At 43.9% G+C, this 144179-nt stretch overlaps 3 protein-coding genes across 3 annotated transcripts; 2 read left to right on the forward strand and 1 right to left on the reverse strand.

The window, feature by feature from the left end:
* Positions 1 to 9445: 9445 nt before the first annotated feature.
* On the reverse strand, positions 9446 to 13021 carry ASCL1 (achaete-scute family bHLH transcription factor 1). Its single transcript, XM_048502420.1, has 2 exons — positions 12106 to 13021; positions 9446 to 10726 (listed from the first exon to the last, which is right to left on the reverse strand). Exon 1 carries the CDS (start codon positions 12766 to 12768, stop codon positions 12121 to 12123), a length of 648 nt encoding a protein of 215 aa, XP_048358377.1. The 5' UTR covers positions 12769 to 13021; the 3' UTR covers positions 9446 to 10726; positions 12106 to 12120.
* Positions 13022 to 37393: 24372 nt separating this feature from the next.
* On the forward strand, positions 37394 to 73467 carry PAH (phenylalanine hydroxylase). The gene is made up of 13 exons (XM_048502318.1): positions 37394 to 37542; positions 39926 to 40033; positions 47436 to 47619; positions 53069 to 53157; positions 56395 to 56462; positions 60797 to 60993; positions 61159 to 61294; positions 62149 to 62218; positions 63991 to 64047; positions 65222 to 65317; positions 68225 to 68358; positions 69556 to 69671; positions 70606 to 73467. Exons 1-13 carry the CDS (start codon positions 37480 to 37482, stop codon positions 70644 to 70646), a joined length of 1359 nt encoding a protein of 452 aa, XP_048358275.1. The 5' UTR covers positions 37394 to 37479; the 3' UTR covers positions 70647 to 73467.
* Positions 73468 to 78322: 4855 nt separating this feature from the next.
* On the forward strand, positions 78323 to 103518 carry LOC125435334 (tyrosine 3-monooxygenase-like). Its single transcript, XM_048501524.1, has 12 exons — positions 78323 to 78460; positions 79919 to 80096; positions 82173 to 82261; positions 83897 to 83964; positions 85346 to 85396; positions 89480 to 89625; positions 92516 to 92651; positions 94470 to 94539; positions 95568 to 95624; positions 96957 to 97052; positions 100065 to 100198; positions 103359 to 103518. The coding sequence occupies exons 1-12, from the start codon at positions 78323 to 78325 to the stop codon at positions 103516 to 103518; spliced, it is 1323 nt and encodes a 440-aa protein (XP_048357481.1).
* Positions 103519 to 144179: the final 40661 nt, after the last annotated feature.

Genomic DNA, 144179 nt, shown 5'->3' on the forward strand with positions numbered 1-144179 from the left:
TTGCTCTAAGAACCTGGGCTGAGAGTTCTTCTCTCCCTAGAAATAAATTCCCTTCCTGGCTAGAGTACAGTTTCTGTTTCACAATAATTTCTTCCTGCCAAAACAACTTAAATGGTCAGTCTGCCCCAGACAGCAATTTTCCTGTGTCTATGGCTGGGAAGATCATTCCCAAGAGATGCTATTTGAGAGCCTTTCAACAGGAGATACTGTCAAGTCAAGACAGCCTTTATTGGCATATCATCATAAAGACAGATCAGCATAAAGACAGTGAAAAAAGTCAAACATAATATAACAGAGTTTGAGAATCGGCTGCAGTGCTATAGAACTCCTACTCTAAGTTTGAAGATGCATCACAATGGCGAAACACAGAAATTTGTCTGTTCTTTTGGTTATATTAGCAACCTCATTATTCAACAGGTATAAGATTTTTTGTTGGTCTGACAAACTTTTTTTCTTTGCCAGTACCTGTTTCAAAAGATTTAATCTGGTTGTCTCATAGAAAAGGCAGTACAAAAGCACATATTCAAGCGATTCTACACAATTCATGGTGCATGTGCAAACTTTTTCATGATGGGGAATTTTCAACTGTCTGCCTTGCAACAAAGCTGATGGGAGTATGTTACATCTTGCATGAGTAAAGACTTGGTGCTGACTGGGCTATGTAACTTGTATTAAATATTTTGCCATACAAGCTACCTCTGGGTAGATTCCGAAGTAGAGCAGGGAACATAACTTACTGGCTTCTCTGGTTAGATTCTGGTACTCTTGGTCAATCAATCTCCTTTTCAAGCTCTGAAGGATTTCATTGACTGGCAACGATGCCAAAGCCTCGAGTGACAAACCTAAAGTATTTTGGCTTCTATGCAAGTCCACCTTGCTTAGATCTTTGGAGGGAAGGCAAAGCTTCATACATTAGACTTGGGACCTCCAGGTTGAAGCATAAATGTACCCAGAACTTGAAGGTCACTAACCATGCCCTGGTTTCAAGAAGATGTTGGCCAGCTTCCAAACACAAAACAGCATATGGCACATAATGGGGGACACCTAGTATCTTATATAAGAAGCAAGATTGAATCCTCTCAACCGAGCAATTCCATGCTCCTATCCATAGTGGCACCCCATAAAACAGTTGCTGGGCCACCTTGGAATTGAAAACTTTGGTGGCCGCTGGGACAAATTCATGGCTGCTGGGACAAATTCATTGTAAAAGAAACATATAATAGCCATGGTTTTTTTACTTCCAGCAATTGCTAGATATTTTTTTTTACTTCCAGCAATCACTAGATTTCTGTGTGTGGCCCAGTTTGCTTTGAAATGGAAGTTAAGGCCCAAATATTTGAAATATTTAATTTGATCCAGGGACTTACCATTTAGTAACCATCTAACTGGCTTGTATACATTTGAGAAGACCATAATCTTGGATTTTGCAAAGTTCAGTACCAGAGTATTATTACTACAGAACTCATTGCATTTGTTGAGGAGATGTTTTAAGCCAATTCTGGATCTTTACAAAAGGATTACATAATATGCATACAATAAAATTGGGATCTGGACATTTCCTAACTACAGGGCATGGGAATTAATTTCTAGCAGGGTTGGAGGAAGATCATTCAAAAATAAATTAAATAACACTGGCGCCAAAACACAACCCTGTTCAACATCTTTTGTGACTGATATTTTAGGGGTGAGTGACCCTGAGGGAGTACACTTTATCCGACACATGGTGTCCCTATGTAACGCCCTTATAAAGGTTGAGAGCCTACCATCCATATTCATTTTTTCCATTTTTTTCCGGAGTAGACTCCTCTCTACAGAGTCAAAGGCACCCATAAGATCCAGAAAGGCAACATACAACTTGGACTTCCATTGGTCTTTATACTTGGTGCTTAATAAGTTAAGGACCATATAATGGTCCATAGTAGATTTGCCCTTCCTGAATCCAATTTGTTTGCATCCTAATATTCTGTTTTAAGGAAATCCAAGCAATAAGCTTGACTAAAAGATGTTTGGCATACAGTTTCCCAACGACTGATAGCAGGCTTATGTGTCTGTAGTTAGATGGTAATATGTGATTGAGGAGATACTGGTGATTGAACCTGTGACCTTCTGCGTACAAAACAGATGCTCTATCACTGAGCCACAGCCACTCCCTTACAGGCTAGACAGATCTGTGGCACTATTGCTCCATCCCTTCACCTACACACTCGGCTCTCTCCCTCCTTCTTGCCTTCCAGTGTTTCCCCAGGGGTGGAGGTGTGATTTGCTATGGCAGTTTTTCATTTCCTGCATCCTTGACAGGCTGGGAGAGGAAGGCGTTAATGTTTTCTGACAGGCGAACCCTAATTGCTGCTGCTTTTCTTTTCAGTCTTTTCTGTGAAATTCTGGCTTAGACAAGCAGCAGCCTAACACAAAATGTGCCAGCACTGAAATAGGAGCTTTCTCATCTCCACCACCAAGTCAAGGGGAACAGCATTATTCATGAAGATTTTTTTCAACTCCCCCCCCCCCTTTTAACTAACCTTTGAGTTGGATCAGGAGAGTAGCTGGGTTCCTTTTCTCCACAAATGCAAAGCTGGCAAGTGAACATTGGAACCAGACTGTTTTACTCTGTGAAAGCGATAACCAGGACATCCAGTTGCACATTAGAAAAAAATAATTTTTGGACTTGTATGACGGGGGCACAACTTTAAGTATTGTCCACACATTATTATTATCAATCTCACAGTCAAAACATAATGGAGGACACTGGGGTGGAGCTATAATTTTGAACCAAATTCTCCTCACACATTTGATACTTGCATCAGCCCATTTTATATGGGGCGTGCTTTCTGCCAATGGGCAAAGGCTGGTTAATTGAGCTGTTGTAGCTTTCTTGAATGCTTAGAAAAAATGGCTTAGAAAAAAAGTGCAGGCCAAGGTCCAACAATATCCCCTAGTTATGACCCTGTTCTTTCAGAGAGAGTACACCCCCCCCCCCACAAACAGACACACCCAAGACAGGCTGACTCCTCCAGTTTCAAGCAGCTTTCCCATTGTCCAACAGTCTTCTCTCTCTCCCCCCCCCCACCTCCTCTGAAATATGTGGGTTAAAATATTCATGACAGCATGGTGTAAAGGTCAGAGTATCAGAGGAAGATTTAGGAGATCCTACCATGAAGCTTCCTGGGTGATCATGGGCCAGGGCCTGTCCCAGCCTAACTTACCTCCCCTGGTTGTGAGGATAAAGTAAAGAAATGCCTTCCCTCTGGGGAGATAAGCAAGCTATAAAGAGACAGGCAAAATAAAAGCATTGCAATAAGGTGTTTTGAGTGTTATTGAGCATTCCTGCAAACTGGGGCTGTACTTGCAAAAAGCCAACCTTTCTCTGCAGTCCCAGCCACACTTATTTGGAAGTAAGTCCACTGAAGCAGATGGGGCTTCTGATGATAAGTGTTGCCCACATCTCTGAACCCTGCCTGCCTCGAACCAGAGGAGGATGGCTCTTCCCAAACTTGCCTTTGTTGCTCTTCGGGCAGGTGCCCTCCCTTTCCCCGCTATGTCACCCCCACCCGAGAAAGCAAATGAACCAAAGGGCAGAACAGACTCTGGGGCGGCCCTTTGAAAAACCCAGGGAAACTGTCCACGGCCTAGTGCCAACTCCCGCCCGGGTGCCTGATTGCAACCTGGATGACGCCCTCTGCCCTCGCATGCCTCCAAGCGCACCCCTTCCCCGCCGTGCGCTTTCACAAACCCTGCCTTAGCTAAATGGCAGCGCTCGGCCGGGAAGGACCCGGGGCGCGCGCGGTTGACAGTGGGCGCATGCCTGCCACCAATCAGCGGCGCCCAGGGCGGCCGGCGATGGGCCGGAGCGGGCATCAATCATCGCGCCCGACACGGGCGCTTCGGTCCGTCTCCCTAGGTGCAGCGGCGCGCGTCGTCGCCCGTCCTGCCGGCTACCTGCGCCGAATGACTGCCGCCATACAAACACTTGCATCCTGTCCGCCTGCATCAAAGGAAAGGGGCGGGCAGGAGGAAAGTCGCCGGTGTCCCTGTAGTAAGAAATCAACCCCAAGCTTGAAAGGGCTGAGGCCAAGGAGGCTTCAGGGAAAGCAGAGGGCTCATCAGGGTCTCCGGGCGGCCGAGGGAGATAATTCTTGACGCAGAGCCGGAGGAGGGAGGGAGGGAGGGAGGGAGGGAGGGAGGGAAAGAGAGAAGGAGGACAGTTCCTCGGTCCGCTTTAAAGCCCTCGTGGGAAGGGCCTATAGCAGGGGTGGCCAACCTATGGCACTCCAGATGTTTATGGACTACAATTACCATCATGCTGGCAGGGGCTGATGGGAATTGTAGTCCATGAACATCTGGAGTGCCATAGGTTGGCCACCTCTGGCCTATAGGCTGGACAGTCTTGTTATAGAATAGAGCAGTGGCACGAGCGAGGCGAAGCGGGAGGGTTAGCTGGACAGACGTTCCAGAAAGACGCGAAAGTTTCCATCCGCCCATTTCCGGAAACCTGCCTTTGGAGCTGGTTCAGCCACTGGGAAAGGCCTCAGACAAAGCGAAAAGCCTCTTTCTGGGTCAAACGCTCCAAGCCATCTATGCACGGTGCACCCACCCTGATCTCCCATAGAAGCGCCTGGTTTCCTTCCCTCCCGCGCAAAGTAACCAGAGGAAAAGAATAGCCTGGCACTTCTTGCTTTCAGACCATTGTTTGTGGAGAAGGGCGACTACCGAGTGCTCAATAACATGGGGATCAGTAGATAATATTGCAGGAAAAGGGCATCCTCTTCACAGTCAGCAGAGTCCTGGGGGACAAAGGGAAACTCTGCTACCCACAGCTATAATGGGGCCCCTTCCGCACATGCAGAGTAATGCACGTTCAATCCACTTTCAGTGCACTTTGTGGTTGGATTTTACCGTGCAGATTGGCAAAATCCACTTGCAAACAAGCGTGAAAGTGGATTGAAAGTGCATTATTCTGCATGGGCAGAAGGGGCCTGAGTGATACAAAAGATTTATTCCCCCTGCTCTGCCTGAAAACGTGTGCAGCAGGATGGCTTACAGTATTTACCTAAAACAATAAAACCGCATTCTGATCATCTCTTTTAGGGTTAATACAGAGAGGTAGGCAGACTTCCTGGCACTTTCAGGTGAGGCAAGCCATTATGGAAAGTTATAGAATCTGAACCTGCCCTTTTAATGCCCATGAACTCTTAGCATCTGAAAGATATGCCACAGAGATTTTGTTCACTTCAGCAGTCTGTATCACTTAGAATGAAGACATAGTCCAGATAAATGACTTCCTCACATTATCCCTTCACTTCTTCCTCTGGCATCATTGACCTATGATCTTAGAAACAGCAGCAACTCTATGCTCCCCCAGGAGAACTTCACTAAAATCAGCAGGAGGTGCCACTGTGCAAGTGGGCAAAATCCCCAACTGCCCCTTCACCTGCTTTCACTGTTGCTGCCTTGTGGAGTAGCCTGCCCCAGAAAGGAAACTCCCACACGCCTGTCTGGCCCTCCACAAACTGTAGAATCATAGAGTTGGAAGAGACCCCCAAGGGCCATCAAGTCCAACCCCCTGCAATGCAGGAACACACAATCAAAGCATTCCTGACATATGTTCATCCAGCCTCTGTTTAAAAACCTCCAAAGAAGAAGACTCCACAACTCTCAGAGGCAGTGAATTCCACTGTCAAAAAGCCCTGATGATTAGGGCTGTATACTATTCAAGAGGGCTTTTTTGTACAGGCAATACTTTACAAAATGATTTTGAAAACTTGCTTGGATAAATTATTTGGGACTGTGGTCCCTACCACTGTGTATGGCATATTGCAAGTAGGACCCTATTTGCGCAATTTCTGCACCACTTAATGTGTTATGAATAGGTATACTATGCTTCAGTTCTTTCTGGTGGTTCCAGATTTCTAAAATCCTAAACCATTGGCCATTCATTCATTCATTCATTCATTCATTCATTCATTCATTCATTCATTCATTCATTCATTCATTCATTCATTCATTCATTCATTCATTCATTCATTCAATTTCATAGACCGCCTCATCCCAGTGAGAAAGGCAGGTTATAAATAAGTAAGTAAATAAATGTTCCTATTCTAAACAAAAAAGTTCATAATATTTAATTAATCCCTGTGACAAATGTATGTTTGTGTATGTCTGTGTATCTGGTTGGGGTGTGTGTGTGCGAGGGCTTGCACAAATGTCTTTGCACTGTATTTGCTGCCTCAAGCCAAATTCCAGTGAACCTCTGGGCTGTCAAATGTCCCATTTAAAACTGTTTCTGTGTTAGGATCACTGTCTATTTCAGAGGCCCAGGCTCCAGATGCACTTTTTCACAGGAAGCGAGAATGGCTTTGTTTGTTTGCTTGTTTAGATTCCTCCCCTCTTTTTCATGTTTAATAGCTCGCTTCTGTGGAGCCTCATCCAGTCATCTTTCTATGAAAGGGAGGAGGTCATCTCTCCAGGGCACTTCATCCCACTCCCCTGGATCAGCATGTTCTGAAAGAAACTCATGAGATATTTTACCCTACCACTCCCCTCTTATATTCTGTAAAAGAACTCCAAATTGTCTTTTTTCTTTCCTATTTCCATCCCACCCTTTCTGACTAAATCAAGCTCAAGTGGCTAATAGCAAGCCCCAACAAATACTTAAATCATGCTACATGTTATTTATAATTAAAACTCAAAATTTCTGATAAAAACACTGCTAGTGTACTTAAAACCTTATGACAGTAAAGGGGAACCAGTCAAAGATGGGGAAGAAAAAAGGGAAGAGAATGAACAGATAGGGTACCCAAGGCAAAGCAAGAAATGGGGAATAGAAAAGAGGTAAAATGGGCAAGGTGGGTAGGTAAAGGTGGGCTACAGGGAGGCTTGCTAAGCTGCATAGAATTGATTTTTGTGAGGTTATTTTATACCCCAGGTGCAGAAAGAAAATGGAACAGGTTGAGTGGCTGCACTTTGAGTACATTGATTAACACACAAGTGACAATTTCCTAAAAAAGGGGTGGGGGAGAGGGCCATAAAACCACTTTATGCTTTCTGAAAATTGGTGCATGATGGTTGTCCAGGCACAACAGGTGCAAGACTAGATGCCCCACCCTGACCTCCTGGGGCGGAGGGTGGGGGGAAGCTATTAGAATGTAGAAGCTGCTTTTCCCAAACATCTTTGAGGATGGCCTGCCTGCACTCCATGCCCCACTCCAAACTATAGCACTGGGTTATTTTAGCTCCTGTTATTGCTTTAGGATTTATAACCAAAACAATAAAGGGTCTGAGATCCTTCCTTTGAGATCCCAAACCGTTCAGCTGATCTTCTCTGAAGTGCTATGTACACAACTCTTCCCTCTCCCTCCCCATATAACTTCTGTCCCGCTTTTGTCAAACTCGCACCACAAAACTGCTCGGGACGACTCAGACACAACAAGCTCACGTCGTTGGGCTTTCTCGCTCTGTCCTTCTGTTTCCACATTCTCCAAAAGAGACCCTCAGAGCTTTAGCTGCTCCTGGTGGTTTCTTTCGCCTGTTTTAATATAGATCCTGCAAGCCCAGCTCAGCCTCCTTCAGTGTCTTGCCTGAAGTGTTGCAGCGCCCAGGATTGTGTTTTGTCCCTGCATTTCAAAGAGTGTTTGTTGAATTGCTCCAGCTTTGTTAGCACAGTCATTCTTTAGAAGCAGGGTGTTTTTTTTTAAAGCCCAAACGTGGTCGAGATGTATTTGTCCACCTTTTTATTTTTTTCTTAAGTCTAAAGCGTGGTTCCCCTGTTAAGCCACCCAACATTCTCCGCCTGCATTTCTGCGTGGTTTGTTACTTTTTTTTCTTTACAGCGTCGGCTGAGAAGTTTCAAAACTTATAGCGCGATAGAATAGATTCGCCTGATTTATGGAGTTTACGAATGGTGCATTCGGCTTGTCAGAGCCCTTGAATAGCTCGCCTCCTAGCACAAGAAAAGGTTTCGTGTTGCTAAGCGATTAGAGCAGATGTAATGAGATTTACCTCAATCCTGCTTTGCCCTTTTCTATCTTCAGTGAAATTGCAGTGGGGGGGGGGGGGGAGGGATTTCTCTGTTTCAAGCAATAGTCCAATCCGCAACTTTCCCCCTCGTTTCAGGAGCCTGGGTGTTTACTATGCAGAAGGGGGCGGGGGAGAGAACACCTGTATACACAAGGAAGGGAAACTTCGTTTTATAATATGAAAGATTGCCCTAATGTTATATTCCAGCTATAAATTGCTGGCTCAACTTTCTTTGCATACCTTATCTCTGCACCTTTGCAAAAGTGGGTAAACAAACAAAAACGGAGCCGAGGGGAGGGGACAGCGCCAAAGGAGATGATAACCGTTATAATTTTCATAATCAAACAACGCTTTCAAGACCGGTTAAAACAATAAAGTTTTGTACCCTAACAATCTAGTGATTTCTCTCTCTTTTTTTGCTTCCCTTCCCAATCTCACAGCACATTATGGGGGGAGGGGGGGAATCTCGTAGTCTAAATGAATGATGGCATTCTGACAATTGAAATAAAATTCCGCTGTAGTAAATGTATGGGGACGTTCAGTACTAATTAATCGCGTGCAAAGATAAATAGGATTGCTTTTTTTTTAAAAGCAAACTGCATTTTGAAATACGTAAGATGCGTTGGGGCCTCCCCGCCCCCCTTTTGTGAAGATTCATTTTGCGCTTTGCTTTCCGCTTGGTTTGGTGCACGCAAACTGAATTTGCAAGCGACGCAGGAGGAGCCAAGCAAGGAAGGCGCGGGGGGGGGGGAGGAGGGGGGATGAACCCCAGGCGGATTCTGGTCACGTCTTCGCTAACTGACAACAAGGTTGGCTAAAAAAAAGAGGGAGGGGGGCGATTTCTTTTTGAATCTTGGTAATTGGGTACTTTTACACGCAGATCACGCTGTTGGGGGAAGAGAGAAAAAAACAGGCTTAAAGGATCCGTGCCTTGATTCTCAGGCCTACATTTCTCCATCATGATGTAGCCGGTTTCATTTTTCCTATCTAACCAGATCTTGTGTATTAGTTGATAAACATGAAACCTATATATTAGACAATTAAGCAGTTCAGTGACATGAACTATGTGCCTCCTCTTACCCCCAGGACACCTCTCTTTCTCTTGCGTACACCCTATGTGGCATCAAAAGGTGGCGAGGCTGAAGATGGGGGAAAGGGCGCCCTCTCTGTTAAGATGCCTTTTTTGGGGAAAATTCTTTAAATGTGTAGCAGTTAACAGGAAAGACAATGAAACATGTGCCCCCCCCCCAAAAAAAACCAGACAGGCAGAAATGTACTTATTGCAGGGTAGCATCTATTAAATCCTACCCAGCCAAATCTACACAGCCCCTGCAGTGGTTCCCCCTCCCACTTTTGCATCTTCCTTTGCATGTTTAATCAAAGACACAAATCAGAAGCTCGAAACACATGCAGAAGAACCAGGAAGTCCTTGTTTGAAATGAAACAAAAGTTTTATTACCAAACTAGTTTGTATAAAACACAATTATACAGGATTTTTTTTGTAAGTTTGTAATAAAACAGCATGAAAAGGCAGTGTCAAAAGTTTTTTCTTCTTCAAAAGGCAGCAGCTTGTAAAATAAATAGCTACCATTTTGCGTTTGGACAATAGCTGCATAAACTTTGTTCACTTTGAACATTGTTTAATAACATTATTAATACATTAGCAAAGTTTCTATAAAAAAGTAAGACACGTTGGTGCTAAAGTACTTCTGGAGGCATTTTTCCAAGTCCTTTACAAAACCACATAACAAAAACATGGCAGTTGCAAGGTTATGTTGACTACGCATCTAGATATGAAGAGGTAATAAGCATTACATATTTTAAAAAGTTATCAAGATATACACATTTTAAACCATTTGTACAAAAAAGTCTATAAATTTCTCTCTCTTATATACAAAAATAGCTTAATATATCCCCAAAATTAGTTAGGAATGATACAAATAGATTTTTTTAATATAATAAAAAGTTCACAGGAAAAACTGGAAGCATTTTATGATGGGGAACGGTAGGGGGGGAGTCAAAAGCAGACAAAGGGGAGACACATTAAAGGGTTCTTTGAATATAGCATAGTTTTGATTTTCAAAATCTTCACAAGCATTAGGCAACCAAAGCCACAATCCTATGATACTTACTTGAGAGTAAGTTCCATTGAATTTGGTAAGCATCATTAGAAATGGGCTTCATGGCTGCAATCCTAAAGTCACTTACCTCAGAGCAAATCCCATTGAACTCAATGGGGCTTAGTTCTGAGTAAACAAGGTCACGCTGCAATTTCTGTTCACAAATGAACAAACCAGTCTTTCAAAGAAGCGTGGGAATACTGTATTTATTTCAAAAAGGAGGGAAGCTCATTACTATGTAGAAAATTTATATGGAATAGGCAGTGCTGTTTTGCTTATGGGGTTGAAAACAAGCATATAGATGTCCCCTAACATTGTGGTCCCCCTGTAGGTTCTAAGTTCACCGTACAGCTTGCTCCTATGTATGTTTACTTTAAAGTAATTCCCACTGTGTTCACTGAGGCCAGTAACAGTGCATAGGATCGCAGTCTTGGGTCTCTTGGAATGGCCTGGAGTGCAAAGGCAGAATCAGGGAGTGCTTTCGGTTTTGTGGAGAGACAGTCAACCTCCTCCTGTGCTTTCATTGTATGACTTTTCCTTTCCATATCAGGAAGGGGGGAAAGTAGCAAGATGCAACTGTTTTGCAAGCAGTCCTGTAACAAGGTAAGGAGAGGGAGAGAGAAAAAGAGAGAGAGGTCAGCATCAGTGCTTAATCCAATACAAAATCATCTTCCAGGAACAGCAGAATTTGTCTGGCTAGTATTCAGTCATGAACAAGTTAAGTGGTCAGTGAGTTAAACCACTGCCTGCTTCATGATTCTATTAAACTGGATTATTTGGAGTTGTGTGAAATGTACAGCACAGGCTACTTGGAAGTAAAACTTCCCATGATTTCAGTTGACCCTACTACCAATTAAAAGCTTAAATCCTGTGCATACCTCCTATAAACTTTCATAAGATCAGTCAGTGTGCTTATGCAGTGTACTATTAGAACAGGGCTGAAAGGCAGTCTTAGCAGACATAACATATGACCCAAAAGTTCTGTTAAAAATTAGAGGAACAAACTGTTTGGTGTTTTGCTTCATGTACATGGGAAGGGAGGCCTACAAAAATAAATAAATAAAGAACCTTGCTGCAAGCCAAATGCAGGGGAAGCCAGGTAGAAATATTTGTAGCGAATAACATTTGCAAGGCCTCAATCCATAAAACACCAGCTCTGGATTAATTTTTCTGAGACCCTCATTAAAACCTACAGAATTTTCGAAGTCTACTGTACATGAAACTCCTTCTCCAATGCAGAAGCCTACACATGAACAAACCAATCAGTGCTGGTTTGTAAACATGTTACAAACCAATCAGTGCAGTGCAACTTCACTGATGGACTCAACAGTTGACCAGACTTGGCTTACTTCTGGTGGTTTGCTCCCACACATCAAATGACAGTGTGATCTTAAGCAGAATTACTCTGTTCTAAATCCCTTGTAATCAGTGGGCAAAGAAGACTGCAACTTTGCTTAGGATGGCACTGCAAAATGACTCCACAACAGGTCTCCCCTTCCCCATCCTTCAAATCTCAGGGCAAGCCACAATCCATCATCCTTGGCATACTGAAGGTGATTTCTCTGGGGCTAGTCCAGAGCAGGGGCTCTGTGGATTGTTACCCAAACATCCAGTGCCCAGCCATTCCAATCGAGGCAGAGGAGTGCCACTGAGTCAGTGCGTGTATGTGTGTGTGTGTGTGGGGGGGGGGGGGATCAGCTGTCAGCTTTGGCTGATGTGAATGAAACATGCCCTTACTGAAACAGCTACCCTTGGCTGTTCCTTCTGCCACCCCCAGGGCAGACTGTAAGCTCCTTCGGGCTGGACCCTTTGGTGGTTCGGCTTAAGTCACTCTCCCGGGCAGCCTTGAGGGCGTCCCCGTCCGCAGACCACCAGCCCGTCCCTTCTGGCTTTGGGCCTCCAAGGGGCCCTCTCGCCTTCCCTCCCCCTCCCAGCTCGCGATCCCTGCTCAGGACCTGCCGGGCCACCCCACCTGCTGCAGGGCCTCTCAGAACCAGTTGGTGAAGTCCAGGAGCTCCTGCTCCTCGGGGCTGAGCGGGTCGTAGGAGGCTTCGTCCGACGAGTAGGAGGAGACGGGCGAGCCGGCCATGGAGTTCATGTCGCTGGGGTAGCGGGGCGAGAGGACGCCGGCCTGGAAGGCGGCGCTGACGGCGTCGTGCTCGTCGAGCAGCTGCTGCAGGGCGCGGATGTACTCGACGGCCGAGCGCAGCGTCTCCACCTTGCTCATCTTCTTGTTGGCGGCGCCGTTGGGCACGTGCTCGCGCAGCGTGGCGAAGCCCAGGTTGACCAGCTTGACGCGGTTCCGCTCGCGCTCGTTGCGCCGTGCCACCGCCGCCGGCTGCTGCTGCGGGAGGCTGTAGCCGAAGCCGCTGAAGTTGAGGCGCCGCTTGCAGCGCATCAGCTCCGGCGACGACGAGCGCGGCCGCTTGGCCCCTGCCTGCTGCTGGTGCTGCTGCTGCTGCTTTGCAACAGGCACTTTGGCGGCCCCTGGAGAGCCTGGGCTGGGCTGCTGCTGCTGCGCGCTCTGGGAGGCGGCCACGGCGGCAGCGAAGAAGCAGGCGGGCTGCAGGAAGGGCGGCGGAGGCGGCGGCTGGCTGGCACCGCTGTCCATCTTGGCGGGGCTGCCGCTGGCCATTGGGCGGCCGCCCGCGGGAGAAAAGGCGCGCGGCGGGGCTCGAGGCTTTGCTGGCGCTCGGCGCGGGGAGGGAAGAAAAGGCTCGCGATGGCTGGCCGGCCCTCCTCCCTTCTCTTTGGAACCGACGGCGGCTCGTGGCGCTCGCGTGTGCGCAGCCCGCTTCGCAGAGACTCTTGTGCCAAAAAGGTCCTGAGATGGTCTCTCTTATAAGGGACGGCCGGAGCGCCCCGGGCTGCCCCCTCCTTGTCACACGCTCCCCCCCTCCTGCTGCTTCGGTGTCCCCTCACACCCCCGCTGCACCTTGCGCCTTGCACGCTCCCCAGCTTTGCTGTGAGTGGCTGCCAGCCGGGGAGCGCGGCTGCCTTTTCAACGCACGGGGGTTGGGGGGGGGGGGAGAGAGAGAAGGCTGGAAGGGAGAGCTCGGCGCGCGCACACACACACACCCGCAAACCCCACGCACACGCGCTGGCCCCAACTCCGCCTCGGCGCCGCCCTCCCCTCCCCAGGTTTGTTGTTGCAAGTGCGTGCGCCAGGCGCGTGCCGTTGGCCGAGCCGCTGAATAAACAATTGGGCTGGGCTACCGCGTGGGGGTGAGGACAAACCGGACCGCAGGGCCGTCTCTGATTGGCTGGGCTTAGGAACAGGCGGAATGGAGGGGTGGGGTGGTCGACAAGGGTAGGGGGTGCAGAGGAAAGGGGGAGGATGGTCGCCTCACAGAAAAGACGTCCCGGGCCCGGCCAGGGAAGGAGTTTGCCCAGCTTGAACCTTCCTTGGCCCCTTCTCCCACAGCAGACGGCGGCTGCGGAGAGAACTACCTGAGCACTGAGCAGGCGGGAATTTCTGAGGGAAAAAAGTGGAGCTGGGGAAGCCAAGTGGCGGCTGGGCTGGACTCTGAAGAGAGAGGAGGGAAGGAGAGGAGGCAGCCTCGCTTGCTGGGCGCCCTGAAGCGGCGTGGAGAGGCGCAATTGTCTGGAGGAGTAGGCAGCCCGGGCTCCCAAATGCAAATCGAGGGATGCTTTTGCAAACCGGATTGAGTCCCTTGAGCTACCGTCCTTTTCATGAGCGGTGCTTGTAACTTTCTTTAAAAACAACAACAACAACAACTTTTCCGGGTTTGGAATTAGACTATGAAAGTGATACTGGCTTGAAACGACGGAAACCCCCCCCCCCCCTGAAGAACATCCAATAAAAAAGCCTCATTGGTATCTCATCAGAGTCTTCTGTCAGGATTATTGTCCCGTGCAGCCTGTAGCCATGCCTTGGTTATCTGATAAATGGTTTGGGGGTCTGTGGGTGACAGTCAGTAAAGATGATAAAGACGAGTTAATGCTAAATGATGGCATTTGCAATAATTAATTCTTTCCCTAACCTCCCCACTCCCATTCAACCTTCTTTGTTTCCCTGCACATATTTTGTATTTTTTTTCACACCATCTTACCAACTGGGCACCATTCTAGCTTACCATTTTCTCTGGAGGAGTGCATGCCTATGCATATTTGGAATTACATTTTATTGAACTAAATAGGTCTTATTTCTGGGTAAACAGGGCTGGAGCTGCATCAAGCTAATATAGATATGTTTATTTACTTCATTTAGGTCATCTTCCTCCCCAATGGGGACCCAACATGGCTTTCTCCTCCATTTTATCCTTGCAACAATCCTGGGAGATAGTATGTGAATGTGTGTGACTAGCCCAACATCACTCAATAAGTTTCCATGGCTGATTGGGGATTTGAACCGGAGAGTCTAGTTGCTACACCACACTGCCTTTCAAACAAAATGACTGAACAGCAGGGACCTATCCCCCTTGGCTTACTCATGATCTGATAACAGCAACACTAAGGGATTCCTTTGTGGCTGGAGGCAATGAAGCCTACCACAGATAGAATCAGTGTGATATAGTGGTTAGAGTGACCGACTAGGATCTGGAAGACCCAGGTTCAAAGTCCCGGATGCTAGCTGGGCAACTTTTAGCCAGTCACACATTCTCAGGATTGTTGTCAGGATAAAATGGAAAAGAGGGAAACAATGTAAGCTGCCTTGGGTGGGATATAAATGAAGTAAATAAATAAAAAATATTCCTGTGACGGGATGGGAAGCAAGCAAGCAGCTGTTTCCACAGCAATGTCACATGTAAGTCTTCATGCTTCTCCATAAATCCTGTTCCTGACAGTCATCTTCTGAGTTCAGAGACATGACCGTGACTGAAACAATGTGTCCCTTACATCAGGCAGGCGGGGAAATGGTTGTAAAGCTCTTTACTCCAAAAAGAGTACTCAACAGCAGCTGGTTTCAACATTTGAGACAAGGGTGACATTTTGTTGCTTTTAGAGAAAGAATATTTTCTGCCTTGCCTTGGTTCTGTTTTGCAAAAACATCCAAAGCCTTTTCCTCAAATAACTTCCACACAAAATACCTGTATATATGAAAGCATCTGAAAAAAGGTATTCCAGTGTCAGTGAGTGGAATAGCAACCAGGGCACAAACAGGCTTAATGTGACAATAGGTTATATCAGTGTTTGAGAAGTTTGCAGCTTTTGACACTGGGTCACACTGATTTCTTTCTCTCTCTTTTTTTTTTTTTTGCATGCATACTGACTATTCACATACTGCAATGTGCAGCCTCCCCAAGAAATGAGATAGCACTGACTCTTCCTATTGTTGCAAAAGCTCCTTCATCCCAGGAGTGACAACACCAGGGAATTGGTCTCTGGAATGAATCCCTAGTTCACACCAAACCCCTATGCTTTTCAGGAAATTGCTTGGCATTGCCAGCCCAGTTTTGCTGTGTGTCACTAACCATGGCTGAAACCTGTTCTTATCCTTTCTGCACACAAAACCAGCAAGCTGGAAACAATGAGTGATTAAACATCCTGGGGTGGATTCTACCCAATCCTGGGGTGGATTCTACCCAAGTTTAACTGGAAGCTTTCCTCCAGTAGGAGGAAGCATCTTTAGATTAAAGCAAGATTCCTGGGAGGATTATTGGATCCCCCCCCCCCCATAGTATTTTTTCTGATACATTTGAACTCAGCAGAAGTGTTAACATTACAGCTTCACTTGTGTGAGGAGCTGCTTGAGACCTACCACCTGCTTGTATGACTCTTGACTCAGCTGCTTACATCTTCCAGGGGTGCTGGTGGACTACATCTGGGAGACAGTAAGTGCCTTCCTAAGGGGTTGGTTGCTCCTAATCTTGAAACAGGCAGGGCTGCTCCCACTCATAAAGAAACCTAGGCTCATTCCGCACATGCAGAATAATGCACTTTCAAACTGCTTTCAGTGCTCTTTGAAGCTGTGCGGAATGGCAAAATCCACTTGCAAACAGTTGTGAAAGTGGTTTGAAAACGCATTATTTTGTGTGTGCGGAAGGGGCCCTACTTTGAACCCAGAAGAGTTGAACAACTACCATTCAGTTTCAAATGTGCCATTCTTGAGCAAGGTGATTGAACAAATCATAGCTGGTCAACTTCAGGGATTCCTGAATGAAGATTGTTTGGGCCCATTCCAATCTGGTTTCAAGACTGGTCAGGGGCCCAAGTAGTCATGGATGTCCTGGCGGGTGTCCTGTGCTTGGAGATGGACACGGCAGGGCAACTGTATTCATTCTCCTGGATTTTTTGATGGCTCTTGATACCTTTAGTCATGGCATCCTTTTGGACCAACTTTTATAGTTGGGACTGGAAAGCCCTAATCTGCAGTGATTTCAGTCCTGCCTCAAAGGTAGGTTTCAGGGTGCAGTGCTGAGGGACTGCTGCTCTGCACTCTGGCCTCTGGCCTACAGCATCCTTCAAAGTTCTGTCTTGACTGGCTGAAGGAGCAGCGGGGTGGGGCTGAGGGGCGCCTGGTGGCACCTCAGCCAAGTAAGTAGAGCATGGAAGGGCTCCCAGAGCAGTGTTTTGCCCCCCCCCCCCCACCCTTGGGACATGTTCATAAGCACAAGTGTCTCATTCACCATAAACTTTTCTCCTCTCACTTCACTAGAAGAGGCTGATCTCTGCTCATTCCAAGCAATGTACAGATGAAACTGTCCCCTTCCACTGAAGTAAATGGGAAACCCAACAGCAAAAGAGGCATCCGGAGAACTTCAGAGCTTTTTAAAAAGTCCCATTGATTTAATTGAAAATTAAAACATTGTTAAATATAGAGTTCAAATTTAAATGGAACACTCAATATTCGTCATCTTCTTTAGAAAGTTACTTGGAAATACCTTTTCAATGTCTTACCTGCGTTGTTTAAGTAATCCACACAATTAATAATAATAATAATAATAATAATAATAATAATAATAATAATAATAATAATAATAATAATAATAATAATAATAATAAAATTTTATCCATTCATTCAATTTGGTATACCGCCCCATCCCCGGAGGGCTCTGTTGAACCATGGTGTAATGCCATTGGGTACCATTCAACAAAAAGTTAATTTTTGTTTAGCTCATTGATTTCTCTTGGAAAGTGGCTCCAATAGGGCTGAGGAGTCTTTTTAACTTTGGGAGTACCAAACCTTGCAATTTTCCACATCAGCCACATCCAGAGGAGGGGAGGAAAGGGGGCTCGAGGGAATGGTGTGGTCTGGTGCCAGCACATTTGCCCTTCGGGGGAGGCAGATGCGCTGGCAACTATCCATCCTTCAGCCCCATGCCACAAAACCCTGTCCCTCAAACTTACACCACCCTTTGTGTAAATTAAGTCCTCTAAGCCCTTTGGAGGACTTTTCAATGGATGGAGGGGGGCTCCTCACACCTCTGGAAAGCCCATTTGGAGGCAGGTAGGTGGCAGTGCCACAGTGGCGCCATGTCCTACTGCCGAGGGTTTGGGATGGGGCCGCCTATTAGCTAAAGAGCAGTGTTATTTTGGCAGGATATTTAATGTTGAGTTATTTTCTTGGATCACTTCATTAGCTTTTCTCTTACAGCAGCCCCACTTAACTATTTTTTTTGTTTCACACTTTCCTAATTTTAAGTAAATTCAAACATTGTACTTTGTAAATGCTACAACCCCCCCCCCCCCACGAGCACTTCCTCTAAATAAAGCAGTTTCGACTATTCTTGATTGTGAATTCATTGGTTTCTCTCCACCCACATTTAGGATGTACTTCAAGTTCCTGAGTAGGGGTTCATCATACAAAACAATTTAGGCATATACCTAATATGTTAACATAGCCAATATGTGTGTAGAACATTCTTGGATTGGATTTTTACAGCAACTGGCACATTTTGAAATAGTTATTATTTTTTATCTCACCGTTCCCCCAAGATGCATACATGTCCTGCTCTCATTTGAGCCAGAAAAGTTAAAGTGCAATTTAGCAACTGATCCAGTGTCATTCAGCCTGTTTTGTGATTGAGCCAGTACTCTATTGTAAATCCAATACTATCTATCTTACAATGCCACTCACATTGGGCACTCCATCCACTTTGGACAATTTGGCCAAGCTGTTAAAGAATGTGCCCTACATGATACCAAGAGCTTACAAAACACTTACCTGGATAGTGAGAAGTTCTTGCCTCCCCTATCCCCTACTGAATCTGGGAAAAGGTGAGCCACTGCAAGGAATAGGAGAAAAGAGACTCCACTAGAAACCTAGTATTTATGTTTGTGGTAGGGGAGTGAAGGATGTCTGCCAGTGGCTCTCCTCTGATGATTACCAGTGCTATCCTAATAACACTTTTTCTGGGCATAAGCTCCATTGAATAGACCTCAACAGGGATTCTAAGTAAAGCTGCTAAGGGTCACTCTCTAGAACAGAGGTTTAAATCATCTATTGTGTTTTAACAGTGATTTCCTAATATACCTGAATTGCCCTCTAGGGGAGGTCTGCTTGGTACTGTGTGCCCCCCAGGTACACCCTTTATTCCACAGACAGTTTTGTGGTGGAGTAGTTGAGTTACATGTTGGCAGTGTGCTAAAAATCTGTGGGAACCTAGGATACACTTCTTTTCTACTGTCAGAGAATGATGACTGACAACAGCTGGGGAAAGTATGGGTACCTACTACCTCTGACTGTGATGCAATGGCTAAGGATGCTTGGGAGTGCCCTATTCTCACCCATGTGGGCTAGTGGTAGATGGTGGATGTCCAGTGTGCAACCCACTCAGGGGCACCATCCTTTTGGGCTTTTTGCTGGTTGCTAAAGATAATTCTCTTTAGTCTGTACCCTGTTAAGATATATTCACTACTGAACTGTGGAGTTGCTGTTTAACATTGCTGACTTTCACTTTGATCTGTTTGGGTCTGCTGCTTTTAAATTGACAAGTGTCCCCCGGCCCCTGGAAAAAACCACATTGCTTTAGACTTTCACTGGCCTGTATCCAATCATGCAGCTGTTCTGATGGAAGGGAATCTGAACACACGAGGTGGCCTTATACTGAATCAGACCCTTGGTCTGTCAAGATCAGTACTGTCAACCATGAGTAGCTGTGACTCTCCATGGTGTAATTTCGAGGGCTTTCATACCACTTACTACCAGGGCTGTTATGCTGATGTGAATTGGGAGTATATGGCTCAGTTCCACCTTTCTGGGCAAGATTTACTGTAATATGCCTTTCCATTACTAGGCATGCCACCGAACGCCTCATTTTCATTCACTACACACACACACACACATACATAATATAGCTATGCTTTGGTGGCAGAGCTAAGGAGACCATGATGGGCCAAGATGCTCACCTTGGTAGGTGACCTGTGATGGCCTTTGGCTCTTGGCAGATGCTCCCACCAGGTTAGCCCTTGATACTGGCCTTGTATAGCTTTTAACTGTGCAATATGAACGTTTACTTAGAAATAAGTCACCATTTGCTGAATGGGGTTGCACCCAGGTAAGCATGCATAAGATTGCAGCTGAACTCTCAACTAAGTACAGGCAAACAAAGAAAAACCACTAAATCTATTCCTTATGGTCATAAACCTATGGAGGCTTCGAGCAAGGAGGTTACACAAGCTTTTTCTTCTGATACATAAAAATGTCCAAACTTCCACATTATGTTGCTCCTGACTATGTTCATGTGTAAGGATAATATTTTTGGGGGGTCTACTTTGAGGTTATTTTATTGTAAGGTTTTCTACTCAAATTACTGGTCAGAGTATGGAAAGTTATAGATGCAAAAATGTAGTTCTCGCACACCCTTCTTTCATTAGCTCTGCACCTGCAGTTAAGAGTCCTTAATTTTCCCATAATGATAAATATTCCTTTCCCCCTCCTGCCTCTCTTCAGTAAAATCCCCTGCCATTATTTTATTGTTGTTTTCTGGGGGTAAATTGCAGTCTCAGGCCAGAGTCCCCCTCTCTATGCCTAAAAAAAGTCCTAGGCTTTTTATTGCGTTTAAAAGGGTTCCCCTTCCCCCCTTTTCACGTTATGATGAAACGCTGGTCTTTTGGGTAAGCAGAAAGAAAGTCGTTAATCTATATAGATCTTCAAAAGAATCAATACATTTGGAACTTTTTTGTGGGGGAGGGGGTATGATTTGTTACACTCTGTTTTGTTACAGTAGGCGATCTGGCCCGGGGTCTTAGGCGCATGTGCTTTCTTCCCTGCCAAAATAAAGTAGAAGGTCTTTCATGGTAAACAAAACCAGCTTATTCTTCGCACAGAAGACATGAATGGCCGGGAGGGTGGGGGAGAGAGAAACTTACAAAGCACGGGGCATTTTCTCTGTCTCTTTCTCTCTCTGCTGGGTATAGCATTCAAGACCAGGCCGGTATTCAAGCCGCAGTCTATTTTTTGCTCAGCAAGAGAGTTTAGAAAAGAAGCGTGGGGGTCTATTCAAGGATCTTTCCCCCCTTCACAATTGTGGGGCTTTATGAAACCTATCTTCCATGCCTTGTCAGGGTATTTTCTGGGACCAATTAGTGCTTTGTTGGAAAAGCTTCTTTGCTGAATCTTTAAGCAGGCAGAAAAGGAGGACAAGAAAAGGGGGAGGTCGGGGGTGGGGAGGAGAGCGCTCTCGTTTCTCCCCCTTATTTTGACGATTTCAGTCATTACTCTGCGTAATAATTAATATGACAACTGGACGCTGAAGTTTGTATAGAAACACCTTGGCAACAGGAGAGAGCGTGCAGTGGGTGGTAACAAGTGGGCATACATGCGTACACACACAAGGGAAGAATGAATGCACAGAAAAGAATAAAGATAAATAGTTGGCACAACCCGCAGAAAGATAAAGCGGGCTGCGAAGGGAGGGGGTAAGAAAGAATGAAATTTGAGGAAGGGGCGAGAGAGCATGGACAAGGCCGACAGAGAAATTAACTTATTTGAAATGAGAGTTCTGAGGGGGAAAAGCAAACCTGAATTCCAAAATAGTGTTAATTAAGAGAGAGAGAGCGACACAGAGGAGGTCGAAAGGTTTTATGATAGGATCTGTCACGTTTTGTGACAAATTTGCAAGCAGTTTTATTTTTAACCAAAGTATTATTAAAACTTTATTTATTTTTTTAAAAAAGGGTAATACTAAAGGGGAAGGTTTCTGTATAGGCCTGGAATGGAACAAGTGAATGTTTTAACAGTGCGCCCTTAAGTCCATTGAAGTCAGTGGGCTCAGGAAGGGTACAACGCTCTTCTTTAGGATTGTACATCTTCCTCCAAGGCTAATTTTCAAGGGCTGGAGACAAAGAAAAGAGACAGGAGAAGGAAATACAGAAGTTTGAATTTGGCCCCTTCTGCACATGCAGAATTTCAATCCACTTTCACAATTGTTTGCAAGTGGATTTTGCTATTTCACACAGTAAAATCCAGCTGCAAAGTGCATTGAAAGTGGATAGAAAGTGCATTATTCTGCATGTGCAAAAGTGCCCTCAGTTTTCATGTGATGGTATTCAATGTGGTGAAGGTACTCCCCCACCTAACTTCAACTGCTGTTTTTTTTTCAGAATCCATTGACTGTGACCTTGAACCCCCAAGCCACCACAGACAATGCATCCCCCCACTTTTTAGAGGGAAAAAAGAGGAATTTCCTTTGAGATTAATTTTTCTCTCCATAAAAAAGTAACGTGGGAGCATTTCTCCCCTTCCCCCATGCTATTAGGCAATAATAAACAATTAGAGAGGTTAAGCCTATTAGCTATAGCTCATACTAATCAGGGTTGGATCTTTTTTTTTCCAAAGGGGGGGGCAAAAGTACAAAATGATGTCCACCACACACACACACACACACACACACACACACACACACACACACACACACACACACACACACACACACACACACACACACACACACACACACACACACACACAGCTTTACTACCATCAGATTCTCTGAAGATGCCAGCCGCAGATGCAGGTGAAACATCAGGAGAAAATGCTATTGGAACATGGCCATACAGCCCGGAACCCCCACAACACTCCAGAGATTCTGGCTGTGAAAGCCTTTGACAACACACACACACACACACACACACACACATGAATTTAATCAACATATATAATCACCAACTCTTTTCAATGACTGAATATAAAATCTGAACCTCTGTGAACTGTTAATGAATAATTACACGTTTACATTGTTATCCATCTATAATGTTTGAACATTCCCTCAGCCCTTCTGAACACATAAAAACTCAACTCAAGGAAAAAGTTTTTCAGCCTAGCCTTTTCCCAGACATTTTTTAAAAACACCACATATAATTTTGAACTAGGGCTCCTTCTGCACATGCAGAATAATGGACTTTCAATACACTTTCACAATTGTTTAAAAGTGGCTTTTGACATTCTGCACAGTAAAATCCAGTTGCAAAGCGCATTGAAAGTGCATTATACTGCATGGGCGGCATGAGCCTAGGAAATACCAAATACACCTCATGTTCCTTTGTGGTCTGATAAAATACAGCCCAAGAAAAGTTTTAACTGGTGATTATGCTGCTAGATGCTAAAATGATAACTGAAGCAGCTACTGTACTTATAGTCACTGTAAAAGGCTTACTGGAAAAGACAATAATGCTAGGAAACATTGAAGACAATAGGAAAAGAGGAAGGCCCACCATGAGATGGATTGACTCAATAAAGAAAGCCAGTGTCCTCAGTTTGCATAACCTAAGCAATGCAGTGGTTCTCAACCTTCCTAATGCCGCGACCCTTTAATACAGTTCCTCATGTTGTGGTGACCCCCAATCCTTACATTTATCCATTTTACAGATGGAGAACACTGATGCATAAAGTCTTAGGCAACCCCTGTGAAAGGGTCATTCGACCCCCAAAGGAGTTCCGACCCCCAGGTTGAGAACCACTATGTTACTGAGATATTGTCTTGGAGACCACCGGTGAATAAGTTAGCACATATGAACAAAAGCCCTCCATTCTTTTTCTCTCCCGCCACCATGTAAAATCAGGCTGTTTGGGGAAGAGCAAACCTATGAGCCTATGGGGCAAGTTTACTTGTGGCCTTTGGCAAAGCAAAACTGAACACAGCTCCCAGTTTTAAAGCCATAGGGGAGGCAAGAGAAGATCCCATCCCACCCCATTTGACTCCAGGCTGCTTCAGGGTTTGCAATCCCTCAACAGAGCACAAGAGGGGGGCTAGAAAGAGGGGTGCATCAGACATTCTAAACAGTCACCAGTCTCCAAAACTCTTCTCCTCTTATGAGATAGCATCCTAAGCACCCCCTCCCCCCAGCCTTGTGTGGCTAAAGCAGTGGTGGCGAACCTATGGCACGAGTGCGAGGTGGCACTCAGGAGCCCTCTCTGTGGGCACGCGCACAGAATTCATGGGGGGGGGGAGAAAATCACACACACACCCTCCACGCACAACTAGGCTGGCCTGGGCCACTGGGCATGACGCCCCACGGCAAGCAGGGAGGACTTGGCTGGCGGGCCTGGTGCCTGTGCTCCGGGTGCCTGTGCTCCGGGTGGCTGCTGCCCGAGGGGGGGGGAGCAGAGGCAGAGGTGGCAGAGATGCTAGAGAGGCACAGAGTAGTGCTGTGTTGGCACTTTGCAATAAATAAGTGGGTTTTGGGTTGCAATTTGGGCACACAGTCTCAAAAAGGTTCGCCAACACTGGCCTAAAGCCTACCGCGGCCAGTCCTTGAAAGTGGGATGTGCCGTCCTTGACAAGGGGGACAGGAAGATAAGGAATTGGAAAGTCCTTCAGGGGGAAAGGTGGGAGGGGGTGCCTTGGTCAAAGAAAGGAAGGAGATTAATGAGTCCAAGGAAGGTTGCAAGTCTATCTTATCTTCCACTGCATAGAACTTGACATCTTTGAACATCTCAAGAATCTTTAGTTCCCCCTCTTTGCTCGCCACAGTCTCGCCCTACTAACACCTGAAGCTTCTGCCTTTCCAAGGGCTGCAATTTTCCCTCAATTTCCTCCCTCCCGCTCCTCCTGGCACTGGGGGACCTGGGTACAAGCTGCAGAAGAAGCCATCTCTATTGGGTAGCTGAACTTCTCCCACTTCCAACTGCAGCCCCTTCTCTGCCCACCTACCCCCCCCCCCCCGTTTCCAAATTCTCCCTGATGTGAATGATCAGCCTCGGCTCTGAAGCTAACCCAATGTGACAGTTTGCATTCAGAGCTGAAGAGGGAGGCGGAGAACGAGAAAGAAGGATCGCCCCTCCTACTTTCCTTTGCAACACATCCTGTTGCGACGAAGGAGGGAAGAAGCCACGAAAGCTGCAGAATAACTGGCGGCAAATCATATTTCTCGATCCAGCCCTATTCCCGAGCTTGTCCCAGCACATGCTGGTTTTGCGAGGCGCTCCGTCGTCCCAGACCCGAGTTTCCCGCATTGCAACCGGCAGCGTCTGTTGCAATCTCTCCAAGCGTCTTCCTTCCCCGCCAAGAGTCACCTTCCTCACGCAAGGGATGCTGGGACAGGGTCAGGGGCAGTGTGCCGACTTGGGCTGAGGTCAGTCGTGTGTCTCCATTGTGCGGCCACGTGTCCCGCGTCCATCAGCGGCCAAGCCCGGCAGGCTCCTTGCTGCAAGGACGGAAATGGAAGCCCTGGCTGGAGCTCGGCATTCGCAGCAGCCAGGTCCGCTGGAAGGAGAGCCAGAAGGGCAGCCGTGCCACGCTTGGGAAGCAACCTTGCATGACCTTGTGCCTTACCCCCGCCAGACCGTTTTGCAGATCGCAAGTGGTGTTCCTTTCCAGGAGACTCTTCTGAGGCTCCTCTCGCACATGCAGAATAATGCACTTTCAATCCACTTTCAGTGCGAAATAGCAAAATCCGCTTGCAAACAATTGTGAAAGTGCAATGCAAGTGCGTTATTCTGCATGTGCGGAAGGGGCCTGAGGCATGAGAAGTGTTCGTGAAGGTTGCCAACAAACTGGTGAAAACAAGGCCTTGCCCTTTTAATGGAAGACAGTGACTAGAAATGAACAATTGAAGCTTTTCATTCCATGGAGTGAATAACATTGAGTTAAACTGTCTATTAAAGGTGCAGGGCACCCCCTCCACCCTGCAACTGGCAACTTTGGGTGGTTCAAGGTCATATAGAACAAGTTCCTGCTTTAAATTTCAAACCATCTTCACAGTGGCTGAAATCCACTTACATATTTGGCCAGTATGTTTAAACCTGGCTTTTAGGGCTTCAATCTTTCCTGGTTTATCTGGCAGCAGATTTTAAATCAGTCCCATTGAAATTAATTCTGGACAAACATGATGAGTTTCCATACCTGGATAAGATCAAACTGTTTGTAGGCAGTCCTATATGTACACTTACTCAATAATCACTCATAGGGTCATGGTGTGTAGGGAATTCCTCCCAAACCCAAGTATGGTAATCCATTACCAGGTACAAGTTGAGATATACAAAACTTACCCAGACATTTTGTGAGTCTTGTTGAAATGGTTTATTTGAAACTTCCAAATTTGCTGTGTGCAAAATTCAGTCCCAGGAGAGGAGAGGTACTTGATTTCAGATACAGACTGTGAGTTCTGAGTAGTCCTTGGTCACCTCATAGCAGAGGCGTAGGTTAAAAAAGGAGCCTGTGGCCAAATCTGAGTTTTCTCCCCGCCCCCCCAAGGGCGGCCACTCTCCCCCACCACAACCAAACAATCTACTAGCAGCAAAGCCCAATGCTGTGGAGATGCAGTGGGCCCTAGAAAAGGGTAGAAGAGGAAGGACCTCCCCAGCAATGGGCTTTAGTGGAACTGAAGCAGCCCCCACCCCATCCTTGCTCAAGATGTGACACTTACCTGGGTGTGCATCCGTGGCTCAGGGGTGGAACAGGTTGAAGAGTGTGGCTTGAGATAGGAAGGAAGGCGAGGATTGGTGCAGGGTGGAGAGGAGTGGGGTGGGGGAGGGTGGCAAAAAGGGCTGGAGTAGAGGATGGAACAGAATGGCTTGCGGTTGTGGGAGGGCTGGAAGGGCAGGCTTGGGGTGGTAGATTGGGAGAGGGTGGAAAGGGAGCCTTCAGATAGGGGAGGTCAGGAAGGTGAAGGTTCTGGTGGGGCAGGGTGACAAGGTGAGGCATGGGGAGGGTTGAAAGATAAGGCTTAGGGTGGTGGGGGTAGGAGGTGTGGCTGGATTAGGGGATGGTTGCAGGAGAGCATGAGGGTGGGTAGGGTAAGCAGGTTAGTGTTGGGGTGGGGCAGGGTGGCAAGGTGAGGGTTGGGGTGGGGAGGGTTGAATGGCAAGACTTTGAATGGTGGGAGGGTTGATAGGTAAGTATGAAGGTGGGGAAAGTTAGCAGGTTAGTATTGGGGTGGGGGAGAGTGGCAAGGTAAGGGCTGGGGGACGGGAGGGTGGAAAGATTAGGATTGGGGTGGGGAGGGTGGAAAGTGACTGGGGGTTGGTAGGTGAGTATGAGGGTGGGAAGGGTTGGTAGTAAGATTGGGGTGGGGAGCAAGGCAAAGTGAGGGTAGGGGTGGGGGAAGGTTAGAAAATGAGGCTTGGGTAGGGGGAGGGTGGGAAGTTGTAGGTTAAGGTGGGGGTGGCAGGGCCCAGACTTCATTGCAGGGGTGGGGGGAGGCAGGGAAGGGCCCGCAGAGTGGTTCCGCAGGCCTGGGCTTCCTCGCGGGGGTGGGGCCAGTATTGCCTCTGCAGTCAGTCATGCTGGGGCAAGTGGGGTGATTTTCCACCACCCCCCCCCCCATGACTAAACGGCGGCTGCCCGGGGCATTTGTCCTCAGGTAGCCCTGTAGAAGCTCCGCTTCTGCCTCATAGAGTATTGCAGGATAGTTCTGCAGGTCCAGAGTTACTCATAAGAGACCAAGTTCATACATAATAGATGGAGTAATACAACTTCAGAAATACAAATAGAACTACATCAAAAACTAGTTCACAGTCAATCTCTTCAATAAAATATCCAATAAACAGGACAGAGGCTGGTACTATGAGGAAAGATACCATAGCAACAGATAAATCTAATGCTATGCTCCACCTTCTCCTAAAGAGAATCACTTTTATCAGGCCCCTAAATGTCATCAAGGAAGGAGTAAGGTGAATTCCTCTTGGGGGAAGAGTTCCACAGTTGCTTTGGAAAAGCTCCAATTCCACACTGCCAGCCCTTGATTGGACTCAGGGAGAATATGAAGGGCAACAGGTATATTTCTAAAAGTTCCTGTTAGCAGAGTAATGAGCAGAATGTAGCTTTGTGCACCACTTTATGATAGGACAGTAATTTAGCTAAAAAGCAGCCTTTTTACTGCAGAAATCATTGAACAAGAGAGCTTTACTTAAACTGAGAGAAACAGACTATATACATAAATGAAGTATCACTTATATACATCGATACATTCACAGTTCATAGTTTGGTTACAATTTCAAGCATAGTCTACTACAGTATTAAACATTTCAGTCAGAGGCTTTTGGTTAACAGAACACATAACATCTTTCCTCAGCCAGAGTCAAGGAGCAACTGTGTTCCAACAGTCACCTTTCGAACATTCTAGAGATTTCCCAGAATTCCCTGCTGCTACATGCAAGCAAGGCTGTAAATTCCAACAGAATATACAAGTTAGTACTGTTACACAATCTTTGAAGCTAAGAGATAAAAGGCTTTTCCTAGAAAATTCACTGCAGAGGGAAAGTCAATACTAGGGATCACCTGGGTGTTTCACAGTTTAAAGTGCAATCCGAAGAAGAGTTATATATCCTTCTGTTGAAGTCAGTGGGCTTGGAAGGATGTAACTGTAGTTAGGATTGTAAAATTAGTTATACTGTACCACTTCTCACAGATACTCATTTCTAATTAGGGGAAACAAATGCATGAGAGGACAGTAATTCAGATAAGATTACTGGCTACATAAAAAGAGCAGGAATTATGGGGAGGCATTTTCCTGCATTATAGGCACTTGTTAAAAATTAATTTCCCACCCAGCTGTTAAATGCATAGGGACCCTTTTGTCTCTTGTACCTGGGCCCTCAAACTGAGATGACCATTCCCTTTCAGGGACCTTAAGCCCATGTACATCTGGCTGAAGTGAAGGTTGTCTTCACTCCTTTCAATAACAGTTCTTCTTCTTGAGGCAAAGTTCCCTGAAAATTTCAGATAAATGCAAGGAATGATACCACTTCTATACAATTAAAATTCTCACATGGCAAAGGGAGGCGTTGGCACTCAAAGAAGAGCTGTTCAGGTGAAAATGGCCTCCTCCTTGAACCTTCTGACTGTCTGACACTATTTACAGAGGACGAGAAAAACAGACAGTAGTACAAGGGAGTGGGCACCACTGGCATTTGGCACTTGCAAGAATTCAGACAGCAGGGCAGAGCTGGTATTTGAAGTCAGCAGGAGGACACTGCTTGGATCATATGCAAGAGGCACACACAGGGCCCTGCCTCATTCAGCCATGTAAGATTCCTAGTGTGAATAATTGGTGGATGTCACAAACGCTATAAAGAGGGAGATGGGCAAACTCACTGTGGGCACACTATACTGGGCAAACACACTATTTGTGCAGATCTCCTGATTTAAGTTGGCATTAAGGGAGAAATCCTTTTTTGGGGGGGGTCCAATTGGATGCAAATATTTTCTACTGGAGAAGCAGAAATAACAGGGTGAGATTTGTCCTATGGAGTTCCACTGGCCTCTATTCTCGAATATCTGTATGAGGCCAGCAATTGAGATTGTCCAGATCTTTGGGACTGGATGTCAACAACACAGAGATGACACCCAGTTCTATATTTTATTATCTACACATCCAGATGTGTCGGTCTCAGCTTTGAACTGGTGCTTGGAGGCTGTGATCAGGTGGCTAATTCAGAACACACTGAATCCTAACAAGATGGAAGGGATGCTGGCTGGAATGGCAGGTGCTTTGGAGGTATTAGATCTACTAGTCCTGGACAGAGCAGAATTGGCATTTGCAGAGCAGATGAGTACACTCATTGATACAGCCTTAAGTGTTTGAAATGCTGGTTGGTGTGGTGGCCTAGAGTGCTTGTTACCAGTTGTATCTGTTTCACAAACTCTCCTCCTTCTTAGCCATTCTGGCCATGCTAACCCATGTTTTTATCACCTCATGGTTGGACTGCTGTAATGTACTCTGTTGGGCTGCCCTTGAAGTCAACCCAGAATCTACAGGAAGTGGCAGCTTGATTATAGTCAGGGGCAATCTGATTGAAACCTATCTTGTCTACTTTAAAACAACTACTGTTGCTGCTGGTTTGTTTCTGAGGCCAATTAAAGGTGCTGGTTAGGACTTTCAAAGTCTTTTAAGGCCCAGGACCAACAAATATAAAGAACAGTCCCTTCCCCATAGGTCTCTGTGCACTGGATGCTATCTTCTGGCTACCACCTACTGCCATTTCCAGCACTTAAGATGGCCTGTCCAGCATAAATTAGAGGCCAGGCTTTTTCCAATATAGATCCCACCATAAGGAATGAGAGAGAGGGTGCCTCCTCCAAAGGTGTTTTAGGGGCCATTCTTAGGCCATTTCTGCACTGGCAGCAGAAGTGGCTGGCCAATGGCATAATTCATGCCGGTGGAGCCACAGGACCGTTTCCACAGTCCCGAAGCCACCATGGGCCTCAGGGGCAGCTCCACATGGAGTCGCCTCCAGTTTGTTTTGTTTACCTACCTTTTCTCCCTAAGAAGCTCTGGACAGAGGAAGGGACACGCCCACGCTGCCCTTCAACCCCTGGGATTGGAGGGCAGCGTGAGTGTGTCCCTCCTGCCCTCAGGAGCTTCGCAGGGAGAAACGGTAGACAAACAAAACAAACCGGCAGCGCCTAAAAGCTGCGCCCTCACACTGGTGCACTTTGCACGGTGTCTGCGGGAAGATGCCGCTTTCCAAATAACTCGCTCATTGAGTGAATTAGGAAAGGAGCGTTTCCCCACTGGATTTTTTGGGGGGAGCACGGTGCAGCAGCAGCATGCAAACAGTGCCCCAGGGATGGTGTTTTTACTGTCCCTAGGGCGCTGTTTTTGGCCCGCGCAGAAACCGCATTAGAAAACGCAAGGGGGTCTGCTTTCATTTTTCTGTTTACACAAGAAAAGCCATTCTCCACCTGCCCCAAAGCTAGCTTGCTGGTTTCAATGGACCTCTGTAGCTTTTGCTGGTTATCTTAATTCCACCTATCAATTTTTCTTAAAGGCTCAGATCTCACCATACCTGTAGATACAAGATAAAGGGCCTTCTTAAAGCCCTTTACATTGCCTTTATATCTATATACCTATGATAGCAGGTATATCTATATTGTAGCCTATGTCCCAACATAAATCCCCACCCCCCGAAAAAGAAAGAGGCAAAGCCATTCCCTGGACCACCTGCTGCTGAAGAAGAGGACCATGTGCTAGATTGCCCTCCCTTCCCCTCCCCACCCCTCTCCCTCTCTCCTTGCCACTTCTGCAGCCAAGAAAATTGTTTTAAAATTCAGTCTTGTTTGAAATAAAGTTGTAAAAAGCCCTCCTGATCATCAGGGAGGGTGGAAGCAGAGTGGGGGAGGTGAGGTGGAGACAAAATGAGTCCCCACTTTTGTTGTTCCTTTGCAAAAGCCAAACAGAGATTCTTGTTTTTAAAATAGAAGCTTGTCTGAAAGAAAGTGTTAAAAATGCCTTTCTGATCATTAGGGAGGGCAGAAGCAGAGTGGGGAAGGTGGGATGGAGCCATAAAGAGACCCTGATTGTGCTGTACCTATCAATGTATCGATACAAGCTTTTAGAGGGGCGGCACAGCAAGGAGGGGGAAGTGTGCAAAGTATGGTGTGTGCGCGCGGTGGGTGAGACTAGGCAGGCTGGCTGCAGGTGGAGGGAAGATATTCGGGGCAAAGCTGTGCTCACTGCAACTCTGTCCACTCTGGCTGGGAAGCAAAATTAAGAAGTAGTCTCACTTGCTGTGGGAAGAATTGAAAATGAAAGTGGGACTTAAGGAAATATGTTTAAAAAAGAAATCTTGTGGCGATGCACATTTGCCCCCATTGCGCAGCAGATGCCATGTGCATAATGGCCATATTGAAGATCCTTTCAAAGATTCTGTTCTAGTAATTTGATTGACTTTTCCCGAGAAGGAAAAGTAATTGTTTTAGCCTCTAGACATCCTTTTCGTGCATTTAAACATCTATTCAGATTCTGTTCTCAGCTCTGAATTGACCCCCCCTCCCCCCCGGGCAACATTATTTAAAAGTGATATGCTGAATTTCTATATTCAAACATTTTCAAGGCAAAAAGTAAGCTTTTGAGTTTTATAAAAAGCCAATTAAAATAAACGTCACCGTGATTGTTCACATTGTATTTTGCACCTGTTTTCAGTCCCAGTGTACTTTGGCACTATTTCAGCATGTCTTCCTTCATAGCATGATTCCAGCCAATCAGGATCATGATGACATCACAGCACCACATAGCAAATTTGATGTAGCAACCTAACGATGCTAGATGGAGCTGCTATACTGCATTCCCTCTGAATGGGAGAGAGAACACATATCTGGGGTAGAGTTGCCAACAACCTAGAGGAAAAAAAATAGTCTTGTCCTATTAATAGATGCTCAGTATGTTGAAATCGGCAGTGAACGCTTTTCATGGTATGGGGGCTAATTATTTTGGTTGATTTCACAGCTGCCAGTTCTTTAGCTGGTTTTTGGTCTTTCATTACAATTTGAACCTCACCCAGAGGCCTAAGTAGTTGTATTGTATCAGCATAGTATTTGTGCAGATCCCAGCAGGACTGCCTTCTGAATCTGACAGATGTTGATTTTGTCGATTTGAAGATATTTCAAGTACTGCCCTAGCTTTTTCGGAATGGTGCCCAGGGTGCCGATTACCACTGGGATAACCTCAGCTGGTTTGTGTCATAGTAGCCGTAACTTGATTTTCAAATTGTGGTATTTAGTGACCTTCTCATGTTCTTTTTCAATGACTCTGCTGTCACCAGGTATTGCTATGTTGGTTATGGTCACTTTCTGGTCCTCGATTACAGTGATGCCTGGGATATTATGTGCCAACACTTTGTCCATTTGGATTCAGAAGTCTCACAAGATCTTAACCTTCTCATTTTCCATGACTTTCTCTGGACAGTGTTCCCACCAATTTTTACTGTCCTAATTTATGCATAAATTCCAGTGGATCATCTTAGCCACTCAGTTGTGCCTCTGTTTGTACACAGTCTGGGCAATCTTTTTGCAGCATCAGAGGAAGTGATCTACAGTTTTGTCAGCTTCTTTGCACAATCTTCACTTTGCATCATCTGAGGATTTTTCGATTATGGCTTGATCAAATTTGTTCTAATGGCTTGTTCTTGAGCGTCTAAAATCAGGGGTTCCGTTCCCTTTTTCAGAATTCCAATTGTTAACCACAGCCAGGTCTTTTTGTTGTCCACCTTGTCATTGATCTTCTTCAGGAATTGGCCATGCAGTGCTTTGTTGTGCCAGTTTTCAGTCCTCATTTTAATCACCTTTTTTTGGTATTCTTGTTTGGTTTTGTGGGTCTTCAGCAAAAGTCTGCTCTTCACTTCAATCAATGCCTGTTCTTGACTTTCATTCACATAATTGTCCAGTGCATGTTTCTCCTCTTCCACTGTTTGCTTTACTTACAGTAAGCCTCTGCCACCAGATCTCTGGGAAAGGTATAATCTATCAGTATCACTGCATGGGTGTAAGGCACGGTGCACTGTCATAAACTTCTGAGTTTTTCTATCCAGTGCATCCAACTCAGCCTGTGTCCAGTTAATGATTCCCACAGTGTACATGGTAATGTGGCCCAGGTGGTGATGATCTTGATGGTATTCTCACTGTTTAATTTAGATTTCAAAATTTCCTGACCCTCTGGGTGTATTCTCTGCAGAATCTAGGGAGTATTGACCAAAATACTTCCAGTCTTTCTCCTTATTGCCTCCAGAAGCTTCAGTCAACTGGAATGAAGAAAAAGGCAGGTGCTGAATCCAAGTGCAATGATGATGGAATTCCTTGCAGAAAAAGCTGTCTGCTTTCCATTGGTTGACTTGCGCCCTTTTCTGACTTGGAGCGCAATGAAATGGAATAAAGGAGGATATACAGTCTTCACTCGTATGTGGACAGAGTGCCATCTACTGGCTAGTTGATAATATTATACATTAAAACAAGACAGGAGGAGGTTGAAGAGATCTGTGACGAGATCTACTGTTCCAACATTTTAAATTATGCAGAAGAGGCAGATTGAATACGGTTAAAGTGACCAGGCCGGGTGAGTTAAACTCTTACCCCCATGCATGCTGTTTCACATTTAGCAATCTGCCCTTAAAAAATTACCTCAGGGGAAGATGGAGGTAGGATGGAAATTACTGTAAATATACAGAGAGATTTTCTATTTTGAGCAGGGCTGCCAACAACCTGGGGAGTAATTTGTCTTGGCCCTTGGACAGATGATTAATGTGTGGAAACAGGCAGTTTGAGATTTTCACGGTATGGAAGTAAAGCCTCTGTAAAAAGAACAGGGCATTTTTTTCTCCCAAGTTTGTTGGCAACCCTAACTCTGAGCCCCCCCCCCCCCCCCCGAAAGTATGAAGAAATTTAAGTTATTTTCACCTCTGGAAAAGAGCAGATAACCTATGTTTCCCCCTACTGGGGCTAATAGCCATGGGGCAAAGGGAAGCAAATATCTAAAGATAGAGTGGTTAAAAATATACAGGACAATTGTTAAAAAACTGGGATCATGTCACAGATTAGGGTTAAAAATATGTCTGGTTGGCAAGTGTAAATGTCGTCATTAAAAGGTCTTGGCCGTTCTAAAAATGCTTAACCCTAAAACAATTGCAAGATTTTTAATAAGGTTAGAAAGGTTAACTTTTCTGTGTCAGATGGTTAAGAAAAAAACAACCTTACACAGAGAATACTAGTTAAGGTCAGTTCTGAGAATGTGTGACTGGCCCAATCTTCTAAGGCACTAGTGCCGTGGTGGCAAACCTTTGGCACTCCAGATGTTATGGACTACAATTCCCATCAGCCCCTGCCAGCATGGCCAATTGGCCCTGCTGGCAGGGGCTGATGGGAATTGTAGTCCATAACATCTGGAGTGTCAAAGGTAGTGGGTATTTTAACCTGGGTTTCCCAGGTCCTACCCAGACTCCTGAACCACTACATCACCCTGACTCTCTTTTATATGGAGCAGGATATAAATGAAACAATCAACACTCACACCTTTTTTTTTCTTTTTAAGAAACTTTGGAGTGCCAAAGATAGAATCACATCAGAAGAACCTGATGCAGTATTAAAGACTGCAAACTGGACTGATTGGCTAAGGTAGGAGGGTTGACTTTCAGTGGAACAACCTGCAGAATAATAAAACTTCCATTTTTTAGCAGATCATTCGTTACTGGAATGGGTTCTTTCCACTGTCCTCCCTCCAGGAGTTTAATTTTGATGGGAGCCCTCCGAGGAATACCAGGGGCATGATGCCAAGGCAGGCAGTGGCAAACCATCTCCCAACCTCTCTTGACTTGAAAACTCTACTGGGTCATCACAAGTCAGTTGCGACTTGACTGGACACCCACACACCATGTACAAGTGAAAGAGAGTTCAACTATATTTGCATATATTGTCTCTCCTCAGGTGAATCACAGAAGCTAAAACTCAATACAAGGTGCCACTGGGCAGGCACTGAACACAAAAGGGAGATGAGACACTGAATTGCAGGCCAACACACGAGACACAAAAGGAACATTCAGGCTGTTAGTGTGTCCATAACATGACCAGTCATGCACAGGTATTTACACCTAGCTGGAATCAGGCTAATCTTCTCTGGTGCTCTTGCTGAGATGGGAGACTCCCAGGGGCAAAAGTGTTTTTGTCCCCACTTTTGCAGTCAGGTGAAATGGTGGTTTTGCTGGGAGAAAGAGAGGGTGTGGCAAATTCCCTGCAGCTGAGTGTTCCCAGTGAAACAAATGCCAAAGGCCTTTGTTTGTTGTGCATATTTATGCTGGTGACTGGAGATGGACTGCCCTTCTCCTTACTTTGCCAGCTCAATTTAAAGCAACTGCGTTCTTTCAGGATGGAAGGGGTTACTTTATGAACTCTAATTGGAATACTTCTGGCTAATGGCTGGAGCCTGTAGCTCTTATCCTCCCGGGATATAAGCAGTCTCCCTATCTCTGGTGAGAAGGTCAGGTTGTTTTCCCCCATCACATCTACAAACACTGGGAATTGGATGCGGAAGCCCAAAAAGCAATTCTATGTATTGAAGCAAATCAGTTATGATGCTCACTCTGGGCAGAACTAGACATCATCTTGCCGGTCTAGTGGGTGTCTGCAGAAATAATGAGAACGCAAGGGAGAATTTGTGAAAGGAAGGGTGCATAGCTCCAGCTGTTCAGTTGCTGTGGTGGTGGAGTTTCATTTTTTTTCCTGTACATAGTCAATGAAATTGGTTCTCCTCAAGGCCCCATATGGTTGGATCAGGTATTTCAATGATGTAGGGGAGAGAGAACTACAACTCCCACAAGGCTCTGTGAAAATATGCATGAGTAAAATGAGTAGACTAACATCAATAACAAGGCCTTAGATTAATGCAAAACAGCCTTCAGAATTATTTCAGGGATATTAGAGAGCAAGGAGCTTAATTTCAGGATCACTTTCATTTAATTGCATTTATAATAAAATAAAAGAATAATAAAACATTATGAAGAAGAATATGGGGAATATCTTTAATGCCTATAATTACAGATTTCAGAATTATCTGTTCCTATATTAAATATTATAATATAATTATATATATAATATAATATAGGAAAATATCTTTTCCTATGTTAAATATTAAATATGTGGTCTTTATTTCAATGCATACTTGAAAGCCGATATGATAAGGCTGTATCAAAAGAGCTTAAATTATGCAATAGTGGTTCCATTTTCTCTACATTAAGTTTATATCCTGAGACCCTGGAAAAAGGTCAATAAAATATGGGAAAAAATTGAGCTCATTAGCACCTTTAAGATCAAAAACATTTTATTCTTGGTATAAGCTTTCATGTGCCTGCACATTTCTTTAGATATGTGGAGTTGAAAAATGGGTGTGATACCTAATGGTGATCATAGCTCCTAATTATCATACCCCCAAACTTCAAGCAAGTGTGATTGTGCTAATCACAGCAAGAACAAGATGCATGGTATGTCTACCAAACAATGGGTCCTTAGGGGCGAACAATAAGAGAGTCTGAGAGATCTGTGAATGGTTTCCCTCTATTTTTATTGATGAATTGTAATAGTGTGGGGTGGTGGGTGGGAGTAGCATGCTGTAATTCCTATCAGGGCTATGCAGAGGTGGAATCCAGCAGGTTCTCACAGGTTCCCGAGAGTAGGTTACTAATTATTTGTGTGTGCTGAGAGGGGGTTACTAATTGGTGATTTTGCCACGTGATTTTTGTCTTAGTTACGCCCTCCTCTCAGCAGTAGCACGCAGAACTTGAAGCAGTCCAGTTCAAATGAGATATCTGCCCTCACTCCATCACTTTAAAAATAAAAACTGAACAAAAGATACATTCCCAGCTTTCAGTATTTGGTTCCAAGTAGTTGTTTCAGGAAGGAAGACATCGTGGTATAACCTGGGTCATTGTTTGGAAGGGAGCCTTTCAAAGAAGGCCTTGCTGAGGAAGGCAATGGCAAACCCCCTCTGCTTGATCACTTGCCTTGAAAACCCCACCGGGGTCCCTATAAGTCAGCTTCAACTTTACACATACAGTTCTCGTTTCAGGCATGCACGGTGTTCCTGTCTTTACCCTTCATCTTTGACATTTGTTTGGGAGGGAAGGAATGATTGAAACTTGTATAGTGCTCAGTCCTACCTTCACAATATACACAGGCAAATTATCCACCAAAAAAGGTTCTAATTACAGGTAGAAACCAATTAACATACAATTACCAAGAGGTGGCAGCTCTGTATTTGTAAGTATAACATTGCTTTTAAGACTCATATGTTTGGTTCCTCCCTAGCACAGACAAGAAAACCAAGTGCAGATGGAAACAACACAAGAATTTAAGGCTGAATATTATTAATGTTTGCTCATGTGGGTGGAAAAAGCCTCAAAGGGCTGAAATTAGAATATTGTACAAAACAAACCACAAGGGCTTAAGCCAGAACATCCATCCAAACAAAATCCACATGTTGGTGCTCCAGTTCTGTGTCATTCTTTATACATGGATAAAAGATTTCTGCTGCTGGAGCCAGAAGGGGTGGTGCAGGGGTGTGTGAAAGGACAACACCCCCACGGGTCCAAACTCTACCCAGATACTGAGAGGGATCAAAGGAGGGGACTGACCAGTCAGCTGTAAACTGAACTTGAAATATATGTGCACATTGTACCTGCAACAGCCTGCAAAAACAGTAAGGTCATCAGGCGTTTATTACTGAAAGAAACATTGTGATAATGAGTGGCTTGCGGCGAGAACTAGTTGCAGACGTTATCAACATGAATGGAGATGTTTCTCAGGTACGTTACCACCTCCAGCATTTTATTGCGTGGAGGGAATAGTGTATATATTTACAATATATAATTTTTTTTCAAAGTAAATGGCTTCCATAATGTGGCCCGTTTGTCTCTAATCCATGTGATTTCATATTTGAATGAGTTTCCATTGTGGTCGGGGGGGTTTTAAGCACAAGATGCAATGAAACAATTCCTACAACATAATCTGGGAACTGCCAATTTTTCCCCGGGCCCCTGAATCAGTGCTTCTAACAATCTGCCATAATTACTGCATGATTCTGGAGTTAACAATTTATTGCATAACAAGCTGCAGTGAAATGCACAGAGAGCTGTTGAAAAGCTGGACACCCTGCTTTGCTTTAGTGAGTTTTAGTGAGTTTCTGAAGTTTAAGAGTTGTAAAGCTCAAGGCCACATCAGTGTTTTCATTTTAAATATGCTATTAAATAGAACTTTTGTGTAAGTAGGTTGAGATGGTCAGGGCAGCTGGTTGGAAGTGATTTGTACGACGTGTACTTGGAGGCCCTAGAGAAGATCCTCTGCCAGTTACAATAGATAAGAATGACAAATAGGTCAATGGTCTGGTTCAATATAGGGCAGCTTCATGTGTTCATGGTATTTTCAGCCACAGCAACCATGCCGAGCCACTTGGATGGGCCATGATGGATCATCATGAAGAATGGTAGCTCTCAACCATAAGGGAAACTCCTGCCTCTCCCCACAACAGACACCTTGTGAGGCAGGTGGGGCTGAGAGAGTTCTGTGACTGGTCCAGTTCACCAGATAAGAGTCCGCTGGCTCTCAAGTGGATGCTTTTCACATTACATTTTACCTGATGTTTCAACTGAAGATTCTTGGGATCGAACCCAGGAACTTCTGCTTTCAAACCAGATGCTTTGCCATTGAGCCAGAGCATCCCACTATAGTGTGTGGAATTGTCCTTAGTCCATTTTATCATTCTTATGTTTTTGGTGAACACCTTTGTAACCTCTATTATGAGGTGAATGAAAAGGATGTGCTCATGTCAAGACAGAAAACAGCAAAAGTCAGTAATGAAGCCTTTACAGTACTTTAATTTAGAAAAAAGATGACTTGGGAGGGGAAGATAGATAATTACATTATGAGTAGTGGGTTGTGGAAACTAAGAACAGACAAATCCCACTTCTGAAATACTAGAACTTTGGGGCACCCAGTGAAATTGATAGGCATTACATTAAGGCAAAAGATCTTCTACCCACAACACCTATGAGCTTGCTGAATTCATTGCTACAAGATATGGTGATTATGGCCAATAGCTTAGAGTAGACAGTGTTATATATTCAGCAAATTCATGGAGGAAAAGTCCATCAACAGCTATTAGCCATGATGGCTGAATGAGATCTCCATTTTAGAAGGCACTATGCATCTGAACGTCATTATTGGGGGGGGGGAGGGAACCAACTGGGGGTGACTGGTCTTTTTGCCCTATTTGTGACCCTCCTTGGGTATTTGGCAACTGGACGAAGAAGGGTGCTGGACTTGGCAGATGACTGGGCTCATTCTCTCAATTTTTTTTCCTTTAGGGCGTCAGCTTTAAATCTTTAGAAATTCCAAGCAGGTGAAAAATATATCGGTGCACTTGTTTTACACATGTGAGAAATAATTGTTAAGGAAAAACAGTGTAATTATGGTGAGAGATATGTGGCTGTCCAAGAAATTCTACTGCAAATCCTCTGTCCTCCAGATTCTCATGTTATTTTTTGCCTCAGGAGATTCTCCTTCAAATGCATTTTAAGTTTTGCTGTAGGCAAAATCTACATGGCAACTGATTCTAGGCTTGCCAATTCTGGGTTGTGAAATTCCTGAAGATTTGCTGGTAGAGGGGAGGGTTTGGGGAGGGGAGGGGAGGGGCCTCAGCAGGATGTACTGTCATGGAGTCCACCCTCCAAAGCCATCATTTTCTCTGGGTGAACCAATCTCTGGTCTAGACATCCATACCTAGATCTCTAGAGCCTTCTCTAAACTCTGATGAGCACTTTAACCAGATGGGAAACCATCCCCTAATAATTAGCTGCCATTGAGGATTGTTAACATGAATGACCCCAGGAGTTTCTTGTTTAGTGGTGGTCTTCCAGCTTTTTTTGTGTGTGTGGCAAAATAATGCATCAAATTACAAGATTGTAACCACACAGTTTCTAAAAAAAGGACTATGTCTTTTCTGGGGACCAAATTATACAGACTGAATCCTGTATTGGGATTTGGAGATATTATGTAGCTTGATAGACAGGAAAATGGCATTAGAGTATTAGCCCAAGTCTAATAAGTTTACCATTCTCTTGTGGTATATTCTATGTTATCAATTTCTAGTCATGGAAGACACAGCTAACTCCACCTGTTTTGTTTTTTTAGGAATCTATGTACATCGAAGAAAACACTTTCAAGAGCAGTGCAATCTCCTTGATCTTCTCTCTCAAGGAAGAAGTTGGAGCTTTGGCTAAAGTTCTACGCATTTTTGAGGTATGTGTTTTTTGCTAGATCTATAGGGAGATAGAATTCAGACTGGTGTTCCAAAATGCAATTCCGGTGTATTATGTTTTGCTGTTGATTGACATATGAATAGCGTTGCCAAGTTCTCCCTGGCCATCAGCAGGTGCGGGGTAGGGAGTAGGGGGTCGGGGAAAGTAAGGTTGCCAGTTTCAAGCTGGGAAACTTCTGGAGATTTGGGGGTTGAGTCTGGAGAGGATAGGGACCTCAGTAAAATGCCATAAAATCCAACCTCCAAAATATCCAATTTCTCCAGAGAAACTGATTTCTCTAATCTGCAGATGAGCTGTAATTCCAGCGATTTCCAGATTCCACCCGGAGGCTGGCAGCCCTACCTATGAATTATGCCAGAAACCAGACACCAGTCAAATGTGTATGAAAAAAATACAAAAAGGCGTGTGTATCAAGTATAAATTTATTAATGCATGCATGCTCACTATAGCATCAGGCAGGTGACTACAATGTTTGAATTAGCCAACATAGATCAGACAGTGGTGATAATTTTAATGGCTGGTGCTACCAACAATGACTGATGACATCACATCATTCATATTCAAATATGGAATGCCACAATGATGCCCTGGCATGGAAAATTCTACTAGTTGTTGCAGATGCATGAACTAGACCTGCAGTTACTGCTTTCAGAGGTAAGTATGCCTTTACCACCGTGTCTAGTATAGTTCCATCTATAGTCCACAGCTTTGAGAGAATGTAGTGGTTTCAGTGTGATTCATGTTTTGAAGTTCACTAGGCTCCAGTCATAATTTCCTAAAATATCATGGTCCCGTTTAAGAATTAGGAAGGCGACAACAACGCACAATGGCCCTGTGTGCTTCGTTGCAGACACCAACCTCGTTCTGAAAGCCCAGACTCTGGGGTTTTCAATTGTTTGTTCCCATTTAAGAGTCCTTGGTCTGTTCTCAAAAGCATCTCCTTCTGGCAAGAAAAACATTATAAACAAAAAAATTGCGCAATAAACTGTGACCTACATTGTTATAGCTGGAAAAAAAATAAATTAGCTACCAAATGAAATGGAAAAGGGAGGGGCGGGATGTTTGTAGAAAACCAATTACTGGACATCTTCAGTTATTTACCCAGGCAAATGTTGACTATTATACAGAAAAGCATGAATTGCAAACTCCCTTTTCTTTGCAGAAAGGGAGGAGACTAATAGAGTTGTCAGCTCCAGGTTGAGCAGTGTCTGGAGATTTAGGGAGTGAAGTCTGAAGAAGATGGGGTCAGGAGAGATGGTGGGGTTCAACACCATAAAGTTCACATTCCAAAGCAGCCATTTTCTCCAGGCGAACTGATCTTCATCACCTGGAGATCAGTTGCAGGGGCATAGCTACAAAAAAATGGCTCGCAGGGCATGAAGTGAAATTGCGCCCGTCCCTCCAAACATCCAACACAATTGTGTAACTGAACAACTACGATCATTTAAAGCACAGAAAAGCAATAAATAACCTCCCCCCAAAACACATTATATATATTAAGGATGAGAGAAAGTTTCCTTTTATCTTGAAGTGGCAGTATTATGTTATGTATCACAAATATTTATATCCTGACTTCATAATAAAATGAAGGAGCTTTCAGTTAATTTTGATATGGTCAGCCTTGGTATCCGCTTCTGTTTCCCTCTTCACCTCTGCAGTTTTGCCTGCCTATCAGATAGTGCAGCATTCCTATGGGTGTGGAGACTGGCAAGCTGTATTCTCTTCAGTCTTTCAGCTTGCCTGGCTTCCAGCAAGTAAAACAACATCTTTCCGCTGCTTGTTTGCATTTGTGCAGCACCAGAAAATGAAGTAGTTCAGGAAAGCAGAAGCTTTTCCTGCACAACACAAATAAAATGTTTTTATGACGGAAATAAGAGTGTTTGGGGGTGAACTTCTGCACAATTCCCTCCCCCACAACGTTATGAAAACATTTGTGTTCAAAATGTTTTGTTCTGCAAATACTAAACTAGTGACTTTTCCCCTGCAACCATTTTGAAAACATTTCCAGCTTACTGTGCAGAAAGCACGAAACATTTTATTTTTCTGGCCTGACTTTAAAGTTTCCACTTTTGTTTTCTTTTTAGGCTGCACCCGCCATTTTGTGCCATTGCAGGGATTCTCCATACTTCCCTTCATTTGCTAAATGTTTCCCACAGTCATTTCCTTTGTTCTCATTGCTGCTGCATGCTATTTCAGCATTTAAAGTACATAAATAAAGTTAGTTTTACCTGGCAATTCCACCTGGCAATTTTCCATTTTTTTGTTTTGTTTTAATGATATGTCTTTGAAGCTAAGAAGATTGCCAGGTAAAACTACATTTATTCGTGTACTTTAAATACTGAAATAGTGGGCAGCAGTGAAGCAAGTAGAGGAAACGTCCATAGGAAACCTTCAGCAAATGTCAGGAAGCATTTAGCAAGAGATATGTCGGAATTGGCCCATTTTGTTTTCATTCAATCAGTTTTAACCAGCCTGCCCTTGTCAATGCTGTGTGTGAATTGGGGTGATTCTTTGGACAAATGCAGCCGGTAGTATTTCTGGTGACCATTGTGATGCTCCAAAAATTCAGTCTCTAAAGTATTTGAATCTAGGTCTTCTCCTACAGAGCAACATGACTGCTCTCCTGATATGATAATGCAGTACATAGTTTTCTTTCATTCATGCCAGTATGTTCCCAAAAATGTTCAGAGGTGCTTACTGCAAATCAAAAGCATGATGGGTGGAAGTTCTGGCACAGTTTAGACCTCAAATTCGGCTTCCGAAGTGGGACTCTTGCCCAATGGAATGTGGCAGATCTGGATCCACCTCAGAAACATTTCTGACCCAGTTAAAACTGTGGGTTCCAGCTAGAGTTTGTATTGGGTGGAATTTAGCTCCTTTGTTAATAAAAAAAATGGTTAGTGTGATATAGTATCTCTCTATAGCACATCACAGAAGTGTGCAGGACTTTCTGAATCCACAAAGATGATCCAGTTTCTCTCCAGTTTCTCTTTCCATTAAGTAACCAGAACTTCAGAACAAGTGTTATCTCTTTCAGTATTTGGGATATGTTTGGCATGACCCATGGTTGCTTTAGTTAGGGAAACCATTCCAACTGTCTTGAAAGATTCATGTTTGCAAAGCCGTTTGGCAGCAGAAAAGTTTACATCACTCCCAGAGGGGAGTGATGTTTGTATATTGATGCAACTGGCAAAATCATTTGTTATAGGATATCTGTTTCTGATGGACCAGTTTAAAAATTAACCAGTGTCTCTTTCATGGAAAATGCCCAGTGGTATAAAGTTTCATCAGACAAAAGAATGAAAGAGACAATATTTGAACAGGTAGAATATTGCTGAGAATTCAGTTGCATTATGGCCTAGACAGCCCCAATCTGACAATCTTTTACATGCTGAGATTTTTCTGAAAATGTACTTCCTCAGAAAAATTTTATGGCACCCTCCTTCAAAGGAGCTCAGGGTGTTGTGCATCATCTTGCCCTCCCGGTTTTTATTCTCACAGCAACTCTGTCAAGTAGATCAGTCTGAAAGAGATTGACTGGCCAATGATCATCCAGGAGGCAGACTGGGTAGCTGAATCTGGATCTTATGGATTCTATTCTGTCACATCATGCTGCCTCAACATGAACATTCAGCATGAAGTTGTATTTCTGCATCATTTCTGCAGATCTATATGAGATTCTGCATTGGAATCTCAAACAAGGGTTTCCTAGATTTGCACGGCAGCGGCTGGAAGCCGCCGTTTTCCAACAACCTCGCTCGGGGAGCGAGGTGGGAAAATGGCGGCTTCACGCCGCTGGGGAGGAGCGAGGGCGGCGCGACTGCGAAGCAGCTGCGCCCCCCCATGCGAACAGCTCCTTGGGGACGGCGTTTTTGCAGTCCCCAGGGTGCTGTATTCGGCCCGTGCGGAAAGGGCCTTTGCTACATAAATATAGACTTTCAAGTTAGAATGATAAAGTTGGATGGGTGTATTATGTAACTTCAAAGCTGTTACCTTTAGGATGCTATAAAGGACTGATTCATAGCAGACATACACACATAAAGTCAGTTGCACTTCTAGCATTAGACACTGGGTGGAGCATTACTACTGAACTATAATAATGTATAATATGTTGTAGATTTTTTTATTAAAACATTTAATAATGATGGAGAAAGTATTGGGCACATTCTCAAAATGCACCAGTCTCTGGAACTAGATGAATGTTATTAAGCCCTTCGGGGGAGGGCGGTTTATAAATATAATAATAATAATAATAATAATAATAATAATAATAATAATAATAATAATAATAATAAAGTATCTGCATAGAACAGTACAGCGTACAGCCCCAACACTCTTTTATACCTCTGATGAAGCAGCTGCAAAAATGAAAACAAATGGAAGCCATGCAGCAACTTAGTTGTACCTGTTTCACAGTGGTAAGTCATGGCTAAAGAGATGTGCCAACATTCAAAAACATGTACAGTATATATGAATAGAGAGCAGTAGGATCTCACTCACTGCTTCCATTACCAAATGTCTTTGAATGTCTAGACCAGGGGTAGGGAACCTGCGGCTCTCCAGATGTTCAGGAACTACAATTCCCATCAGCCCCTACCAGCATGGCCAATTGGCCATGCTGACAGAGGCTGATGGGAATTGTAGTTCCTGAACATCTGGAGAGCCGCAGGTTCCCTATCCCTGGTCTAGACGGCCCTTCGGCCCTTCATATGTTTGAGTATTCCCGCGTAGACTCTTCCATGTGAGAAAAGCGGGGCATAAATCCAAACACTTCTTCTTACAGATTAGTATTGTATTTCAATTTTATCTTTAATTATGTTCTTTATGTGTAACTCTGTTCTTTTACTGACAATGGCTTTACATTTATTGTTTGAATTGTTTTAACCCATTTGAGTAGTTTTATGTAATCTCTCATTATCATGGTCACTAAGTACAATGGCCAGTGTGAAGTGAGTGAGGAGCACTGACGTATAAATTGTAAACAGTATGACGAAGCTAGCATGAAGGCTTGCATCACAGAACTCAGATCTATATGTTAAGTCCTTCTGATTTGTCCCCTCACATAGCCCTGTTTTCCTGTCCTCTTTTGCCCTATGACTTTTTAAACATTACCAGATACTCGTTTAAGGTCTTCATTTCCACAGTTGTATTGGCCATCTCTCCAGTTGTGGGGTCCCCATTCACTTTGCTCTGCAGTGAGTCCATGAGTTTTTGCACAAAGAGGTCACCTGGGGTCTTGCCTTCTTCTCACCCTCCCATTTTTCAATGAGATTGCTAGGGCTTTGTACTGGCCCAGAGATCCCTGAAAACTTATCCTCGGGTTTTGGCTGTAAGGTGATCAGGAGAGGATTGTAACATTTTCCTTCAAGGTTTTTGGATGTATGATCCAGGTTTCCCCTGTTACTGATGTGGAAAATCAGGAGAATGCTTGTTAGCCATTAGAAGTACATCTCCTTGGCCAAATCAGCTGTATAAACTGAAAGCCTTAACTCCAGTGATGAGACTGATGGAGCCGCACTTAAAGCAGACTATGACTTGCTGTGTCTGGTCTCCATCATTATAAATCTTGCTTGGAGTAATTTTAACTTTCCCTAATGCTTGGGTCCTCTTGTGATTTGTGAGCACCTCATTAAATAGCAGACACAAAGCACTGTCTGTGTGCAGGATGCAGGCCTTTAGCAAACTAAAACAACTTGACCTCAGGGCTCAGTCCAGCGAAATGCATTCTTAGCATGGAGGCAGACCCATTAAGTAGGGACATCTTTCCTGAATCACAGAATTTAAATGAACTTCTGACCTTTTCAACTTATTGAGTTGGTATCTGGCCAAATTAGTTAAGTTCATCTGTACTGCCCACTGTCAAGAACGTATGAAAGTGCAATTCTTATTGTCTCTTCTGACAAGACAGACATTTTATCTCTCTCTCTCTCTCTCTCTCTCTCTCTCTCTCTCTCTCTCTCTGTGTGTGTGTGTGTGAGAGAGAGAGAGATTGAATGCTGCTAAATTTGTTGAAGATTAAACTTAATACAGTTATATTTTCATAGCATTTACTGTGTAGCTATCTTCACATTATGTAGCCATCATTACTTTCTAAGAGATTGTTTAGAACTCATTTACTTAACCAGTATCTATGGTTGTTATCAACACAGAATTATACAGTTATCCCCTCTTCTTCCATGGGCAAAGGGACTTGTGTTTTGGGGAGCATACATAGAATCCATTTAATTGTTTACAACAGTAGTAATGTATACACAAAGTTCTATTTGGCTTCTGCAAAATAATCACAAGATGGCATGATTCAAGGTTGGACAGGGAGAGTTGCCACCCAGAAATGGCACCGCTGCATTTCTGGGTTTCAAAACAGGGATGTATCTTTTCTAGGGAGCCCTGAACCTCACTTTTGTCCTGCCTTCATGTGCCTATCCTACCCATATAATGGGCAAGGAATGCATGGGTGGCTTCCATTTTCTTCTATCAACCCCACCCCCAGCCCCTGTTTTTCAGACCCTGCCAATAACATGTTTACCTCTACTCTGCAGGTGTCTTGATCCATCTGTCATTATCCTCCCAAGTCATGCTGCCTGCCTAGTTGTAGTTATGAGCAAATTTCCCCCCTGCTTCAGTCATAACCCTCATGCAAACAGGGCCAATGCTTATACAGAATTGGACCCATCCCCAGGTGCAATGATTAGCAGAAAGTGGAAATTTTGTGCAAAGAAATGCCTTTGGGGATAATTCAGTTCTGGTTGGTCAATGACCTTGTCATGCACAACTTTCCCTTTCTCCCTGCCCATAAAACTGAAATTACTTAGGGGGAGAAGAGAATAACTGGAAAGTTTTTGACTGTTAATGAATTTCGTAAATAATTCTGTTCGGTTTTAGAACATTTCAAATATTAGAATGATTTGGGTCAGATCTTGTTTAGTGAAGTTCTGATTTCTCATCTCTACAAAATGGTTCTCTGAGTTCTTTAGAAAATGAAAATGAATAAGATGCAAATGCAAATAATATACAAATAAATTATCCTCATGAAAATTTCCATCAAGACCTGATGACTCCGGCAGGCAGGCAGGCAGGCAGGCAGGCAGGCAGGCAGGCAGGCAGGTGGCCATATTCATGACTCTATTGCCTTGGCTCTGTTGTCTATGAAGCAGCTTCTGCAGGGTCCACAAAGCAACGTCACTGTTCTTGTTACTTCCATATGGGTCTTTCAAGCCTTAAATGCAAAGGGTTTTGAATGAACACCACCAATATTAATTTTTACAAAGAAGAATTCTTGTCTTGAAGATTTTTTTTCATACAGTGTTATGCATAATGGACCATCAACTGGTCACTTTCTGTGTCACTATAAAATATTTATGGTAGCCACTTCTTTCTTCTAGGAAAAAGGGATAAACCTGACACATATTGAGTCCAGACCTTCCCGACTCAACAAAGATGAATATGAATTTTTCATAAACCTGGACAGCAGAAATCTCTCTGCTCTGGAGGACATTGTCAGGGCTTTGAGAGATGAGATTGGGGCCAATGTGCATGAGCTTTCACGAGCAAAGAAGAAGGATGCTGGTAAGAGGATATTGCTGAGACGAATGTTGCATATGCATTCTTTGTTAAACCTCTCAGTTTGATTGAGTCTTTTTCACTGAGTAAATATTTCTGAGTTCTCTGAAATTGTTGCGTTGCCTCAAGTGCATGAGACTGCGATGTAACAGCTACAGCGTTGGATATTAACCCAAGAGAGCTGAGTTCGTGTTCTGCTTAGCTGTGATATTCTCTGGGAAACACTAGGTAAGTCATTGCCTCTCATGTGAACCTACTTATAGAACTGTTGTGAGGATAAAGTGTCCAAGAAAAAACAGGAGTGCAATGACACCTTAAAGACAAAGAAAATTCATTCCAGCATAGGCGTTTGAGAGATGAAATTCCTTTGGTAAGATGCATTGAAATGTATCTAAATAAGTAAGCAAGGCCTTTATTGGCATATACAAAATGAGACAGTAAAAATGTATCTGTTGAATTGAGCTCTGACTCAGGAAAGTGTGCGCTTGAATAAATTTTCGCAGTTTTTGAAGCACCATAAGACTCCTGTTCTATTCTGCTGCTCAGATTAACATGTCTACCCAACTGGAGCAATAATCAAATGTAGAATATATACATATATATCTGAAACACATAGTTGAATCAGATATTTTCTGACCACATTTATGTTTTGTTCTGTGACACACCACCTTTTTCTGTGGCTGCTGTCACACAGCTTTGGGGAATGTGAGCAGAATAGATTACTTGGTGCCAGACTGACAACACCAGTGAAGGCACCTCTACAGACTGATAAATAACATCGAAATCTGCTGTATGAGTAGACAGAGGATTTGCATACTAGGGTGGAATCAACAACAAAGAGGTTGCTGCGATGATATCACTGAACAGGAAGAAAGGGATGGTTGTTACCGCTTGGTATGAGGGGAAAGTGCTATTATTGCAGTCGAGGTACAATGACCTGCTCTGATTTTGCTAGTTTGTTTAAATTGCTATAGGGACTGGGAGAGGATGAGTTATCCAGGGATTATGGCTCAGTGGTAGAACACCTGGTTGGCATGAAGAAGGTCTCAAGTTCAATATCTGACATCTCTAGTTAAAAGGATCATGTAGTCAATGTGGGAAGTGAAAGTCCGCTAGCCAAGACCCTGGGAGTTGCTGCCAATCCAAGTAAACAATACAGGCCTTAATGTACCAAATGTACATTACTTAATGTACTTAGTCTAAGGCAATGTCATATGTCCAAGTGTTTAATGACTTTGAGAGATGTTTGGTACAGGTAACTTCCATGTACCAGCATTTTCTTCTCATCACAGTGTCCAGTGATTTGAATGCATGCTGACATCATAAATTCTAGAATTCTATGACAATATAACTAACAGCCCAACGGGACCAGAAATAGTCCATCTGACTCTACATCCTGTTCCCCTAAATGGCTGCCTAGTAGCTTCTGCAGAAGCTGCTAATCAGGGTGTGTTTCTCAGAGTTTTTTTTTCCAAAATTCACTATTTATAAATTTCCTATTCATTTTAAACACCACATGGGGTAGCACCATTATCAGAGGGTGGCTGGCTGCCTAAAGCGTGCTATTTGATTAATACAAACTTTCTTATTGCTAATGCTTGGTTGCATATACACATGCACGCACGCTCGACTCTTATGAATACCCGTCCGACTCTTCGGATAGCAGATGTGATTCTAACAGGATTTCTGTTGAAGATGCCTTTAAACGCTTTAGGTCTGCTGCCTTGTCTTCCTTCCTGGGAGCAACATGAAAGGGCGTTAATATCTTTCTGAAATAAATCCCGATAATCTCCTTACACTTTCCTTTGTGCCCTATCCATGACATGACATGAGGGAAAAGGAAAATATTTGGAGGAGTTAGACTCCTCCATTCAGAAAAGGGACGTGTCAGGCAAAAAGTTATGGCTTAGCAGGGAATCACAGTCACCTGAAGTGGAACATTTAATTACTTTTTGAGCGCTGGTGTCTGGATTTGTCTTTCTTAATTTTGGCAAAAGAAAACTCCTCTTCACTACTTTCCGATATAAAGTTGCTTCTATTACCCAGATTTGGGACCATGTTCCACTGAAGTCATTACCAGTTTCTCTCAAGTAAATGCAATTAATATCAGGCAGTTAAGGGGCTGCTTGATACTGCCATTTTGTATATTGTGATGCTATGCCACATTGGGACACATTTAACACAAAAAGTTATGTACTCTTATTTTCCACCCGCCAGTCCTCATCACTATAAATGAACTTTTGTCCAGGAGGCAACATTGGTAACGCTTTTCATTTCAGGCATGGTCAGATCAACTGTTTGGGTAATTTCTGGTTTGGTGAAAGCTCTGTCACATACCTTGATATGTTAAAAATGGCTGAGAATGTTGATTCTAGGATGGAAGGCGTAGAGAGGCTTTCCTGCTTAACCTTTTTGCAACTGCAGGACAAGAAAAGACCAGAAAGTACCCCTTACAAAGCAACTCTGTGCCATCTATACTTGTCACCTCTGGTTTTGTAACTGCAAAGTCCACCTCCAGCCACAAATGAGTTATTTATCTGTTGAAATGAGGGTCCCAGCGATTTCCCCTGAAAACAGAGCCTGTGTCTTTCCCAAGGCTTTTCAATTTGAGCAAGAAATAGAACATTCGACCCCCTGGAGCCTAGAGTAAAATAATTAAATATGATTCTGTCTCAGCAGAAGGGGAAAGAACACACAATTTATTGCTGTTTGGAGACAAGCTAAAGGCCGAGGGTCTGTGGAGGCCTTGTTAGCTAGGACCCCAGGGCTGACCAGAGCAGTTGGCTGTATTTAAAAAGACCCAAACCTGTGCCTAAAAATGACAATAAATCTAAGCAATCCCGTCTGACCCCTCCCCGGAATGGGCAGAATGTTCTGCAGAACCTTGGGAGCCCTTCTGTTTAGTTGCCCCTCATATAAATAGCTTATTAGCATCCCATTAAGCCTCTGACCCCATGTTAAATTGGTCACCACTTGGGTGTCCACTGCAGGCCCATAAAACACTGCTGTTTCTCCTGCAGACAAATCAATATTTATTACTGATCAGCCCACACTTGCTCTGTACAGCTTCACAGAGGGTCAGTGTTGCAACAGCTTGCCCTGGCCATTCATTAACGGCAGGATGAGGAGACAGCCAGTCTGGTTAACATGGGCAGAAGAGAGCACGTGGAAGGGCCAAATAGCTCCCAGTTTTAAGGGAAGAGGTAAATAGTTTTTTATGCTGTTAGGAATGGGTTGCTTTGCTTGGGGATGTTGCTGAGATTTGTCCACTGGGTCTGCCAGAGAAGAGACAGGGCAGCTGAAAGTTGCCTCCGAAACATTGCAGTCAGATGAATCAGACCAAGGGCCAATTCCAATGATCTGTTTCCAGCAGCAGCTAGTCAGAGGACTATGGCATGCAAGTGAGGGTGCGGATGCCAGCCTCCAGGTGGGACCTGGGGATTTCCCGAAATTACAGCTCATATCCAGACCTCAGCAATCAGTTCCTGTAAAGAAAATGGATGCTTTGGGGGGTGGACTCTATGGCATCATACCCCACTGAGGTCTCTGTCCTCCCCAGGCTTCACCTACAAATCTCTAAGGGTTTCCCAACCTAGACCTGGCAACCCTCCCCTCCCCCATCCCTGTTGGTGGCCAGTGGGGACCTGGCGACACTGGGTAAGGGCCACCGTGTCCGGCTTTCTCCTGGTGCTTGCATAGTGGCCAAGGGAATGAGTTGTGATCCAGGAGGTTCCTGATTTAAATCTTGCCTCTGCTCCAGACTCATTAAGTGCTCTTGGCAAGTAGTTCTTTCTAAAACCTCAGCTTGCAAATGGTGCTCTAACTTGAGAGAAAGTTCTGTGTTGAGTCATAACAGCTAAACTTAGCCCATATTCACTGTGGTTGTGGTGTCAGGATCCACCCCTCCACACGCCTTCGGTTGCCAGCCTCCAGGCAGAATCTCGAGTTCTCCTGGAATCACATCTCACAGTCAACCTACAGAGTCCAGTTCACCTGCTGAAAATAGCAGCTTCAAATGCTGGAGTCTATGGTATATCATAGATTCTGGATGAAATCCATCCCTAAGGGACAGTGAATTCTGAAAAACACCAAAAATCCAGCCAACATATTAAAGTCAATCATGCAGAAGGGACTGACCCAACAATGTAACCATGACCCCCCCCCCCCCACCGCCAGTGTTAAGAAGAATCTCAGGACCACATATGCAACTCCTAAGAATTCATCCATATATTCCAGAGGTGATGTCTCAAAGGAAACAGAACTTTATGCACACATATATACCCAAGAAAACGCACGAGTGCCTAGAGAGATGGAGAGACAGAGAGAGATGGTCAGGCATGTAATGATTTGCTGCCCTCTAGTGACAAATTGTGGTAGACCTCAAGTGTATTAGGGCATGATGGAAGTACAACTGGTGTTATAACTCTACCATATGAATGAGGTTGTTAAAATCTCCACCGTTAACAAGTCCATAAGAAGTATCTATGAAGCACATAATCAGTTGATGAAAATGTTGTCAGATAAATGTAAGTCGAGTAATTCGGAACAACAAGGAGAAAGCCTGGCCAAGGCAAACAACCCGCAAACTCAAGGCAGGACCCAGAGATAAATTGGTGAAGACATATATTAGCTATATTGAAGCAATGAAAACAGCACAATATTCAGTATAATAAATAACATTCCATTCATGACATTTCATTCATACATTTTTGCTGAGCCATTCATAACCGGAAGGTATAGTCCGTATATCTCACACATCTTCGTGTGCATAAAGTGTCTAAATGCTTAGTGGGACAACCCATTCATAAGGTCTTAACTTGTTGAGTATGTTTGAAAAATTCATGCATTTGGAATATTGAACCAGCTGCCATAACAGCTTCCATGCTGTTCACGAATGTAGAGAGTCTGAATTTATAAACACTGAAGAAGACTTCACAAGTCGAAAATGCCTATCAGCGTGCCAGCATTTTTGATGCCTCTCGTCGGGTATCGTATTGGAGATTGGAGATTGCTGTACACAAAAGTCCTTTTCATTCAGGTTCCTTCTTCACGATTTGAGTTCTCCTTCACAAATACTCTGTTTGAGACAATTAAAGGAGACTTTAGACACTGAATATTGTGGTGTTTTCATTGCTTCAATATAGCTAATATATGTCTTCACCAATTTATCTCTGGGTCCTGCCTTGAGTTTGTGGGTTGTTTGCCTTGGCCAGGCTTTCTCCTTGTTGTCCCTTGTTTATTACTTTGTAGATGCTCCATTGTCAGTGCATTTGCAGCAGTAATTGCCGGGGAATGGGGAATTCTTGCCATTTAAATGCAGTCTGTGTGAGGGGTAAAACTTTATATCATGCAGCTAGCTGTCATCATGTACATGTCACCGTTTCTACCAGGAAATGTCAAAAGCAAATTGAGATAAGAAGCTCAAGGTAATTCCTGTTTCTTTTCTGCTCTCTAGTTCCATGGTTCCCAAGGACTATTCAAGAGCTGGACAGATTTGCCAACCAGATTCTCAGCTATGGAGCAGAGCTGGATGCTGATCACCCAGTAAGGGAAAAAAAGATGAACAACATTTTTAATGACTTGGACCTTCCCAACCTTTATACCTCACCTTCCTAGACCTCACTTGCACAGAGAAGAATGTGAAAATGTATCAGTTAGTGACAAAGGTTCTGTAACCTAAGATTTTCAAAATGGACCCATGATTCATTGATAGGGATGCCAATCACCAGATAGGCCAGGAATTCACCTGAAATTAAAACTGATCTTTACAGCCCAATCTAATGGGAGTGGGGAGTAGACTGGTGGCTGGGGACAGTGCTGTGGTGCCACTCCCAAAGTGGGAATCAGTGGCACAGGCTTCAGCAGAGAGAGAGAAAACACTCACCTCTCCCCAGTTAGCCCATTCCCTAAACAAACTGACACCATGCATTTGAAAGAGGGCATTCCGGGGCAGAAACACCATTGGAAGTCGATTAAAGTCAGCTCCCCCCCTGTGAATGCCCCCTCCTGGACGCCAGCACAGACCTGAATGGCATAGCAGCAAAAGCATCTGGCCTGATTTCTGGGATCTGGTGTCATGCTGCTATTCTGCTCCCCTGCACCCGCATAAGTGCCTGTACGCCAGCATCCTTGCCAGTTTACAGGGAGAAATGGGCGCTGGCACCAGTGCAGGGGTCACACTACATCCAATGTGGCTTCAGCCCCCCTCCCTATTGCACAGTTAGACTACAGTGACCAGCTTTCCTGGAAAAATGGCAGCTTCAGAGGGTAGGCCCTTCCTCAAATTTCCCCCTTCACACCATCACTCCCAAATCTCTTCGAATTTCCCTGGCCAGATTTTAGCAATCTTATTTCAGAGAAGGTGTGGGCCATATGTCAGAGATTGTGACTATGAAGCTATAAGAGAGGATATGGGAACGTTTTTAAAACCTGAGGATAAAATGCCCTTCTTGCATTCTGAAATATTTGTCTCAAAGAAGTGCAGTATTGGTGTTGCATAATGGTTAGAGTGTGTGACTAGAACCTGGGTTCAAATCCCTTGCTCAGCCATGGACGCTCATCAGGGGACCTTGGGCACATCACAGTCACACAATCTTACCAGTGGTGGGATCCAAAAATTTTAATAACAGGTTCCCATGGTGGTGGGATTCAAACTGTGGCGTAGTGCCAATGGGGCTGGGCGGGGCACAACAGGGGCGTGGCCAGGCATTCCGGGGGAGGGGCATTCCTGTGCAGGGCTGTGGCAAGGACGCAGCCGCTGTGCCAGTCCTTGGGTGGGAAACGAATGCATGCAGCCGCAGGCTGCCACACACGCCAGTGCACCTCCTGCTAGACTGCTTCAAGTTCTGTGCGCTACTGCTGAGAGGAGGGGTGTAACTAAGGCAAAAATCACGTGGCAAAATCACCAATTAGTAACCCCCTCTCGGCACACACAAATAATTAGTAACCTACTCTTGGGAACCTGTGAGAATCTGCTGGATCCCACCTCTGGGCATATCACAGTCACACAACCTTACCTACCCTCATGTGAGGACTGACTTGAGGAGGCAAGGAACAATGTGAAGAAGCTTTTTTGGGTCCCCTGTCAGGGAGAGAAGCAAGATATAAATAAAAATAAACATAAATAAGTTTAAGTTTATACAGCAGAAGTCTTTTTTGAGGCCCTTAAAAGGTCTGACCGATGCAGTTATTGGGCAGATAATGTTTTTGAACAGACGATCATGTCACCCTATGAGTACATAAGAACTGACAGAAAAACATCCCTGTAGCAAATTAGCATTTTATTTTTACATTAGGAGATTCCGTACAGTCGGAAATTACTGCTATTAATTTAACTGACGCTGGGAGCTTGTAAATAAATGACATGCGGTGAGGAAAAAAAATTGCTGCTATTACACTAATTGAGGCAGTGATTAGCCCTTCAGTAGCTGCAGTTTAATCTCAAAGGCACCATGCTTTCTGTACTATTATTTGGCAGTATCCTAGAAGAAAGGAAAGGGTACAGGAGACCAAATGGCTCTGGAAGAGAGAGCTAAAGCCCCCTATCTTTTCTTCTGTCAGGATAAAACAGCGGCTGAGCTTGAAAATGGGACCCACTCTCTTAACAAACTCTCAATGCGTGATGATGAAAGATGCACCTCAGATCCAGCTCTTCATACTAATTAGATAATGATTCTTTTCCTCTGTTTATTTGGGAGGGGGGAGCCCAAGTGCAATTAGATATAGTCTGTAACAGATGTGAAGAAACGTGTAGATTCGGACCCTCTTTATGGTCTGTTGGGAAAGCTCTGGCTCTAGGCCTGATCAGGACTTTTTCATCTTTCTAACTGGGCACCTGCAACTTATGGTGGACATCATTTTTTTTCCTTTAAATGTCTGAAACTTTCAGTCATGTTGTTGTCTTTTTAAAAGTTTTTTTTAATCATAAGGACTAGAATGATAGCTTGCACCTTCAAATTGCTTTGAAAATTAGGACAACTAAGTAGAGCAGCGTTCCCATGTACTTGTCCCCAGTACCTGTTTCCCACTGGTGCTCTAGCAGTGATAAGAAAAAAAATTACTGTTGAGTGATAGTGTGACATCACTCCCAGGGAAATCCTGGAAGGAATGTCAGTCCACTCTAAAAATGGCTGGGAGCTCTGTGGCAGTCAGGTGCCCCCCATGTACCTACCCCAGCTCTCAACAGTTTCCAAGCTGTGTCTGTCAACCCTTAAGAAGACCGAAGTAGTGTCTCCTTCCAAACACATTTCAGATCTCTTTACTTAAAACTCAACTAGATGTGATGCGTCTCTGAGTCCATCAAGGGAACTCTTCCACTGTTTGAAGTTCAATTCCTGCTGTACAGATGCCACAGGGGACCAATTGGGAGTGGGATTGTGACATAGTGGTGGAGGGGCACTCCTGTTCCATTTGCATAATGTTAACAACCCCAACCCCCCCCCCCCCGACCTCTAGGCTGTTGAAAATAGCAGGTGAGTGGGTTTAGAATAGTATGACTACATTTAAAGCCATTTGAAATTATTCCTTAGGAGCCCCTGTATCTCTGGCTATTCTATATAAAGCACTCAAAATAAACTTTTGAGACATACCTGCATCTTTGTTATTGCATATTGAGTACTTCTACAAGCAGGCCTTTCAGAATCTTGCCCACTTCTATTAATACCCCACATGACAGACATGAGCATCTTGAAGACACTTTGAAATTTTTCACTTTTGTTCAATCCTATTCATGTTCTAGAAAGTTCAATACAAGTCAGAGCAATTTTTATAATATTTTTTCAGGGTTTCAAAGATCCTGTTTACCGAACCAGAAGAAAGGAATTTGCAGATATAGCCTACAACTACAGACAGTGAGTATGCAAAGATAATGAAGAAAAGAAATGATTAGAACCCAAATCTTCTACACAATGAAACTATTGGTAGGAGATCCATGCTGGCCCGCAGTGGCGGGATTCAAATAATTTAACAACCGGTTGTGAACTTCTGGTGATGAACTCAGTGGTAGGATTTCAACCGGTTCTCTGAACTAGACAAAAAATTAGCTACCGATTCTACTGAACTGGTGCGAAAAGGCTGAATCCCATGCCGGGTATAATGAAGACCAAGCGATCTCCAATCTTGTTGAAACTGTGAACACTTTTGGAATTTCGAGAATGGGGTGGGCACACACACAAAATGGCTGCCATAGAGTACTGGGATCAATCACAAAACTTTGGGAGGTTGTAAATGAATTGTCCTCTTATGACAAAAGCAGCTATATCTGAACTTGTGCTTTCAAAATGCTTAACAACTTTAAAGTGTTTTAAGTGTCATATGACTTAAAATGCTTTCAAAATGTTTTATTACTGCTGTGAAATGGTGTTATATCCAGCACCCCCAATTGCCCCCCCCCAATTGGAAACACAGCACAGAGCCAGGAAGGCGGGAGGGAGGAACTGATCTTTGTCATCTGGACAGCTGTTGTAATTCTGGGAGAACTTCAACTCCCTCCTGAAGGTTGGCAAGCCTACTTGGAAATGAGGGGAGAAGATAGGAAGGAACTATGGACTCTGGACCATGTATAGGATCCAAAAGTCTGGCCTGAATATGTGAAGAGCATCCTTTTCCTCTCACAGATTCTCCTCCCAAAGCGTTTAGTTTCCCCTTGCTGGCTTTCTTTCTGTGGTGTGCTTAAATTTTCCTCAGATGGCCTTTATCCTAAAATTACAGCTTAAGAGAACTAAATTGCATTCAGATGAGGACTTCTCTACAGTGCCGCAATGCTTTGTTGTTTAATTGCTCTCCAGTATCAGAGGGGACTACAAAGCCACAAGCGCCAAATTAAAGTAGCGCCTTGTATGCTTCATATTAAACAAGAGGGAGCAGGGGAAGTGTGTGGATAATTTACATGAAAGTAGGATCTGTAAACAGTATTGAAATGATTCATCACGTCTGGTCTTGATCTAATGCTCTTGTGTGTGTCACTTCTGTCCAGTTGCATTGTGTGATTTCCCCCCCCCCTCCTCCCGTGGGTTGTTTTGCTATTAGTTTGCATGGGGGAGGGGAATAAAAGGAGCACTTTAATCTCAAATGAATTTTATTCACAGCTTGGTTTGATGATCAAATCTGCTTGATAAGTCAGTGGAACTATGAACTGACAAAGAAATATCCTGTTTGGGTAGATAATTATAGTCCATTTCATGTTCAGTGTGAGTAAAGAATAATAGCCTTCATAGGCAGTATGTGCCGCTTGTTCAGCGGTTACCTCACAGCTCTGGGACTCTTTCCCATGAAGGCTTACCAAATAGGAATTTGACTATCTTTTAGAACCAATCTAAGGCTCAGAGCACAGATTATACCTATGGAGATGCAGCTGGAACTAAACTTTTTGGGCCAAGTTGATCTCCTCATAGGCTTGGTTGAGAGTCGACAGAGATCCCTGCATGGTGATTAGAGCAGAATTTGGCCCCATCTCTAGCCTGGTTAGCATCCAGAAGAAGGGAAATGGATGGAAGGTCTTTGTGTTCATAAAAGTGAAGAGGAGGCTGTGCTGGACAGAATCTGATATGGCCACACTGTGCAGTTGCACCCATAACAATACAATCAATGCATGTGAACCAAGAGAATTGCCTCTGAATTGGTGCACTGGGATCATGTGCACCCCACATACCTCTAACCACCTTCCCCATAACCATCATTCAGTGGTAGAATAGTACTGGACCGCCTGCAACACTAGATGTAGGAAGTTAGTCTGCTTGGCACCAGAGCTTGGCCACAGCTGACAAGGCCAACTTGTGCTACCATTTTCATTTTATGTTCAGCTCCTAATTAGCCTGGAGTCTATAATGCTTTCCATATGATATATCCAGGGAAACAGAACACATTTACAGGGGAAGCAGCAAGGTAGCTGCTAGTTCTGCCCTGATGTATGCTCTGTCACCTGATAGTGAAAGGTCCTACATATATAGAAATGTAAGACTCTATTCCTGCCACCAAGAACCCTGCTTTTTCAAGGCTTCAGGTCTCATGGAATGATGTCTATGTGCTTATATTTGCATATGGGTGGGGTCTTTGCATGCCTTCCATGGAATGGGTAGGCAAGTGCATTACCTGTCCCCTCTCCAATATTTGGTCAGTCTCCATGGACATAGTGTGTGAAATGGAACTTCTTTGCTGATTTTATCTTTTTCCAGGGTGAAAAGAAATTTCTCACTTCTTCCAACCCTTCTGTGTATTGGCAGTGAAGGGAAGGCAAGGGTCACTTGGTTTGTGTCCTTCTTATCTATCACTTGAGGAACAACTCCCAGATGAGTTTCATCTGAGAGTGTGTGTGTGTATATAGCTAGATAGATATTGATATCGATCGCTATAGAATTGTATATTCTTCCATTATCCACCTAAGCCTCAGAGAAGCAGCAGCTTAGAAAACTGTACTAAAATTAAATTGTAGGGGTTTTGGAAATGAATTTTGCAGATTTAGCAAAATTATTCTTCAGAAAAAGATGGACAATTTAAGATAGCACCCTGAGAGACCCAATTTTTTTTTTAAAAAAACCAGCTATTTTTTTTAAAAAAACAAAAACTTCTTTCCTCCCTTGCGCTCTTGTTTCCCTCGGTCTCTCTCCTCTCACCTGCCACCCTGAGCAATGGTCTATTGATCTCAGCTGCCTTCAAATTGGTGTCTGACAGTGCCTTAAGCCCCTACTCTTTTCTCCAGGCCCATGAAGGTGGCCTAAGGATTAATTAGAAAAGGTCAATGCTATAGAAACCAAAGTAGTCCCAGTTCATCCCCTCCTCTAATTCAAAATCATGTTTAAAGCTCCATAGATCAAGGAGGACTGGTGCAGAGAGACAGAAAATTGCACCATTATTGGGGGGCTACTGCTAGGCTGGGGCTAAAATGAGGGGGTGGGGAATGGTGGGGTATCACTTGTATTTTGACAAAGAACCTGCAGCTTTGGAAATCCCTTGCATTATCCCAGCAGTGTCACAAACCCTTTTTAAATTGCTGGAAAAGACTCTTTGATTTGAAAAAACCAAGGGGGAGTCGCCTGTCCATTTTTTATTATTTTCCTGAAGAATTGACCTCCCTCTGTTTTAATGTCAAGTCAATAAAGCAGAACAGGTTAAAGGACTCCCTTCTGGTCCGAAGTCGAGCCAGATTGACAATGCTATAACTGTATTTAGATAGGGGCAAATTTAGTGTTCCTGCTGAGCCATTAATGTAGCTGAATCACAGGACTGCAGAATTTTGGGCCCACAGAGATCTAAGGGGTTATCTAATCCGACCCCTTGTCCTATGGCCAGATCATTTGGGGCTATCATATGTGCCAAATTCACTCTTAACCAGATTACAGAACTGCAAAGCCATAGCAAAAAAAGGAACAAAATATATTAGACTGCCACTGCTGGCAGAATGGGAAATCAGGAGATGGTTTCAGATAAGTGATTGAAAGAAGGATCATTGCTTATGAGGCATTAGGGCTGTCAGTCACTGTCTGGCAATTAGCAGGGATTGGCATGGGTGGGGAAATGGGGGAGAGATATTGCTGTGATGGCATTCGATCACTTCTGGGGAGACCAGGAAGTGACATCAGTCTGCACTTGGAATTGTAGGAAATTATATGGTTAAACTGATGATTCCTAGTGGGAATTGATGTCACTTCCTGGTTTTCACCTAGAATCTACACCATAAAGTTTGTCATCTGAAGCTGGCATTTTCTCCAGAGAAACGGATCTCTGGATATCAGTTGTAATTCCAGGAGAATTCCAGGCCCTACCTAGAGGTTGACAATATTATTTATAATTCTTTTCCCCATAGGACAAATGACAACCAATCACCTATATGGGGGGGTGAGAAGTGATGGGGCTGGTGAGTTGTTATCCCAAACTATTGTGTTAGTTAACTGTAGCCACTTTATTTTGTTCCATAGAATGCAGTGAAAAAGATGGCCCTGTTATCCTCTGCTTGGTGCCCACCAGTGTGTTCATGGCACTCACTTGCTTCTTCCTCAGAACATAGTTTCCACAAAGCAAAGAGCCAGTCTTGGATATTCTCTACCTCGTTGTATCAGGAAGTGTTTCAGAAGACCTCAGAAATACCTTATATAAAGTCTGTAGGAAGCAATCGCTCAGAAATAGCTGCCCTTGTCATAGGAGAATGATTTTGAATTCCTCAACATTTTTCAATCTCTTTCTTTTCTAGTGGACAGCCTATCCCCAGAGTGACTTACACGGAGGAAGAGAAGAAAACATGGGGTGTAGTCTTCAAAGAGCTGAAGAGCCTCTATCCCACCCATGCCTGCTATGAACACAACCACATCTTCCCTCTCTTGGAAAAATACTGTGGTTACCAAGAAGATAACATTCCCCAGTTGGAAGATGTCTCAAATTTCTTGAAAAGTAAGTAATAGTGCAGATAGGCCAAATGTCCGATATTATTGACAAATATACTATAATTATTCATTCTGTACATGAAGCAGTATACAAGGATTGATCGAAAAACTATAAATCAATGAGAACATTATTTTAACGTGATTGTAATAGAGACTCTATCTGTATGCACAGGCTGCACTGGATTTCGCTTACGTCCTGTGGCTGGACTCCTGTCATCTCGGGATTTTTTGGCTGGCTTGGCTTTCAGAGTGTTTCATTCTACGCAATATATTCGCCATTCGTCAAGACCAATGTACACCCCAGAACCGTAAGTATTTTGTCTAGGAAGGGATGTACAGTCAAATCACTGCCAGATGTTCAGAATATTGTAAGAGGCTAGCAGAGAAAGCTCAAGACATTTTGGTGCCTGAGGCAGAAAATCCAGATGGTATCCTCCATAATGGGAAAATGTGATAATTTATTCATTTATACTTGCTGCCCTTTAAGAGTTCCATGGCACAGAGTGGTAAGCTGCTGTACTGCTGTCCAAGTTCTGCTCATGATCTGAGTTCAGTCTTGACAAAAGTCAGTTTCAGGTAGCCAACTCAAGGTTGGCTCAGCCTTCCATCCTTCTGGGGTTGGTAAAATGAATACCCAGCTTGCAGGAGGTAAAGTGTAGACTACTGGGGAAAGCATTGGCAAACATAGTCTGCCTGGTAATGTCATGATGTATGTCATCCTATGGATCAGGAATGACCCCGTGCTTGTGTCTTTACCTGTTACTATTGCCCTTTTGTGACATAATCTGCTGCTCATGGTGGGTCCTAATGATAGGGCCAGCCCTGTAGACCACAATGTATTGGTTAATACTTTTTCAAAAACAATAATTCTTCTCTTTTTACTTTCTCAGGTCTCATAGGAAATACAGTTTTGGTTGGGTTTTAAACCCTCCCCCCCCCCTTTCTTCCTAAAATAAGAGTTTAATATACAGAGTCAGAAATTTCATGAAGCAGAGACTGGGACATGCAAATATTCAATAGCCAATCTAGATCTTTTTTTTTAAAAAAAATGCATTCACATTCTGTTTGTGTTGTTGTTGTTGTTGTTGTTAATGAATGATGTTTTTCACACACACACCCATACGCCCCCCCCAAGAATTTGCTCATACTGCTTGTCTTATAGAGATGTTTGCCATGAGCTCCTAGGACATGTCCCTCTGTTTGCTGATCCAAGTTTTGCTCAGTTTTCCCAAGTAAGTAAAGCCTTTAAATAATTATGAAAAATAATTTCTGAAGATCACTTACAAAATAGACAAATAGTTTGTGCATATATAAAGATAAGCTCCAAAATCTCCAGAAACTGTCATCAGGACAGAAAAAAAACTCAATTTGGAGAAATAATTCATTTCAGTGCACCAAAAGACATCTAATGAAATGCATTCATGATAGTTTTATGTTGGTTGCAACACACTATACAACTATCCTTCAGAATTCACTGCCATAGCATGTAGCAATGACTAATGGTACAACTGGGCAGCAGAACTGTGCAGGGTTCATATGCCTAACAAGAATAGCACCTGGTCGCATATAGTAATTTGGTTGTTGTTGGTTTGTTTGTTTTTTTAAAAAAAACAAGATTAGTTTAACGGTGCAGTCCTAAGCAGAGTGAGAATCTTTTGAGTCAGTTTAAGTCAATGGACTTAGAAGAGTAAACTCTGCTTAAACTCTTGGCAATGCTGGTAGGGGCTGATGGGAATTGTAGTTCCTGAACATCTGGAGAGCCGCAGGTTCCCTACCCCTGCACTAGAAAATATAGAAGGGCTTCAAACCAAAATACAGCTACCACACCCACATCTACAGAAGTAAAGCATGGAGAAGATGACAAGAAGAACAGAGGACACAGTGGGAACAGGTGGGCTGGTGGGTTTTGTGATGTTAGACTGGAAGCAAAGGCAAAGCAGGGGAATAGCTTTACCTTTACCCATGTTACTGTTGTGGAGATACAAATTCATGGAAGAGATAAATAATGAAAAGAGCTAGCACATATCTTCATAGGCACGGTGCCTTAATAAAATTTCACATAAGCATTGGGAGGGGAGGAGCTATGCCTCTGCTTTGCATGCCAAGGGTTCAAGGTTCAGTCCCCAGTTAAAAGGACAAGTCAGGAGATGATGTGAACAATTTCCGCCTGAGCCCCTGGAGCAGCAATTCCCAACCAGGGTTCCATGGTACCCTGGGGCACCATGAGAATGTCCCAGGGGTACTGCGGCAATGCTACCAGCCCCCCTCACTTTTGTGGTGCTCCCGCCAGCCCCAGCAAGGATATGGAGCTGTCCAGGGGGCAGGGCCTGCTGCAAGGTCAGCAGCAACTCCCCCCCCCCCGGAGTGGTTCCCCTGAGAGGGGAAGGGGGGTGGCATGCAGGGGCACTGGGAGGGGAAGGTGGAGGGGATGGCAGGGATACCGTGAGATATGAGGTCAAGGGTACCGTGCCCTGGAGAGCTCCTGCCAATCTGAATAGACAGATTGATGGATCAATGGTCTAATTCACTATAGGGCAGCTTCATGTGGAACTGGCTTTTGTGATTAATACACTCCTAGACAAAGAGAAAACCTGGCCAAATTGAATTATTTTGTCTGTTCCCAAACCCCTTTGCAGTGAGTGCCCAAAAGAGCTAAGATACAAATGCTTATGGATACAAAATGCAGTGATATTTCAGAATTTTGTGATTTGAATCTTAATTTAGAAATATAATTTACCTTTGAAAAGACATCAGATCTTAAATTATGCGTTTACACTATTCCTCCCTAAAATTCATGTTGAATATCATTGATAGTTTAAAATGTTAGGGAAAAAGATATACAATAATCTAAATATAAATGTGTAGGGAAACAAGCTAACAGTCATTGAGAATAAAAATTAGTTGACATATTTCCTGGAATTCATTTTAGCGCTGGTGTCAAAATAAAGATGAACTTAAAAAAAAATTTTTGAATGATATCCTTTTATTTTTTTAAAAAAACCAGGAAATTGGGCTGGCTTCCCTAGGAGCACCAGATGAATTCATCGAGAAACTTGCTACGGTAACTAAAATTTTATTGGGATTTCAGTATGGCCCAGCACTGAGCTCAGGATGGCTGAGATACAGAACATATGCACAAAACCATGTAAACGTTAAAAAACCCTATCAAATTCAGTCAATATCAAAACAAACCTCCCCTTTTATTTAGTCCACAGAAGCTGTTTCCATGCATAGATGTCACTTTGTCAGAGTTTTTAGTGCTTGTAAAATATGATAGACTTACAAGATGTTTCACTAAACATATTAAAGCTATCATCTAGAGGTTCATGTGGTAACTCTGGAGCCTGTTAACTGTATGACTCACTTTCCTGACTCACTTTCCCCTTCAAACCTTCAAAGTTTAGGATTACCTCACAGAATTTGAAGTAAATCCTACTACTGAACTAGGAATGGGAAATCTCTCTCTAGCACATGCAGCATGATTTCACCTTCTGACAAAAGAATTGGTCCCTCTCTGACACAATCTCTTTCCCTGTCAGTTCTACCCTCTCTGACCAGAAGACCAATTAGCTCTGTTCCAAGAACCCTGGCTAAGAATTCTTCTCTACCTAGAAGTAAATTCCTTTCCTTATTAGAGTTGGGATACTCTCTCTCCCAATACTGTCTTCCTGACAAATCACAGGTCTTTACCAGATGCTAAAACCTGTTTGTTCTCTCTGGAACTCAGAGTTGAACTCTCAAATCCTGTCTGAAACATTAAGTGCTTCTAAAACTTTGCTCTCTCCCAGCCTGTCACTCACACTCTTAGGTTCTGTGAGGGTCTAACACTTGACATTCTGCTTTTCTGTCTCCGCCTGATACTTTATCTATTTAGGATTTCTTTCTTTCTCATAAATATTTACAGGTTTTTTCATATGTAGGTCTGCTGTGTTGATGCAGTGATTGACTGTATTTTTTATCAGTACTTAATTTTATGTTGTTCTCCAATCTGAAAGCCTGTTGGTTGAGGAGAAGCCGATGAATCTTTAACAGTACAATCCTAAAATGTCTAGCTTTCTAAACCCATTGACTTTGATGGACTTAAAAGGGTATCACTCTTCTTAGGGTGACACTGTAGAATTCATAAATAGCAGTGGAAAATGGACCATTCCGGTAGAGCTGTCTCCTTTGCTCAGCATAAAATTGCCAGGAATTTGCGCATATTAACAGATGATGTTTGGACTTTATCTTATCAGGTTTACTGGTTTACTGTGGAATTTGGACTATGTAAAGAAGGCAATGATATAAAGGCTTATGGGGCTGGGCTGTTGTCATCATTTGGTGAATTGCAGGTATGGATCCATTGCTACTATTCTTAATTCTGCAAAGCAGATGTCTTTTGTTTTTCCTTTTTAAAAAGTTGGTGGTTATATTTATATCGTACGTTGTATGCATCTTACATTTAATGCTAACTGTGTTTGTCAACATATCACAGATTGCTATATAATAAATGGTTGAGAATGAGAACTTTGAGCTGGAAATCAACTCATTCATGAGCCATTTGGAAGCCTTAAACAAGCTACCATCTGTCAATCCTCTCTCATCTGTTATACAGAGATCATAATTCTGGCTGTCCTTGGCTGGTTTTGCACTTCGAAATTGCTCCAGGGCTTATCCGGGGAGCGTACCTGCCGTGGGGCTTCTCACCCTGCTTGTAGTTCCCCACAAGCCTGGGGCTTTCCCATAAGCACCCCAAGCAATGCACAGGAACTACTTAAGAGAAACACTGTGGAAGTACTCAGTGTTGGCTTCATAACCAATCTGAAACAGAAGATACGGTTGTCCTTCTGTTTCAGAGATCAGATCGGATTAACCATTACACTAAATAATTTGTAGAGCAAAGTCCCTGCTACACTGTAGTTACCTGGGAGATTCCTGACATAGAAAGTCAAACGTCCGAATGCCCAAATCACTGCTGTGTTCATAACTGGAAAAAAAACGCATTTTGATAGACTAACAGTGTGAACAGCAGAGTGAATACTATAAAGCCAAGCCAGCACTGGCGTAATGCCCATAGGGCAAGGTGGGCAGCTGCCCAGGGCATCACCTTGTGGGGGGCATCAAAATGCTGGGTTCGTTTTTGGGTATTTTAGTGGTTTTCTATTTTTGGCCTGAAGGGGGCGCAGTTTTTAGGCTAGCAGCACCACAATTTCAGCGTATCATTAGGAGACTGTCCTTATACTACCCCCCAAATTTGGTGAGGTTTGGTTCAGGGAGTCCAAAGTTATGGACTCCCAAAGGGGGTGCCCCTATCCCCCATTGGTTCCAATGGGAGCTAATAGAAGATGGGGGCTACAGTTTTGAGGGTCCATAACTTTGGCCCCCCTGAACCAAACTGCACCAAACTTGGGGGGGGGATCATTAGGGAAGTCTTCTGATGAGACCCTGAAAGTTTTGAGACTGTGCCTTCAGAAATCTGCCCCGCACAGCCTGCAACCCCCATTGACAGCAATGCAGAAAACTCAATGCAGAACAAAGATTCTTGGGCAAATTTCTAGGATGTTCCTGCAGGGGGTGCATTTTTGGATGTATCGGCACCAAAATTTCAGGGTATCATCTGGAGATGATGGCACCCCCCAAGTTTGGTGCAGTTTGGTTCAGGGGGGCCCAAGTTATGGACCCTCAAAACTGTAGCCCCCATCTCCTATTAGCTCCCATTGGAAACAATGGGGGATGGGGCACCCCCTTTGGGAGTCCATAACTTTGGACTCCTTGAACCAAACCTCGCCAAACATGGGGAGTAGCATAAGGACAGTCTCCTTATGATATGCTGAAATTTTGGTGCTGATATGTCTAAAAATGCACCCCCTGCAGGCACCAATGTCCTGGTGCAAAAAATTTTTGGTCGTGGTGGAGTGGCCGCCCATGGGGGGGGGCATCCAACTCAGGTTTTGCCCAGGGCTACAGTTTGCCCAGGGCTGCCTCATTACGCCCCTGCAAGCCAGAATCAGGAGGGTCTGTTTATATGGCTGAGGAAAAAGCATGGCTTATTTGTCCTAATGATGCAGTACCTTGAAATATACTAAAAGGGGCTCTTAGTCAGCTCTATTAAGAATCCTGGCTGGATTCCAATCCCATCCCTACCTTGACTGATATTATTTGCTTTTGCAAAGTCATAGTTCCAAAAGTTCATGTGTATAACATGGAAAAGATAATAGCCTTTAATTCAGAGATCTGTTGGACAGATGAATGAGGCAAGGATATGCTTTCTGTGGCTGGGATCCTCCTGAGCACTGGGGTTGCCAATCTTCAGGGTGATCAATCTCAAGGTGGGTCCTGGAGATCTCACAGGATTACCTCTGTTCTCTAAACAACAGAGATCAGTTTCCCTAAGAGAGAAGGTGGCTTTGAAGGGTAGAATCTGTGTGGAATCTGTGGCATGCTATCCTGCTAAAAATCCCACCTTTCCCCAAATTCCACTGTTCCTGGGCTTAACCCCCAAAATCTCCAGGCATTTCCCAAAACAAAGTTGGCAACCCTAAATGGGAAGGTTCCTATAGTTGATTTCCAGATTTCATAGATCTCTTATCCTGGAGGAAATGGCATCACCAGTGGGCAAACTGTATGGTATCATGTCCCTGGTGAGCTCCCTCCCCAAACTTCACCCTCCTTAGCTACTGCCCCCAAATCTCCAGGAATTTCCTGAGCCAGAGCTGGCAACCTGTGGAGCACAGCAACATTCATGGAAAGGGATGTCCTAACTTTCCTCCTCCTTCTGCGGCCTTCCATGTCCTCCCTGAACTTTACCTCCTGGAAGTCAGTGAACCCCTGGAATAGCTTGGGAGGTGAAGTGGGACTCTGCAGTGGAAGCAAAGGAAATCACATGGCCCCTTTCCATGGATGGAAATGAAAAAGGAGGCTAGACTCTAAGCATAGATATGTGTCTTGCCACCCCATTCTGGCAGAGGGGATCTTTGCAGTGGTGGGATTCAAATAATTTAACAACCAGTTCTGGTGGTGGGATTCAAATAATTTAACAATTGATTGTTTACAACCACTATTTTAACAACCGGTTCTGCTGAAGTGGTGTGAACCTGCTGAATCCCACCACTGGATCTTTGTATGGAAACAGTCTTAGGAATACACAGCCAATACAGGCATGTATCTGGATGTGCAACTGCATCATCATGCTGATCTGGGCCCCGTTGAATTGTATGGATGCATCTTTTGATCAAAATATCTCTGTCTCTCACCTTCAGTACAGTTTATCAGACAAACCTGCCATTGAACCTCTCAACCTGGAGAAGACAGCAATCCAGAAATACCCGGTCACTGAATTCCAGCCCATTTACTACATTGCTGAAAGTTTTAAAGATGCAAAGCAAAAGTTAAGGTAACAAGTTCCTCTCTGTTAGGGTCTAGTTCATAGGTGTCAAACTCGCAGGCCTCCAGATATTATGGACTACAGTTCCAATCATCCCCTGCCAGCATGATGTTGGCAGGGGATTATGGGAACTGTAGTCCATAACATCTGGAGGGGCACGAGTTTGACACCTGTGGTCTAGTTCATTTACTGGAAGCCCATTGAAATGTCCATCCTGCAGGAAGGAACACGTAGATCAGAGATGAATCCGAACATTTTCCTACAGTTCATCTAAGCTGAAATTAAATACAGTGAACCACCTGAAAAAATGTTTGAGGAAAGAATACTCCCAAATTCACCTTCCATCTCAAATCACTGACGTTTCACCTGTGGTTCTCATTTTCTGTGAAGCCTCAACAGATGAGGTGGGGATTTAGTCAGAGGCGTAGTGCCAGCGGGGTGGGGTGGGGCGCGACACCCTGGGCAGAGCCATGGCGGAGGTGTGGCCAGGCCTGTGGAGGGGCAGGGGCATTGAGGGAATGTTGCGGGGCGGGGGCTCAGGGTGCACACACGCCCCTGGTGGAGTTTCCCCTCACTCCACCTCACTCCACCTCTGGATTTAGTTATTATAAATAAATTCAATTATGGGTTCTAGCATAACTGCTGTACAAATCTGTCTGGTTTAATGTAGTGTCTTCACAGGAGTGAACTGGAAAAAGTATACAACTAGATAAAAATACAAATATATACATATTGAAATGCATGACTTTTTAGATCCATTTTGGGCATCCAGTTACCATCAATGGCACTTTGAAATAAGGTTTGAAAATGTCTGAAAGCCTTGGGGTTTATCTGCAGTGTCGTTGTGTGCACAACAAAAGAAGAAAAGGAAAATAACCCAAAATGAATTAAAAACCAAAAAGGTTAAGACAATATAAATGTATGAAAGATGATATGCTGATGAACAGTATAACCCTTAAAAGAACTTCAAGGGAACAAGACCTTTTGAACAGATTTGTATTAGATTCTGTATTGCTTTTAAACCAGTCCCAAAGATAACCCAAAATTTTTGAAATGACTGTGGTGTCTGATCAGTGTGTTATTTATTTTCCTAAGCTGTTTGTTGTTTCACTTTACACAGTGTGTGAAAGTTGCCATCTTTAAAGGATGTCATTGCTTAAACATAAATATTTTGGATGCGTTAGAAGTTTCTGTTTTCTCCTTCAGGAAATATGCTTCCACAATTCCCCGTCCATTCTCAGTCCGTTACAACCCTTATACCCAAAGGATTGAGGTCCTGGACAATGCAAAACAGCTGAAGAATTTAGCCGATTCCATCAGCAGTAAGTAGCTGTATTTGCCAGTTGCCCTCCATATTAATGCCCAAATTTTGATGCCCTTCAATGTTCAATACTGGGCAAATAGACAGTAATCAAGTGTTCTTGGATTACTGTATCCACTCCAGTGGAGTTATAGAAAGCATTTGCTCTCTATGCACTTTGGGGCTTTTGCCATTATGGGAAATTAATGGTGTGGGATACAAAACCTGTAACAATTTTTTTAAAAAACTCGCTAACCTAGTTCAAAGAACAGAAATAGACTTTGTTCAGTATCCAAGGAGCTCACCTATACATTTCTGTGGAATATCCAATTCTCTTCAATGGGCTAATTCATACCATCAGGTGATGACTTGTATCTTGCAGTACAAATAGACCTTCTATATCACCTCTAATGCAATACATTTCAATTGGATCATTTCCTGTGTTCAGTTGTGGCACTTCCTGGGCTGGACCAGATGCTTCCCCACCTTCGAGCATATTACTTCACTTCTGATTCATGGTGCTCACATGATTATACCAAGTGAAATCTCAGAAGGACTGGAGGAAGATAGAGTGTATATTTTCCAGCAGTCAGTGGATAGGGCTTCAGTACTCCCTACATCTTTGCCCATCCCCTTGATAATATTCATGGTTTAAGATTTCTTGAATGGCATACGTGGTAGACCAACATGTTCTTTGCCTCCTTCCGCTTATTAGAGACAGGCTTTTAAATGAAATGGAAGCCAATGTGGTGTAACTGATAGACAGATGGAATTCTACAAGGAAAATCTGGGTTCAGATACCTTCACATTTGTTTCTGGAAGTAGCTATCTCATACCCCAGTCTATGTAGCCTTATGAAGATAAAATTGGAACAGTGCTTTGTATGTGTTGTTTTATGCTCCCCAGAGGAAGGGCAAGAGGCCACAAGCAGACTGACTTTCTTCATTCCTTTGTAGATGAATTGGGACTTCTTTGCAATGCTCTCCAGAAAATATAATGAAGATGCCATCACTTCTAACAACACATCTGGTGGCTCTGAGGGCTTTGTGGCAGAAGAATGCATTGAAACAAATATCAGCCATTTAGAAAAAAAATCAGGGCATGAATCATTAACATTGATGTAATCAATATTACATATCATGTTGTACTGTAATTACTCTTTGCAATCCATTATAAAAAACAGATGACATTGTCTATAGGCAAACAATTATAAAAAACGCTTTGCAGTCTGATGCATGATTACCTATAACACAGAAATTCATTGCCGTGAACAAGACAATTCATGACTCCTGTTGTCAGTTGCATACTTTCTAGATCTTAGAATATGCCACAGGTAATGGACAGGGAACTCAGTCTTCTATAAGAAATTTTTTTCCAGAAGGCTTGGCAGTAGAGACTTTCAAATCAAGGATTACCAAGTTCCTTGGAAAAAGTAATGCTTGATCAAGCATCCTCCTCAGAGGTAGCCAATTTGCTTTATCTCTTTATGATTTAAGAAAAAAGATCAGTAAATCTGTAGGGTAAGAATATTCATATGGTTATGATTTCATTCAAAGGAAGAGTACCAAAGTTTGGATGTATACCCCACATTTTCTCAACTGTAAGGAGTCTCAAAACAGCTTACAAACTCCTTCCCTTCCTCTCCCCACTACAGACACCTTGCGAGGTAGGTGGGAGTGAGAGAGGCCTGAGAGAACTAAGAAAAGAGGAATGGATAGAAAGATGTGAAGAGTTATATTCTTGTAGAAAATCCAAAAAGAGACAACAAAATCATATTTTGCCTGATCAAAGTGGAAATGTTTGATGATTTCATGCTTGTAGTGAAAGACTTTGGCTTGGTAGCAGAGACTTTGAAATCAAGGATGAAGATTCTGGAGGGCAACCAACTACAAAGATGGAAGGTTTGGGATGTTCTTCTTATGTATGCAAATTTACCAGGGTGATATTGGTGGAGGCCTGCTATCTTGGCACAGCTAGGATCCTCAGCGGTGATGACCATACTTAGGACCCTAACTGCCCATTTGATAGACTTTTTATTGTATTTTTAATTGATGAAGCCATGGTATCCAAAATCTGATTGGTACCCAAGATCTAAACTGTAATAGGATAAGCTCAGTTCTCCTGAATTAGAGGGGGGCATCTGAAGGTGCACAGGAAATGTGTTGGAAAGGGTAACTGAGACAGTTGTGGCTGTGGGTGATTGAATTAGAAAGGAGAGGTGAGCAATCTTGGCTTAGATCTGTGGACTATAGCCAAAAGATAGGTTCGTAGCTAGTTTTAGCATTGGGTTCATAACTAGGTTTATTGAATCATATGAGAGAAGGATTGTGAGGTAGATTTCCAGTGGTTTGGTGGTGGTTCTACAAAGTTGGGTCAGCACTTATGGCAAAAAAGTGTGGAGTGCTCTGGAGGTTCCTATAAAGGACTTCACTCCTGTTCTCTTGGATTATTCAGGCAATTGGCTACTCCCTGCTGAAAAAACCTAGGGAGTTCCAACCTTTGCTTTGAAATACCCTGTTCTAATATCAAGCAGATGTATTTCCCTGCACCCAAAGCATCTAAAGGCCAAAGGATCTGGGGGTATAAATTAAATGGTTCTGGGAAACATGCAACTTGAAAGGCTTACATGTCCAAACTGCAGCTTCATAATATAGTCCTATGCCGGTACTGTTCCTGTCTGATGCCCAGTCTGGACTGCTGTGCTGTAGCACTTGGTACAGTCTAGAGGTCTTCTGTATGTTATTTGTGTATCAGAGAGATCATGTTAGTTTGATGCAACAAATGTAAACAAGACTGTGTATCACTTTAAGGACTAACTTCATTTTATTGATATAACTTTTAGTGAACTAGAGCTCCCTTCTTTAGAGAAAAATGAGGGGATCTTCATTAGGAAGTCATTGCATTACTTCATGTGGATTCACTCATAGCATCTGACCAAATGGGCTGCAGTGCATAAAAGCTTGTACTAAAATAAAACTCTGTTAGCTTTTAAGGTGCCACAATATTTTCTAGTATTTGTATTTATAAGCAATGCTGCAATCTCTTAACTGTATATATACATTGTATGGTAATTAGAAATGCTGTCTTAAATCAGGGGTTTAAAACTTTATTGCCTTTTTTGATCTATCCTCAGTCTCTGTCTTTCAAAATACACATACTTAGATGCAAGCACCATTAAAATCAAGGAGACTCTTGCCTGCATAAACAGAAAGGTTTTGTGCAATATTAAATGCAACAATAACTTAAATGCTTTATTAAAATACAGGCTAATTTACAGAATTTTCTTTAAATAATTTTCTTTAAATAAAATGTAAAAGCTATATGTTATGTAAACAACCTGCATTGATTTAACAACTCTGTAGATCCTGTTTATTATTAATGAATACCATACAGTAACCCCCACACAACATCTAAAATCCATGACTTTTGTAATCTGCTTTTAAAGTTTTTTTTTTAAAGGGGGACTCATGACAAAGTTCCTTTTTCAAAAACAGGGTGAAGGTTGCTTTATTGTCTCTTGGGATTTAAAAACAAATCCCCAGATATTCTGTGGCAGTTTGCAATCAGTGCTTTGAAGTGGAAAGGTCAGTTTGTTGTTTTTGAAACTGTGATTTGCGCACAGAATTTGAAAGGAATAATTGTAACTATGGAGGTGAATCACACAAAGGCTGAAAGGAACTGTGCTCAAAATTTGTTTATAAATGTCTAATGCCTTAGGATGTGTGTAGACCATTCATTGCATGCTAGTCAACCTTTATGATACTGATTTGCAGAGAAATGTATTAAAATGATCTGTCCAAAGCATACCAACTCAGAAATGTGCCATTAAATGTGATGGGACATTTCCTAGTCAAGATTAAATTTAATCAATTTTAGATGCAAGTGATTAGTAATCAATTTCACTATTCTATGCTTTCTGTGAGACTTTCATTATTTCCAAGCTTTCATGTGGGGTGTTCTGGAAGTGCACTATCCATCCTATGATACATATTTTTTCCTATTAATTTCCATGGAAGATATGAGAGCATGTACTTAAATCAGTGGCAACATAATAGTATTTAACTTTTTTTTTATCATGCCTATGGCAAGCAATGTGATATAGCCAGTGATGAATTAAGGGAAGAACACGTTCTTATTTTGAGCCTTTGAGCCTTTGGGGAGGGCGGTATATAAATATAATAAATAAATAAATAAATGAATAAATAAATAAAAGTGGGGGCATCAGAAAAGGGCAAATAATATAGCCTGCTGTTACAGTGTTTTGGTTTGGAGATATATGCAGAGTATGTTAAATTGTTTATATACAAGGAGCACAGTGGGACTGAGTAACTTCTGTTGGAAGGACGGAGCAAATGAAATGTTGCTTTTACTGTTCTCTCTCCTGGAACTCACCACATAATTTACAACATGTGGCAGGCAGCTGGGTTTCTAGATATATGGTTCAAGTACTTTTTACAAAGTTCCTTTTATGAATATGGAACTTAAAAGATGCTGTGTTTATTATCATCTTTCTTTGTTCTTTCAGCCTACTAGATGCATGTAGATTTCACCATGTCAGTTTCACTGGAGCAGAAACATTTTTCTCTTTGTGAAATTGCCACCTACTTGATCACAGCTTAATATCACAGGTGATATAGAATTGTGAGCATTGCCTAACAATCTGATGACACTTGTGTCTCACTGTGTTATTACTGTTAATTTCTGCACATTATTGCACTCCTTTGTAATGATACCAAGAAAGTACCAAGAGTTTAGAAAGACAGACTTTAAAAGATAACATATTATGCTTTTTCACACTTGTGGTCTGCCTAGAAAAGTCTAGATAAGCCCAACAGCCACTTAAAAACTACAAAATGTCCACAGTTCTCCCAACAACTTCTGTTTTTTCTTTGTGATGAGGAACAAACGTTGTGTTTGCTTAAAATATTTTTTAAAACCCAAACCATGGTTTCTCTTGTGTTCAATCTCAAAGGGGTTTGCAAAAAACCTGTTGATTAAGTAGGTACCATGTAGTTCTAGTGAGCTGTAAACTGAGTGCCATGACATCCAAATAATGTCACCCTGGCCACCCATCCCCTTTTAATTGCATATTTGTTTATTTTATAATTTATGCTTCACAATTCCTATGGTTTATGGAACATGCCAGCAGTTAAAAAACATGAGTTAAATTAAAATATTGTGTTTTTAAAATGGGGAAAAAATGTTGAAATCCCCTTCCTTAATTTTGCTTGGTGAAAGTCTGCATGGGTCAGTTGTTAATGTGTTGATCTGGGAGAGTCAGATTCGAACCCCCAGTCTTCCATGGAAACTCACTGAATGTTCTTGGACTAGTCCCACCCAGGCAGGTGTTTGAATGGGAGACCTTCTAAGACAGTGGTTCTCAACCTGGGGGTCAGGACCCCTTTGGGGGTTGAACAACCCTTTCACAGGGGTCACCTAAGACTCTCTGCATCAGTGTTCTCCATCTGTAAAATGGATAAATGTTAGGGTTGGGGGTCACCACAACATGAGGAACTGTATTAAAGGGTCGCGGCATTAGGAAGGTTGAGAACCACTGTGAGATGAAGACAAGCAACTGCAACCCACCTCTGAATGTTTCTTGCCATGAAAACCCCAGGAGGTCGGCATACATCAGCTGTGACTTGAGAGTGACCCTAAATCAGCTGCTTGCCAGGTACCAGACAGTTTCACAAGCAAAACTTTCTACGTGTTTAAAACACATTTCTCAAGGAAACCTCTAGGAGTTTAGCCCCCCTTCTGCAGGGAATTGCTTAAACAAGTTCCCAAGCAATCCTAACGGGCGAGCAAAACGTCACGCGGGATTATATCAATTTGGCCCTGATACAGAGCCTGGAATGGTGGCAAGGAGGTGCCGAAGTTTCAGCACCTCGGATAGCAGCCTTCTCCAGGGATAGAGAGAAAAATGGGACGAAGTTTTAAGTTCTGGAGGGAAGTCCTTGGTTCTTTATTGGCAGAAATGTATTGAAGACAATGCGCCCACCTCCAGTGAATTAGACGAGTAACCATGTACTCTATGATCTCCCACTTCTCCAGTCTTTTGGAAAAAGTGCATAGTAAACATTAAATCCCTTCTGTCTTTTACTACTTATTTCCAGGTTACATAGTAATAATGTTTGGACCGATCAATCTCTTTATGATAGTACTATTGGACTTAGTATGTCCTAGCCAGCTCCAGCAGTACTATCACAAACAAACTGGAGCAAAGATCCTTTTATATGCTAGCTATTATTTGCTATAATGTTTATCCCTGGAACCGTATCTGGCAATAGCATACGAATGTCCCTTTGCACGAACTCTGGTGAGAAGACCTTGTTTACTTAAAAAGAAAAAATCTAGACCATTCATTTGGACCATAAGCGATTTTTTTTTTTGCAAGAAACAGGCTTTGCCCCAACTAAATTTTTTTTCCAAACGCATGTTTAACATTTCGAAACAGCCCGATCGCTGGATCCACCTATCTTTTTGTTTGCTTCCCATTTCGTTTGGTCGATTCCTACGATGCAAAACCTACGATGCAATCCTAAGAACGCCTTGGTGGGAGTAAGACCCACCAAATAAAACCCGTGTTCCTACTGAATAGACCTCCAGAGGGCTGCCCCCCCCCCCCCCGTGATTTTCTTTTCATTTTGGTGCAGTTTTCACTTGGAAAAGGAAAGCAAAAATCGCTGCAGTATTCGCCCGCTGGAATCGTCACTGCTTCGGAAGGTTTGCTTTAGTGCTATGTAGACTCTCCTGATTTGGGAGGGGTGTGTGTGCAAAATAAGAACACAAACGGAGTTTCATTTGTAAAGGTAGGCAGTTTCAAAACTGGCAGGCACAAGAACATAGTTTAGGACAAAAATATGACTAAAAAATAGAGAGCAAATGCATTCTCAGGTTGGCCCTTCGTTTTTCCTAACGCCGACCAGGATTACAGAATTCACCAAGAGCCACTCCCCAAAATTTAGTATTAGCAAGCATCTTCCAGTTCGACTCTTACAATTAGCAACAGTTCGAAGACATTTCCCAGTTTGTTCAGTTCGTTTATAATTTACATTTAGCAATATCCTGCTAAAATACTATTTCTTAAAATTTAGGGAATGCTAGCCTCCCGAATTTACCTTTATTATTTGTATATTTGGGACAAGAAGAAGGGAGTTGACGCTGGAAAACGACTGGCCCAAAACCATCCGGCCGGAATTGGAAGATTCTAGCTGGGGAACCGCAACGCTCTCAGATCCCCCCCCCCCCCGGCCCCCAGCTCACTTCGATAGGGGTAATATTGGGCTGCCACAGAAATGACCAAGAAGGTCCAGAGGACGCTAGTTTTTTTCCATTCGTTTGTTTATTTGTGGTTTTCCTTTCACGCTGAGACTCGAAGCAGATGACATAATAACACATCCAGTACAGCTTGCAATTGGATTAAGGTTACATAGGTAGAAAACCACGCCACAAAAAGCAATGTAAGACCTGGCAGACCGTCGATCATAAGGACAACGGAAAGCTTCTGACTCAGTTAACAGAGCTGTCCAACCCATTGGGGGGGGGGGGGGGACACGATATCTGTGTGTGAAAAGACTGCCAGTGTCACCCAATCGAGTTAAACTGAACACTTTTTTTATTGTCGAAGGCTTTCACGGTTTGATTCAGTTGAATTTGGATAGTTGTTCTAGTTTGGTGGATCTTGATCACGTTTTGCCTGTGTTCGTGGTTGAGCATCTTCAGAGGTGTGTCACAGAGGGAAGTCTGTTTCTTACTGTGTCTAAGTGCTCAGTTTTCTCACTTAGACACAGTGAGAAACATACTTTTCTCTGTGATACACCTCTGAAGATGCCAGCCACGAATGCAGGCGAAACGTTAGGAACAAGATCCACCAGACCACGGCCACACAGCCCGGAAAACCTCCAGAACCAGCTGAACACTTTTTTATTTTCAAGCCACTTGGCGGTGCAATCCCACTTTTCAGAAATTGCCCTATTGACTTGGAGCCATCCAGTATCTTCCACCAGATGTTCCAAGGAAAGAGGACAGAAGGTTTAACAAGGCAACCTCTTGAAAGCGATTGAAGCTGCCTTGGCTAAACCAAAGAGGTAGGTGGGAGAGCTGGCTTCGGGCTATGGATGAGCACTTTTTGACACCTGTACGATGGGGCTCTACCTTCCTCGTGTGGCCAGCGTCCAGCGCAACGGATGTTGGGAAATATTTCGTTCTAACGACCAGAGGTAAGTCTCTTTTTTTTTTTCAACGGGGCGTACAGCACTGCTTGAGCGAGGGCTTAACCCAGCCCCCCACCCCACACACCCCACACACCCGGTGATCTGGCTCTCTATCGAGCCTCAGCCTCGGCCTAGTAAATGACTTTTAAAACTGGGAGATCCGCACCTGGTGGCTGGGGCCGCATCTCTTCCTTCTACTTGCAAGCTTGGCCAACACCCAACACACACACACACACACACACCCGCAAGGCGGTCGCCTCCCAGCCTAAGAGAGAGCCGACTGACCGGTCTCCGTGGCTGCTCCTTCACTCCTCGACGGCACGGCCGCCTGTCAAGCCCCCAGCCCGCTGCAGCATCCCCCTCCCCCTCTGCACAGGTCTGGCGATTGCAAGCCCAAAAGCCGACGCGGGGCGGCGGGAGCAGAGCTACGGGCCCCGGAGACCAGAAGCCTGCGGGGATGGAGTCGTCCAAAAAGTTACGGGATCCCTCCGCCGAACGAGAAAGAGGGGACGACGAGAGAGTCGCGCTGACCGTGACTTTCGCTCTCCGCGGCGGGAGGAAGAGCGGCACCTCCCGGGCCGCCAAAGTGTTCGAGGTACAGCCCGCTGCCCGCCTCACTCATTGCTGCCATCCATCCCCTGGGCCCTCAGCAGAGAATGAGAAGAAAAGAGTTTGGATTTATACTCCATCTTTCTCTCCTGTGAGGAGATTCAAGGTGGCTTACAAGCTCCTTGCCCTTCCTCCCCCTCCTTCCCAAACGACACCTTGTGAGTTTGGTGGGGCTGAGAGAGTTAGGAGAAAACTATGACTTGTCCAGGATCATGCGGAAGGGGTGTAGGAGTGGGGAGACAAATCTGGTTCACCAGATGAGAGTCCACCACTCGTGTGGGAGAGTGGGGATGGGGAATCAAACCAGATTAGGTTCTCCAGATTAGAGTCCACTTGCTCTTAACCACTCCATCCTTCCTCCTTTGAGGAGGCAGGAGGATTCCTTTCTTCAGGCTGGGAGCTCTTCTGGAATTACCAGATGTTCTAGGCCATGGGTGTGGTAGGTTAGCTCACCTGGTGTGGCATCCTTCTGCTCTCTGATCAACTTCTGTTTAATTCAACCTGCTGGTGCTGCCTGGTTTGCAATCTTCATTGCTGACAGTCTGAAGAAATCATGTGCAGGTCCCACTTAATTATTGGGAGTTTGTTGCTGTAGTCCAGGATTCAAAAGGTCTCATCAGGGCAAAGCCGAGGGGAAAGCTTTGATTAGAAGAACCAGCTTCCCTGTGTGGGGTGCAATGTTGTCTGAATATCACCTTTGATCCTTATAAGCTCACCCCACTCCCCACACTAGTCAGTATGGTCTCTGCTTATTCAGAGAATATCTTTACTTTTGCAAAAAGGTCTCGCATGACAAATTAGCTCAGTTTTTCAGCACATCTTTTTGAAATTTCATCCACTTAATGTATTGTTAAAGGCTTTCTTGGCTGGAATTAACTGGTTGTTGTGGGTTTTCAGGTTGTGCTGCTGTGGGTTTTCCAAGCTGCGTAGTGCTGAAACTACTAGACCACAGCCACACAACCTGGAAAACTCACAACAGCCTGTTTCATCAGCTTAATTTTTAACAGTATGTGACAGCATTCCAACAAATTTGGTGTCCATGTTTTATTTTTATGAATCTATATTATAATATTAGTATAGGCTGTTGGTTGTTGACCCAAAGTCACATCCAAAAGCAAAAGCCATGCAACATTTTTATTAGAACACTACACTGTTTGTGTTATGATGGCATTCCTGAGTAAAAAGTATTGAATGGATTCCAAGTTTGGATATTTACACAGATTCTTTTAAATCTCTGATTTGATACTTTTGTGAATTATGAATGTTGTAGACATCTTATTCCAGATTTTTGAATGAGAATATCCCACTGTTATTTTATTGTTTTTAATTTTGGTTCTTGTCATTGTGCAGTGTTGTGGCAAAACAAGTTGGAAAAGTGGTGTGTGTGTGAAAGTGTATATGTATTTTTTAAAAATACGGCTATACACAAGTTTGTATTTTACAGATTGTTGAAGCTAAAATCCATCATCTTGAAAGCAGAGTAGCCAAAACATCTGAGAATATGACTGATGATGACCTTGAATTTTTCGTGAAATGTGAAGTTCTGAGCTCTGAAGTCAGCAGTCTTGTGAATTCCTTAAAGAGAGTGGCAGAGAATGTGAAATACAACAGAGAAGAAAAAGGTGTGCTATACATGAAATTTCTGCTTCCCTCAGTGGATGAAATTTGCTATTTAAAAAACCTTTGAAGATTTACATTTCCGTTCTCCCACACTGTACACCAAAAGCTAAGATCAACTGCAAGTTAGAAAATACATTTGGAAATAAATGTTCAAAGGAGTCAAATGAATGGCAGTCCTTTAGAGAGCCCCCCCCCCCTAGTTTAAAGAATGAGATAATTGCTCCAGTACACACAATGGTACCCCTACCTGTGTCTTGCTATGGCTGTTCTTTCATTTTGGAAAAGACAAAGGAGAGCAAGGTGCAAGGTTGAAAGTTTATTTAGTTTTTCTAGATCCCGACATGTTTCTCAATTTGCTTTGTCAGGTGATCTTCTATAGAAATTCCTCAGCTCCAAGGTGGGAGCTGGGAAATCGCCTGACAAAGCAAATTGCAAAACGCCTAGGGATCTGGAAGAGCTAAATAAACTCTTAACCTTGTCCTTTGTTTTCCTTTGCCTTTTCTTGCCCACTGGTGCAGCCTCATTGTCTCCTGCTTACTTTAAGTCTACCAACCTGGGGAACAGGTATCCATGCTCCCTTAGAGAGGCAGGGAGATGTGCAGGGCTGATTACTTATTTAAGAAAATGTTCGACTCCTCACTATCAGTCAAAAATACCCAAAGCATTTCACAATTAAATTACAGTCACAACACAAAATTAATATAGTGCCAACCCAATCAGCAGTAAACAACTGCCGCAGGGCAGTTCAATATATTTATAACCCCAAGCACGGTGCACTCATTGCTTTCTCCTGCTGACCAGATCCAAGCTGAGCTCCTGTCACATTGCTGCAGGTGGTAGTCTTGATAGTGATGATAAGGACCCCGTTCCTCCAAAAGCCAGGACTTAGTGAACTCCTCAAATGCATCAAGATGCCACCCTAAACAGTCACATGTGCAGCTTGACTACTGAACTGGACCTCCTGCTGTAGCCTGAAGGACTCTTCTGATGTCAAATACTCTGTAGAATCAAAGTGCCTTTGTTGCTGTATTTGTAGATCAAGTTCGGGATGGGTGAACATAGCTGGGCAGTTAGTTCTATAACTTCAGTGCCACTGCTGAGAAGGCTGTTGCATTTGTTGCATTTGTGGATCAAGTTGTATTTGTAGATCAAGTTGTATTTGTAGATCAAGTTGGGGATGGGTGAACGTAGCTGGGTAGTGAGTTCTATAACTTCAGTGCCACTGCTGAGAAGGCCTGTTCCAAAGTCTGTTTCATTTGTGGCACGCATGCTCTGGATTGGACAACACTGTATTAAAACTGATCAGATCCAGTGAGTGTGATTAGCATGAAGAAAGAGCCTTCTGAATTCATGTCTTCTGAACTGTACACATAAAAGGCACTTTCAGCAACAGGTGTGATTGATGAGTAATCACACACAACCCACACACATGCCCTCTACTCATATTTCAGCAGCCAAAGCAGAGAGCAGGCAACTCTCTGTAAATATACTTGTTGATGACATTGATAATTAAGTCCAAAAATTGCCAGTTCATCTGAACTACATGTTTTTATGGATGACCTTATGAATTACTGGTTTACAAGATGACTTATCTCATCAGAAGGGCTGTGCTAGGAATCCTGCCTTCCTCTGTTTCTTTATCCTAACTCATAACTCTCTGCACTATGCACATGGAACATGGTTTGTAGGCACTGGCTGTTTGCTTCTACTGTTAAGTTCTACTGTGTGCTGATAACAGAACTCCTAGATCCAGTTCTGTGAATAAGTGGACCTTCAAGCCTCATCAATAACTTTGGTATATAAGGGATCATCAGCATTCATTCATCACTTGAATGAATGAATGAATGAATGAATGAATGAATGAATGAATGAATGAATGAATGAATGAATGAATGAATGATCCCTTATATACCAAAGTTATTGACTAGGCTTGAAGGACCACAACATAAAGTATTTGACATATAAGAGCTTTGCATGTATGGTGTAAGATTTGAAGCCATTCAAATGAGCAACAACTCCTTCTCCTGTGCAGTCCTCAACTAGAATGTGCTATGTACTCATAGCCTGTTCTTCAACAGCTTTGTGGTTTCCAAGAAGGATACGAGACCTTGACAACTGCCATCACCTGATCACTAGATATGAACCTGATTTGGATCATGAGCATCCGGTGAGTTATGAAGGCACTTTTCAAACCGCTTTGGTCTAAAGACAATGCAGCTCATATCAAGTACCATGCAAATAATCATATATAGTTACACTTTTTAAATATTGTGATCCTATTGAGGCCAGTTGTTTCATTGTACTTTTCCCATGAAGCCTATCTTTCTTGTTTATCCCTACTATGTATGTTAGGAAGGTATTGTGCCTTTTAAAGGGGCTTATTTGGACCTCTTGGGTCAGTAGTTTGGAGTGGGAAATGGCTGAAGTGTGTAGAGATTCTGTTTGCTGTTTGTTTTTAAGAGAATAAACTAGTTATGCTAAAGGCCTTTTAAGCTTCATCTTTACCTCCACAGACACAGCACTTCTTGTGGCAATGAAGGTAGAATCCTTCCACTGTCATTGTTTCCTACAAGGTTCAGTGTGCTGATGGGTCAGTGTGACATCATCATATCGATTGGCTGAGAAGGTGATCATTGTTAAGTGGAGAGATAATAGTAGAGTCCTTGAAGGCACCAACTGTAGACCATTCTGGGGTTGTTTTTCCTCCTGATATGCCCTCTGAACAGTTACCAGAACCATCAGACACTGGAATTGTAAATGCACCCCAGCTACAGAAATGACTTAAGTAGAATCACCAAGAGACCCTATAACTGAAAAAAGACCCAACTGTAAAGAAGAATCCTCTTGCTGGATGAAGGATTATGTTGACTAAGGGCAAAAGGGTGTTACCCTGTTCCCCCGAATATAAGACATCCCCGGAAAATAAGACGTAGTAGAGGTTTTGCTGAAGTGCGAAATATAAGGCATCCGCCAAAAGTAAGACGTAGCAAAGTTTTTGTTTGGAAGCATGCCTGACGAACAGAATACGGAAATATAAGACATCCCCTGAAAATAAGACATAGCGCATCTTTGGGAGCAAAAATTAATATAAGACACTGTCTTATATTCGGGGAAACACGGTACATATGTCAGGAGGGTATTGTACCTTTTAGCAGGGGTTATTTGGACTTCTTCAGCCATTGGAGTTTTGGAGGTGTGGGTAAAAGTGTGCTCTGCACTCTGTACTCTGTTGGGTTTTGGGTTTTGATTTCAAATCCTGTTCTCTGTTGTTGTTTGTTTGTGAAAGAACAAACTAATTATTCTTCAGGACTGTCAGATCTCATCCTGACCACTACCAGACACAGCACCCACGCTAACAAAATGTAAACCTTATTATCCTCAGAGCAGACCCCCCCTTGTTCTCTTAGCTTGTTCTGTAAAACCCTCACATAGTTTGATGGTCCTGTATATAACAATTAAAGAATTGATGACAAATAATAACAATAATAATGTAATAGCAACAGACAAGGAACTGAAACAAAATCCACCTGCCCAGTGGCTTTCATCACTTTCAACTAGCTGGTTTAGTGAATCTTTCTGCCACATGCTGAGAGAAGCCACTCCCATGCCAGAGATTCCAACAGGCACCATGAAATGAAAACCCAACAACCTAAAACCACCCAGACTGTAAATTAAAATTTTAAAATTCAAATGCTGAATTTCAAAACTCAAATCTCATTTTCACAGTCTTACTAAGATTTTGGATTGAGCTTTGTAGACAGATATGAGATTGAATATTTATTTCCTTTTTTTCTGATTTTAGGGATTTGCTGATCCAGTATACAGGAAGCGGAGAGCCTTCATTGCTGACTTGGCATTTAACTTTCGACAGTAAGTGCAATAGGCAGACTAGGGCATTAAAATAACTTAGGAGATGACAGGCAAGCCATTCCCCTTGTCAGTGGGAGTGGACCAGCCCAGTATACAAGGAAATTTCCTGGTGCTAGAACCTAACTCAGCGTATTCCCCTACCCACCCACCCACCCACTAGAAACATTCCTGGTAAGTTAAAGGGCCATTTTGGCCCTCGGTAGTATTATAACTGGGGAAAAGCTTTTTGAAGTTTTTCCACATTTTGTGTACTTCTGCAGTAAGGTAGTCTGGTTTTCTGTGTTTACAGTTTTAAGGTTGACTGGCAAGCTGCTTGGAGTCAAGGTACCTATGGGGAATTAGTGAGAGTAGACTTTTGGCTTAATGAGGGGTCAGGTAAGCTCGGAATATTTATTGCCAACTTTTACTAAGAGTTGCTTAAGCAAGAAATCCGCAGGAGAGCTAATAAAGTTTAACAATTTATTATAGAAAAAAATAAACATAAAATCACACAATGATCAAAGCAGCAGAGCACACACAGTTGTAGGATATAGAAATCATTGAGTGGACAGGTGTGGAATAGATGGAGAGAACTGGGGGAATTTTCAGGGTAATACTGTACCAGATCTTTGAGTGGAACGGACTGATGAACAGAACTGAGTGACTTGTGCTAGCTTTGGTAGAAGAAACATCAACAGACAGAGAGATGTCCAGAGGTATTGAAAACTGGCTACTGGAAGAGGGGGCTTCTAATCAAGGGGGAAAGGGACCATTAGGATTATGCAGAGTGACCCTTAAATTCCCAAGACAAAGGAAAGTTCTGCCTTTTCTGCAAAAGACAAGCAAAAAGTAATCAGCTTGAGTGGCAATACTCAAGTTGATGGATAAATTAATGTTTGGTGCTTAGTGTTAATGGGCTAAGCCTGGGAGTGACTTCAAGACAACAGAGAAATTAGTCAGAGGAAGAAGTTTGAGATTAGCGAAGTATCAGCAGGATACTTGGGGCATCCACATTAGCAAGTTAGTAAAACAGATAGTACAGGGCTAGAGGTGGAAAGCACTGTTCCCAAGGCAGGTATTATCATAGGTTTAATCCCTTTAGGAAGGGAGTGACAGGCAATTATGCAAGGCTAGATGATGGAAAGGGCAACTCCAGACAAGATTTTCTGTCCTTGTGAGTACTCTAGCTAATACAGAGAATGGGCTGCCCATTTTTGGCTCTGTACAGCTGGGCACCCCAAGGGTTGGCAGGATGGGTAGAGACACTGTTGTCTTGAAACATAGCCCCCACCCACCCACCCACTATGGGTCAGTCTGATAACACTTCCTAGATCCCTTCTTAGCATGTTGTCTGTGGCATGTAAATGTCTCTTAATCCAATATGCTGTCTGTTCTTTTACAGGGGTGATCCTTTACCGAGAGTTGAATATACTGCCCAAGAAATTGCTACATGGTGAGGGTACAATTTCAGATTATGATATGACAGCCCATCAGCTATGGAAGCTTTATTCCTGTACTCATTTAGCACATATGCTTCAAATAATTCACATCTGTTTTTAAAAATGGCACATCATAGCTGTGCATCAGCTGGGTTGGGTGTACAATGAACACATTCAGAGTAAAACCACCCCATGTGTTTCGTAAAAAACATTAACCTGGGACTGTTGATTGTTATAGCCATCTTCTGCCTTGACAAATGTGCAGGTTGCAAAAACTGGTCTTCCCCATCCCAGAGGCACCATACAGGGTAGGCATGGGTAGACTGTCTCCTTAATCTCTGGCCAACGTAGCAGCATGCTACTAGGGATGGATGTTATGGTTCATTGCTTTTCAGGGATATGGATGATTGCTTTACCAGGGCTCCTACAAAACAGTAGGAGAGGCTCGATGAGTCATCAGAACACAAGAGAAAGTCTGGGCTGTTCTCTTTTTAACAAACAGTTCCAAAAAGCTGAAACAATCCTTTTTCCAGCCTGGACTCCGTGACAGATGTCAAATGAGTCCTCTCATTTAAGAGCAAGATTTTATCACTGAACAGTTTATTGAGGCGGTTGCCAAAATCACTTCAGCTGGAAGAAGAGCCAGAAAGGGCAATGGCACACAAATGCCCCCTGTCCCTTCCCCTCAACTGGCTCGATTTTCGCCTACCACCAGATCCCTTCCTACATCACACTCTATTGATTGTGGCATCATTCCCTACCCCATACAGCTCCCCCAATCACATGACCCCAACCAGCTTCATCTGGGAAGTAGGGAGAGGTGAAAGATTGTTAGGGGTGTAAGCCAGAGACAGAGAGATTTACCTGGAAAGTGGGATGCTATCCAGACTTCACTTGTTGACCAGCCTTAAGCAATAATTTAGAAAGGCATAGTTTTCTAAGCAGCAGTGGTGTAGGAGGTTAAGAGCTCGTGTATCTAATCTGGAGGAACTGGGTTTGATTCTCCGCTCTGCAGCCTGAGCTGTGGAGGCTTATCTGGGGAATTCAGATTAGCCTGTACACTCCCACACATGCCAGCTGGGTGACCTTGGGCTGGTCACAGCTTCTTGGAGCTCTCTCAGCCCCACCCACCTCACAGGGTGTTTGTTGTGAGGGAGGAAGGGCAAGGAGATTGTAAGCTCCTTTGAGTCTCCTACAGGAGAGAAAGGGGGATATAAATCCAAACTCCTCCTCCTCCTCCTCCTCCTCCTCTTCTTCTTCTTCTTCTTCTTCTTCTTCTTCTTCTTCTTCTAAATACATACATACCTCTATGTATTTATTTACAACATATATATGCTGCCTCCACAGAGACCTGTTTGAAGTGAATCACAAAGTTTTTAAAATGCAAAGTCAATAAAATACACAAAAGCATCAACAAAAGAATTTTCAGTATAAAACAAGGCAGAACAATTAAATATGTACAGCTTTATTGGGAAAAATATTTTCCTAACTCTCTGCTTTCCAGATGCCCTGCACAGATCTGTTCTTCCAGACCATGACTCTCCAAACTCACGTTTACAGTTAGAATTTTTATATTGTGAAATGTCTGGCTGAAGTACGTATGTATGTAAATTGCAGCAGATTTTTGGTTTATTCCCTTCCAAGTTTATTCCCTTCCATATTTGAAAATGGGGACAACATTAGCTCTCCTCAACCCTGCTGGGACTTCTCCTGTTTTCCAGGAGTTCTCAAAGATTATAGCAAGCAGTTCTGAGATTACCTCTGCCAGTTCTTTTAATACCCTGAGATGTAGTTCATCAAGCCCTGGTGATTTGAATTTATTTAAAGTATTCAAGTATTCCTGTACTAGCTCTCTATTTATTCAGTGCTGAATTTTCCTACTGTATCTTCTGATCCATTCCCCCCCCCACCCCCCACCCCCCAGTTAAGCACTGTTTTTCTTTCGGGGGGGGGGGAAGACATCTTGGTGGAAGCAGTCAAAGGCCCATGTGATTTAGACATTGCTAACAATAGCCATGATTGGAAGCCTGCATCTTTGTTTCTCAGCCCACAGCTTTGAATGCTATGCCTCGATATTTATCTAAAACACAGACAGCAGTTGTGGGATGCTGGCTATCACCCTTCCTAGCAACACTTCGGCAGCAAAAGAAATAAGAAACACAATACCCAAACAGGAAAAGGTCATTTGTCTTGGTCAGCATTTCCAAGAATGAGCTCAATTTTCATAAAACAATGTTTACAAATGTGTTAGAACCCCAGAGCTGGAGTTTAACCCCCACCCCCCAAAACAAAACTACTTTCCATGAGGCTCTCTGCCATTGCTTGATTACTTGTTTCCTTTCCAAGAACAAAATAGGTGGGTCCTTTTTTTTGTAGAGAGAGAATGAAAGTTTCTTTCTAACTCAATAATTGTAAAATGCAAAACAAAGGTCAGACCACTCCTAAAACGTGCATAGCACACTATTCATGTTTTGTGATATTTAAGGTCTGTTCTGAAGGTCTGGATCTGAATATTTAAAATAATTTTTTAAAGGACCAAGTACTTCCAGTGAATACGTACACTATGGCATCCCCATAGTAACAGACATGCTAAGGACTTAAAGATGTATGTCAGATGGAAATATAATTTTAAGCCTATTAATCAACCCAAATCAAAGTAATAATTGAAGTCTTTTCATTCTGTGGCATGGAATTCTGTGGTGGACAGTCTGTAAAGAAGCTGTATGTTTCTTTGCTTGTTTAGTGATTGAAAACCTTTCACTCATGATTCAGATATCTTTTCTGTTCAGCATTTTGTTTGTGTGATCGATTCCTCAGCTGTGTGGATCAACACAGTGCTGCAGAGGCATAACCAGAGTCTTCCTGCGGTTCCATCTTATGAATTTTATTCTTGGATTTGAGCATTCTGCCTTGCTTCACAGTCTTCTAATTGTTGTTAAGTTCAAGACACTCTTGGAGAAAGGATCATTTTGGCTGATTCATGCTTTGTAAAATGGGTTGTTTGTATAGCGATGTTTGTATAGTGAATCACATCATGTCAGTCATGACTTTCCATGTACACGGATATATAAACATTTTCCCTCCACATTTTATGCAATACACCAAGACAAAGTACGTTGCTGCCGAACATATGAAGCAACCCTGTTTTTTTCATAGTGGGAAAAATGTCACCAAGACGAAAAAATTCATTCGTTTACATAAAGTTTCTAATGTGTACTTGTGATAACATGAGTGGTTTTAGCTAATGTTCTATGGCTGTTCTTCCAGATTTTTAATGTGAAATCTGGTACCTTATAAAATGTTATTCGACTTCCTAGTAGTAGTTTTTTGGACAATTTGTTCATTTCTGACCAGGGATGCCAGAAATTCCAGAGAGAAATTTTCCTAATCTCACTGGTACATTAATCAATAAATATATGGATCGGCTCTAGTTTCTTGTTAAGTGTACATTTGGAGGCAAAACCAGATGTGTGGCCACAAAATGTGTGAAATGGCCCTAAATCTGCCATTGTCCCATCCTCATTATGAGAATATTCATTAAGAAATATGGCTACATGGTAAGTTTGTATCATGACTGGACTCTCCTTTTCTGCTTCATTACTTCCAGGTTTTCTTGTTCTCTCATCAAATCACAGCTGACTTATGCAAACCCCAGGTAGTTTTTCAGCCTCCACATCATGATCCTGGAATTTCTGGTCTCCCATCCAAATGCTAACCAGGAATGACCCTGTTTAACTTCCAAGAGCTGTTGAGATCAGGCTAGCCTAAACTATCCAGGTCAGGCATAAACTCAGATTATGCCACTTATTCCTTCATTTCAGATAAATTGTTCAATCCCCCTCTTCCCTTTTCCTACATTTTCATACTCCACAAACTTTCACCACACATAAAATGATTGCACTTGGGTAGATCAGCAGCACTTTTAAACAGCAAAATCCTGCTAAAATCCACTGTCACAATTGAAAATTTGATATGTTATGGGAAGAGGAGGGACATATGTGTGATATGTCATTTAAATGATGCTGTTCCCAAGGAGTCAAATCAAAAGGTGTTGTTCCTAGAGAGGGAAATTGCCAGCTAACTGCTCTTGCTTTCAGGAGAGAGATCTACCAGAAGCTGAGAAGTCTTTACCCTACCCATGCTTGCAAGCAATACCTAGATGGCTTTCATCAGCTTGAAAAACACTGTGGATACAGAGCAGGATCCATCCCTCAGCTGCAAGCCGTCTCTACATTCTTAAAAGGCAAGCTGGTTTGGCACTCTGGCATTTTAGCTCTGTGTAGTCCCTTCCCTTGTGGCTGGTAGATGCTGCTCAGTGGTGTTTTCGTATGAACTACCAACTTCTTGTTTCCCAGACAAATTATTCTCCATATGTTCTGGAATGAGCCAGACCTTAGTTAAGGGCCCTGGACTGTGGCCCAGTACAAGAAAAGTGAAGAACAGAATTTGTGTTTTTACAGCGATCAAATGGGAAGGAAAATAAAATCAAGTGAAGTGTTTCCCATCATGGCATCTCCATGTTGGGGTTTTTGGGGGGTGGGTGGGTGGGGGGTCTGTAATGTACAAAGTTTCTATCCATAAAGAAAGGTAGCAGTATTATTATTATTATTATTATTATTATTATTATTATTATTATCATCATCATCATCATCATCATCATCATCATCATCATCATCATTATCATTATCATTATCATTATCATTATCATTATCAATAATAATAATAATAATAATAATAATAATAATAATAATAATAATAATAATAATAATAATATTATTATTATTGCTGGAATCGCTCTCTTTTAAGCATCCAGAATCTGTTACATCAATGAATGTGAATTGTCCAATATGTAAAGGACCTGCAAATTTTCCAGACCAAGCTGTCTCCAAAGCATTACTTTAAGGAGCAAAAGACCAAAGCAAGGAATGGGCACGTTACTGTTACTGTCATTGTTGTTGAAATGTGTTGACTGGCTGGCTTTGACATGAAAACTTCCAGCAAAAGTACAAAAATGTGCTGTTCTTTCCCAAAAAATGAAATGAAGAAAAAGAGAGTTGTTTTGGAATATGTGTGTTTGCATACCTCAGTGAGTTCTAATCGAAAGCAGGAACAATAGCCAGAGGACAAACAATTGTATTTAATTCTGTTTGGAGGCCAAGAGTGGACTGGACATTTGTTCCTATAGGTTCCTTTAGGGCAATTAGTCATGACTTCTCTTTCAACTCTCTCTGGGCTTCCAGAAGTGATGGAGCAGTCCGTCCAACAAGACGTGCCTCAACTCCAGTTCTTTATTGCTGTTCTTTTTTTACTGGAGAGCTATAAATGACAAGTACAATTTTTACAAGTTACCTCTGCAACTCCCCCCCCCCCCATGCAAAACTTTTAGACTGTTCAGACTTAAGAACTGGAGGGCTGTTGTTGTTGGGTTTTTTTTACCATGAATATTATACAGTTCTGTTCCTTGCTATTTACGGAATTGTTAACCTGAGATTACAGAATCATTTCATGAAAACTAGTTAATTAAGCATTAGACAGAAGACAGGAACCGTGATAGCTCAGTAGAGGACGCCCTGCTAGGAGTAAAAGAGCGTAGTTCATAAGTGCACACGTGTCAGAGAAATCTCCATGGCGTCACAGCGTTCTGAAGAACACACCTGGTAGGTTACATTCTGTATTGGACGTTATTTGTATTTAACATTATTTGTGTTTGTACTGGACGTTCCATTTGCACAGAAACCCTTCCTCAAAGGTGCCAAGAGTGGCCTAAATTGAAACCACTTGTATGTCAAGCATGTTTTGGTGCTTCAGCAATGGAACTGAATAATCTATTATCAGGATCACTATCTAACTGAGGAATGATCTTTAACATGTAACAGATTGGGTAACTGACCTTTGGGGACTTTTAACAACCTTTGATCAGGTTGCTTTGCTTGCAAAGATGGAGGCATCAGGGATGTAGTGATTGTTGCTGTGAGTGAGTCCGACTGTTGAATGAACCCTACATGTTATAAACGTAGCAAGCTGAGGCCCAGATTTGATTGTTTTCTTGTTTTCTTGGTAACATCTCAAACTAGTTGTGTTGCTTGCTCTATGTACTACTATGTCCTTGGTGCTTTATTGCGTGCAAGAACAATAAGGTCCCATGACGCTGTCCACAAATGTCAATATCCCATTTTCTTTGCACTAGCAGAGTTATCACTTGCATGCATACATATAACAAACGGATCATTTTAAAAGTAAATTTTAAAGTTATTTTTGCAGCTGCTGGCACTGTGATCAACAAAAAAGAAGAAGTGGTGACTGGAACAAACTGATAGGTCAGGTGGCTTTAAAAAGTGATGTGGGGTGGGGAGAGATAAGAATCCAAATCACTAACACGGTAGGAACCTACCACCCTAATTGTCCTCTGCAAAACCATGGATGTGCAAAATCCCTACCAAGCCACATGTATCAGCAGCTATAACCAGAAATCATTAATGACAACAATGAAAGATAAGGTCTACTTTAAAAGTGATTTATTTTCCATTCTCAATACAGCTACATTTGGTAACAGAGCAAAGAAGCATCATCTGCAGTGGCACCACCAGGTTGTAAGAAAACATAGTCCTTGTGTGAAACCCAATTGTGCTGGCTGAGATGAGTAAGAAGCCACTCAGTAATCACCCATGAGTGGCTTTGGCAAGGTCTTGATACAGTCATCAATAAATTGGGGGCAAGATCATGAGGGGTGTACCAAAGTCCCAAAGTTGAAGGAGTTTGCACACCCCTAGTTGGCATATGTCCTACCATTCCACTGAACAAAGGCTGAAGCCTGCCTCAGGCCAAAGAAGCCTTCCATCAACTCTTTCCTTTCATGGAAGAGCCACTTCAGTTGGACAGAGGCTTCCTAGGCTGGAGAATTTCCTTCATCCAAAGGCAGAATGCATGCCATTGTCAAGTTTCTGTCAGCCAGCAGACTGTCTGTTATGGAAGCATATATCTCAGCCATCTTCTTAGTTACTCTTTTGAATATGAACATACTTCTAACATTCAAGCACAGAGAAAAACAATGTCAGGATGATTCTTACAGATCATTTAAGGGGCCCTACCCATTCTGTTCCCAGTTTCTACAGCTCTATTTGTTTCTCTTCCAGAAAGAACAGGCTTTCAGCTGAGACCAGCTGCAGGGCTTCTGTCTGCTCGAGATTTCCTTGCTGGCCTGGCTTTCCGGGTCTTTCAAAGCACACAGTACATCAGACATTCATCTTCCCCAATGCATTCCCCAGAACCGTAAGTAGGAGTGGGGTGATAATGTAAGAGTTACATATTGTATTTCAACCTGCTTTTCCAGACAAAATTGGCTCCCTGAACAGCAAACTTGGCTCCCTAAACACACAATTATAAAATACAGTAATGCAAAATGTAATAGATGATAACAACGAAATGGTGTTTTGGGGGTCTCAATAGGAGCTCAGTCAAGGCATGGTTGAAAGGTTTCTGGGTGTAACCTCTTCTGCCTCAAACCTTGCTTATGGTAACTGGAAGGTGGGAGGAGGTGGCTCTCAACAATTATTATTACCATTTATGTGATTTTTAGACAGCCCATTCCCATCAAGATGGGCTCAGGGTGGCTCACATAATTCAGTACACAATCACAGCAATACAACAATTTCCATTTACAAATTAAAACCAGTCTCCAATTTAAGTGCCATAAACAGCAATATAAAGCAAGAGAGGCAAAAGGGAGGCCAGCTGAGATCGTTACCATTGCTGCCCTCAACTATAAGTCTAGAGCAGGGGTAGGGAACCTGCGGCTCTCCAGATGTTCAGGAACTACAATTCCCATCAGCCCCTACCAGCATGGCCAATTGGCCATGCTGACAGAGGCTGATGGGAATTGTAGTCTAGTAAACTTTCCTGAGAGCCGCGAGGTTCTGACCCTGGTCTAGAGGAACAACTCAGTTTCACAGGTCTTGCAGAACTGATATAAGTCTTGTAGACTTTGCTTTACAGGAAGTGGCCAGGGGACTATATACCAGCAGAAAAAAGGCTTTGGGTCTAGGTCTTCAACAGTATTCTAAGATTTAGCACTGGCTTAGTTTTAGCTGTCACTATCAATCATTTTTGACAGGTTCATAGCATGGCTTAGCTTTAGCTGTCACTGCCATTCATTTTTGATAGGTTCAAACACCTTTCTCTGGCCACACAAGAATGTTAGTGATCTATCATTTTTCTGTATATTACATTCTGCTAGTGACGTCTTATATCAAAATCCAACAACAGAACTTGAATTGCCAAATTTCCTAATTTAACAAAATAGTCTCTTGATTTGTATGGCCTTTGTTGACATTTGTGACAGAAAGCAATAGTTAGGTAGCATGTGGGGGATTTCTGACCCCTAAACTTGGATCCATGGATTACCATCGAGTGAGTGAATTAAATGAGATGCTTTTATTTCTATTCTAGCTCAAGTAGGCAGCACTCATTTCAAACATTCGGAGACCTAACCTTTAGGCTCAACATTTCTTTAGAATTAGAGTTGCATTACTTCAGTACAATCATCTAGCCAACATTAAAAAGATAATGAATGAATGAACAAATTAACAAATTAACAAATGAATGAATGGATGGATGGATGGATGGATGGATGGATGGATGGATGGATGGATGGATGGATGGATGGATGGATGGATGGATGGATGGATGGATGGATGGATGGATGGATGGATGGATGGATGGATGGATGGATGGATGAACAAACAAGCTCTTGTTGTTTGGTGTGGTTGTCAGGTTGCAGGAGACAAGGCAACTGGAGGAATTCCTCAATTGATTCCTTTCCTGCTCATGTCATCCATCACCACTTGCCACAATGAACAACATAAACATGAATACTAGCTATAATATGCAAGATGTAACAAATGGCAGAGGAGAGATGATAACAAGCTCTGCAGAGGGCCAGGTGGGAGACTTCATGGTTGTTTTGTCTTCTGCTGCACTGGTGGATTTAAACATATGTCCACATTCACCAGGATACAACAGGACAATCACAGTTCACCATAAAAAAGAAACACACTTCATAATGTTCTAAAATGTAATTTGTTTTCACAGTGATTGCTGTCATGAACTCCTGGGCCATGTTCCCATGTTAGCTGACAAGGAATTTGCACAGTTCTCACAGGTAATACCCTTGCAAGAACTTTTAACTATCTGTATGCTGTCGAATTGCAGAAAATTTATGGTGACTCCAGCAAGAGGTTTTCAAGGCAAGTGAGAAGCTGAGGTGGTTTGTCATTGCCTTCCTCTACAAAGTCTTCTTGTGTGATCTCCCTTCCAAGTAGACCTACTTAGTTTCTGAGATCTGACAAGATTGGGCTACACCATGCTGCCTTCCCTCCCCTTAAATATTCTTACTAAATAGGAAATGGCTGCATCCTCATGACATACATCCTAGTGTCTCTGCTGCGGGGGACACAAAAGATACAACCAGATTCCTGGCATTTCTACATGAACATGCCCTCGCTGACATTATTTAAAACCAATACCATTTAATTTGTTTGTAAATTATTTGGAGGTGATGAGGTGATGAAATGATGAAATGAATCGCTTTAAGATTGGACAGTCTGATCCCCAGTTCTGTCCTGATATTGCTAATTGTTCTAATCACATGGGTGGGGACCAGCAAAGTCTACAGTATTTAATTTTAGAAATAATATGTTTAACCTCCATGGCTAATCAGCAATCCAGATAAGAACTATTGTTTTGTAAACCACAGTGACGAAGGGAGGGGGAACTATGCCCAGGGCATGAACTGCCTGCACACACCCTCCCCAACCCTGCCCCCAACATGCCCCCAACACGCCCCCAGCCCTGCCTCCCCACGTGACTACAATGGTGGCACCCTGGACAAGCCGCCCTGGTTGTCCCCATTGCAGCTACACGCCACACTATGTAGAATTCATAGAATTCAATAGAATTCATTCTTGTGACAGGGCTATATATTCATGGTATATTTCTGAAAACCAAGTTCTGAGGTCAAGCAAAAGGGTACAGCTGTAGGGTTTTTGAAGATATCTGGATAGCCAGTTTTGGAAACCGGATGCTGGATTAGATAGTTCCTTAGCTAGGAACCATCAGGGCTCTTCTTTTGGTCATATGACCCTCACATATCTGCTCAACCTCTTTGTATCACCTGCTTGCCTACTTTAGGAGATTGGACTAGCTTCTCTTGGAGCATCTGATGCAGATATAGAAAAACTGTCAACAGTAAGTATACGTCATGTTAATATAGGGAAGCTACAAAACCAAAAATGCAATCCTAAACAGAGTTGCACTTTTCTATGCTCATTGTTTTCAGTGGACTTAGCCAGGGATAACTCTGCTTAGGATTGCATTGACTGTGCTCCAAAGGTTTTCAAAGCAATCACAGGTGTTCCTTTACAACTTGCTCCCAAGGATGGCCCGGGATGCTTTGGAATTTGTCCTTTAAAAGGATGTGGATTCGGAAAATCCGAAGCCAAATAAAACATTGTTTTGTAAACCACAGCAGACATATTGCAGCAGACATAACTAATGGCAAATTGAATAATAGCATTCACATATTCACAAATCTGGCTGTTCACATATTCACAAATTTGGCCATTATTCAGGCACTTGGTTGCCTTGCATGTTGGAGATGATCAGAGAGAAGAACTCCGCAATCATATGACTAACAGGCCTATTTACCAATCAGAATAATTACTTGCAGATCTTGCCACAGAAAACAATTCTGCTGATAGGATCAGTTTTTCCAAAGGATTTCTTAAACCAGTCACATTGCTGACTCACTGGCTTATGGGAAGTGAGCTTGAATATGGTTTTAGATCAGCCAAACGGCTGTCACTTGCTACTTTCCCCCTTTATAGAAAGACCTCCCAATTAGGAGAAGAGTTGTAGCATCCGAACAATTTTTAAAAACTTCTATTCAGTCTCATGTCAACATACAATGGATACTTTTTGACAGAAAAATCATGATCCATGTTTCAGTTCTGAATGAAGACACATGCTATTGTCAAAACATAAATTCTGCCCTGGGTTTCAGATGGGCCCTGGAAGCCTCCATTTGCCCCACTGGGAAAACTCACATGTATACCTCAGTACATGTAAATTTTCCAGACAGGAATACAGTGTGTCCCTGTGGGCATTTCAGATCAGAAAATTGGGGTGGGGGCAGGGGGGGGGACAGAAGTCTCTTCTCATGTAACATGATCCCAATCCAGATTGGGATCATGGGTGCCCAAGAATTAAATTCCCAGCTGAGAACTCCCAGAATATGTCTGTAGAAAGACACAGTAATGTACAAACTGGCCTTTAACTTTTAGAGGTTTAGCCAAATTCACAGAGGATAGGCTAATCACTGGCATGGGTGAATGAACCCTCCATGCTCAGAAGTAGCTCCCCCACCCCTTGAATGCCAGTAACTGGGGGAAAGGGTAGGGAAGGGCTGTTTTTATTGCCCTAGTTGTGGTCTTCCTTGTGGCAAGTGGCATAATAGCAAATAGGATAGTGAATGAGATCTGACACTGCAGGGCTCCTCTTTTGTTCTTTTGTGTTTCTCAGCTCTACTGGTTTACTGTTGAATTTGGCCTCTGCAAACAAAATGGATCTATCAGAGCCTATGGAGCAGGTCTCCTTTCCTCTTATGGGGAGTTGGTGGTAAGTAAAGAGCGTTTATCAGTCTCTGGTGTCCGGCATTTTAGAAACAGCTATTGCCTAGAGGGCATGTGGGTATCCTAAGCATTTTGAATTAGACAAATTTACCCACTGTGCTCACTAGAGGGCAGCATAGAGCCTCCTATGCGCACAGATTCAAATGAAACTGCCCATCATATTTCTGCTTAAGAGTGAAGGCACCAAGTCTTCGGCAAACTGTAATAAAAGAATAGCTAGGAATACTGAAAACACTATTGATTATTGCTTATCCTGAATCTGTTCTCCCCAATCACAGTCACTGTGCTCTGAATGTTCATTTGGATCAGAAACAAATATCTCCTCAGTTCCTAATCCCTTGCATTGAATCCTGAGGTATATACTGCTGCTATTCATTGTGGGATGCTGTGCCATGCTCACTGAGGTGGACTTTGAGGACCCTGCTCAGAATGTCTCTCCCTTCCAAAGTTAGCTGGTTGCCTACCACTTGAGCAAAGTCGTGCCTCCCCTCTGGGATTTTCTACTCCCAGCCACTCACCTGCTGCCCTATCTAGCGTCACAAAAGATATTTTTATTTTTAAAAAAACTACATCTTTGCCCAAGCCTTTTCTTGGATGTTTAATTTTTTTAAATGCTGTACTTTTTTCCCCTTAATCCATTGTCCCTTTAAATGTGATTTGATCATAATTTTAGTTTGAATCCAGTGACACCTTTACGATCAACAAAGTTTTATACTTTGTATAAGCTTTCTTGTGCATAGATATCTGAAGAAATATTTGAATAAGTGTGCAATCACACAAGAATGTGTACCAAGAATGAAACTTTGGTGAAGAGAGGAGTTTGTGCACTTGATTCCTCTTTCCATCGAGGTGTATTTGCCTATTTGGAAATATATCTTTATTGCACATGCATGTTGGGCCCCTCGTGATGCTGGTTTAGCACAACGGCCCCCTTTACCCTCTCCTTAAAACAGCTCTGGCTGGAATCTGCTGTTTGGAAAACTGTGTAGAAACAATCTTGCAAGTTATGTTAGCCAAACAGGGAATAACAGGTCTAAGCAACGCAGCATGGTCCAGAACTGAAAGGGGAATGATTCCTGGTTTCTGTGGAGACTGATCCAAACCTCAGTTCACCAGTTGCATGGGGATGTTTGGAGACTCATTTCGTCAGAAAGAATACTAACACAACTTGTTGGAATAGAAATCGGCCGCAGCCCAAAATTTATTTAACACATAACCAAGAAACCTTGAAGCTGGGCGAGCATACCAGAGCACATCCTGGCCCCCAGGTAGCAAACCGCTGAACCTGGTTATAGGGCAGCCCAAGCTGACCCCTTAGGCTCCTTAGGACAGAAACCCCTGTCCCGGCACATCCCCAGGAGGGAACGTGGAACAGGAAGCTACTTAGGGTGCCACAAGCGACGCAAACCTCAATTGGTGCTTGACACCCCTCTCTCGCCGGCAGGCAGCGAAGCTCTCAGCGCAGCCCCCAGGCTTGGCTTTCGAGAGCTCTATCGCCACCACGGACCTCATAAGGAGGCCCCCGAGGTGGGAAGGTCCGGCATGCAAGCTTCTGCCTTCCCCAAATAGGATGTGCTCTTATGCCCTACCGCCCAGTGAACTGCGACAAACATAACAATATGAACAACCCCTCAAAAAACCCCTTCCAATTGGGACGGGGAGGGAGGGCCTTAAAACGATCTGGCCTTGAAAGAGGCCCAACCCCCGCCGACGCAGCCTTTTAAGGCTGCCAGAGGCCCCTGTCACGTGCCGGCACCCGGCCACGTGACCGCCTCATCCGGCCGGCGGGAGGAGGTAGAAGCCTCCAATCGTCCCTCCCCCCTTGCAACGGCGCCTCCAGGCTGAAGCCTGGGGCGCGATTTCTCTCAAAAATGATCCCAAATCATGCAACCTACAATTGTGACTTCAACTTTAAAATTACATTTTAAGCGATCCATGTTGAGTGTGCAACACTCTGTTCAGTTTTTGCTTTTGCATTTGCAACTTGGGAACACATGCCAGTCCTTTTTTCTCAGTAACCATCAGGCCTACAAGCTGTCTTTCAAAATAGGATGCAAGATTTATACGACCCAGGCTGAACCCCTAATGACATTTTGTTTGTTGGCCAACCTCATGTTTTTCTGAGCTACAGGAATTTACCCCAGGCACTTAATGCTGCACTGTAGATTTACTGTAATATCAGCTGTTCTACATTATGTAAAATGAACTGTATATTAACACCCAGGTTGGAGTCTAGCCTACGTACAGTAAAATGTAATGGCCCATACTTCACTGTTGGCAGACACCACTGGGTTGCAGGCTTCGTTTGCAGAAAAACAAACCTCCTTGAGCTCTGCTGGGCTAAATCAGGTCATCTGACCATTTCTGAGCATCATTTCCCATAGCAAAGATTGAAGGCTTCTGCTTGAAAACTGCACCTGAGCTCCTCCAAACATAATATTGCTACATATTTCTGATACATCTGGTTTAGATTTCAGAAGTATTCTCACAGGGATATCTTGCATTCTATACACTGCTAACCAAGAAGCCAGAATTCTATTTACTACATTTTACACCACGTTTTTCTTTTTTCTTTTCTTTTTCACCCACTGAAGCAGAAATAGTCAGGACAGCATCTCTCTCTTTCTCTCTCTCCCCTCTCCCAATAATTGTTATGACATTTTTGGGAGTAATGGCATGATTAGAAATATACAGCATGGGGGAGAAAATATGGCCAAGCCAACAGAACCTGACCTTAGAAACAGCTGAAATAATGCTGGTTAACAAGTCATGCATCTGAATGTGAGGGAAATGTGGTAGGGGGATCGAACCTCCCATCACTTCTCAGTTTTAACTACTGTGTGATCCCCCTGAACCCTCATTGGTGATTGCATGGGCAGAGCTACCCCACTGCTTTCCCACTATGGGTCCTACTGCAGTTCAAATCTCAGTTCAAGTTAATGGTTGTATGTCGTTGAGATCTCTGTTCATAACGGTCACTGCTGTTTTTCTTTACCAGTATGCTTTTTCGAAGAAGCCAGAATACAAACCTTTCGATCCAGAGGTGATGGCAGTCCAGCCTTACCAGGACCGGACTTTCCAGCCTGTCTACTTTGTAGCAGAACATTTTGAAGATGCAAAGTTTCAGCTACAGTGAGTGTAAAAGTGAAAACCTATTTCGAGAGATTTTGACCCCTTCCGCACAGCAAATGTATAACAGGTTGCAGTTGGGATAAAGTAACCCATTTTCCTGTGTTTACGTTCTCATGCATCCGTGCAGGCAGTGATTGGAACCCCCGGAAACAATCTGGGTTTTTGTTGCACCTTTGCACAGAGATGCGTCTCTTTTTAAAATTTGCTTCCCGCCCATGCGTAGCTATGCAGGCATGCACAAATGAACCCCCACAGCCATGCTGATGTTTCACAATATAAACCTCTGCATTTGCATAGATGCACAGATGTAAGCTGTGAAATTTTTAAAAGGCAAATAAAGTGCCTCCTGCCAGGCCGTTTCCTTGCGAGCAGCTGAAACTCGGGATTTTTGAAAAGCCTCACTAATAGCATGATTCTCAACCCCCCCCCCCCCAGTTTGGGGAAAATAACATGGGGCAGACTCATTTTAGGGGCGGGATCTGCATGAAGATCCCCCCCATGGGGTTTTTACCATCCTACACCCATGTTTATTGGTCTGTGCAGAATGGGCCTTACAATGCAATCTGAAGAAGTGTATCCTTTTTAGCTGCTTAGAATTGTCAATTGTGACATCAAACAATGGTAGCATGGCCTGTAGAACTTCACCATTGGACTATGTTGCAAATGTCCAGATGGGGATAAGGATGGGGATAAGGAAGATAGACATGGACACACCCTCAGTGCACTAATATTGTGTTCTGTCTTTTTTTTTTACTATGACGATGAGCAGAGGGGGAAAAAAGCATTAAAAAGCCATTTCAGCTTTTTCGTTAGGGTGGGAGGGTGGGTGGGGGCGGGGTGGAGGAGGCAAAGAACAAAAAAAAAGGCTATCCGGCAAAGCTGAGTAGCCAAAGCCTGAAAAATCCAGGAAGCATTCAACTTTTCAGCTTTCAGCTGTCTCTCCCCCACTGCTAATCCAGAACTTTAACCACTACACCACATTGGAACTCTGTTGTTACCTATATGTGCATTTCTATATGTGCACCAAAGGTGTGGGAGGAAAGCTGTATGTGGAGCCTCCATTAGCAGATACTTCCACTCTGAGAAGGATAATCTCCATGGTCAGCTGTTACTGCGTAAATTGTAAGACCAGCTCTTTTCAGGATAAAGATGACAGAATCTGTTGCATCTCCCTGGATTTTTATCAACACCAGTATCCTAGTGCCTCCCTCCACCCCTCCTTCTGATTCTCTGGCAGCATCTAAAACTCTTATTAAAGCACCGCTTCTTCAAAACTATTACCATCTGCAATGGGAAACAGAGAACTTTGATAGAATAGCATTTTTTTCAATCCAGCAGGACCAGGAAAGAAAATGGCAGGCGCAACTTTACAAAAAAGGCAAGTCTCACTAATATGCATCCAGAGCAATATAAATGCTTTTTCTCAATCCAATTGGATTGGATTGGATTGGATTGAAAAAATGCTATTTTATCGAAGTGCTCTGTTTCCCGTTGCAGATAATAATAGTTTTGAGAGAAGTGGTGCTTTAATAAGAGTTTTAGATGCTACCAGAGAATCGGACTCCTTGACAATCTGAGCGCATGTTGACTTCTGACTTCTGCCAAAGAACGCATGACGGCAATGTCAACTTTATCCTGAAAATGGTATATCATGCAACAGCATGCTTCTGAAAAAGCACTTTTTAAATATTAACATTACTGGGCAGTTGTTTCTCTTCAAGGCTTGGCAATTGCTTACATTCAGTTGTAAGAGAGTTGCTGTGGCTTAAGTTAACAGAGATGGGGATCGATATTAGATTATTATTACTTATCAAATCTCTCTATTCAAATACAACCTGGCAGGGGTGTAACGAGGCAGCCCTGGGCAAACTGTAGCCCTGGGCAAAACCTGAGTTGGATGCCCCCCCCCCCATGGGCGGCCACTCCACCACGACCAAATTTTTTTGCACCAGGACATTGGTGCCTGTAGGGGGTGCATTTTTAGACATATCAGCACCAATATTTCAGCATATCATCAGGAGACTGTCCTTATGCTACTTGCCAAGTTTGGTGAGGTTTGGTTCAAGGAGTCCAAAGTTATGGACTCCCAAAGGAGCGAAGGAGATGGGGGCTACCCTTTTGAGGGTCCATAACTTTGGACCCCCTGAACCAAACTGCACCAAACTGCACCAAACCAATGACTGGTGCCATCACAACAGTCTCCAGATGATACCCAGAAATTTTGGTGCTGATACGTCCAATAATGCCCTCCCTGCAAGAACATCACGAAATTTGCCCAAGAATCTTTGTTCTGCATTGAGTTTTCTGCATTGCTGTCAATGGGGGTTGCAGGCTGGGGGGGCACATTTCTGAAGGCACAGTCTCAAAACTTTCAGGGTCTCATCAGGAGACTGCCCTAACGATTTCACCCAAGTTTGGTGCAGTTTGGTTGAGGGGGGCCAAAGTTATGGACCCTCAAAACTGTAGCCCCATCTCCTATTAGCTCCCATTGGAAACAATGGGGGATAGGGGCACCCCCTTTGGGAGTCCATAACTTTGGAATCCCTGAATCAAACCTCACCAAACTTGGGGGGTATCATAAGGACAGTCTCCTGATGATACGCTGAAATTTTGGTGCTGCTAGCCCAGGGGTAGGGAACCTGCGGCTCTCCAGATGTTCAGGAACTACAATTCCCATCAGCCTCTGTCAGCATGGCCAATTGGCCATGCTGGTAGGGGCTGATGGGAATTGTAGTTCCTGAACATCTGGAGAGCCGCAGGTTCCCTACCCCTGCGCTAGCCTAACAACTGCACCCCCTGCAGGCCAAAAATGGAAACCACTAAAAATACCCCAAAACGAACCCAGCATTTTGATGCCCTCCACAAGGTGATGCCCTGGGCAGCTGCCCACCTTGCCCAATGGGCATTATGCCAGTGCAACCTGCCAGATAAAATGTACAAACTCTGGAGACCTAACCCCAAAGATCCCCGTCGTGACAGGTGTTAAGCAAGGCTGTGTATTGGCCCCAGTCTTGTTTAACTTATTTATTAATGATTTGGTACAAGTGTTGTCAGTTGTTAATGCACACAGCCCAGTTCTTTCAAACAAACTCATACCACTCCTCCTTTATGCTGCTTACATTCTGAAAAAAATGTGCCATATCTTTTTTTCCCTTAATAGAAAATATGCTCTTCGGATCAAGAAACCATTCTCTCTCCATTACGATCCCTTTACTTCCAGCGTAGAAGTTCTTGACTTGCCACAAAAAGTCAAGGAAATTCTCTCTTACTTGAAAGATGAACTGCAAAATCTCTGTCAGGCTCTTGAAAAGCTTTCATAAAATAATTAGCCCAAACCGGTGCTAATTATACAGTATTGAGTCCATAATGTATAACGCAGTATTAAATCCAAAAGAAATCACATGGTGTTTATGTGAGGAAAAATAATGTTGCAGATAAGTTAAGTGGTAGATAATGTGATGAGAGAGGAATTAGAGAAATTTCATTTATGCACTGAATGTAGAATTCGTAGAATTTGAGAATTATACGAAAACCCTCTTGAAAATAAAAAATATTGCCTGGTGTCTAAAGAATAAAAGTTTGACTGTCTGCAGAAATTCTGTACGAAAGAAAAGGCTGTATCTCTGAGGACCATCTGCCTTACCTCCATCAGTAGGAACATATACTGCAGGCCCTCAAGTAACAACTTCACTGGTGAACAGATTTGTAAGGGAAAAGGCAACAGGGGTGCACAATCTGGATTTGGAAATATCTGCAAGCACAGGATAATGCTGTATTCAGAACAAGTACCAAAAAAAAATCAAATCCAAATGTTGTAGTTCCAGATATTCAGAATAATTCCTAATATTCCATATCTGGTTTACCCTCAAGGAGGGAGACTTTCCTTCTGAGTTGTAAATTTTAGAATTTATTGTTTCATGGCTGTGTTTAATTGGTGGGAGTTCCCTTGGGACCTTCACCTTTTGGAGCCAGTGCACCAAGAGTCCACCTGGAAATTTCCTGGGCCACCTACAAGAAAAAAGAAATGGATTTGGGGTTGGCAAGCTGTGAAAAGGGCTGTTAAAAATTAAAGTCTATTCATTGTTAAACTCAAATTACAAATAAAATAGATCAACTTGATTTTAGATAAATGGGGATATTTTATATTACCTTGAGGCACTTTTGCAGTTATGTCAGGCATAAGGATAAGGTTTGTTAGATAAATATAGATAGATTTTGATTTGATAGTAAATTTTGTCTCTCTGTATGCTTGGTCTGTGTTCCGCTGTATCAGAATCAGATCCTGTTGCTTTGGGGGGAGAGTTTGCCAGCAGTATGGCATACCAGCATGGTAGAGGAAGTTGGCACATGGGAAAGGCTGCAGGAATGTTGCTGAGCTTCCGTGCTGTTCCCTTTGAGTAAGAAAGAATGGCACACTCTAGTCAACAGTACAGGGTATGCTGTGCTTCAGTCTGTTGCCTCCTGGCGTTGTCTTTTTCCTTTTTCCAACTGCTACATCAAGACTGTGCTCGCTCACTCAATTGTCTTGTACAGGAATGAGTAAAAGTCAAATCTAGATGACTTTAAACCAACAGTTCTCAGACTTTTTCAGACTGCCATCCCCTTGGCTCCCGGCCCACATCCAGCATGGTGTAGTGGTTAAGAGCAGGTGGATTCTAATCTGGAGAACTGGGTTTGATTCCCCACTGCTCCATCTGAGTGGCAGAGGCATATCTGGTGAACCAGATGTGTTTCGGTACTCCTACATTTCTGCTGGGTGACCTTGGGCTAGTCACAGTTCTCTCAGAAATCTCTCAGCCCCACCTGCCTCACAAGGTGTCTGTTGTGGGGAGAGGAAGAGAAAGGAGTTTGTAAGCCATCTTGAGTCTCCTTACAGAAGAGGAAGTTGGGATATAAATCCAAACTCTTCTTCTTGCCCCCTCCCCCCAAACATCTCTTTCTTGGCATTAGGTCTACTGCAAATTCAAAACAGCTTCTAACATTGTAACACAAGCATGTATTTCACAAATAAAACATGACCTTGTAAAAATAAACCAATTTATTGAGCCATATGAAAGGGTTTGTTTGCATCTCACCCGTTACGTCTTCACAGTTTTAATGGGATGGATGTGCTTGGTGGAGGGATATCAGCTTCTCATCATCAAGCTTTAAAAAAAGATCTTGTCTGGCAAAGCAGCAGCAATGGACTCTTTGCTGGGGCTTCTTCCTTACACTTGCCCAGGGCTGCACAGCAAGGAGAGTGCTGTTGCAAAAAACCCCCACATTTTGCCTTGCAAGGTAGCAGTGACACAACTCTTTGCCCTCTCGTACCCTGGAGTACACAGCGAGATGAGTGCTGCTGTTTTTCCTTTAAAACTCACTGGTCACCAGGATGAAAGGACAAAACCTTTTTCTCACCAGCTGCCCCAGGAGTCCCTGCACTGTCCCCCAACCACACCAAAATTCTCTGCTGCCTCCCCACCCCCAAATCCCTCCCCACCCCCTTGTTGTTTCCACTGCCCCCAGAGAAGCAGTACCACCCACTTTGGGAATCCCTACTTCAAAAAAATATGAGGGCAGAGCTGAGTCTCTGCAAAGAAAAATTCTATAATCTGCCTGCTTGTGAAATAACTTAAGTGTGTTACTTAGAAAAGAAACAAAAGTTTTTTATTGTAACATTGCTACATACTAGGTATGTAGCTACACACTCCCTTGTGTGCCACTCCTCCCTCCCCTCCCTCTGCTAGGGTAAGTGGGCCACCTCCCCTCCACTTCCCTCCCCTCCCTTGCATGCCACCCCTCACTCCCTCTCCTCCCTTGAAGGCCACCCCTCCCTCCCCTCCCCCTCCCTCCACTAGGGTGGGTGGGCCATGTCCAGATGCCGGCCCCCCTCCCCTTCCCTCCCCTCCCCTTCCTTGCATGCCACCCCTCATTCCCTCCCCTCCCTTTCCCTCCTTTGCATAGGATAGACATTCTTCATAAGGTTTTTCCTTGAACTCTTGGCAGTTATTAAAGTCATGCTGCTTGTTGTGTACTGCACACATTACTTCTGATGGCTTTCTGGTGGGTGGTTTATCTGTGTTTACTTTAGTCTCTGTCTTTTTGACCACAACTTGTGGTTTGGGGGGGGGGGCAAGTAGAAGAGTAAAGGCTTCTATTTATCTTACCTAAGTTACACTCTGTCTCAGAAAAAGATGTTATTTTGGTCAGTTGAGATGCAGCTGTCAAGAAAATTGTATGCTTCCTCATTAGAATATAGTCCCGAATATGAGAATTATCATGTATTTTTACACGTTTCCTTTGTCAAACCCATTATTTTGTGCATTATTGAACATGGTACATTGATACAAGAGCATTTAGAGTTCATTATAAATAAATAAATTGAATGCCAACATGTATTTTTACTTTCAAATGGAAGGGGAGGGCAGGGCTAGGTAGGCATTAGGATCCAGATGGAGCATTCTACAACAGAGACAATTTGCCATGTTGAGTTCTATGGTGCAGGAATATACAACCCTACTAACATACAGTGGAACCTCGGTTTTCATTGCCTTCGGTTTTCATCGGTTTCGGTTTTCATCTATTTTTTTAGTGATTTGCAATAAGGTGCAGGGGTTTGTGGAGAAAAATCACCCGGACAAAGCTGTTGCAGGCCATGTTTGCAACTTGTTTAGTGGCAATGTCTTGCCCCATTTCAGACAAATCTTAAAGAGGCATCAGAAACAGACCTCTTTGGACAGCTTTCTGGTGCGACATTGGTCCACTGGCTCTGAAGCTGGTCCTAGTGTTATTGTCTGTTACTGTTTTCAGCATTAAACACTATGTTTATTCACCCAAAAATGTGTTTTTGGTATGTTTTTTGGAGTGCCTAGAACGGATTAATTGGATTTACATTGATTCCTATGGAGAAGTTTGCCTCGGTTTTCATCGGTTTCGGTTTTCATCAATTCTTTTCGGACGGATTACCAACGAAAACCGAGGTTCCATTGTATTTTTTTTTCTGAGAAAGACTTAAAGGGAGATGGAGAGATTATAGAAAGCTCTCATGGGAGGCAGTCAGAGAGAAAGAGAAGGGAAGTTATTGGAAGGAAAGAACACCTTGAGTATAACAAAGGGACAGCAACAGGAATAAACAAAGGAAGGTCACAGAGCACCCTATCTAGCCTTCCCGAGGTTCCACAGTCTGTGCTAGCATTAAGGAACACTTCACAGTCCATTCCTTCCAACTGGATCTTCATGAATTCATATGATTTTTACATTGAAACAAAATAACACCACTATGACGGAGATAGTTATTCTGAACAATAGAATGGCAGACATATATGGCATTTGAGAGGCTTTTTGAAATGTAGCTCATATTTGTCTTCTTCAGGTCTGGCAGGGGAATAAAACATACCTGTTTCCTCCTCCCACACTGTTGGGCTCAACAAACAGTTCTGCCAGCAGCACAGTTAATGGAAGAAGAAAAAGAGCTGGTTTTTATATGCCACCTTTCTCTACCAAAAGGCTTCTCAAAGTGGCTCACAATACCTTCCCGTCCCCTACAACAGGCAACTTGTGAGGTAGGTGAAGTTAAGAGAGGTCCAAAGAACTGTGACTAGCCCAAGGTCACCCAGCAGGCTGCATGTGGAGGAGTCCACTGTTCATGTGGCGGAACAAGGAATCAAACCCGATTCTTCAGATTAGCGTCAACTACTCTTAACTGCTACACCATGCTTGGCATTTGGAAGAGTGCCCGGTGAAATTGTATAATTGTATAACGTGTTCCAACACAATCCTGAATTGCTAACAAAAAAAGTAGAGGAAGGAGATAACATAAGCCAACAAAACAGCTTTTCAGCACATTCATTCGGCTTGGCTTTCCTTTGTTTTGTCTCACCCTGAACTGCTATGCATCATCCCATCTTGTAGTAATTTGGGTCTACTTCCTTACCATCCGAAGGCTAACAACTGCCTATTATCTAATCATTCAAGATGCAAACGAATTTTTGATTTGCTTTACACTTTTAATTGTGTTGCATTGTACTGTTATCAGGAAGAAAGGCAGGGCCAGAAAGGAAGAACTATTAGCATGTTTTCTCTAGATAGATGTTGAGGTCTCCGGGTCACTGCCGTGCATGTCAACCGGGAGGAAGATGAGTTTGGCAAATGATCAGATTAGTCCTTTATTTGGAAGAAATGAAAAGATCTGATAGTTTTTTTTGGCTAAGTTCTCTTGATCCCTGGAGGGCTTGTAGGCAGCGTTCACACCATCGCCTTTCCCTTTTTTGTTAGTGCTGGAGTGAGAAAGAGAGAGAACTCACTTTTTGCACAAAAGAAGTCACTATGGAATCATCCTTCACATTTGTGTGCAACGTTCTGGTATACTCATCTGCTCTGCCCTAGATGCATTCCTACATGTGCTCTGAGGAACACATGTGAAACACTTGAACATGTTTTTCTCTTCCCCAATTAATTTCCCTGGGGAAAGCCAATGTGCATGTTCAAAAATTTGATTGTACATTTCTGGTTCTTCTGTTGGGATTAATGGAGCCACTGCGGTGAGCCAGGAATCATAATGCCGCTTTGTTTTAAATGAACTTGTAATGACATTGCTTTTAAGAGTTGTCCTTCATTTCTTGGGTTAGCATGCTTTATGTGACTGCAAGGTGCTTTGGAGAGACTTGTGTGAAAAAATGCTAATAAAAATGTTTTAATGGATAAATAAACAAGAGAATAAGTACTTGGTGAGTGTTCTTCAAATGCAAACTGAGTTGCAGAACGTTGCAGATGCTCAGATGCTCAGTTGCAGAATGTTGCAGAGCATCTGCTTAGCGTGCAGAAGGGCCCACATTTAATCGGTGGCATCTCCAGTCAAAAGCTGATGTGGAAGACCTCAAGCCAGAGGCATAGCAAGGGGGGAAAGCACCTGGTGCACCGGTGCGTCCTCCACCCCCGCCCCACAATGCCCCCGTCCCACCCCGGAATGCCCCGGAATGCCATGCCACGCCCCTGGAACGCCCTCACCACACCCCCACATTGGCATGTGCCCGGTGCGTCGTGCAGCCCCCTGTTCCCTTGGAGCTACGCCTCTGCAGGCTCAGCCCGAGACCCTGGAGAAGCTCTGCTAGTCTGATTAGACAATAGAGAAGACAATCATCACCGACCCAAAGATTTGATTCCATGTAAGGCAGCTTCAGGTGTTGCTGGAGTATTAATTCTAACAACTTTGCTAACCTAGAGTGTTCTCACAACCTTGAATTTCTCGGGTGAAAGGCAAGACCTCCACCCCTCAGGCCTTAGAAAGCCTCAGCTGTTCTGGTAGGTGATCTCTCTGTTTGCAGATGGTCAACAGAAGGCTAGCTTGGTAGCCCAGGCTCCCTTGATCTCATCAAGTTGCAGAAGATAAGCTGGGTTGACCCTGGCAACTTCCAAGGAATATCAAGGCCGTGATGCAGAGGCAGGCAATGGCAAACCACCTCTGAATGCTTTTTGCCTTGAAAACCTCACCAGGGGTTGCCATAAGTCATAAGATGGCACACACACACACACAAAGAGGCAGTGCCTTTCTGTTAATTTTTATTGGATTTCTCTTTTTGGATGGAACAGTAGGTCATCAAATATTAACAGAGCTTATGGAAAACATTACAGAGATTCTTTGAACCAACTACCACTGGTTTCAATCTCTTCTGTCAAAGCAGACACAGAAAGTCTTCTTTAGAGAAACTGAGTCACCAATATGGGAATTGAGACAGGGTGCCCCAATCAGTGTTCGAATCAGTTTTCTAATCAGTGTCCCTTCACATCTATATGAATCAGCTGCATAAGAGCCTCAGACACTTTGGAATTGGATTTTAACAGTATGCTAAGTGCCACCCAATAATACCTGACGTTAATTAAGCTCTCGAAAATATAGGTGATCCAAGAGGACGAGGGTGGCACAACTGTGTTTACACTCTATCCACAAGATGGCAGTGTATCATTAACATTTAGGCATCTCACTTCTACCAACAGAACCGAAAGGCCATACTCTCTTTCTCCTGTGTTGTTTTTTTTCTGTACAAGTGAGAAGTGGATTACTAAAGGAAATGGAAGGGTTTGGGGTAGGAACGTTTGTTTGTTTTTCTTTCCACTGCCTTTCTAGAAATGAAAGGGACAGCCAAGTTCTACTGATTATTGTATGTCAGAATAGCTCTTTTAAAATTAGGGTTGCCAACTCTAGCTTGGGAAATTCCTGGAGATTTGGGGGTGGAACCCGGGGAGGGCAGGGTCATTCCCATTTGGCAACTTTATACACCTTTGTGACTTCATACATGATGGATTATTCTATGTTAAATGGGCTGATTGTTTCATGATTCCTTCCTTCCTTCCTTCCTTTATTTTGTTTTTTGTTTTTAATTTAAAAATCTGTGGGTTTCATGAAACAATTCTAGGGTTGGTTCTAGTGGGTCTTCCGGGCTGTGTGGCCGTGGTCTGGTGGATCTTGTTCCTAAAGTTTCACCTGCATCTGTGATTATGAAGCTATGTATTTTAAAAATCCTTAACAAAATGTTATCTTTTACATTAAATTAAACCTATTGAGAAATACACCTTCCTTTAAAAGAAACATATCATTAGATTTGAGAGTCTGATGATCTGATTAACAAAATGTTTTTTACAAGTGAAAGAGGGATAAAACTAATTAATCATCAGCCTTTAAATAGCTTGGATCCTGCCTAAAATTTCCATGGGCTGGATTTTTTACCCTCCTAACTTCTTATCTTGCTGGCTGTCCCAAATGGCATCCTAATCCTCTTCCTCAGAGGAGAGGGGGCCTTTGGAATAGTTTTGGGGGAGTTGGAAGTATTCTATAAGGGAGAGGAGATCAACAAAAATGGCATCTTTTTCTATCGGCAGAACTGATAGGCAGGATCTAAGCCCGTCATGTACTGGATGAGAAACAAGACTGAAATTTCCATAGAATTATATGAAGAGTATGTGTTTGTTACAGGACAACACAGAGATTGGTCAGAGAAAAGAAATGCTTCTATCACAACCCAGAGCTTGGGAAACACTCAAGGAAAGTCATCGCTGTTGCAGGTCCTGATTCAGTGCTGTAGCCATATGGCCTCCACAATGAAGAAGAATAAGAGTTTTGATTTATCACCCCCCCTTTCTCTCCTGTAAGGAGACTCAAAGGAGTTTACAATCTCCTCCCCCGCCCCCACAACAAACATCCTGTGAGGTGAGTGGGACTGAGAGAGCCCTGAAGAGCTTTTACTCACCCAAGGTCATCCAGCTGGTGTGTGTTGGAGAGCACAAGCTAATCCAGTTCCCCAGATAAGCCTCCACAGGTCAAGTGGCAGAGTGGGGAATCAAACCCGGTTCTCCAGATTAGAGGACACCTGCTCTTAACCACTATGCCACTGCTACATTGCCCCACATTATTCCTGCCTGAGTTCCCCAGACTGGCCACTCCCACCCTGCTATAAAATGGAGTTTTTATTTTTAAATTGGTAATTGGCAAATTGCTACAGCACTCCAATTCTATAGCAATTTGTTAACTGTGTACACATGCAAGTGCCATAAAGATGCCACCAACTTATGTTGATCCAACAAGGGGTTTTAAGGCAACTGAGAAGCAGTGATGGTTTGCCATTGGCTCCCTCTGCAGAGTGACTTTGGGTTGGGACATACATGGAGATTTGGCGCAGAGGCATTCCTCCCATTGGGCAAAGTGGGCAGCTGCCCAGGGGCGCCACCTTGTGGTGGGCGACAAAATTGCAGTTTCGTTTGTGGGGGATTTGGTATTTTCAGTGTTTTTTCAGTTTTTGACCTGCAGAGGGCACGGATTTTAGGCTAGCAGCACCAAAATTTCAGGGATTTTTTGGGAGACTCTCCTGATGATATGACCCGGGTTTGGTGAGGTTTGGTTTAGGGAGTCCAACGTTATGGACTCTCAAAGGGAGTGCCCCCATCCCCCATTGTTTCCAATGGGAGCTAATAGGAGATGGGGCTACACCTTTGAGGGTCCATAACTTTGGACCCCCTGAACCAAACTTCACCAAACCTGGGTGGTATCATCAGTAGGATCTCACAAAGGTACTCTGAAATTTTGGTGCTGCTCTCTTAATAATTGCACCCCTGACAACAGGCACCCCCTAAATTTCCCCAGATTCTCTTTTTAAATCCACTCCCTTCCTGCCAATGCTTGTTTTCTTTCTTTCTTTTATTCTCTCAATGCCTAATAAAGGTGGTGGTGGTGGTGGTGGTGGTTATTATTCAATCCATCCCCTTCAGCATGGATTTAAAGGGAGAATCTGAGGTCCCCAGTTGAAATAACATTGAAAGTGATGCTGTTTCCCCCAACTGGGGGGACTGGATACAACACCATAAAATGTTTTCATAGCAGCAATAAAACATTTTGAAAGCATTCTGAAAATGTTTTCCAAAAATTATTTCTGCTGTGTGGCATGGCCTATTGCTGTGTTCAGATTTGTGAGTTGGGGGATGTTCTATAATGTGATGGTGACTTTGAAACAACCTGGTGGAAAAAATCATTGTTTGGTCACGGTGGGGGAAGGTGGCCACCCATGGGGGGGGGGGCGCATCAAACTCAGGTTTTGCCCAGGGCTCCAGTTTGCCTAGGTATGCCTCTGATTTGGCGGTGGAGCCTGTGAGGACTTCCACAGGGCAAGGTGCATACTTCAAAGCAGCCATTTTCACCCAAATAACTGATCCCTGTATTCTAGAAAAAACGTTCAATTCCAGGAGATCTCCAGACCCGCACTGGAAGCTGTCAATCCTATTGCAGAGCCTTCCATAATAATCTCCCACTTAAGACTCTGCTTTGTTTCCAAGACCTGATGAGTTGGGCTATACCATGCCAGCCCTCTTGTATGTGAAAAAATGTCATTATGCTGCAGCTAGTTTACAGTGACCCCATAGGATTTTCAAGAGAAATGATCAAGCTGAAGTGGTTTGCCACTGCCTTCCTCTGCAATGTCTTTCTTAGAGGTCTCCCTTCCAAGTACTGTCTGTGTAGCTTCCAAGATCTAATGAGATTGGCTATACTATACCATTCCACATCACCACTGGAATGGATGTGGGGAACAGCAGACACAAAGGCTGATATGGCCTGGAAAGGAAAAGATCCAAACTTTCCAGTCCACACAATTGCTGCAATTTCCCCCCACCCACCCCCTCTCCTCCCACAAAACATGTATAAAAGTAGTAATAAAGCAGGTTTTAGAAAAGTTACCCAAAATCTGGGGGACAGGACTAGAAGGTGTAATGTTGCATGTAAAGTGCCATCACAGCCAACTTATGGTGATCCCAGTAAAGGGCTTTCAAGGCAAATGAGAAACAGAGGTAGTTTGCCATTGTCCTCCTCTGTGGAGTCTGCCTTGGTGATCTCCCTTCTAAGTACCAGCCCTGCTTAGCTTCTGTGATCTGTTGAGTCTGGGCTATAACATGCCACTGTCCCTCTGGAAGGTGTTATACAGCACCACAACAGTAGGTGACGCAGGGAAAAAAACCACTCGCCATTGGCATTCAAGCCAAGCCAAACACCCCAAATGGAAGTAACCTGAGTCTTATCTACAGCACAGGTTTGTTATGAGGATAAAATGGAGGACAAGGGAATCACATGTTTGGCCCTGAACTCCTTGGGGGAAGGGTGGGATAAAAATGTGGTAAGATACCAGCTTTCCCAGGGCTGTCACATTTCAAGTAAAATACTGTATATTTGATTAGTTCCACGTGTTAAAAATATTTTTCTGTACTTAGAAAAATTAACCTATCAGGTAGCCGGGGCTAGAATTCTCTCTCCTTACATGCTCATCTAGTTTCCTCACCTTCATCCAGGAAGGACCTTGCTCTTTCTGAATACATCAGATGGTTAGAATTAAAATAATTTTAATTGTAAACAGAATTTGAGTTAGGTCTTTGCAATGTCTCTATAGACATACAATTTGTTAATTAGACTGTGAACCAACAAAATAAAACAATCTGGAGCTCACCCATGTGGGGGAAGTTCCATGCTAATAAAAACCAGATAAAATGTCAAAACATGGTAAAGATATTACTGTTTTGTCTGCTGTGGAGCAGTCACATCTATACCACCATAAAAGGGAACAGAAACATGGGGAATAATTAATTCTTTTTAAAGGGTGAGGTAGGAAAGCTGGGACAAATGAGGCGAAAGGGAGCTATACAGATGGGCTTCAACACAACTTAAATCAGAATTACCATCAAACTTTTTATAAACATGGAATTTAGAGCCGACATCGGAGTTACATAAATACCAATTCCTGATATTACAGCTCTGGAGGCCATTCCAAATTCCAACCTGCTTTTGATCAATCCATTTACAAATCTATTCATCCAGTGCTTTTTTCCTGTTCTTTCTCCAGAGGATTCAGAGAGTTGTATATAGTTCTCTTTCTCTATTTGATCTTCACAGTAGCCCTGAGAAATAACTTACAGCCCCCTTCAAACAAGGGGAAGCTGAATCCACCAGCGAGAGCGGTGTTGAGCCGTGCTGGCAGATTTGCCCTCCCTGGGGCACTGGCCCCAGCAGTATATTAAATTAAGTGGCAGGGCAGCTGCTGTGGCCCTCCCCAATGGTGGGATGCAGCACAGGCCTTCACCAACATCCCTGTACCCCTGCCACCTCAGTGTAGTGAGGTGGCCTGGGAGCATGGCCAGGAGTCATTAGGGGACATTAGTCAGCTCTCTCCTGGCCCAGTTTCACTGGCGACCGGGGCTTTAGACTTACACTACCGAAAAGGTGGCATCAATCCATTAAGCCCACCTCCAGGAAGTCTCCTTGGAAGTGGCAGGCTGGTGTGGCTGCAGTGCCATGGCCATGCACTCAGTGGTGGGATCCAAACATTTTAATAACAGGTTCCGGTGTGGTGGGATTCAAACAGTGGCGCCGCCACACACACGCACCTCCAGTCCCTATTGGGCAGGGAGGTTGCTTTAGTAACCCCTTCTCGGCACTCAGAAAAAATTAGTAACCACTTCTAGAGAAGTGGTAAAAACTGGTTGGAACCCACCTCTGCACTCAGCCCATTGGATGGAGCTGCCCAACTGTGACTAGTCCAAGGCAGGGGTGCCAACTGCCTGGAGAAAAAAAGTCCTGTGGTCTCTTTACTAGAAGCTTAATGGGATGTTATGTACCAAGTAACATTTATTTTCATGCTTTGGACAGCTTCAGCAGTTTATTAAGCCTCTACCAGAGGCACAGGACATTTTTTCCCCAGGCCTGTTGGTAACTCTAGCCAATGGCCACCAAGCACACTTTAAGCATTACTGGACACAGGTCTCCCAAAGCTTAGTCCAACACCACACTGGCTACAAAGCACACATATGAGTATTTATAACATTTATATATGGTTTTTAACTGGGATTGGGTGTGAAATGGATTTGAACTGTTTTATATAATTGATGGACACAGCCCTGAGCCCTTCGGGGAAGGGCGGTATAGAAGTTTAATAAAATAAAATAAAAATAAAATAAATATTTCTCGGATCTCGTCTGTACGTACCAGTGCTATTTTATCTTCTTGTGCTGAACGATTTCCCTTGATCAGCATGTGCCTGGAGAACAAACAATAGTTTGAGCACATTTGCAAATATGCAGCCCTTGAACCTGTGTGTCCCAGAAAGAGAATGGTATGAATGTTGCCATACACAAAAGAGAGAGAAAAAAGTTCATTTACCCCAAACAAGCCATTTAAAATATTTTTTAAAAAAAATTGAACAGGCAAATGGTATTTCCAAAATGTGCTGATTTATTTTGATTCTGTTCTTTCTAGAAACACAATATTCAAGATGTTTCCCACCTGCACTTCATCTTAACAGCCTCGAGGCAGGTCAGATTGAGAATGACTGGCCTGCCATTGGCCTAATAGTTTTAAGACAGAGTGGGGATTTAAAGTTCTCCCAATCCTATTCTAACCACTACATTCCCCTTGAAAATGTAGCTGAGAAAACCCAAATGTCACTAATAGATTCTGAACAAATAAAGCCACAAATGTAGCCACAAAGGCCACAAAGAAGATGTTCATTTGAGAGCGTGATGTATTGGTTAATGTTAATCAGGAAGGTCAATACTATGTACTATGACACTCACCTGGGTACCTAATTGGTTTACTCAGTCAGTGTAGTCCACACCACAAGGTTATTGTGAAGATAGAGCAGGGAAGGGAACAATGTAGGCTGCCCTCAGCTCCTCAGAGAAAGGTCAGACTACAGCTCTACTATGCAAATACAGGGTGGGAAAGTCCTGTACACACTTCAGTGAATATTCATTCATGCACATATAGGGCCAATGACATATGCATGACATATGCATGCATACCTGTAAGATAAAGCCAGTGTGCATTCAACTTTTAAAAGAAACTGAGGGCTAGTACTTTGGCAACTGGAATTTGTGTTGAGCATTCACCCCAATATGCATTGAATATAACAATTGCGTAACACACATATAAAGAAAAATCATGTAAACACTATAACAGGACCCCTGGGCAGGCGACCCATCTACACATTGATTCAGTGGGCACAACTATGGGAAGGGGGCTTACTTGTTGGGACTTACTTTGCATCACTCAGATGACTCTGCAATTGCACAGGAGCAGGGCCTGCACACTTTTGTCTGCTCTCCTTCCTCACACCGCTGCAAATGAGGATGGTTCCTCTGCACAGGGCTATGTTATACACTTATTCACATTTACCAGCATACAGGAAGACTAAGTGTATGGATTAAAAATCCCCACCCCTGCAATATGTCTACCAGTTAAGCAGAAAAAGTCCATATGACATCACAGAAGGTTTTTTCCCCCCTGTAGGAGCCAAAGAACTCTACACATTGCAGTGGCGTAGGAGGTTAAGAGCTCGTGTATCTAATCTGGTGGAACCAGGTTTGATTCCCCGCTCTGCCACCTGAGCTGTGGAGGCTTATCTGGGGAATTCAGATTAGATTGTGCATTCCAACACACACCAGCTGGGTGACCTTGGGCTAGTCACAGCTTCTCAGAGCTCTCTCAGCCCCACCTACCTCACAGGGTGTTTGTTGTGAGGGGGGAAGGGCAAGGAGATTGTAAGCCCCTTTGAGTCTCCTGCAGGAGAAAAAGGGGGGATATAAATCCAAACTCCTCCTTCTCCTTCTCCTCCTCCTCCTCCTCCTCCTCCTCCTTCTTCTTCTTCTTCTTCTTCTTCTTCTTCTTCTTCTTCTTTCACCACAGTTTCAATCTCTGGAAATCCTCACACAGGCACACACAGAGTGAATGTGTAAATACAATATAACTTTTATTGGCAGGGATAGTTTTAGGAGTCACCAGTCTAAGGAACAAGAAATTCTTGATTCTATCCTGTGGCAGCTCGGTTGCTTTTGTTCCATTTGTGCATGGGTGGCTTTTTCTTATTTCAGAGTCCAACTATCAGACAACAGCAATCCTCATTACTTTGGCAGCAAACTGGGAACACTGCAAAATGAACACTAAGTGCAGTTCTTGAAGATCTGGAGTCATCTTAAGCAAAGTATAACCAGTCCTGCACAGCTAAACCCACCTTGACCTCAGAAAGCTGAGCCAGGGCAAGTTGTTTGTGAGTACAAAAATTATCACTACACAGCCAGCAAGCATGAGGCGATATTAATATCACTAATGGAGATAAATCTTAGGCTACAAATGAGGTCTGAGGAGAAGTTTCGTAAGCACAAAAACTTACGTGAGGTGAGCGCATGAGGGCCAAAAAACTAGGGGAAAAAATAAAAATTATGTATTGCTAATTTCCTTTTTGTCAGATTGCTCAATCATCTGAACAGGTTTTTATATCTGTCTATAACAATGGAGCCAACTGTCTATAACAATGGAGCTAAAATCATGCAGAAGGACCAAATGAAGTGAAAAGAGTAGTCTGAAATATGGGTGAAATGAAGACACTTGGAAAAAAAAGGGGGAAATGGCATTGCCATTCATCCCTAAGAGCAATGGGGGATGCAAGGCCACTTAACATATTCTCCACCCCCTCCCCCATAAATCAGCAATATCACTCATCAATCAATTAGATCTGTATTAGCATCATAGCCAATATCAGTAATCTGCATTGTAAGAAGAAGATATGTTAAAGAAATTTGTACTGGGAGCACAGCATCCTAAGACCCAAACAAGTGGCCTGTGTGAGATTTTCACAGAAATATATCTGACTTTACCAAGAATAGAGAGGCAAAGAGTTTTGAGCAAGAATTAGCATTTTCCATCTATACTGCCTCATTTACTCTTTGGATTACTGCTTCGCTTATTAGACAGAAAGTCCAACATGGTTATAAAGCGTGGCCACAGCTACTGTGTGGCCCGCCATTGCGGGCCGGAGGGGCTCCCTGGCAAAGGCCACATTGCAGACTAGGCAAGGGCAGGGACACGGAGTCAGGACCCGGCCACAGGGGATGACGAGGTCTGGCGAGATTGCGAGCCGCGTCATCAGCGGGCGCCAAGGGGCACCCCATTTAAAAGGTGTCCATGTGGGGCGAGCTCATTCTTGCCCCGGAGCTTAGGAAGTTTGGGGGGGTGCTCCATGGCAGTTTGTGCACAGGACGCCTCCCCCCCCCCCACTCTATGGCAGTTTGTGTACAGGAGGGTGATCTGTTTCAGAAAGGAGAGCTTCGGGAGCTCTCCTGGGATTACGCCTCCTTACGAGGTTGGGGTGGAGCAAGCCAAAGGTCAGGATACCTGGCAGGGGCTACCAGGCTTGTGCCCAAGTGGCAGAGTGGAACAGAGTGGAACAGGTACCAGAATGGGGTCTATCGCCCATCTTACAAGCCCCAGTACAAATCTTGCATGTGGAGGAATTAGATGGTTTGGGGAACAGCAGTCGTGTTGCCCTGATGCATGGATCACCCTCCCCGATGCGGTGCCATTTTGCTTCCTGTTAACTCCTTGTCAATAAATACCTCTGGCTATGGCCAAAATATTTTACCCACAAACAAAGTTGTTGCGTGCTTCTTGGGATGAAAGTGGGGTTTAACATCAACTTGAGCCCCTGGGATCCCTCATGGGCCTGCAATTTGTTACCAAAGATAAATGCCCCAGAAAGATAATGGCATGGATGTTGCCATTTTGAAACAACCAAGTCATGGGATTTCCAGCATCTCCTCTGATGTGTGTAGTTTGGCCCTTAGCTAGGTCTTTCCTGGAAAGGGAATGAAAGGACTGGGGCCCTGAACTTCTAAGAACAAAGCTTGCACTGGTGATCTTACTGTCTGAGGTCCAACATTTTGTCATGAAACTGTGCGAATTCTGAGCAAGAGGATAAAATGGTTTTTGGCACTTGGAGGCTTCACTGGGTTTTTGGCACCAAGTGGTTGCAGGTCTTATCCACAGTCCCTTCTCCCCAGCAGCCATTTCTGACCCTGGAAGATCTGATTCCCAGGACTGTAGGACTTTTGAGGAGCAAGAGACGTATAGGTCTAAGGGCTGCGGTGAGGAGTGGGAGGGGATGAAATCCCTTCCTCTTCAATCAGTGGAGTTGGCTCTTCCAAAAAGCAGAAGAATCAGGAGGGAGGAGTTTTGTTGCCACCTTACTGCAGCCCATCCACCTGCCTGGCTAGTGGTTCATGCAGGTCTGCAAACCTAGGAACTGGATTTGCTGGGCTCAGGAATGGCCACTGGGAAGATGCAAAGATTAGCAGTCCTTATGCCAGCGGATTGCTGGATTCAGCCTGAAAATAGGGACATTCCTGATCTGCGTCAGTGGCCCTTGCCCCAACCCTCCGAATATTCCATCTTCTTTTTCCATTCCCCCTTTGGCAGTAGCTTCTAAACTTAAACCAAAGAGGTGAAATAAAATAGCATAAATTATAATGATCCTATTTTAATCAGGGATACTTGATCACCCCTGTGTTTGTTCTCTAATAGCCAGCAGTATTCCTGAATTTTTTTAAAAGGTTTCCTTTTTTAGAGAGTTCAAATTCAGATCACAAATACTCTCCATGCACATTCGCACACCGATTTCTCAGTCCCCATCCCTCAGCTTCTATGTTGAGAAGTCAATGAAGTGTTTCAGTCCTACCAGGGGTTTAAGGGTGTGTGAAAGCTGTATGGCTGTCCGGGCGCAAGCGTCAGGGTGCACCCGTATCTAGGCACCCTGTGGGCGAGACTGTTTAGAACATCGGTTGGGGAGGACAACCCCCAGGTCAGGGAAGGTGGGATGGCACACTCGTCCAAGGGGGACGGGTGGCCAGGGGAGACCCCACAATGGCTGGGAATCTATTCTAAACTTGGGTGATTCTGAACAGAACAGGTTCAGGCACTTTCTAAAAGCATTTGGGGGGGAAGTTCCCACAGAACCCGTCTCCCAAAATGCTTCTGACCCATTCTATTTTCCTGGACTAGGGTTAAATGAAAGTTGCTAAATTAGTGACTTTTTTCTTCAACCCAGGTTTCAAAAGCTTCCTGCTTGCCTGTACAATCTATGGCAAGCAGGAAGTATTCAATTCCCACCCCCTTCTGTCCACCATTTTGGTGGATTCCCCAGGCAGTCGCCATTAGAGTGGATTCTCTAATAGGCGGCCACCATGTTGTGCCGGTAAGTGGGTGAGAGAATTCTTGGGAGGGGGTAGATTCTCACATGGTGGGGATTCTCGGATGGGAGATTCTCAGCTGTGTGGTTTGCATGGAAACACAGCATTTCCTGTGTGAACTGTGTCACCTCCTGTCACCGGGATTCCAGAGATCCCGACTGGCAGTGCAAACAGCAGCACAGGCAACTGAAACTGGTTACATGAACCTATGTTGCATGTGCAGAATTAGCCCTTGCCTACCATTTGTGACTCTCGCTATTTCCTTCATGGGAAGGTCTGAGCAAAAATATTTTTTCACACATGTGTTCTCATGCTGCTTTCCCATTAGTTGTCCCTCTGCTACACCCATTTGCCCAACTCACTAAGGAGAAAAAATGACCTTCCAAAAAAAAAGCTGACTCAATCATGCTGGGGTAGGTGCAGAGAACTAAATACCTTATGTTGCTACTGTCCCATCTTGCCACCCTGCCTCATTCCCAAAGTCAAGGGTATTGGTTTTATTATGCTGGGGGGGAAATTACTTAGAAAAATTAAGACTGTTTGATTTCACAAAGGGCCTAGTGGAAATTATTACAGAATGGCAGTTAAGCACACCATGTGATTCCACATGGGCCAAAAACAGCAGTGTGAAAATGGTGTGAAAGGGTTTAAAACAGTGTAAAAGGGTTTACACTGTTTTCAAACAGTTTTCACACCGCTTTTTTTGGCCCATGTGGAATCAGCCTCAGTGTCAGGACAGAGAAACTAGGGACTCATGAAGAAGTGCAATGGGGACAATAACTGATTTGAAAGTTTCTCATCCCACATATATGTAAATACCTAAATTTCCCCCTCCTGTAAATTTTCAAGGGCTTTAGGAGTCCTATTTCCTCATTTCTTCTCTTCCCCTGAAATCTCAACTGTTCTCGATATTCTATGCCTCTTGCACCATACTCCATTCTCATCACACTGGTTTGGTTCCCTCCCCCACTTTTGGTTAACTTGCAATACAGACATATTTTTCAATATACCTAGAGTACTCAACGAAGAGTAGCTCTCTTCCTTGTGTGCAGCTTCCCTGGTTTTACTACTTCCAGCATTGGCTCTGAAGCCAGCCACTTCACTATCAGATATGGCAATAAAATCATGGCGGAAGGTTTGTGAAAGGAAGGGAAACAATGGCATTTTGTGTTCGTGTACTTACATTTACATACATCTATGCCAGAATAAAAATAAATAAATCTTCCTCCACTCAGAGATTTAATGTCTAGGAAGAGAAACTGTATGTTGAGGAATGCAAATTCATGCTGAGGTGTTTTTTTTTAAAGGCAAAATAGGGACAAATCAAGAAGAGTGATTTATCAGGAACAGATGCCTGAAAGCTGGGACAATGGAAGCATATGCTCTTTAGCCTTCTTGCTTCTAAAGACCAACATTCTGATCACAGCCGGCTTCATAATTACCCACATGGGGAAGTAGAGGGCTATTTGTTGCCAAGTAGAACGCACAATAAAATATCACAAGATCAGAGAATGAGAAACACAAGAGAGGCAATAACTTTGGATTAGATCCCTTTCTGCTGGAAAGTAGGTTTCGCATTAGAGTTTTAGGAAACACAAAAGATGGTGCTGCCACTTTCCAAATGCAAAATGGTGTGTGCGGTACCAAAATATTAATATTTAAGCACGCTGAATGACGGCTGGTATAGTGCTGATAAGATCAATGGTGCTTGTGCATTCTTCGCAAGGTTCTTATTTTGTTATTTCTTTTATTTCATTAATGTATGCCCACCTAGCTCTGCAATGTTGATTCCAACATATTCGTTTCTTCACCGCAGCCCTCTGAGGCAGATTAGGCTGAAAGAGTCCAAGGTCATCCAGCAAACTTTTGTAGCAGAATCGGAATCCCCAAGCTGGATGTCCCGGATCCCAGGTCAAGAGTCCCCAACCATTTGGAGCCAGCAGGCACATTTTTAATTGTGACACAGGGTTGGGTGGAGCCACAAAATGGCCACCTGGAAGCCCAAATGAGGAGTAAATTTTAAATATACCCTGGGAAAGAAAAGTCAGAGAGAGAATAAAAACTAACCCTGTAGTGGCAACGATTACTGAATTGGTATTTTAATTTTTACAGCCAATTAAATTTCACATTGCTGATAAGAAGCCACCTGGCCCCACCCACTTTTACCCAAGCAAGGTGTTGGTGTGCACCATGACGCCCCCTGGCAACACATGGGGGACCCCTGTCCTAGTCCAACACCCAGACCACTATTCCCAACTGGCTGTTGCACTGGAACCAAACCTAAGGTCGTTTCCCCACTTACTATCGACCACCCTTTGCTGTGCACTACTCTCAGTGCGTGTCATTTCTGGTGCGCTCCTGGGCTTCCCCACAACCCCGCGGGGTCATCAAAAGGCGCCGTTTTGAGGAGTGCCAGGAATGACGCGTGCTGAGGGGGTGCGAGAGCGGCAGCGTCGAGGCGGCTGCATTGTCGCCGCCCCTGTAGTGGGGAGTGCCGCTGGATCCCATGCTACTTGGCTAGAGTAGCGCGCAGCAGATGGTAAGTGGGGAAACGACTTTAGTCTCTCTCTTTCTTGGAAGCCATGCCTTTCTGTGTATAGAATATGTGCTCTACTCCTGGGTGGTGGTTCCCTTCTTTAAACTTTGTCCTAACTCCAGAACAAGAAGCCTTGTGCGGATGAAAACGTCTGCTGGGCTGAGTAGTTAGTGTTGGATTCTTGCTGCAAACTCACCCCTCTCTGTTGGAGAGTTTGGAAGCCTTTTGCTCCACTTCTCAGCAGCAGCAGTTGTGAAATCTCAGGAGAAGGATGGGGCCACCCAGAGCGTGTCAGTTTATCAGCTGGACAGCTGTGGTGTGTCTGCAAATGCCAAAGCATAAGCTTCCTGGCAGGGAAAGTAGAGATGATGGCTTGCACATACAGAAAAGGCTCCTGAGTTTCTGTTACACTTAAAATCCAAGCCAGGAGTTGGACCTGCTCATAATTGTATTGCACCACCCCAGTTGTACAAAAGCTGAGTTAATTTAAAGGGCTGCTGCAAGATTTTGTTTAGGTAGGTCTGTCCCACAACAAGAAGTGGGGAAATTACAATGCCTGTCTTGGTACATAAAATATGCTGTCAAAACAGGACAACAGGATTATGTTGTCTTCATGCTAAGGCTGTGTGCAGACAGGGTTTTCCATGGAAAGAGATGGCAGTAACTTCCTGGTTTGCGTGAATAACACAGAGACCTAGTTTGATGACAGCTGAAACACTGAGGAGGAGAAGCGATTTTCTACTGATCTCTGAAATTAAGTTAGAGGAAGACTCCTTAGATCGGAGGAATGCTTCAAGCTTGAGCCAAAAGGAAAGGTGGGAAATAAATATATTAATATACAAATGAATAAACTTTGCTCAGGGTAGGAACTACCCCAGTATATCCAGAAGACTCCATAAAAGGTGATGATTTTATCTTTTCTTTCTAATCTTTATTAAAATGTATGCATCAATGGACCATCAATTCTCACACCAGATGAGGCTCATCTTTCACAGAGCTACTACTAGTAAGGCAGCCCCAATAATGTAAGGGGAAGCAGCCCCAGCCCATGGGCCACCAAGACTTTCCCGTGAAATCTGCCCTTGAGCATAGTAGAACATGCACATTCTAATAGGCATAACATTACTTGTTTACTGTAGCAACTTCACCAAAAAGTTTCAGAAGCCAACCATGCTCAGAACATGGCCCAACCTACAGCTGATTGAGGAAGACTTGTGGAAGATCTCTACCGTGTATGTTATCCTGAAGATGAAGAAGAAGAAGAAGAGTTTGGATTTATATCCCCTCTTTCTCTCCTGTAGGAGACTCAAAGGGGCTTACAATCTCCTTGCCCTTCCCCCCTCACAACAAACACCCTGTGAGGTAGGTGGGGCTGAGAGAGCTCTGAGAAGCTGTGACTAGCCCAAGGTCACTCAGCTGGCGTGTGTGGGAGTGTACAGGCTAATCTGAATTCCCCAGATAAGCCTCCACAACTCAGGCGGCAGAGCTGGGAATCAAACCCGGTTCCTCCAGATTAGATACATGAGCTCTTAACCTCCTACGCCACTGCTGCTCCTGTGGGAAGGATACCCTCTTCGCATGCTCAGGCATGCAATTTCATAATGTTGGACCAGTCACAGAAAAAGCCAAGGCTCAAGCAGTGGCAGTACCCAGATTGTTAGGAGGGATATAAAGGAGGCATTGGTCAGATGCATGAGACTGATGCACCAATATATACTGCCGGTAGGAAATATGGTCCTCCAGATCTGTGGGTCCTCATTTGTGAATGGCATTAAAGAAGAGCACGATGTTCTTCATCTGAGTCCAGAAGCTAAAGGGGCCACTAATTAAGGCGTTGTTAAGCTGGTGCTATTGAAAGTAGCTAACTCCAGACAATTAAATAACTGGATTGTACACTAATGAAGATTCCAAGCCATCTTTGGGGGCAGTTCCGGATAATGAGTTCTACAGTGATCCAGTCTAGATTACAGTGGACCGGCATGGTAAATCTGATAAAGGCAGAAAGGGAAAGGGAAATTGCAATCTCAGGCAATTATATGCCCCTTTGCCTGTAGCAGAGCCAGAACATTTCAAAACATTTTCCCCACAAGACTTCTTTCTGATAGTTGCATGCTCCCGACCCCGCCTCCTTCCCCAGCAGCACTAGAATGTAAGTGCTGTTTCATATTGGTGGTTAGAAGGCGGTTAGAAGGCCAAGCAATCTTCCCCAGACCACCAAGTCAGCCTTCCTGTAGAACAGATTCAAGTCCAGTAGCACCTTATAGACCATCAAGCTTTTGAGAGTCAAAAGTATTAGACAAACAGAGCTTTGACTCTAGAAAGCTCATACTTCTGCCCCCTATTCCCCAAATCTTGTTGGTGTCTAAAATGCTACTGGACTGAAATCTAATAGTTCCTTCAACTTAAGTGGCTCTTTTGTTGGGGGAACAGTCACTTAACTTTGAGGAAGTCTCCTTGAGATGAAGAAAAACTACTTGTAAGATGTTTTGATTCACCCCACTGGTTGTGATACAACAGTTCTGGTACATAAAGCACTCCCCATATGGAGGGGTTTCTCTGTTCCCTTCTATGCACAAAGAGTTAGTTTTCCTTTTTTCCTTCTCCTGCCACTTCTGGATTTTGAGATGGTCCAAATCTGCCTCTCTCTCTCTCTGATTCTACCACTAGGGTGCTCTTGTTTTTAGACCACTGCAAACTTTCCTTGCCAGCCTTCCTTCCTGCAACATCTTCCCATTTCAGTTATGTCAGAACAATCTGCTAAACTCATCCAATGTATTTCTTTTGAAGAATCTGTGGAATTTTAGGGAGAAGGAGAATCCCAGAAATGGTCTGGGTCTTTTAAATGTCTCTTGCTGCAGGATTCCTACCAAATCATTTACCTTCGTTATCTTGAAATCAATGTGGAAAGAGACAAGAAGTCAGTGGAGAGGCAGGAGGAATGGGGTAACTTGATGGTGGTGAACAAAGATGACTTTAGCAGAGGCATTAGAAAGTATCTGCAATAGCAACTAATTATTAGTCCAAACACTGGAACAAGGCCATGTAAACAGAGATTGCTAAAAGGGATATTGAAATGTACTTTATTTCCGACTTTTAAATTGTGGTCAAAGCCACACTGGCACACTTAAGTGCCCCTTTTATTACTGAAGCTCCCTTGTGCATTGGAATCTGGATCTAGCTTTTGCTTTGAACTTTATGTTGTCTGGAACTGAAGGATAGGACTTAATTTAATTTTCATATCCTTAACTATGCATAACAGCTGTGCAGCCTACAATAGCTTTGTCATGATCTTTAGATTTCAAAAATTTAGATGTTGCTTTTAAAATTATCAAATTAGGAGTTATAAAGAAACTACTGTATTTTGAGAAATCACCACTGGATGCCAGAAAGTTGCATGAATAGGTAGCCTATTTGTATTCTTACTATATCACCATGCACACAGCCACATTTAGTGGCCCTGTTACTGTCATGTTACCATCACTATGTCTTAGGATGCAGATGAGGGAGTGTCCATGAGGTGCAGGGGATTCTATTAGTGTCCAATTACTATGTGTCAGCAGGAATTGAACTACTATGCATTTGGTCCCACCTTTACACCAAGGTAGGTAGCTTAAGACATAAGGAACACAAACAGCAACAAAATGAGTTATCTAACAAAGTTCAGAAGAAATACTGAGACTTTGAATATGTTGAAAACAGATATAGTTTATTGAGGAGGAGGATTGGCACACTCAGGTAGTTATGGTAATATGAAGCATGTAATGATAGTAACCAAATACTAGAATACTTTGTACTGGAGGTGGTCCAAAACATTTCATTTATATTGTTCTAACTGTGGCCACTAACCCTCACCCAAGCAGAGCTGAGTAAGAGCCTCTAAAGCAGGTGAATCCAACTTTGTGGAGCTGATGGGCATTTGGGGGATTTTGAGAACAGATTGGGGGCACCACCACAAAGTGGCAGCCATGGAAGCTTGGGCCAGTCACGAAATGTGGGTCCCAACCCATTAGGCAGCTTTTTCTTGAAGATCCTGTAGATATAAAGGAGATGTGTCTTCTGCGTTCTTCTGAAGTGCATTCTGCCCTAACAATATGGAGTAAAGACAAGGTGCTTTGCTCTTTGCTTTGAGGATTTGAGTTTTCTCTACAAGACAGATAGCTTGACCTGAAATTGAGAAAGGAGAAACATCAAAACCCTTCTGTAATAAACCTGCACTAGTTTTTAAGGTATTCTGAAAAGCCAAGAAGCCCAAAAGAAAGGCCCTGAATCTAATAAAAGTTCGTAGTATCAGCTCAGATGCTTAGAGCCATGTACAGTCTTTCTATTTTTGGAATCAACAGTATTTTGCAGCAATTTGGTTTTTCAATAAAACAAGATCAGGTGTTTTGCTCTTTGCTTTGAGGAAGAAAATCTTTGGAGAGCAAGGAAATAGGCATTAGAGACACATTACTGGGCATCATGGTATCTATGAGTGTCATGTTAGGGTTCAATGCCATTAATGCTATTGGGATCTGTGGACAAGACCAAGGAAGCTCTGGGGAAAGCAAGAAGAATCTTATCACCCCCTAAACCTCCACTACCTGTTGCCTATTCACTTGAACCAGAATGTGAAGCAGTCTTTCCTGCCTCTTGCTGCTTCAACAGCTGGTCAGTAAAATATTATCAAAATTACGTAGACCAAGACTCTGCATACTTTTCAGTCTACAATGTAACAACTGCCAGTACCACCCAAATTTCACCCTCACTTGCAATTCTGAAGAATTTAAAAAAATCTACATCATGTACCATATCCTCATTTGATATGCTATTCTTCCCTGTTCTACATGGTATAATTTAAGACATCATCATTAGCAAGAGACAGCCAGAAACATTTCATCCACCAGGACAACGCTACAAACCTAATTCTTCTTGTAACAATGCTTGTGAAGAGCTGTCTAAGGAGCCAAGAAAATCAACCCATATTAAATGTCCCACAAATCAGCCACATTTGCATAAGTTTTTGCACTTCACATTAATCTCACTTCAGAACATGATCCTTCCTGGAGGTGTTATCAGTTGCAGCCTTCTAGCTGGAGTTCACTGTGAGGACACAGCTGTCTAGCAACTTTTCTTGTTTCTGTTCAAATCTCTGCAAGGTTAACGTGCATCACGTACAACAGATTTCCATCTCTATTATCCTCCTTCCCAAGTCTGCTATATCGTGTCTTACCTATCAAGAGCTAAAATTAATTGTTAACAAAGGCTCATTCCGCACATGCAGAATAATGCACTTTCAAACTGCTTTCAGTGCTCTTTGAAGCTGTGCGAAATAGCAAAATCCACTTGCAAACATTTGTGAAAGTGGTTTGAAAATACATTATTTTGCATGTGCGGAAGGGGCCAAAGAGTCTACATGCCAGTTTTCTCCACACTTTCCTTGCCTCCCCTCCCTATTTCCCCCACTGGAGGGCTTTTCTGGGTTTTTTAAATATTAGCATACAATTACCAAATCACTACAACACAATTCCATCATAATAATCTACTGCCACAATCCACTGGTTCTCCTCAATTCTTACCTTTCTGTCTTTTCTTTTAAAAAGTCTCTAGCCCTTTGGATTGTGGAGTTACAAAGGGTGAACCTATTACTGAGTACACCTACATCACCCTTGCAAAATACCTGCCTCACCCCTTCCTAAAGGAATTAAGGGTAAAACAATGCCTTCATCTGGGAGTTCCCATCTTCTTCCCAAGACCATCTTCAGTAGCATCACCTTTGTCTGGAAGTTGTGATTGAATCAGCTTCCTCCCACCTTTGGGCACTCCCTGGCTTAGAACATTAAGTCAAGTGCCACAGTCATTAGTTTAACTATCCAAATACTTGAGTTAATGGTCCTCTCTTGTCTTCCCTCTGGAAGACCAGAGCCTCCTTTGTCCTGGGAGATCAAGGTCACTTAGCATAAACTGGGGGCCTATTTCTCCCTATAACTAACCCACTCTCCAAGCACCCAGTGTTCATTATTCTCTGGGCATCTCTCTGTCTAGCCAATACTGTCCACAACAAATTGTTCCTTCTTCTTTTACTGGAGTCTAGTGCAGGTCGCTTGACTGTGTTCATTGGACCACTCCTCTTCTAGATACGGTAAATATTGTTTTGATTATCCCAAAACTTTCGCTTTTCCAAACCTATTTACTCAATTCTCTGTATATATCCTAGGCCTGTGTGAATTCTCTATTGCTTGATTTGTGTGCTTGTACCATTATTATTTTTACTTCTATAATAATATTGTTAAAATTTTATTTCATTCTCTGGCAGATTTCTTATGGGGACTGATCTCTGTAAAAGTTGGACACAAAGATTCCAAACTTACCCAACCTCTCATTAAGCTAGGTCTGCCCTTTGCTAATTCCTCACTCCAAAAGGGACAGACACCACCATTTTGGGTAACTAGACTTGGAAGAAACAATGGCCCAGAAAAAGAGCTGTGCCCACACAAAGGGGGCAGGGAAGGAAAAGGAGCCAGCTAGACCAGGGGGCATTCATTGAAAATGCTGGGGGGAAGAATTAGGACTAATAAATCGCGCCCCAGGCTTCAGCCTGGAGGCGCCGTTGCAAGGGGGGAGGGACGATTGGAGGCTTCTACCTCCTCCCGCCGGATAGGCGGCCACGTACCGCGCTGGTGACAGGATAGGCCTCTGGCAGCCTTAAAAGGCTGCGCCGGCGGGCAATTTCAAGGCCAGATCGCTTTATGAGACTGCTGAGCCTTGGCGGCTCAGGAGAGGAGGATCGGCTCACGAGACTCTCGTAGGGCTTTTCACCCTCCCACTACACCGACAGGCTAGGGCTGCTGCTGCTGCGCTGCCTTTGGCTGGTGCGGCGGTGCGTGGCGGTGACTGGGGCGATCTTCGGCTTCAGGCAGGCGGGAGATATTGGGTGAAGCAGGGCTTTCATCGGAGGGCTTATCGAGCCCGGCCCTCGGCCCGCCTCGACGATCGCGGGCGCGGCCGCTTTGGCTGCCCGGCCGTGGAGGCTTGCAGGAGGGTCAAGGCTTCGGCCGCCAGGGCGAGCTGCATTGCCTTCGTCACGCCTCCTCCCTGAGGTTGCCCGCCAGCGCCCGCGCCAGTTTTGCCTTCCTTTGCTGCTCGTGAGTCTCCCCGGCGCACTAGGAAAACGACTCGAGGACCTAAGCGCCTGTTTTAAGAACGAGGGTCGGGCTGACATTGTCCTTTCCCTTTGGGACTACTTCTGGGGCTGCCTGCTGACCGCAGTTTGGTGAGCTCATAGGGACAATCTTAGGCCAGCATCGCATGAGGCAGTGCGTTGCTATTTTGTCCCTTCCTCGCGGGAGGGACTGGAAGGAGCAGCTTCATTTCTTTGATATTCTTCAGATAGGCTTAAGGCCCCGAAGGCAGCGCCATTTTGGAAAACTTTGGGCTGCTTCTACAGGCTGCTACAAAGTCCAATCAAGGGTGTGATTTCTTTTTAGGCACTTTTAACGCTGCAAGAACTCTGCACTTGTGTCAAATCAATATACATATATATAGTCATAGATATATATATATATAAAAGGGACAAACAGCAAACAAGGGCAGAGAGCTGGGTTTGAATTAACAAAGCAATTTTATTGGTGGAGTTAGTCAGGGCCATGGCATCAAGCCTAAAAGGCACAAAGAAGAGAGTGCGAAGGGTGGCCAAACCATGCCACTCAGGCCTTCTTTGTAACAGGGGCAGGTGGGGCCCACTCCCCCCCTTCCGAATTTGAGTCAGCCATGCCACACCCCTGACAGGGAGTTGGCTGCTTTACTCCAACAGGTGCAAAATCCTCTTCCAGGCTGAAAGCTCGGCCATGCCTGGAGCACTGTAATTCACGCTAGAGGCTCGTGAAGATTGGGAGTATATAGGTCCGAGGTGTTGGGGCAGCCCGGCGGGAACTCCAGGCCCGCTTCGCCTCCCTCTATTCGACCGGGATGAATAGTCCCTTCTGTGCTCATGCCTCCTCATGGCCAAAGTGGCTGCCCATCTGGAAACTCTGTTTTATGCCATATAATTATCCATATTCTCCGTGATATGGGCAGGAATGTTAACTCCTGAATGGGATGGTTGTGCTTCAATTCAACCCCTCCCTGGTAAAGGCAATGGCCAGGAGGTTTCATATGGGAACCAGCCCCTTATTTTTGGCCTTCTCAAGTTCAAAGTCTCTACTGGTAGTCAGTTTAGGGGAACGCAGAGGTCCAACAGAGCTTGGGTTCCTCTTGCCACCAATTTTGGGGGACTCAGGTCCATCAGGACAATGGTACCCCTCGAGCCGCGGTTCCTTCGACCCGCTGTCCCAATAGTTCATGGTCCAGAGCCGACGACTGGGGATTGTACCTGCCTGGACCAACGGGCAGTGCTGGAAGCTGCAGCAGGCTCTGCCAGCCAGTCTGCCGCCGGGCCAGAGCCAGAACCAGACGGTGTGAAAAAAGGCCTCTGTCGCCGCTTAGATCTCGGCGTTCCTAGCCTGTCTCGCCTGCGAGTCTACAGATGAGGATTCCCCAAGCAGCTGGACACAAGAGGGGAGAAGGTGCCAGCTCTTCCCCGGGATTACCCAGGAGGAGAAAAAAGGAGCTGGCAGTGGAGGACGGTGATGGCCACTTAGGGCTTCTGTAGCCTTTGCTCGGCATAGGGGACCCCTGGGGACCCCCCAGGCCCCATTTGCCGAGGAAGTTAAGAGAACCAGGCTCTGGATAGTACTATGTAGATATTCACGTTCTGGCGGCCGGAAGAGGATCCAGAAGAGACAGGGTTCCCGGTCATTAAGAAGAGAAGAGAACGCCCAGAAGAGCTGAGCATTCTTCATTAACTGGCTGAAAGGGTTCGCTGAATATATGGCTCTGATAGGAGCTTCACCCACCGCGCTTTTCGCATCTGTCTGCTCACTGGGCTAATTGTTTTGAGGGCACGACCCTATCAGGGATGCGGTTGCTATCAAGTACGATGAGGCATTCCCAAGAGTGCCTCATACCGTCCGGGATCGCAGGTGGGATCTAATAACACCCATCAGACGTGGGATGACAAATGTAATTAAACTGCGCTATCTGGTGCTACTAAGGCCAACTGGGGCTGATGGGCCGAGGAAAAAGGGGCTTGGTCACGGACTCCGCCTTAGCTTGCTGGGCCTTTAACCAAGGCCCTGTAAGAGGGATAAATGTAGGTTCGAGCACAGCTGTTCCCGCTGCTTTGGGGCCCACACCAGAGTACAATGCCCGCGAACTGGCTCGCCTCCCCGACGCGGGCGGAACCCTGGCTCCGCAACTCTAAGAAGGACGGTGGCGGCCAGGGAGGATCATTCCCCGTCCAGAAGGCCTGAAGTCCCGAGGTTCTGTAGAGTCTCGCCTTCCTCTCGCAACCTTTATGCCAATGGCTGGACAGGTATCCGTGGTCGGGAAGACGATTGTACTTAAAGGAGGGATTTCAATTTGCTAAGACTTCCATTTTAGGGTGTAGGGCAACCTCAGCTCCCAATTTAAAATCAGCCAGGGAATTGCCTGCGGTAGTGGCTACAAAATTGCAAAGAATGCCTTAGCAGAATTGCAGGTCCTTTTGCACAGCCTCCGGTACAACCCGTCCCGGTTTCCCCATTGGGTAGTACCCAAAAGGCTCCCCGGGAGTATAGGATGATACAACACTTGTCGGACCCCGCAGGGTCGGTGAATGACTTCATCGCACTCCAGGCATCTGCTCTGTTCGGTATGCCACTGTGGATGAAGCAGTGAGTCTCATCCGGGAGGTGGGAACTGCCTCGATGTTGGCAAATGTGACATACAGTCAGCCTTTCGTCTGCTGCCCATACACCCCAAGGACTTCAACTGTTAGGTTTTCAATTTGAAGGACATTATGGTATGTCGATAAAATGCATGCCCATGGGTTGCCTTCATAGCTTGTGCAGCCTTTGAAAAAATTTAGCACCTTTTGGAATGGCAATCAAGGATCTGATGCCATCAGCGAAAGTCACTCATTATCTGGATGATTTTTGTTTGTAGGTGCAGCTGGTCTCCATCTTAATGTGCGATGATGTTGTCAGCATTTCAGGTCTTGCCATGAAAGTCAGGGTTCCTTTGGCGGCCGCACAAGACTGAAGGGCCTGTGTCTTGTTTCTACCTACTTAGAATTACTGGACACGTGGCAGGAACATCTTCCCTGCCCCCCCCCATTGCTGACAACATTACGCACTGATCGCAGACACCTGTGCAAAAAAAGAATGCAGGTTAAGGGAAATACAGTCCTGCTTGGGCACCTTTAACTTTGCTCTGCAGGGTTGTCTCCCCGAAGGCTTTTTTGTTCCCGCCTCGCAAGGTCCTTGGCGGGCTATTCCAGTTCCCCATCATCACGCCAGGGTTACTTCTGGTCTTCGCCAAGACTTAGGGTATGGTTACGCTTTCTGGAGCCGCGGTACCGCGGAGTTTCCTTTGGCAAGTTCCTTGGGAGCTGCAGGATAGTTTTCAAGTTCACACCGGCGCAGCTGGCCTCGATAGGCTTTGGTATTTATTTCCCAGGGGCCAGTGGTGTGTAGGGAGTGGCCACCAGCGCGGGTCTCAGACCGAATTTTGAGGGATTAATGACTTTCCTGGAGTTGTTCCCTCTGGTGGCGGCGGTTCACATCTGGAAGGATGTATTTCGCCGCACCATGCAGTTAAGTTCTGCGTGACAACCAGGCTGTGGTACATAGGTGGTAATCGGCAGTCCAGCCGTCAGAGCGGTGATGCGGCTAGGGGTAAGGGAATTTGTAATGGCTTTGCCTGATTAATAACATCTCCTTTAAAGCTGTTTTCTTGCCAGGTATAACTAACAATATAGCTGACGCTTTGTCTTCGTTGCCAGGTCAGTCAAGGCCACTAGCCCTAAGCCAGCCAATTTCTCTCCGGAGAGGTGTCCTCGACCATCTGTGGCGCCTTGAGGCAGTCAGTCAAGGTGTCTTGCAGTCACTGGCTCCAGCTACCCGTCAAGGCCAGATGAAGGCCCTGAGCACCTTCTTTGCTTTTGCGCTTCCATCGGCGAAAGCCTGTTCGACAGGGGTTTGCTAAGGATTTGTGTGCTGGTATTTGGTTGACGGAGGGACCCGCCAATTGGCTGCCAGGACGATTAAGGTCCATTTAGCTGCCATTTCCTTTTCAGCCATAGGCCCTGGGGATCACTGACCACTCCCGCTGCCAAGCTAGAAGAGCAGTGCCGGGTGGCAGCCGCTTCCCAGACCGCAAGATAGTAGTATGCCCCATCACCAAGGAGCTCCTGGGAACTTACTTCTTAATGCCACAGAATCAGTCTGTGACTCTGCCTATGAGCTCTACACTCGTTCCAGGCCTTGTTTACCTTGGGCTTTTATAGCCTTTCAGGTAGAGTTAGTATCCCGGCCCCACCACATCATTGGATCCTAAGGCTCTGCAAAGGGCTGATGTGTCCATGGCCGTATGGGGAACTTTACTCATATGGTTGGCGGGTCCAAGACTGACCAACGGCGCCGAGGAACGAGTGATGGTCTCTCCTCACCAGGGGCAATTCTGTCCGTCGCCAGGGATAGCTGCTTTTTAGCTGTCTGCTCCTGCAGGGTGGTCCCCTGTTTATCCACAGCGATGGAGCATCAGTGTCCAGATTTCAATTCACGGCTGTGTTACGGCTGTGTTTACAATTCTTAGGGGACTCCCAGCAGAGCAGTTCGGTTCTAATTCTTTCGGATTGGGGCAGCTACCACCGCCTCTCAAGAGGACACCCGCAACCCAAATTCAGGCTTTAGGCGCTGGAGATCTTTAGCCTTATCGTGGTTATGTCCAGCCTCACCTTTCCTTGTAACTTTGTTCCCTTTATAGTTCCGTTGGCCTGTCGTTACCTTGTTTGGATGGTTGGCCACAGCATTGTTTACTGGGCTGGGTGTTATGCTGGCCAGGTCGGGCTGGGGACAACACCTTGGACTGGACACCTCCCTGGACATTCACTGGCTGGCGAGGCTTATGCATAGCGTGGTTCCTTTCTGCTCTTCGGAAGCTATGGAACTTCGGTGCTTCAGTTCTGGCTTCCCAGACGCTTAATAGTTCTTCAGCTGGGGAAAATGACATTCCGCTTTCAAAGGGAGTAGCGCAGAACTTGGCATGAGGGAAGATTCTACAGTTGCTTCGCCGCTATTTGCGAAACCAAGCTGTTCTGGTTTGCTTGCTGGAGCCGGAGGACTTGGAGGAACGCTTCGCGGGCTCCGCCAGAGCAACAAAGTCAGGTCCAAGGTTTGTCGGTCTGCAGCCCGGCTGGTACTGAGCATGGGAGGGACGCTATTCCCCATGTTGATTTGTCTCATGCTCTGCCAGCATTGTTTTTGCCCGACGGAGTCCACTTATCGGATTGGGGCCAGGACATCTGGTTGCAACGCATGTCCGCCATGCTCTGCTGGAGTGGCTCGCTGCCCGCATTGAGCTGGCGAAATCCGCTCTGCTCTGTTGCGCGGGACTTTCGGCGACACGCGACTGAGCTGTGAGACTCTGGGCTGCTGGGTAGCTGGGGCGGAGCTGTTGGAGTGACAGCTCGGGTGGCTTAGGCATAAGAGCACATCCTATTTGGGGAAGGCTTTGCATGCGGACCTTCCCACCTCGGGGCCTCCTTATGAGGTCCGGGTGGTGGCGATAGAGCTCTCAAAGCCAAGCCTGGGGCTGGCGCTGAGCTCGGCTGCCCGCAGGTAGGGTGTCAGCAAATTGGGTTTGCGCCCTTGCACCTAGTAACTTCCTGTTCCGGCCCTCGATGTGCCGGACAGGGGTTCTGTCCGAAGGGCCTATAAGTCAGCTTGGGCTGCCCTATAACCAGGTTCAGCGGTTTGCTACTCAGCTGCGGGATGTGCTCTAGTATGCCTGCCCAGCTTCAGCGTTTCTTGGTTATGTGTTAAATAAATTTTGGGCTGCGTCGCATTTCTATTCCAACAAGTTGTGTTAGTATTCTTTCTGGACGAAATGAGTCTTCAAACATCCTCATAAATCGCTCTGCGCTTCAGCCTGCGCGCCTGCTGCAAGGGGAGGGACGATTGGAGGCTTCTACCTCCTCACGGCCGATGAGGCGGTCACGGCCGCGCCGGGGTATCGCGACAGGCCTCTGGCAGCCTTAAAAGGCCAAGCACAAGGGGTTGGGCCTCTTTCAAAGGCCAGATTGTTTAAGGTTCTCCCTCCCCGGCCCCAATTGGAAGGGGTTTTGAGGGGTTGTCTCATATTGTTATGTTTGTCGAGTTCACTGGGCGGTAGGGCATAAGAGCACATCCTATTTGGGGAAGGCAGAAGCTTGCATGCGGACCTTCCCACCTCGGGCCTCCTTATGAGGTCCGTGGTATTTATAGAGCTCTTCGGAAAGCCAAGCCTGGGGGGCTGCGCTGAGAGCTCGCTGCCCGCAGGAGGTGTCACAAATTGGGTTTCTGGCGCCCTTGTGGCACCTAGTAACTGTTCCGCTCCTCGGGATGGGTCGGACAGGGGTTCTGTCCAGTGCCTAAGGGGTCAGCTTGGGCTGCCCTATAACCAGGTTCAGCGGTTTATACCAGCTGTGCCAGGATGTGCTCTGGTATGCTTCTACCAGCTTCTCAAGGTTTCTTGGTTATGTGTTAAATAAATTTGGCCAAGCAACATTTCTATTCCAACAAGTTGATGGCTGGTCTTAGTCTGATCCTGATCCTGAGCTGCAGGCCATTGCTTTCACATCCTGCATGTGAGCTCCCAAAGGCACCTGGTGGGCCACTGCGAGTAGCAGAATGCTGGACTAGATGGACTCTGGTCTGATCCAGCAGGCTAGTTCTTATGTTCTTATCCTCACCTCTGTCAGGCAGCACTCTCACCCTCTTTAAATCACCCTTCCCCAGGCAGGTGAAACTCTTTCACAGTATTTAGAAACTCATCCCCTCAGGCTGACCAACACTCACCCCCCCTGGTTGCAAACTACTCCTCAGATCAGCCAAGAATCTTACTAGCCATCCACTGCCTTCCTGTTGCCTGGAAAGCCTGTTAAATAGGGAAAACAGTCTTGGGATCCTTAAAAATCTGGGCCTGGATCTTCCAGATTTTTTTCAGAAATATGCAGAACTTGCATATCCAGCACTCCCAAGAATCCTGTATATAAATTCTGATACCCAAGTCCATCCAAAAACATCAGTGAGGTATTTTTCAGGCATATACATGGACTGGATATATCTGAGCAGGCATCCCTTCATGGGGAACTTGCATTTTGCAACATACATTTTGTCAGTGATTATCTTGGCTTGAATATGTTGATCCATAATAATAAGCATATTTTTTGTATGATGGTATCATACATTTGCACATGTTTGCAAAGTGCCACCAAGTCACAGCTGACTTATGGCATCTCCAGCAAGAGGCTTTCAAAGCAAATCAGAAGCAGAGGTTATTTACCTTTGCCTGCCTCTGCAGAGTCTTCCTTGGTGGTCTTCCATCCAGATACCATCCCTGTTTAGCTTCTGATATCTGATGTAATTGGCCTATACAATGCTACCTCCCCTCCCCACCCTCTTTGATAGGTATATTGGCCAACAAAACAGATGATAATTTAGTTGTCTGTTCAATCATTCCCCTATTTAATAAAATAACCATTCTTCCCCTTTTTATGTTTTTTAATGTTGAAAAAATTACTTTGGGGAGAAAAGAGCAGGAGAACTAATCATGTTGTTGGTTTCCAGCCAAACAGTGCAATGTTCCACTGGCTTCTGCCATACACAGTTTCCACTGCACTGCATTCAATCTGGGAGAAAAAAATAGTATGTCTCAGTGAAATTTCTGAGCTTCTACAGCAGGCTTCTTACCACCTGAATTAGTTCTAGTTGTACCCTTGGAAGCAAATGGGTTTGATCTCACAGATCCATTCTGCTAATGATGGTATTTTTGTCCAGCAGCAGGAGACTTCTACTCGCACCAGAAGGTCCTCCAGTCATGTCAGAAGAAGGCTCCCTGCAACAAAGGAAAGCATCAAAGGAGCCCCTCGGGGATGGGGCGGTATAAAAATCTAATAAATAAAATAAATAAATAAATAAATCACTGTTACAAAAGAAGTGCCAAGGATCCAACCCATCATCTGCAATATAAGGAAATAATAATGATCTAGGTTTCACACATATGCTAAGAATTATTATTATTAGTGGTTAATTTCACAGCTGCCAGTTCTTTAGCTGGTTGTTGGCCATCATTACAATTCAAGCCTCACCCAGAGGCGTAGGAAGTTGTAATGTATCAACGTAGTGTTCATGCGGATCCCAGTAGGGCTGCCTTCTGAATCTGACAGATGTTAATTTTGTCGATTTGAAGATGTTTCAAGTGCTGCCTTAGTGTGTCTGGGATGGTGCCCAGGGTGCCGATTACCACTGGGATGACCTCAGCTGGTTTGTGCCATAGATGCTGAAGCTCGATTTTCAAATTGTTGTATTTAGTGATCTTCTCATGCTCTTTTTCAATGACCCTGCTGTCACCAGGTACTGCTATGTCGATGATGGTCACTTTCTTGTCCTCGATCACAGTGATGTTTGGTGTTTCAACACTTCCTGAAATAGCAACAAGCACCAGTTCAGTTTGCTCCAGGCATCAAAGAAGGCTGGAGCAACTGCATGCTGCCTAGTATATAGGGAGCGTGCTCCACCCCTTGAACTCACCACGCGATCTGGCCAGGCATGGCTTGGCTGCCCAGCCGGCCCAGAGCATGCATGCTCACTGCTCCAGAGCTCACCAGGTGCCCTGCCCCTTGTTGCAATTATGGCCTAGTTGATTCTAGTGCTATTATTTATTGTTTCCCAGTAACCCATTACAGAGATGTAATTTTTGTTAACATTTCTATTTTAGCAGAGGAAATACTGAATTCTGCACAAGCAGTTTTGACTTGGTCATGACCCAAGATGATACTTTTTGTGTTCCAAATGATCTTTAGAAGGAAGTTGCTTAAGCCATTTTGTGTGTACATAAAATATCCTGCACATTGCCCCAAGTTTCAATGGAACAATGATACATAATCATTAATAGAATGCCCAGTTCCACATTTTGGTAAATACCAACATTTAAAAATGACTTTAAAACAAGTATCAGGGGTTTACATATAATAAAAAAGAGAACTGGATGTCCTGAAACTGACCACATGGTTGAAACTTTAAAATGCAAGTTTACTGGAAGCTGCTATAACTTTCTAGTAGCGTTTGCAGAGATCTTGTACGATGGTAAATTTCCAAACATTTTTCAAGATCCATTTGGAAATGATTAAGCTCATGTTACTTCTCTCTGTGCTATTATTTAAGAAAGTGCTTCTGGATCAAGACATTTTTTCAGACATTTTTACAAAGATCACTGAGGAAATAAAATTGATTTTTCAGCAATGTGAAGGCGGTCTTGTTGCATCCCACACCCTAGAACGTTTGACTGTCGCTAAGGATCTTTGGGCCTTGTCCTTTATACAGGTTCATATTCACCAAAGAGAGAAACAGGAGAATTGGGATATTCCCCTTTAAAATGTTCCCTTGGAACATCAACAAGGGATACAACAGCCTTGTGGTTGCTAAGCAGGCATGGTCAGTGCTTTGGTATGACATCTAGGAATCTAGGAGACTGCCTTGGAATCTAGGTATGTCATCTTGAGATGGGGATACAAATGAAATAAAAATTATTGAAACCTTTTTGATGGGATTTCTTAAAGCAGATGCTATCCTATTTTTACATTAAAAATCCCTTTGGACCTGTTCCATTGTTCCAAGTAATGACAAATCTGTTTTGCCACTACCTCCATTTTGCTGCTACCTGAATGTATGGGGTTCAGGGTTTGTCCAAGGCATTTTTGGCCTTTGAGCTAGAAAATTCAGGTTTCCTCACTACTGATACTGCCTTCACAAGAAAAATAGAGCAAGGAAAACCTTTGCCACCAATCAATACTGCAAAATCTAATGCCTAAGGTAGCACTTAACTTACTTTATGGTTTGGCCAGCCTTGCCAGCCCCATGCGGATGGGGCAGACCAATTTCATGGATGGTCTGTAGCCACACAGTTGGAAGCTGTGGCATTCTAGATAGCCATGAGCATCCCAATGACATAATGATTAAAAAAGATAACTCTCAAATCCTGGTTTTCTACTTTTCTTTGTGCTGTGCATAAAACCAGCCTACGCTTTTAAATACTCTGTGATTGCCTCTGACAATGCAGACAGAAAGCCTTTAATCTCCTGCAGTTGCTCACTCCAGACAGATGTGACTCAGCATATCTGGTTCACTCTGTATGTCCCAAAGGCAGGACAAAATCAGCATGCTTGTTGCTTTTTAAAAGACTTCCATTTAAAATTCCACAAACCCATTTGCTCCTTCTTCTTTAGAATGTAGTATCTGTCAGTGGCAACATAAGAAAGAGTCACATAACCTCTCTCATCATTTGAAAACCACTTGTGTTGATTTATGAACTCCAAGACTGGATTCTATACATAGTAAAACTATCTCTTTATCTTACATTATGTATTTGAACCTCTTCTGCATATCTGTACAACTCTTTATGGATAGCCTCTGATCCTACTGTAACATTCTAGCCATACTCTAACCACTGCAGGGTCTTCATAGCCCGAATCCAGCCCATAACGTTTTGTACCACAAAGGCTTTCTAGATAATGGCAATCCATTCCAGAAGAAAGGGAAAAATACCACTTTTGTTCCCCTACTGTCATACCACATAAAAGCATCCAAGTATGAATAATGAAAACAATGGCCTTGTTTCTATGATTTCTCTTCTACTGTCAGTCAGTTTCATTTAGACTTAAACAACCCCTCCCCACACTATTCTGAAAACCCTTACCAGCTCCTTTCATATTAACAAGGTACATGAAGGGATTATTATTTCATTAAAAAATCCAAAAACCTCCTGAAAGACTTTAGATCTACCAAGATTAAAGGAAATGAACTGATGCATACAGTATATAGCATTCATCAACAGGCAAGTGACAATGGGGAAGAAAGCAATAAATAACAGAGTGCAAATACATAATTTACCTCCTTACCTTCAAATATTTTGGGTGCATAACCTTAATGTTAGATTAAAGGGCTTGTAAGCTGTACATTGCACCACATTCTGGGGCTCCACACAGCTCTTATGCATCTCCCACATGGTCTTTGCTTGCATACTAATCCCATACTCAAGGTCTTTCCAGGACAAAAATAATCCCCTTTTCCCCTTAGCATTTTGTGCTTTGTTCACGTATATCCCAAATGATGCATTCAGTCCCTGAACACTGACAGATGGTATCTTTAAAAAATGTAAAGACCCAGTGGGTGGCTCAAACTAGCTTCATGCAAGAGATGTGTAAGGAATTTGCAGTTTTTTGCCCTTTCCAAATGGTCAGGGAAACTAGAGGTGCCAGAGGAGGAGGAGGAGGAGGAGGAGGAGGAGGAGGAGGAGGAGGAGGAGGAAAAGGAAGAGTTTGGATTTACATCCCCCCTTCCTCTCCTGTAGGAGACTCAAAGGGGCTTACAATCTCCTTGCCCTTTTCCCCCCTCACAACAAACACACTGTGAGGTAGGTGGGGCTGAGAGAGCTCTGAGAAGCTGTGACTAGCCCAAGGTCACCCAGCTGGTGTGTGTGGGAGTGCACAGGCTAATCTGAATTCCCCAGATAAGTCTCATAGCTCAGGTGGCAGAGCGGAGAATCAAACCCGGTTCCTCCAGGAATTGCACTGATTGAATCAACTGCAGAGGACAATATAGAGACAGTCATGTACACATTTGATTGTTAAGCTGAGGCCTCCCAGTGGTCCCAAGTTCAGTGGGCTGGGCCCATACTTGTCTGGGGATGCACAGGAATTCTGTAATGACCTCCTATCTGTGATGCTAATAGTTATGATTACCTTAATGCTGACATCTTAAACCAGGGTCCCCAGCCTTTTTGAACCTGTGGGCACCTTTGGAATTATGACATAGCATAGTGGGCACAGCCACCAAATGGATGCACAAAGAGGTGGAGCCAGCCATACAGTGGCTACTGTCACTTACGTGCAGCCACATAGCAAAGATCCTTGTGCCAGCAGCGGCTGCTGCTGAAGCAACAGTTTTGAAATGTGAAGAGCCAATCAAATCTCCAATGGCCAATCAGAAGATTTGCTGGGCAAAAGCCCTATCTGACCCTGTGCACCAGGAAAGGGTTGGTGGGCAATATGGTGTTTATGGGCACTATGATGGGGACCCCTGTCCTAGACCAGTGATGGTGAACCTTTTCGAGAGCAAGTGCCCAAACTGCAACCCAAAACCCACTTATTTATCACAAAGTGCCAACACGGCAATTTAACCTGAATACTAAGGTTTTAGTTTAGAAAAAACCGGTTGTCTCCGAGGCATGTGTTACTTGGGAGTAAGCTTGGTGGTTGTCGGTGGCTTTGCTTTGAAGCAACCGTGCAACTCTTCCAACGGGTGAATCACAACCCTAGGAGGGTTTACTCAGAACAAGCCCCATTGCCAACAACCAAGCTTACTCCCAGGTAAAGGATCGTGCTTTTGTTCTTCGCATGAAAATCAGTGGGGTTTAACAGCACTTAACAGGGTTATCTACATGGCTTCCCCAAAACTAGGTCTTACGTTTAATGCTAATAATTGAGCCCAGCAGCCCAGACCAACCTAGATGTGTGGGGGATGGGGGGCAACTCTGTTTGCGTGTGCCCACCGAGAGGGTTCTGAGAGCCACCTCTGGCACCTGTGCCATAGGTTCGCCACCACTGTCCTAGACTGTTAAGGTAAGCCAGGAGGACCACTAGCAGTTGCTTCAGTTTGTTTGTTTCCCTTGAGAAGCGTGACAATGAGCAGCAGTAAATACAATGAGGGAAGAAATCTTAAATATATGAAATCAATAATCAATAGGAAAGGTAGAATGGTTGAGAAGATGGTCAAAGAGCAAATGATTCAACCAATGCCCAGTTGGACCCATTCCTGGATCATGAAGAATAAACCAGCAACCCTGGACAGCTCCACTGGAAAATTTTACAGTGGCTAAACCCCTGAAAGATGGAACAGAAATATATAGCAGTTTCTTGGAAGATATAGCCTGTCAGACAAAAAACAATTTGGTCCAGATCTCTGGAGTCCTCAGTGGAAGTCACACACGGTTCTTCTCTGAACAAATACTACTCAAGGGCAGACACTTGGCAGCAAAGGTGGTACTAGGCTAGAGGTGAGACTCTCAAACAGTACCACTTTAGGAGACTGCTGCTGTACATACTTACAGCTGGAGCATTTTGAGCACAAGTGCCCATTCATGGAGTGCTCTGACTGTACCTACCTCTGACCTGAAGTCCTGCTGCAGGGAAGGATGGTGACTATCTTCCTAGATACTAGTAGAAAGGTACCCACAGTCCAAGTGCATCTGATGGAAGACAAGGCTGAAATAGTGAAGTATCATCTGTATGCATATCATTGGTCCACAGTAAAGATACCTGTCTGTTATAAGCATGATGCTTAAGAAATCAAAATGTTGGAATATTGGAAGCTATCAAACACTAACGTGATCAGGGGAGACAAACCTAGCATCAAGTAGCTGGTACACCAAGCAATGGCTCTTCTTTTGGCCCTGTTCAAGGACAACCAACTTAGAGCAGATGTTGACCCACCTAAAGGACCCACCTCATGATCCCCTAGACCAGGGGTAGGGAACCTGCGGCTCTCCAGATGTTCAGGAACTACAATTCCCATCAGCCCCTACCAGCATGGCCAATTGGCCATGCTGACAGAGGCTGATGGGAATTGTAGTTCCTGAACATCTGGAGAGCCGCAGGTTCCCTACCCCTGCCCTAGACTCTCATGGCCCACTCTGGATCCATGTAGTACCATGGCCTCCTTTCCCAATAAGACAAGGATGATTTCCTGGACAAGATGTGCTGGGAAATCATAGTAAAAGAAGAAGAGTTGGATTTATATCCTCTCCCCCTTTATCTCCTGTAAGGAGACT

This window comes from Sphaerodactylus townsendi, linkage group LG06, assembly GCF_021028975.2.
Source record: "Sphaerodactylus townsendi isolate TG3544 linkage group LG06, MPM_Stown_v2.3, whole genome shotgun sequence".
Taxonomy (NCBI): domain Eukaryota; kingdom Metazoa; phylum Chordata; class Lepidosauria; order Squamata; family Sphaerodactylidae; genus Sphaerodactylus; species Sphaerodactylus townsendi.

Bases quoted from the DNA above. Each gene is read 5' to 3' on its own strand.
- PAH (XM_048502318.1), top strand. From the start codon at position 37,480: ATGAGTGGCTTGCGGCGAGAACTAGTTGCAGACGTTATCAACATGAAT. The intron at 53,158-56,394 runs GTAAGGGAAAAA...ATATTTTTTCAG, and splicing joins AGCTGGATGCTGATCACCCA to GGTTTCAAAGATCCTGTTTA. The intron at 65,318-68,224 runs GTATGGATCCAT...TCTCACCTTCAG, and splicing joins CATCATTTGGTGAATTGCAG to TACAGTTTATCAGACAAACC.
- LOC125435334 (XM_048501524.1), top strand. From the start codon at position 78,323: ATGGAGTCGTCCAAAAAGTTACGGGATCCCTCCGCCGAACGAGAAAGA. The intron at 85,397-89,479 runs GTGAGGGTACAA...TCTTGCTTTCAG, and splicing joins GCCCAAGAAATTGCTACATG to GAGAGAGATCTACCAGAAGC. The intron at 97,053-100,064 runs GTAAGTAAAGAG...TTTCTTTACCAG, and splicing joins CCTCTTATGGGGAGTTGGTG to TATGCTTTTTCGAAGAAGCC.
- ASCL1 (XM_048502420.1), bottom strand. From the start codon at position 12,768: ATGGCCAGCGGCAGCCCCGCCAAGATGGACAGCGGTGCCAGCCAGCCG.